The 140,769-nt window shown below is 50.2% G+C and overlaps 5 protein-coding genes and 1 pseudogene across 11 annotated transcripts; 2 read left to right on the top strand and 4 right to left on the bottom strand.

Moving 5' to 3' along the window:
* LOC118090882 (oocyte zinc finger protein XlCOF6-like) overlaps nucleotides 1-2,370 on the bottom strand; it is an 8,586-nt pseudogene extending 6,216 nt beyond the window's left edge.
* A 1,855-nt stretch (nucleotides 2,371-4,225) lies between these two features.
* On the top strand, nucleotides 4,226-13,392 carry LOC118090877 (zinc finger protein 345-like). Its single transcript, XM_035127201.2, has 6 exons — nucleotides 4,226-4,316; nucleotides 6,549-7,056; nucleotides 7,257-7,338; nucleotides 7,567-7,649; nucleotides 8,840-8,966; nucleotides 10,036-13,392. Exons 2-6 carry the CDS (start codon nucleotides 6,640-6,642, stop codon nucleotides 11,781-11,783), a joined length of 2,457 nt encoding a protein of 818 aa, XP_034983092.2. The 5' UTR covers nucleotides 4,226-4,316; nucleotides 6,549-6,639; the 3' UTR covers nucleotides 11,784-13,392.
* Nucleotides 13,393-18,757: 5,365 nt separating this feature from the next.
* On the bottom strand, nucleotides 18,758-26,253 carry LOC132592725 (zinc finger protein 14-like). The gene has a single exon (XM_060279366.1). It carries the CDS (start codon nucleotides 25,997-25,999, stop codon nucleotides 24,743-24,745), a length of 1,257 nt encoding a protein of 418 aa, XP_060135349.1. The 5' UTR covers nucleotides 26,000-26,253; the 3' UTR covers nucleotides 18,758-24,742.
* A 6,128-nt stretch (nucleotides 26,254-32,381) lies between these two features.
* Nucleotides 32,382-38,290, bottom strand: LOC118090890 (zinc finger protein 239-like). Its single transcript, XM_060279370.1, has 4 exons — nucleotides 38,077-38,290; nucleotides 36,963-37,135; nucleotides 34,635-34,779; nucleotides 32,382-33,781 (listed from the first exon to the last, which is right to left on the bottom strand). Exon 4 carries the CDS (start codon nucleotides 33,438-33,440, stop codon nucleotides 32,793-32,795), a length of 648 nt encoding a protein of 215 aa, XP_060135353.1. The 5' UTR covers nucleotides 33,441-33,781; nucleotides 34,635-34,779; nucleotides 36,963-37,135; nucleotides 38,077-38,290; the 3' UTR covers nucleotides 32,382-32,792.
* A 22,760-nt stretch (nucleotides 38,291-61,050) lies between these two features.
* IMPDH1 (inosine monophosphate dehydrogenase 1) lies at nucleotides 61,051-127,153 on the top strand. 4 transcript variants are annotated; one of them, XM_060279363.1, is made up of 15 exons: nucleotides 61,051-62,307; nucleotides 86,076-86,174; nucleotides 98,730-98,778; nucleotides 101,295-101,396; nucleotides 102,014-102,088; nucleotides 104,715-104,921; nucleotides 107,498-107,585; nucleotides 108,042-108,241; nucleotides 109,158-109,249; nucleotides 111,016-111,119; nucleotides 112,346-112,489; nucleotides 113,638-113,782; nucleotides 117,531-117,674; nucleotides 119,999-120,082; nucleotides 126,116-127,153. In XM_060279363.1, exons 2-15 carry the CDS (start codon nucleotides 86,077-86,079, stop codon nucleotides 126,135-126,137), a joined length of 1,554 nt encoding a protein of 517 aa, XP_060135346.1. In that variant the 5' UTR covers nucleotides 61,051-62,307; nucleotide 86,076; the 3' UTR covers nucleotides 126,138-127,153. The 4 variants fall into 4 exon arrangements, with proteins under 4 accessions (XP_060135346.1, XP_034983096.2, XP_060135344.1 ...); XM_035127205.2 differs by lacking the exon at nucleotides 61,051-62,307 and adding an exon at nucleotides 63,401-63,548 and having other exon boundaries at nucleotides 109,158-109,248; nucleotides 111,024-111,119; XM_060279361.1 differs by lacking the exon at nucleotides 61,051-62,307 and adding an exon at nucleotides 63,401-63,548.
* Nucleotides 127,154-127,197: 44 nt separating this feature from the next.
* Nucleotides 127,198-136,513, bottom strand: LOC118091546 (transmembrane protein 53). 4 transcript variants are annotated; one of them, XM_060279368.1, is made up of 5 exons: nucleotides 136,385-136,513; nucleotides 135,254-135,310; nucleotides 132,457-132,636; nucleotides 129,936-130,532; nucleotides 127,198-127,824 (listed from the first exon to the last, which is right to left on the bottom strand). In XM_060279368.1, exons 4-5 carry the CDS (start codon nucleotides 130,471-130,473, stop codon nucleotides 127,448-127,450), a joined length of 915 nt encoding a protein of 304 aa, XP_060135351.1. In that variant the 5' UTR covers nucleotides 130,474-130,532; nucleotides 132,457-132,636; nucleotides 135,254-135,310; nucleotides 136,385-136,513; the 3' UTR covers nucleotides 127,198-127,447. The 4 variants fall into 4 exon arrangements, with proteins under 4 accessions (XP_060135351.1, XP_060135350.1, XP_060135352.1 ...); XM_060279367.1 differs by lacking the exon at nucleotides 135,254-135,310 and having other exon boundaries at nucleotides 136,012-136,513; XM_060279369.1 differs by lacking the exon at nucleotides 135,254-135,310.
* Nucleotides 136,514-140,769: the final 4,256 nt, after the last annotated feature.

Here is a 140,769-nt window from a genome sequence, read left to right as displayed (position 1 = left end):
GAGAACAACAATGAATCCTACAGTCAAGAAGGCAGATTCTGCCCTTGCTGCAGAGGAAAGTGAAGGGCAGATGGGGCTCATCTACCTGGGAAGGGAGCCCATCAAGAAGGAAAACTCTGGTCCTAAACCTTCGCTGCCTCATGAGTTATCTTCAGGAAAAGAAAAGGCTACACAAATCCAGAGTGGAGTCTCTAAGACGGTTGGATGGTGTCCTGCACACCTCCTTCTAGGAACTCCTGCAGCCAAGCTGGTGCCAAACCTACTGCTCTGCTTTCCTTGGGACCATATCAGCCAGGCTGAGAAGAGGGCCTTCTTGTCTAGGCAGCCCAGGACCCCAAACACTCTGCCCAGGCTTCCATTGCTGCTAACACAGCAGTTTCAAGTGCAGAAATGAGCTCAGACCTGTGTATCTAAGTCTTTCCGATGTGGAATAAGGAAAACAGAAGCACTATTTACATCATACGTCAATGTAAAAGTAATCAAAATATTAATCATTTGAAGAAGAGTCCACCAAGTATCCTGTGTCCCCTTCATAGCTAATGAAGATATTGTGCCTGGAGCTTTTAGGGTGCAGGACCAGGAACGGTCCTTCCACCATGATCCTTCCAATTGGGATTCAGGCTTCATCATGGGACTGAAACTGCTGGTTGATGATCTCCGATGGGCTAGAGACCGAGGGGAAAGCTGTTTCCTGGTTCTGCTGGATCTCTCAGCGGCTTTGGAGTCCTTTGACCATGGTATCCTTCTGGACCCTCTAGGGGAGCTGGGAGCCCTGTTATGCAGTGGTTCCCCTCCTTCCTCCTGGGCCATGTCCAGAAAGTGGTGTTGGGGGATGAGTGTTCAGACCCCTGCGCTCTCACTTGTGGGGTGCCTCAGGGCTCCATCCTCTCCCCCCTGCTTTTTAATATCTATATGAAGCTTTTTAATATCTATACGAAGAGTCGGACACGACTAAACAACAACATGAAGCCTCTGGGAGAGATCATCAGGAGGTTTAGGCTGGGTGTTCACCAGTATGTGGATGATACCCAGCTCTATCTCTCTTTTAAATCAGAAACAGTGAAGGCGGTGAATGCCCTGTGTGGCTGTCTGCGTGTGGTTGAAGGATGGATGGCGGCTAACATATTGAGGTTGAATCCTGACAAGACAAAAGTACTGTCCCTGGGGGAGAGGGGGTGGTGACGTCCTAGTCCTGATGGGGTAACTGTGCCCCAAAAGGACAAGGTGCACAGCCTGGGGGTCATTTTGGACTGCGCCTAGACAGGGCAGGGGTTAATGGGTTCTTATGGGGTGGGTGGCACTGTGGGTTAAACCACTGAGCCCCTAGGGCTTGTTGATCAGAAGGTCGGCGGTTTGAATCCCTGCAACGGGCCATTGTTTGGTCCCACTCCTGCCAACCTAGCAGTTCGAAAGCACGTCAAAGTGCAAGTAGATAAATAGGTACCGCAAACGGCATTTCCGTGTGCTGCCCTGGTTCGCCAGAAGCGGCTTTGTCATGCTGGCCACATGACCTGGAAGCTGTACGCCGGCTCCCTCGGCCAATAACGCGAGATGAGCGCCGCAACCCCAGAGTCGGTCACCACTGGACCTAATGTTCAGGGGTCCCTTTACCTTTCCCTATGGGGTGGGAAGAGGATGGAGCCCGCAGGAAGGAAGGGGACAGGAGGCCCCCCCCACTTTCCAGGGATCCCTCTCTGGTCACCTTGAAGGGGTGGCCGATTTCTGGGCAGGAGGGAGAAGCCAAGGCGTGGGCGCCACAAGGGCAACTTCTCTCTAAAGAACTGGTCTTCCGTGCTCCCCTCCCTCCCCCCCACTTCCCCCTCCCTTTTTCCCAGAGTCGCCCCTGCACCCAAATGCCACCTTGGCGTGGATCACCCCTCCCACCTGCGCGCCCCATCTCTCCTTTCGAAGGCCACCCCAAAAGGAGATGGGGAGGGACGGGGGGGGGTCTCTATCCAGGCCTGTCTCGCGCCCCTTAACCCTTTCATGGCCCGCTTCTCTCCGCGCGGAGCTAGTGGAAACGGGGCGATGGGATCCTCGTGGGGAGCCCCTGGGTGGGCGCCCCATGTTCCCCCCCCCGCCAAGGCGTCTAAGGGGCCAAGGAAAGCCTCTTTCACACAGCACACGTGCAGGGATCCAGGCCCTCCCGGTGGGGCCCACGAAAGGCGCTTTAGGGAGCTGGTGGGGGGGTCTCTGGGTCCTTTTCTCCCCTCTCGTCCCCCCGCAGCCCCTTTACCTCTTTGTCCTCGCTCCCGATTCTCATTTCCTTTCCTGCAACATCCACCGGGGGGGGGGGTTTCCCCTGCCTGCCCTCCTCCCCTTTGTAAATGCGTGCGCCCCTAGAGCTATGGCGCAGAGCAGCAATTCCGGGAGAAGCAGGCAATATGGGTGGGGTGGGGGCTCTCTCCCCTCATTCCGGAAACAGAAGCGGACTTGCGTGGAAGAAGAGGAGGAGGAAGAAGGCCAACGTATAGTGGGCAAGATTTGGGGTTGGGGGCGGGCGGGCTGTGACTGAGAATGATGTGCTGGGAGGGGAGGGGAGGGATTGGGGGGGGGAGGGGAGGAATGTTTTTCCCCTCCCCTCTTCCTTCTGGCATCAGGAGAGCGGGGGTTTCTCCCGGCAATCCAACTGCAAAGTGGGGGGGGGTGTACCTTGCAAAATCCTCCCCTCCCCCACACCACGACGTTAGATCCGTCCATGTTTTGGTGCACATTGAGCAGCAAGTTGGGCTCTGTCACTCCTGAGTTATGGAAAAAGTTGGACACACAAACACACACACACACACACACACACACACACACACACACACACCGACATCTAGGTAAAATTCCTCCCTTGTGTCACCGTCGCAGGTAACACAATGAGACCGGTAAGAAAGCGATGCAGCTGTTGATCTGTTTGCGCGGAGCCCCCCCCCCCATGCAAAGAGTGAAGCAGCCCCAGAACTAAAGCGCGTTGCAATTTGTACACCCTCAGATAGTAGCCCCCCCCCGTCACAGAGAGAACAGAGCACCCCAAAAACACCCCCGCTTACGTCACAAAATGAGTTGTACGTGGAAATCAGATCACACTCCGAGTTCATGTTTTGGCGACATTACAAGTCTGCCAATGGGGATGCCTGACGATTCCTGCTCACTGCCTTTTCCATTGGAAAGGGTGGATTTCTTGACTCCAGAATCCCATCATCGCAGACTCGTTTCATTCTGGCATAGAGAGCTGCTCTTTTTGGACAAATCTGCTTGGATCATGTGGATCATCAATGGACCACCCATGATGTCATAGGGGCTCTGGAAGAATCTCCTGCTACGTGACTGGGGTCAGGGAGGGCTGCTGTTTTGCTCTCTGTACTATTTCAGCTCAGGTTTTACTGGCAGAAGTTATGTTTCCTCAAGAAATGGGTGGATTCATTGAGGGAAGGGGGCAAAGCGAAAGCATCCCTTGTAAAGAGGCAAATGTGTATACTTTGTTACCATCCAGTGAGCTGTGTTGCAAAGGCCATTTGCGGAAAGGCTCCTATTGTATCACCTGCGGCTACATGCCGGAGTTTGGGTCTTTTCGCGGAAATGTATCCGTGTAAATGCACTTATCCCCGTGCATTTATAATAGCAAGACATGAAATCCCATGAAATATTAAACCCTTCCCAATACGGAGCTGCTTTCAGGCGTCTATGGAGGTCCTATAATGGTTTATCTCCTTGACATCTGGTGGGAGGGCGTTCCGCAGGGCAACCGAGGAGGCCCTCTGCAACCTCCCTTCTCGCAATGAGGGGCCTGCCAGAAGACCCTGGGCGCTGGACCTCCGTGTCTGGGCTGACCGATGGCGGTGGAGACGCTCCTTCCCTTCTCCTGGACCGAGGCCATTCAAGGTCAGCGCCCCCCCCCCACTTTGAATGGTGCTGGGAAACGGACCGGGAGCCAGTGAAGATTTCTTCGGACCCGTGTTCCTTCCAGCCTGGGCCAGCTGTTGGGGGGCCTTCCAGCCGCTCTCCCAAACGGAACGTATCCCTGCCTGGCGGAAGGAATCCATTAACCCCTCCCGCTCCTCCGCCTTCTCGGGATGCCATTGGTGCGCGATGCTCCTGCTCTGGAGAGGGGGAGAGAGAGGCGTCAGTTGGGTGCGCTCGGCTTGGCAAGGGTTAAAGGGAAACGAGTTGGATTCCTAGAGAGGAGAGGAAAGGAAGACAGAAAGAGAGACAGACGGGGAGGGCAGGTCCTCCCGAGCGACAGCCCAGCCCCTCCCTTTCCGTGTGTGGGTCCCGTTGGTTCGGCTCTGAGTGCAGATGCTGCCTGGGGGGCGCCTGCCTGCTGGCACCCGGTGAGTCTCCTCTCTCTCTCCCAACATAGCATAGGGCACATGGGGAGAGAGGGGGTCCCGGAGCTGCATGGGGGGGGGGTCCTGCCAGGGAGGGGCGAGGTGGCAGGAGGGCGGCAGGCAGCTCTGCTCTTGCCAACCCCTTGGATGCCTTGCCAACCCCTCGGGGAGCAGGGAAATGCATGCAAAGAAACCCCATTCAGGTGTATGGATCAGTCCCCTTTTATAGCAGAGGTTGTCGGCGGATGGAAACATTCGGACATGAAATATAGCCTGGTCCCTAAAACCTCACCTGTGCAAGGAAGGAAGGAAGGGGGGCAGAGAAGAGAAAGCGCTTCCTCTTGCAGGGCAGAGTAAAACCTGTGGAACTCCCTCCCACAAGAGGCAGGGAGGCCACCAATCAAGGTGGCGTTAAAAGAGGAGGAGGCCAATCCGTGGAGGAGGAGAGGGCGATGGGGGGCTCCTCTGCTCTGTCTCCCCCATAGGAGGCAGCCCTGTTTCAGAGAAAGTGGCTCTGGTGCTCCAGTCTTGCAGTTGGGCTTCCCATAAGGAGTGCCTGGTTGGCCCCTGTGGAAACAGGAGGCTGGACTCAAGAGGGACTCCTCTGGCCTGATCCTGCAGGGCTCATTTTCTCCTCCAGTGCCTAGTTCCTCCAGATGCATGTGTACCCCCTGAGATTGCCGGGGGTTGGGCTAGATGATCCTTGGGGTGCCACCCACCTCTGTATATCCACCTCTATAGATCTGTGAAAGCACCTCTGGAGGTCTCACCAGCCAAGGCATCCAGAGCAGGAGAGGTCCTGCTGGAAAGGAAACACCCCATGCAACTGTTTTAAAGCAGGAATCCAATGTGTTTGTTGTGGGGGGACTCAGTGAGGAGGGGTAGACCCATGGATCTCCCTGGACAAAGAGGGGGGAGAGAAATGCCCTTCATACAGAGAGGCAGCCCTGCCAATCATCTGGCTGCTGCATTTTGGGCCAGTTCCCCAGTTGCCTTCCAGATCAGTTTCACACAGAGAGCGTTGCAACCATCCCATGATCTGGTGCAGAGCAGGGAGGGCCAGGGCCACCTCTGGGACTGGGACTGGGGGTGGCAGAGCTAGAATGGGCACCTGAGCCTCAAACAACCAAGATGGACCCAGGTGTGTCCCCAAGGATTCATGACAGGGGCGGGGGAGTGTTAAGCAATGTAACATCATCATCATCATCATCATCATCATCATAGGAAAGTGAGTCCCACTTTATTTGCTTTTGAGTGCTGTCTTTTGACCCCACCCACATGTCATTTGGCTTCACCCACTTGGCCCTCAGGAGTTAGCCAGGTAAGGGAACAAATGTGCCCTGAAATGGGGTTGGGCAGGAGAGCAACTCTTGAGGAGCCCTGGGTTAGGACCCCCACTATAACCCAGTGCACAAACTATAAACAAAGTACAAATGACTCACTTGTCAATCACAGTTCTGACTTCATTCCTTGATTGAAAACTCTGACAGGCAGGAGCAGCCAGGCTGATTCATCTCTCAGAAAGAGCAACAGTTCCCTGCACATTTTTATGGTCACTTTCCCTCTAGGAGAGCTGGAGACTTCCTTCTCCTTCTCCTTCTCCTTCTCCTTCTCCTTGTTCTCCTTCTCCTTGTTCTCCTTCTCCTTGTTCTCCTTCTCCTCCTCCTCCTCGAAACCTCAGAGCTGGCTCTTTCAAGCAGGCCCGTCTTAACCACATCGAGCGCCGTGGCGCAAAGGTCCCTCTGCCGTCGCCCCCCCAACTCACCACAGACGCAGAGGAGGGACATGGCATGGGCGGGCCGGGCGCTGAGGGTGGGCTGGGCTCAAGGTGCCGCAGTGGGTGGGCCGGGCTGCCTGGTTGTCCTCTGGGGCGCCAGCGGCGGCTCCTCCTTCGTGGAGGCTTCTGCTGGGGGGGGGGGGGCGGTGCCGCGCAGCGCCCAGCCTCTTGTCCTCCTCATGCCCCCGACCCGACCCGCCAGGCTGAGGCCGGGACTCAAACCCGTGGCGGGCGGGCAGGCGGGAGGCAAGGAGCAGGGCGAGCGGGAGGGCGGCCGGGCTGTCTGGCGGGCGCAGCGTGGCACCCCCTGGTGGCCCGGCGCCCTGGCGCATTGCGCCACCCAGCCTTGCCTTAGGGCCGGCCCTGCTTCCAAGACTCATACATACTTCTTCACACAACATTTTTCTCCTCCAGGCAATATGTCAGTTTTGTAACAGAACAATGTATTTGCTTTGTAGAATTTCCTACCACCTCTAATTTGGACAGACAGAACTTGGCAGAAGATCAAGGGATTCCTTCATCTCCCTTGGAGTCTTCCTGAGAGCACAGATGGATGAGCAAGACTCAGCTGGCCCTGAAGGAGGAAGAGGCCATGCCGTCAGAACTGGGAGCAGTGGGGGATTCTGGGGAAACTCTTTGCAGAAGATCCTGGGTGAGGAGGACACTCTCCACTCAGAGGTGCAGAGCCAGCAGTTCAGGCAGTTCTGCTGCCAGGAGGCCAAAGGACCTCGAGAAGTTTGCAGCCGACTCTACAACCTTTGCCGTCAATGGCTGAAGCCAGAAAGGCACACGAAAGCTGAGATGCTGGACCTGGTGATCTTGGAGCAGTTCCTGGCTGCCCTTCCACCGGAGATGGAGAGCTGGGTGAGGGAATGCGGAGCAGAGACCAGTTCCCAGGCAGTGGCCCTGGCCGAAGGTTTCCTCCTGAGTCAGGCAGAGGAGAGGAAGCAGGCAGAGAGAAAGCAGGTGAGAGAGACTTTCCTTTGGATACTCCCAAGAGGTTCCGAACAAGAGGGAGAGTATCTGAAAATTCTCTATTAATATGCCATCCTTTTTTGGAAAGCAGCCATTGAATGTTATCAGGTTGCCCTTAAGTTTTTGCCTCTGTCGTTCCTTTTCTAACCCTTCGTCATATTTTCTGTTTTGAATCCTTGTTGCCATTTCAGAGACAGGTTCTGTTTGCAGAAATGGGCCCAGATTCCTCTGAGACAGAAAGGACTCCGTTGGACACTAGAGAGAGGCTGCTGGGTAAGGAAGGAATCCGTTCTCCATTTCTGTGGATATCAAAAGGAATCCATGGGTTCTTTTCATGTTTTTTTTTTGGGGGGGGGTTGTGAGACACTTGGGGCCAAGAGCACCAGGGAAGGGAGATGTATATTTTAACCCAACTAAATTATGTCCCAATGCACTCCGAAGGTGAGACTTTTGGGAGAGCAGCTGCACTCCTGGCTTCCCACTTACCTTTGTCTCTTGCAGGGGACCGGATGATGCCAGCTAGACCTCCTCTTCCATCTATTCCTGGTGGTGAAGGAGAAGCAACGGCTGTGGAACCAGATCAGGTAGGGGGAAAGAGCATTGTGGGGAAGAGGGCTGAGGGGTGGGGCAGCCAGGGTGCCTCTGGCCCCAAAGGAATCTCTCTCCTCCCTTTGGCTTCTGTCCAAGCTTCTCTTAAGGCATCTTAGTCATGGGCAGCTTGGACAGAAGCCAAGAGGCTGGAAATGCCATTCGTACCTATGGGACCGCCTCTCCTGGTATGCCCTGTGGAGGACCGTAAGGTCCACAAATAACAACATTTTGGAGATCCTGAGCCATAAGGTGGCTAGATTGGTCTCAACTAGGGCCAGGGCCTTTTCAGTACTGGCCCCGACTTGGTGGAACGCTCTCTCACAGGAGACCAGGGCCCTGCGGGATTTGACATCTTTCCTCAGGGCCTACAAGATGGAGCTGTTCCGCCTGGCCTTTGGGCTGGACTCAGTCTGACCCCTATGTTTTCCTCCCTTATGGTTTTGATTTGGGCTACTTTAAAATGAGGCTGCATTTTTAAAAAATTAAATTGTATTTTAACCCATATTTTAATTAATTGTTTTTCTTTCTTTTACGTCTTATTGTAATTTTACTGGTGTTAGCTGCCCTGAGCCTGGTTTTGACTGGGGAGGGCGGGATATATTGTTATTATTATTATTAATGTGCTGAGAATAAGGAAGAGCCATCTTGCCTTAACTCGCCTTCTGAAGGTCACTAGGATCATTCATAAGTCATTGAAGTTTTATTTCTAGAGTTATCATTGAATGCTAAAATAGGCTTCTAAGCAGTTCATCAAGCCTAAAAAACAGTTCCCAGGATTCACCTATCCTGTCGCATCAGTTGCACAATGGGGCTTCCCCCCTTCTCCTCCCCCCTTCCCCCCAGTGCACTTCTTGAAGTTGTCTTTAGGGCATCAGAAGGGTATCCCCCCCCCCAAGAAGAGCACATGGGGAGCAGAGAGGGGATCCTTCCCTCTGGTACAGACAGAAGGATTGTAGGAACACAATGAAGAGTTCCAGCCATTTACATTAAGATTAATGTCCATCACTAAATCACACAAGATAAGAATTCCATTAAGACATTAAAAGGAGCAACCACAATTAAAACATGCAGCACGACGATCCCATTGAAACAAAACACCATTTAATGAGCAGAAAGAAACAGAGCAATGTGTAGCAGATAATCTTTATGCTGTCTAAAGAGGACCTTTTTCTTCCTCTCTTAGGGTCCAGTGTGCTTTGAAGATGTCGCTGTTCATTTCACAGACGAGGAGTGGGCGTTGCTGGATCCTGACCAGAGAGCTCTGCATAAGGAAGTCATGGAGGAGAATCACGGGATCATGGCCTCTCTCAGTAAGGCTCCCTGCTGGATCATAATATCTCTTTGGAAATCATATCTCTGTGATGTGTCATAAGCCTCCCCGGTTTTGAGGGAGCTCAACAGGGCCATTCGCAGCATCTGGGATTCTAATACCCCCAAAACTGACCTGAAATGGAGGGCTATGGACATGTTTTGACCGTGGACATGATCAAGCCAGCATAGAGCTTGCTGAGAATGGAATGGGAACATGTTGGGAATTTGAGGTTAGGAGAGCACATCCTTGTTTGACTGTCTCCTGCCTTATGTTGCCCAAAAGCTTCCTGACACAGAGCTTGTGGAAGGCATTGAGGGGGTGTTACTGATGGTTGTAATTGTCCACAATTCACTTCCCAAAGCAGCTTGCTCAACACACAATCCTGATAGACCTTCATCTTGGTATTGAACAGTTAGCATCTCATTCGCCCATTCCGTTTTGGAGAGGTGAGACGTTGCCATAGCTGCCTCGCCAGTACACTTGTCCAGGTCAGCATCGATGAAGAGGTTGTTGGTTATGGTAAAACCAACTGGGTAGACAAAATCATCCACCCCCTCTAGTGCCTGAAACTCCCATGGTTCTAGGCGCATTTTGCGACAGGGAATTTCACAGACACTAACAGTTTCTGAGCTCTGGGCACAGTACTATGCCTAAGATTTTGGATTAAAACTGCAGTGTAGAAGGAAAGGAGGACCTTTTTCTGCCTCTCCACTTCCAGCTACTCTCTGAGACTGAAGGAGATCAGGGGGGTGGGCAGGGGAAGGACTAGACGATGTGAAAAATGAACATATTATTTTAGCTGCTGTTCATTCCTTTTCAGCTTTGTATTCTTGTTATAAGAGAGTGTGCCTAGACATTCCGTTGTTGTGCCCATATCCTCGGTTTAAGGTGGCCTTTAGGTCCTAGCTTTCCTATCTCTGTTCCTAACACTGACCACCTCTATTGTGTGGTCAGCAATTGTTGATGCATGGAATTCTTCCCCTATCAGAAGGCTATGCGATCCATATTCAATACAGTGGCACTCCATTTCTTCCTGCAACTCTAATCCATTTCTTTCTTAATTGCAGGTGGTGATGATTTGGAAATTGAGAGCGAGGGCACCCATGACAGAATCCACACAGTGGAGAAGCCATTGCCGCTCTTGGAGTGTGGAGAGAGCTTCAGTCCCAGCTCCCATTCGACTACCCACCAAAGAAATGCTATTGGGAAGAAACCCTCTCAATTCTCTGAATGGGGAAAGACTTTCTGTTGGAATGAAAGCCTCACTTCACAGGAAATTATTCACACCGGGGAGGACCCACTGAAATACTTGGAATGTGGAAAGAGCTTCAGTAAGAGTGCACATCTCATGTCGCATCAAATAACTCACAGCAGGGAGAAAGCCTGTCAGTGCTTGGAATGTAGGGAAAGCTTTAATACAAGCATAACCTTCCATAAACATCAGAGAATTCACAGGGGGGAGAAGCCATTTCAATGCCAAGAGTGTGGAAAGAGCTTCAGTCAGAGCACCCATCTCATAGCCCATAAAATAATTCATACAGGCGAGAAACCCTATCAGTGCTCAGAATGTGGGAAGAGCTTCAATCACGGGAGAAATCTCACAGCCCATCAAAGAATTCACAGTGGTGAGAAACCCTATCAGTGCTCAGAATGTGGGAAGAGTTTCACTGTGAGCTCCCATCTCACTTCCCACCAAAGAATTCATACTGGGGAGAAACCCTATCAATGCGTGAATTGTGGAAAAAGCTTCACCCAGAAGGCAAGTCTCATTTCCCACCAAAGAATTCACACAGGGGAGAAACCCTATCAGTGCTTGGAATGTGGGAAGAGCTTCAGTCGGAAGCAAAGTCTCACTACCCATCAAAGAATTCACAGTGGTGAGAAACCCTATCAGTGCTTGGAATGTGGAAAGAGTTTCTGCCAGAGAGCCAATCTCACTTCCCACCAAAGAATTCACACAGGGGAGAAACCCTATCAGTGTTTGGAATGTGGAAAGAACTTCAGTCACAGGGCCCATCTCGCAACCCATCAAGACATTCATACCAGGGAGAAACCCTATCGATGCTTGGATTGTGGAAAGAGTTTCCTACAGAGAGCCCATCTCACTTCCCACCAAAGAATTCACACAGGGGAGAAACCCTATCAGTGCTTGGAATGTGGAAAGAGCTTTAATCACAGTGTCAAGCTCGTGGCACACCAAAGAATTCACAGTGGTGAAAAACCCTATCAATGTTTGGAATGTGGGAAGAGCTTCAGTCGGAAGCAAAGCCTCACTTCCCACCTAAGAATTCACAGTGGTGAGAAACCCTATCAGTGCTTGGAATGTGGAAAGAGTTTCTGCCAGAGAGCCAATCTCACTTCCCACCAAAGAATTCACACAGGGGAGAAACCACATCGGTGTTTGGATTGTGGAAAGAATTTCCGCCATAAAGCCAATCTCACTGCCCACCAAAGAATTCACACAGGGGAGAAACCCTATCAGTGCTTGGAATGTGGGAAGAGCTTCAATCAGCAGCAAAGTCTCACTTCCCATCAAAGAATTCACAGTGGTCAGAAACCTTATCAGTGCTTGGAATGTGGAAAGAGCTTTGGTAAGAGGACCAAGCTCATGGCCCATCAACTAATTCACAGTGGTGAGAAACCCCATCAATGCTTGGATTGTGGAAAGAGTTTCCGCCAGAAAGCCCATCTCACTTTCCACCAAAGAATTCACACAGGGGAGAAACCACATCGGGGCTTGGAATGTGGGAAGAGCTTTGGAAAGGGGACCAAGCTCATGGCCCATCAAAGAATTCATACAGGGGAGAATCATTGAATTTTAGACCTGCAAGGACCGCTGGGTCGTCTGGTCCACTGCAGGACTCTCAGCTAAAGCCTCCATGACATATTGCCTTCAAACCTCTCCTTACAAACCACCAAGGAAGGAGAGTCCACAATTGTAAAGGTGACTCCCTACAGGGAGCCAGCCCCCATCATCCTAACGTCCACCTCTCCAAGCCCAGGAAGCAGCAGTGGGTTTGAAGCAGCCAGGGGGGAAGGAAGAGACTCGGAGGGAGAGAGCAGCCAGTGTGCGGAACGATGGGAAAGCTCAGGGGAGGAGAGATGTAGGCAAGGGCTCCAGGATGCTGGAGAGCCGGCCAGGAGGAGGCTGAGAGGGCATCACTCTTTCTGGTGCAAGAGTTAAGGAGAGCACCGCGACACAGGTCAAGGGGGAGGCGTTTTGGGGTGCCCCGACTACTTTGCTGGCGTAGGAACAGAGGTACGCCATTGCCGGATTCTGGTTCGGACTGAGAGTTCATGTTTTAAGCTATCCCTGCGCTGTAAATACTATGCACAATAAAAGTCTTTAAAGACAAACTGGACTCAAGCGGAGTTACTCTAGAGTAGTCACGACGACCCTCTGACAACAACCTACCAAGGGCGTCTATAATTTGATGCCATTGGTTTGGGTCCCAGCCTCCAGAGCCGGTGAAAACAAGCTTCTTCAATCTTCCACATGACAGCCCTTTCTGTTCCTCAGAAGGCTTAATTGTTTCCCAACACTTAATTGTCTTGGTCACCCCACCCCCTCTGCACACCTTCCAGCTTGTCAAAATCCTTCTTAAATTGGGGCACCCAGAACTGGACACAGGACTCCAGGTGTGGTCTGAACAAGGCAGAAGAAAGAGGGGCTATTACTTCCCTTGATCTGGGCATTTAACTTCTTTGGATGCAGCATAGAATAACAGCCTTTTTTTGCCACTGTTGACTCATGTTAGTCTTGTGGTCCACTAAGACCCCAGGTCTTTTCCGCATGTACTACTGGCAAGCCCAGTGTCCCCCATCTTATATTTGTGCAGCTGATTCTTCTTGCCCAAGTGCAGAATCTTATCTTTCTTCTTAGTGAAATTTATTGGTTGCCTTTATATATACCACCTGTTTCTTCAAGAAGCTCAGTATGGTGTAAAGTGGTTCTCCCCCTCGTCATTTAATCCTGACAACAACCCTGTGAGGCAGCTTAGGCTGTGAAGCCGTCACCCAGTGAGCTTCATGGCTGAGTGGGGACTTGAACCCAGGTCTCCCAGGTCCTAGTCCAAAACTCTTAAGCACTGTACCACACTGACTCTCGAATGAGACTCTTGAAAAGTGCATGCATGCAAGTTTACTGAAAGTCTCAGTGCAATGTCTTGGTGTTTGTATTTAAAGTTGTATACACATGTGTTGTTGTTGTTTAGTGGTTTAGTCGTGTCCGACTCTTCGTGACCCCATGGACCATAGCACGCAAGGCACTCCTGTCTTTCATTGCCTCCCGCAGTTTGGTCAAACTCATGTTCGTAGCTCCGAGAACACTGTCCAACCATCTCGTCCTCTGTCGTCCCCTTCTCCTAGTGCCCTCAATCTTTCCCAACATCAGGGTATTTTCCAAGGATTCTTCTCTTCTCATGAGGTGGCTAAAGTCTTGGAGCCTCAGCTTTACGATCTGTCCTTCCAGGGAGCACTCAGGGCTGATTTCCTTAAGAATGGATAGGTTTGATCTTCTTGCAGTCCATGGGACTCTCAAGAGTCTCCTCCAGCACCATAATTCAAAAGCATCAATTCTTCAGCGATCAGCCTTCTTTATGGTCCAGCTCTCACTTTCATACATCACTACTGGGAAAACCATAGCTTTAACTATACGGACCTTTGTCGGCAAGGTAATGTCTCTGCTTTTTAAGATGCTGTCTAGGTTTGTCATTGCTTTTCTCCCAAGAAGCAGGCGTCTTTTAATTTCGTGACTGCTGTCACCATCTGCAGTGCTCAAGGAGCCCAAGAAAGTAAAATCTCTCACTGCCTCCATTTCTTCCCCTTCCATACACATGTATCATTGACATTAATATATTAATGGTAATTACAGTATAATAGTAAATAGATGATGATAGGGTTAGTTTGGAATGCTGGGATTGAAAAATTGAACTGAACAATTTCCACATAAATCACAACAAGATCTAAAATATAAATACAAAACGCCAACAGCAACACCCCCCCCCCAAAAAACGCAGCTGCCTCAGCTTTTGCAGCTGGAGTCAATCCTGGTTCCGCCCTCCCAGGCCAGGTGGAGAAGGCCTGCTCTTCCAGGACTCCTGCTATGATGGTCCTCTTCAACAGGCCTCTCAGCAGCTTCAGCCTTTGTAGCTGGAGTCTGTCCACCCATCAGTCACTCCAGGCCTCGCCTTCCCAAGCCAAATGGAAAGGTCTCTAAGGAGGGAGCAGATCTCCAAGGACTTGCAGCCAAGATGGTTTCTGGCCTCTTCAGTAGAGACCATTGGAGGGGGGAATGGAATGGGAGAGTGGTGGCAATTGTGGAGCAGGGCTGGTTAGATCAGTAGGAGAGAGACAGCATTATAATCCCCATTCTTGCAGGTGTAATAAAGTTTCAGAAAGAAAGAAAAGAAACGAGAACATTTGAAAGCACATGTTTATGTACACAAAGTTACGTACCTTGAAACCCTTGTCTATTTTTTAAATAAATCAGTTGAATGAATCGATGCACACTTCCTTCTTTGTTCTGTTTGGGGTGAAGTGTTGAAGAGTTCTCTGTGGTGGCAGCGGGAATAAAGGGGAGTTTGTTGGAAAATCCATCTCCTGGCTGTGCACCTTGAATGAAATGGGAAGGTGGCACAGGGATGGGCGGGCAGGCAGGGCCAGAGCCCCTCTGAACAAAGGCTGTGAGGGCTCAACATGGGGAGCTAAACGAGACCTCTGCAGAGGACACTCAGAGCGTTCAAAGCACTTCATAAAAACAAACTCTGCTGTCTTTACAATATTCCTATGAGGTGGACCTATAACATTTCCCCATTGATGCAGGAAGTGAAGAGGAGGAGAGCCGAGTGGGGCGTGAAGCAAAGACTCTCTTCCTTTGCCCTCTTGCAAGTTGCACACACACAATGCACTCTGATTTGCGCTGCCCATTCACATCTGTTTTAGGCCCCCAGCATTTACTGAAACGGTTTAGGTGCTGGTTTTTAAAGTCTTTGAGAGCGGTTGCTTTTTTTTTTTAAATAGTTGAAGGGATTTAAGAGGGGGCATTGAGCTATGTATGCTGGCCTCATACTGGAGCCGAGGGAAGGGAGTTGCCCTGAAGAAGGGGCAGGCCGCCCTCTCCAAAGTTTGGAGCAATGAATAACCTGGTTCAATCTGGACTAAATACACTCCTTCGGATCCCTGGGAGTCCCTTTCACCGAGACACTTTTGTGGAAGGGGCACCTCAAACTTAAAACTCAGAAAGCTTGTGGGGCACTAATGAAATTCTGCTTCACGGTGGATGGGCAGTTATTAGAACCTGAGCAAAAAATTGTTCCTAGTAAAGGGGTCCCCCAGGTGTTCCATGGTGAGAGGAATGGGGTATTGCTCCAAATACCAGCAAGACCCTAGAATGGTTACCAGACGTCCCTGTTTCCCGGGGACAGTCCCCGGAATTACAGATCTGTCCCTGGACAAAATCTGTCCCCAGAATGATATTTTAAGTGTTGTAGATTTATTAGTAGGGAATGAATGTTGCGTGATTGGTTCAACAGCACAAGACACATCACATGGGGAGTTCTGGTGAGGCAAAATTTCGGGCGCCACGGCAGCGAGCAGCTCCTGAAGCCAGTCAGAGCCAACTGCACTACCAGGCTGGATCTGGGCTGCTGAGACTGTCACTGCCTCTGCCAAGGGGGGGGGGCAGGGACGCCTGGTGCGTCAGCTGGGAGAACTGCTGACCACCACCCCCCAAGACCCAAATCGAGCCGGGAGTGAGAGTGCCCAGCCACCCGGCCGACTGCCCAGCGGCACTTCAGGGCCAGGAAAACCCTGGAGCCAATGCAGGGAGAAGGAGAGAAGAAGGAAGAGAGAGAAAGAGGAAGGAGGAAAAAAGACGGGAGCCCTTGCGAGGAGGGGAGGTAGGAGAGCACCAGGAGGGTAAGGACACATGGCCGACCCCAGGCCCGACCCGAGCCTACTCCACGGTGGTTAGCGCTCCAAGAGAGCAGGCTGGGGCCCAGAGGAAGGCAGCTTGGGGGGTGGGGTGGGGTGGGGTGGGGTGTGTGCATCCACCAGCCGGGGGCAGGGCGAGTGGGCCTTGGGGGTGGAGGGCACAGCACAGAGCCTCTCCACCGCCTCCCCCTTGTCAGATGTGATACACAGATAGCAGTCAAGTACAACATTCCTTGTTTCCCTAGAGTGGACTTGCGGGAGAATGTTTGTTCCAGCCAGTAGAATACTTCCTGTTTCCTCCTGACTGGGACATCCTTCCTCTTGCATGTGACTAGAGGTGGACATGTCCTTACCTGCCCAGGTATCACAAAAGGACAAGGCACGCTGCACACACTCTCTTGCCTTCCTCTCCATCGTAGGCCCACCAGCTTTTTAGTTGGAGATGCTCTCTTGGCTTTCAGAGAGAAGCTGAAACAAGCTGGCAACCAGCTACCCGCTGTGTGCTTAAAGGGGAATGTACAACTCTGCTAAGTTCTAGAACTTGCTAGCGTAAGTTAGGAAGGATATTATTAAGCAATGTATCCTCTCCTGCCTCCCTGAACATTCCCACAACCCTCAGCTGTAGGGCGGCTGAGGGAGAGGCAGGGGGCAGACACAAGCCCCATGCTGATGTCTCAGGCAGCGCGGAGCCTGCACCCGCCCAAGACACCACGTCACTCCCAGGAGAGATGCATGGCTTGGGCACACTGCAGGCCCCGTGGTAAGTGCTGGTCCCCGCGAGAGTGGCAGACAAAGATGATTGAATATGCAGAATTAGCGAGACTGACTAGCAGGATTCGAAACCAGAGGGAGACAAAGTTTCTAAGAGATTGGAGTAAATTTGTGGATTATATGGAAAAGAACTGTAGAGGTTTAAAGACACTTGCAGGCTTGAAATAAATCCTACGAGTTGACTTTAAGGACTAGATATAAAGGAACTGCGAGACAAGAACTGATTAGAAAACCTATTGAGGGGAGGGAGGGAAGTCAAACTCGGTGGAGTATTTTTTGTTAGGAGAAATGAGAAGTGTTAAAAGAGTGATGTATGTATTTTGAATGTTTGTTTGTTTGTTTGTTTGTTTTGTATAAAGTTTTAAATGTGTTTAATTGGAAAATTGAATAAATAGTTATTTTTTTTAAAAAAAGTGCTGGTCCCCGCGGTGTGGCGCCTGGTGCCAGCCATGTTTCGTTACGTTGACTGAACTCAAAAGTTTCATGAGTCCAATTTTGTTGTTGTTTTAACTCCTATTTTTTGTCATTTTGTCACCCCTCTCAGCGATGACACCTGGGGCAGCCCGCACCCCTCCCCGCACCCCCTTCCTCCACCATTGTGTGTAGAGGACATTTGCCATTACTTACTACAATGTCCACTATATACAGACCCAAGAAATCAATCAATAAAACCCCATTTCACTAAGAAAACAAATCTAAGCCAGGTGGAGAGGGTGAAATGGCGGCTGAGTGTTGCACCCCTCCCCCATAGCTTGGCATCCTTAGCTGCCCTGCTCCTCCCTCCCTCCCCACCTTGCCCCACCCCACCCTGGAGACGCCTCCTGGCCAATGAGGCAGCTGGAGCCCCTTTGCAGGAGGGGGGGGGAGCTAGTAGGGAGGCGCGAGTTACAGGGTCCCTCATCCCTGCATTAAGGCCCAATTTGGGTCTGTCTACACAGGCAGGACTTGGGTGTACCCAGGAAAGATCAGGAACCAGGAGGACCAAGTATTTTTAAAAGACTGGAATAGCCTTTTAATATATCTTAAAAGACCACTGTAGACAGTTGAAATCATTGGCAGGAATACAATGACACTTGTAAAGTGAAACAAACTTATAATAGATGGATAACGGTAAAACATGCAGGGGAAAAGAGATCATAGAATCGTCGAGTTGGAAGAGACCACAAGGGCCATCCAGTCCAACCCCCTGCCAAGCAGGAAACGCCATCAAAGCATTCCTGACAGATGGCTGTCAAGCCTCTGCTTAAAGACCTCCAAAGAAGGAGACTCCACCACCCTCCTTGGCAGCAAATTCCACTGCCGAACAGCTCTTACTGTCAGGAAGTTCTTCCTAATGTTTAGGTGGAATCTTCTTTCTTGTAGCTTGAATCCATTGCTCCGTGTCCACTTCTCTGGAGCAGCAGAAAACAACCCTTCTCCCTCCTCTATATGACATCTATATATATATATATATATATAAATGTAGAGGGTGCATGTTTGTTCCAACGAACCTTTCTCCACAACCGCTTACCCAATCGTCCTCAAATTTGCCCACAACATCGGGAGCGCATGTGAGAGCGTCTCTATCCACTTACATTGTCCATACACACACCTAGGACAGGTAGAAACCAGGATTTGTATACCCAAAAATTGCCCCCTCCAGTGGACATCCTACGAAGAACATCCAACATACTGCCAAAATCCCGCCCACTCCCCATCCACCCCACCAAACAAAATCCAACATACACCCAAAATTCCTCCCACTGGCAAAATAACGGCCACTCTCCATCCACCCCACCATCTCAGGACACAGCTCACCCCGGAGAACAGACCTCTGCCAAGGACCAGGCCACCCCAACAGTAGTCTGCTCCCCAAGGACCCCCTCCCGCCACAGAGGTACCTAGCCCAGAGATCCCCCCACTCTCAACAGATCCCCCACACAGGTCTTGGCCTTCACCATCCTACCTGATCCACCATCCATGCCCTCCGCTCATATCTCGCACAATCCACGATCCCCGCCCTCGGCGGAGATCTCCCCACCGACACAAAACAGCGCACCCCATAGCCACAATCGTCCCCCCCATCCGCCCACCCAACTCGCGACCAGCAGGGAACAACACCAGGCCTGGATCCACGGGTATCTCCCCACCAACAAGCCCCGTAGGCACAAGGCCGCTACACAATCAGAGATCCCCCCCTCAGGGAACAAGTGGGGCCTACAGGGGAGTCTGAAGGGGGACTCTGAGGGCCCATTTCACAAGGGACTCTGAAGGGAGACTTTGAGGGCCCATTTCACAGACTAAACCACAGGGTGGCCTACAGGGGGGTCTGAAGGGGGAATCTGAGGGCCCATTTCACAGACTAGGCCACAGCAACACGTGGCAGGGCCAGCTAGTCCTTTTATATATTTGAACATGGCTATCATATCACCCCATAACCTTCTCTTCTCCAGGCTAAACATACCCAGCTCCCTAAGCCGTTCCTCATACGGCATCGTTTCCAGGCCTTTGACCATTTTGGTTGCCCTCTTCTGGACACGTTCCAGCTTGTCAGTATCCTTCTTGAACTGTGGTGCCCAGAACTGGACACAGTACTCCAGGTGAGGTCTGACCAGAGCAGAATACAGTGGTACTATTACTTCCCTTGATCTAGATGCTATACTCCTCTTGATGCAGCCCAGAATTGCATTGGCATTTTGAGCTGCTGCATCACACTGCTGACTCATGTCAAGTTGGTGGTCTACCAAGACTCCTAGGTCCTTTTCACATGTACTGCTCTCAAGCCAGGTGTCTCCCATCCTGTATTTGTGCCTTTCATTTTTTTTTTTGCCCAAGTGTAGTACCTTACATTTCTCCTTGTTAAATTTCATCTTGTTTGCTTTGGCCCATTTCTCTAATCTGTTAAGGTCATTTTGAAGTGTGATCCTGTCCTCTGGGGTATTAGCCACCCCTCCCAATTTGGTGTCGTCTGCAAACTTGCTCAGGATGCCCTCAAGCCCATCATCCAAGTCATTGATAAAGATGTTGAACAAGACTGGGCCCAAGACAGAACCCTGTGGCACCCCACTAGTCACTACTCTCCAGGATGAGGAGGAGCCATTGATGAGCACCCTTTGGGTTCGGTCAGCCAGCCAGTTACAAATCCACTGAATGGTAGCATTGTCTAGCCCGCATTTTACCAGCTTCTTTACAAGAATATCATGGGGCACCTTGTCAAAGGCCTTGCTGAAATCAAGATAGGCTACATCCACAGCATTCCCTTAGTAATTAATTAGTAGTTCTATATCAGTTGCATATCTTGAGGCAAGCGTGATCTTGAGACAATTCTTGCTGCTTTTACAATCTTTTGAATCCTAGGGAACCCATGTTTTGAGGTCAAAAAGAGAGAAAATGTCCTTATAATTAAACCTTCCCCTTTTCTCAGCCCCACCCCCAGCAGTCTATGTCCTTGGAAAGAAATTGCTGTGGCGACTCTGAAAACTCTGATATCTTTTGTTGTTGTTGCAGGTAATAAATAGTCTTGGTAGACATTTGGAGAGTAAGGCATTTAATGGAGAAGCAGTTCACGTACTAGTCTCATGTCCATGAGAGCAATGCGAGAATCGATGCAGTTTGCATCACTAAAGAGTTGGATTTAAAAGTGAAGAAAGTTGAGATAGATCCGAGGACTTTGTCGGATCACAACCCAGTGGTCATGGAAATGCAAAAAGAAGAATGATCAACCTTTAGATGGAGATTTAAAGATGACTTCTTGGATGACCAAGAATCAGTAGACAATACCAAAAAAAAAAAAAGACTAGAGGAATATTTTAAATTGAACTTAAACAAAGAAACAAAAATCCAAACTATATGGGATGCTAGTAAAGCAGTCGTGAGAGGTTTTTTTTAATACAACAAAATGCTGTAAACAAAGAGCCATGGAAGCAAGGGAAAAATAAATTTTGGATGCCATATCAAAGAAGGAAAAAGAATTAGGAAAAAATCCAAATAAACAATCATTCAAACAGGCAATAAAATTATTACAATCACAGTATTCAATGATAATTAATGAAGAAATAGCATGGAAAGTTAAAGGAAAATGAATCAGAAATTTTTTGAGCATGCAAACAAACCTGGAAAGTTGTTGGCATGGCAACTAAGCAGAAACCAACAAATGAATTATATAGGTAAAATTAATTCCAATGGGAAAGTTTTGGATAAAACAAAAGTAATAAGGGAAGCCTTTTTAAAATACTTTCCGAATTTATATAAAAGAGGAAATGAAGAGATAATCAACATACAGGAATATATATATATATATATATATATATATATAGAGAGAGAGAGAGAGAGAGAGAGAGAGAGAGAGAGTGTCATCTGTCAAAAATAAAACAAGAAGAGACAGTTCTCTTAAATACACAAATAACAGACCAAGAAATCTCCGATGCAATAAGTCAAATAAAGGTGGGTAAATCACCAGGACCAGATGGATTATCAGCAAAGTATTATAAAAAATTTAGAGAACAGCTTGTAAAACCAATGAATGAAATATTAACAAAAGGGGAAATTCCAGAAACATGGAAGAAAGCTTATATTACCTTGATTCCAAAACAAGATATAGCTCTGACTTTGATCAAAAACTATTTTTGATCAAAAATATTTGCTAATATTTTAACTAATAGATTCAAAAAAAGGTCTTAAATGTTTATATATATCCATACCAAGTGGGATTCCTCCAGGTAGACAGATGAAAGATAATATAATAAACATTTTAAATGTAATAGAATACTTAGAAGAAATGAGAAAAAAACAGCAATGATGTTTATAGAGGCGGAAAAAGCATTTGACAATATATCTTGAGATTTTATGAAGAAAGTGATGGAAGAAATGGAATATGGAGAAAAGTTTATAAAAGGCATACAAGCTGTATATACAGAACAGAATGCAAAACTAATTATTAATCAGGTGATAATGAATCAATTCAAAATAGAAAAAGGAACGAGACAAGGATGTCCATTATCACCTTTAAAATTTATTCTGGTCCTGGAGACTTTGAACAGAAATTTAAGAGCAGATAAACAGATTGTGGGAATAAGAAAGGGGGAAATGAATTTAAGTTGAAAGCATTTGCAGATGACTTGGAAATTACAGTTGAGGAACCAAAACTATGTCTCCCTAAAGCTTTAGAAAAAATACAAGAGATTGGGCGAGTGACAGGATTGTAATTAAATAAAGGAAAGACAAAAACTATTAACAAAAAACATGACACAACTGGAGAAAAAGGAATTGCAGGAGATTACAAAAATAGAAATTCATTTAAAAAGTCAAATATTTAGCAATTTCGCTTACCAATAAAAATTTAAATTTATATAAGGATAACTATGAGAAAGTTTGGAATGAGATTAAGAAATATTTGGAAATTTGGAATAGAATGAAACTTTCTTTGATGGGAAGGAAAGCAGCAATAAAGATGAATGAACTACCAAAGATTTTATTTTTATTTCACTCAAAACCAGTAAGAGATTTAAAAAGAGCTAAAGTTGAAAGGACATGGGAAAATTAAGATCTATTTACAAAGTTGCTTACATCATAGACAACTAAATGAACAGTTTAAGGAAGACAATAAGAAAGGTTTCAGTTACACAGTTTCAAACTTTCAAAGAGATAATTGAGAGTGATACAAAATTACGAGGTTCCGGTTTCCGCCGGCAGGAATGGCGGACCTGTTTTCCATCCCTCTGACCTTCGTAAGGAATTTGGCGGTTGCTAGGGGAGTAAATGGCAACCCCCTACCCTCTCCGGGGGTTACGGAGAGGGGCCGCTGGCCCGCGATGCCCCCAGACCCACTCCGACTGTTTATGGAGTGGGGGGAGCTTGGGCTGAAAAGCACTTACAAGGGCCAGGACTCCCGGACGCTAATCTGCATGGCGGGGATTTCCATGGTTAAAGAAGATAATTAGGCTTAAATCTATGGACATACTTCAGAAGGAGGGGAAGAAGCGCTGTTTACTGCTGAGAAATCTATGCTGCTGAGGGAGAGAAGTTAAAGGCTGTATATCATCTGGAAGAAGGATTGATGGGGACGGAGCGATAAGGGAATGGAGTTTTATTTTTCTTCATATGAGTTACTTCGTACCTTCCCAGACGCGATGTCCTGGCTTGTTTGGAGTGAAAGAGAAGCAAAAGACTGTGTGAGTTGAACTTTATAAACTGTTGTTACTGAGCATATTTTTTAAAGATGTGGAGTTGCCGATGAGAAAAGCCCCCCCCCCCTAGTCGGACGGAAGGAGTCCTGGACGCGTTCGGAGGATTTATGAGCTGTGACGCACTTTGAATTGGAGCAGCGACCTGAAGCTAAGTTCAGCTATAGGGCAAGGAGATCCATTAATTTACCAAGAGTTTATGGTTTGATGTTTGGGTCTTCTGCCTGGAAAAGCTGTAAATTTTATAAAGATCGTTAATCTTCATGGCTATGAGAGAAAACGAAAGTGATTTGAGCTTTTTAAGATGGCGCTGCTTCGACGCAACAGGGAGCTCCAGACTAAGAAGATTTATGGGGAGGCTGGACTGATTAACCCACACAGGAGAAAGAACATTTGTGAAACCTCGTTTGATATTTATCTCAGCAGCTGGGAAACAATCGGTTGAAAGTGGAAAACATCTATGTGACTGTAAGGGGAAGATCTGGATTATTATGAACTTGGAGGACGATTTGAACTTTAGAAAAAAGACGGCAGTGGACGGTTGCGAGGAATCCCCAATTTCTTGAAGCATGGGAACCCAAATAAAAAATTCTTTAGACGATTTGGCATAACATTCGGTTTGATTGATATATATATGTGTATAATTTGAAATAATGAATGTGATATAATTGGTTTTAATTGGAAAATTAATAAAATATATATAAAAAAAAGAGAGTGATACAAAATTACTTTTAAAAATGTATAACCTCCCGCTGTATGGGGAAACGCTGGACGAAATGGTAAAGTCGGCACAAATAAAATGGGCTCAGGATCTAGGTCACAACATACAACTTGAAGGCCGGGAAAAGATGTGGAAGGTGAATTTAAAATTTACAGATTGTATTTTATTAAAAGAGAATTATATGAAAATGCAGGCTGAGAGCCTACCAGCCTGCCGACTGTCTCGCCAGAGTGGTGCATGCTCTGGCTATCTCTCGCTAGGACTACTGCAATGCGCTCTACATGGGGCTACCTTTGAAGGTGACCTGGAAACGGCAACTGAATGGGAGCAGCCACCGAGACCACATCTCACTGGTCCTAAAGGATCTTCCCTGACTCCCAGCACATTTCCAAGCAGAATTCAAACACTTGGTGCTGACCTTGAAAGTGTCATGGCTGCATTTTTCAGGCAAAGAAATGTATTGATCTAATGTAGAGAGATCATATCCAGTGTATTGGTTTAAGAGGTTTTTGGTAGTTTGTGTGAATCATGGGGCTCATGAGTGAAGATGGGGCCCCCAGGAGACATCCGGGGGGAAATCTCCCATTAAATTACAACATTTTAAGTTTTCTTCAAAAGGCCTGGGGGGCAAAGATGGACTTCTGGTGAAGAAGCAGTGCTTGGAGATCATGCAGTTGGGGAGGGGGGTGACAGAGTTTGGTGCCAAAACCAAAGTTACTTTACATCTAAAATTATACTCACTATTGTGAGACATTACCTTCATTATTTCAGTACTATACAATTTTATATATAAACAACAGAACTTCACATATACCTCATCTTTTTAAGAATGATTTCCTGCTGAGTTCAATGCTCAGAGTGGACTCTGAGAGAAACACCTCCCACACTCCATACATCTAAATGGGTATCTCCCCTGTGAGACTCCCCAGATGTTCCTTAAGTACTCCATTATAACTAAATAACTTTCTGCAATCTTTACATTTAAACTGCTTCTCCTCTTTGAGTTTGTTGTTGGTTTCTACGGTTTCAACTCTAAAAGTTCTTCCTGTCCATGAGTCTGTTGATGTGGGACTTCCACTCTGACTGAAGCCATGCATTTAAATGGTGTCTCTCCCCCCCCCCCCGTGTCCACGGATGTCTTCCTCAACAATTTTCACTCTGGCTGAAGCTTTTTCCACACTCCATACATTAAAATGATCTCTCCCCTGTGTGAATCCGTTGATGTATATTGAGGTGTCCACTTTGACTGAAGCTCTTTCCACACTCCATGCATTTAAATGGTTTCGCCCCTGTGTGAATCCGTTGATGTATTCTAAGTGATCCGCTAGTACTAAAGCTCTTTCCACACTCCATACATTGAAATGGTTTCTCCCCTGTGTGAGTCCGTTGATGTATTCTAAGGTGTCCACTATTCCTAAAACTCTTTTCACATTCCATACATTGAAATGGTTTCTCCCCTGTGTGAGTCCGTTGATGTTTTCTAAGATTTCCATTCTGACTGAAGACCTTTCCGCACTCCATACATTGAAATGGTTTCGCCCCTGTGTGAGTACGTTGATGTATTCTAAGGCTTCCACTATAACTAAAGTCCTTTCCACACTCCATGCATTTAAATAGTTTCTCCCCTGTGTGAGTCCGTTGATGTATTCTAAGGTGTCCACTATTACTAAAACTCTTTTCACACTCCATGCATTTAAATGGTTTCTCCCCTGTGTGAATCTGTTGATGTTGTCTAAGGTGTCCACTCTGACTGAAGCTCTTTCCACACTCCATGCATTTAAATGGTTTCTCCCCTGTGTGAGTCTGTTGATGTTGTCTAAGGTTTCCACTCTGACTGAAGCTCTCTCCACACTCCATGCATTTAAATGGTTTCTCCCCTGTGTGAGTCCGTTGATGTTGTCTAAGGCTTCCACTATCACTAAAGCTCTTTTCACACTCCATACATTGAAATGGTTTCTCCCCTGTGTGAGTCCGTTGATGTATTCTAAGATTTCCACTATCACTAAAGCTCTTTTCACACTCCATACATTGAAATGGTTTCTCCCCTGTGTGAGTCCGTTGATGTTTCCTAAGGTATCCACTATTACTAAAACTCTTTTCACACTCCATACATTGAAATGGTTTCGCCCCTGTGTGAATCTGTTGGTGTAATTTAAGGTTTCCATTCTGACTGAAGACCTTTCCGCACTCCATACATTGAAATGGTTTCTCCCCTGTGTGAGTCCGTTGATGTTTTCTAAGTGTTCCGCTAGTACTAAAGCTCTTTCCACACTCCATACATTGAAATGGTTTCGCCCCTGTGTGAATCCGTTGATGTATTCTAAGGTGTCCACTATTCCTAAAACTCTTTTCACACTCCATACATTGAAATGGTTTCTCCCCTGTGTGAGTCCGCTGATGTCTTCTAAGGCTTGTACTACAACGGAAGCTCTTTCCACACGTCATACATTTACAAGGTTTGAGCCCTGTGTGAGACCATTGATGTCTTCGAAGGCTTCCACTCTGACGGAAGTCCTTTCCACACTCTGTGCATTTAAATGGTTTCTCTTTTTTTTTTTTTTTAATTAAACTTTATTGGAATTTAAAAATACTTACAAATGATAACGAATGAACAATAACAAATAATAACAAATAACAGATAAATATAATCATAATCTTAATCAGCAAACAAAATTCAAGAAAAGATAAAAAAAACTGATAAATAATACAAACTTAATCTTGAATGAACTTAAGGAAACCAAACTTCAACATAGATCTGATAACAAAATCATAAATTATAAATAAATCCTTAAAATGAAAAGCGTTCCCTTTTCTTTCCTCCGATACCCCCTCCCCCTTTCCCCCCTCTAAAAGCTGACTTCCAGTTCCCCCTTTGCTCTGGTCTTTTGCTTTTCCTTATATTCCTTATACGTACCTTTTCTCCTATCTTTTCCTCTTGTTCTTATCCTGTGTCTTTTATATATCCGCTAGAAGAGTGGTTTTTTCTATTAATTTTTTCTGGTATTGTTTAAATAGATTCCAATCTTTTACTAATCTTTCTTCTTTCACTCCTTTTGCTCTCTCTGCCCTAATTGTCAAATTTTGATAATTTATCAATTTTTCCAGCCATTCTTCTTTTGTCGGTATTATTTTACTTTTCCAGTTCTTTGCGATTAATGTTCTGCTGGCGACTGTCGCATGCATTATTAATACTTTATCCTTTATTTTTATTTCATCACTTATTATCCCTAACAGGAACATCTCTGGATCTTTTTTGAAGGGGTATTTTAGAATTTTTTTTAATTCATTATATATTTCATCCCAAAATTTTCTAATTTTTTTACATTTCCACCATATATGTAATTGGTTTCCAGGTTCTTCTTGGCACCGCCAACAAATATTGCTTGCACCTTTGTACATTTTGGATAATTTAGAAGGCGTCAAATACCACCTGTATTGCATTTTATAAAAATTTTCTTTCAAATCATAATTTGTCACTAATCTTAAATCCCGCTTCCACAAATTTTCCCATTTTTCTATTGTTATTACTTTCCCAAAATCTTGTGCCCATCTGATCATCGTTTCTTTTGTTAATTCATCTTTTGTTTCCCATTCTAGAATCAATTGATATAAATTTTTTATGTATTTTCCTTTTCCTCCTAATATAATTTTCCCAAATTTTGACATTTCATTTTCGAATCCTAATTTGCAATCCAATTGGTATCTTTGCCTTATCTGGTAGTATTGTAGCCACACATTGCAATGATTTTTTATTTTCTCATAATCTTTTAGACTCCATTTTCCATCTTTCTTTTCCAAAATCTCCTCATATGTCGGCCATTTTGTTTTCATATTAATTTTTCTTACGGCTTCAATTTCGAATGGCGACATCCACCATGGTGTTTTGGGTTCTAAAATTTTATGGTATTTTTTCCAAATTTTATATATTGACTTTCTGATTATATTTTCCATGAAGCAATTATGATTTTCCATTTTTTCTTTCATTAGGTATTTATGCCATCCGAATCCAAGTCCCACTCCCTCTAAATCTAACACCAAATTGTTTTTTAATTCTATCCAATCTTTTGCCCAGACCAATCCTGCCGCATCGTGATATATTTCCAAATTTGGTAAACCGAATCCCCCTCTTTCTTTTGCATCTGTTAAAATTTTATACTTTATTCTAGGTTTTTTTCCGTCCCACACAAATTTTATTATTTCTTTTCGCCACTCGTTGAAACAATTTACCCGCCCCCCTAAGATCGGCAAATTTTGAAACAAAAACATTAACTTGGGTAATACAATCATTTTTATAACTGAAATTCTTCCCAAAATTGAGAGTTTTAATTTTGTCCACATCCCTAATTTTTGTTTTACTTCTTTCCAGATTCTTTCGTAATTCTCTTGGTACAAATCAATATTTTTTGGCGTCATTTGTATCCCTAGGTACTTTATTTTTTTCATTATTTCAATTCCTGTTAACTCCTGTAACCTTATTTTGTCTTCCTCTTCCAGATTTTTTACCAGCATTCCACTTTTTTTATAATTTATTTTGAATCCTGCCAATTTTCCGAATTCATTTATTTTCTTAATTGCCTTTGGAATGCACTCTAACGGGTTCTCGGTCGTTATTATTAGGTCATCAGCAAAGGCTCGCGCCTTATATCTGTTTTTCCCAACTTTGATCCCCTCAATTTCATTGTCCTCTCTTATATTTTTCATTAAAGTTTCTAATATTATTATGAATAATAAGGGGGACAGTGGGCATCCCTGTCTGGTCCCTTTGTATATTTCTATCTTTCCTGTCAATTTTCCATTAATCACAATTCTTGCAATTTGTTTTTTATATATAATTCCAATTGCTTTGGTTAATTTGTCCCCTAATTCTAATTCCTGCAATACCTTCTCCAAAAAACACCATGAAACATTATCGAATGCCTTCTCTGCATCTACCGATAGGATTCCGCCCTCTTTACTTCTATCACTCTCCAAATATTCTAAAATATTAATTACGTTTCTAATATTATCTCTTATTTGTCTCCCTTTAATGAATCCCGCCTGATTTTCATGTATCATTTCACCTAAAATTAAATTTAGTCTTTTAGCCAATACTCCCGCATAAATTTTGTAATCGCAATTTAATAATGATATGGGCCTATAATTATTTGGTAATTCTAAGTTCAAATTTGGTTTTGGAAGCAATGTTATTGTTGCTTCCCTCCAACTTTCTGGGATATTTCCCTTATTTGGTAATTCATTCATTAATTGTTTTAAGGGGGTTATTATAATTTCTTCTAACTCTTTATAATATTCTAATGGAATGCCATCTGGCCCTGGTGATTTCCCTTTTTTCATTTTTTGTATCACTTCCTTAATTTCCTTTTCTGTAAATGGTTCATTTAGCAAATTTATTTTTTTCTTGGGGAATTTTTGGGAGTCTGTATTTTCTTATATACTCAATGGCATCCTGTTCATTTATTTCCTCTTTTTGATAAAGATTGGTGTAATACTTTTCAAATATTTTTCTTATTTCTTGTGGCTTTTCAATGATTTTATTTTCCATTCTTATTCTATTTATTAATTTTTCATCCCTTCTTTTCTTAAGTTGCCAAGCCAGAAGCTTTCCTGGTTTGTTGGCCCATTCAAAGTTCCTGTATTTCCATAGTTCTACATGCCTATTTACTTCTTCTTCTAGCAATTTTTCATACTCTGACCGCAAGATCTGTATCTCTTGGTTTACTTCTTTCTTTCCAGTTCTATATAATATCTTCTCCTTTCTTTTAATTTCCTCCATTAATTTTGATTTTTTTTCTTCTCTTTTTATTCTGTCTAATTTATTTTGTTTTATAAAATACCCCCTCACTACCGCTTTCCCAGCCTCCCACACTGTACCTAAATCCACTTCCCCATTACAATTAATTTCAAAATATTCTTTCATTAATTCCTTGGCTCCCTGGACAACTTTCTCGTTCCTTAGTAGGAATACATTTAATCTCCATCTTTTATTAATTACTTTTTCTTGTTCTTCCAGTATTGTTACCACTGGGTTATGGTCTGATATTGTTTTTGCTTGGATTTCCACTTTCCCCAATCTTATAGTTAAATTTTTACTTATCCAAATCGCATCAATTCTGCTGGCCGAATTATGAATTGCCGAATAATATGTAAACTCCTTTTTTATTGGATATTTGTATCTCCATGCATCCACTAATTGTATATTCTCCACCATTTCGACGAAATTTTTTGGTAATTTGTTTTCTCTTTTTTTAATCTTATTTGTTGATTTGTCTAATTCTGGGTTCACTGTTCCATTGAAATCCCCCATTAATACTATATGCTTATCCATATGTTCCCATAATTTCTCTTCCATTGTTTCAAAAAAATTAATTTTACTCCCATTTGGCGCATATAACCCAACTATCAGCCACTTTTCCCCCTCTACCAATATTTCTACCATTATTATCCTTCCCTCTTTGTCTTTCCATACTATTTTGGGTTCCCACTTTCCTTTTATATATAATACCACCCCTCTTTTCTTTTTTACATCGGCCGAAATGAATTCCTTCCCCAAACTTGGATTTACCAAGACCCTTTCATGTTTTTTGTTTACATGTGTCTCTTGTAGACAGGCTATATCACAATTTAATTTCTTCAATATATGTCCCACTTTATTCCTTTTCTTTTTATCATTTAAGCCATTTACGTTCCATGAAAATAATTTTAATTTCATTCTGCTTCAATTTATTACACTTTATTAAGGAAATAAAAGATTGGAGAATCAATATAATTAATATAAAATTCCTTTTGGTTATATAAAAAAATAGAATAATGTAAAGTATTTAGCAAAAAGAAGGATCATTTTCGGGAGATACAATTCAAATTCATCCTCTGGAGATCATAGAAAGAAAGGAAAGAATACCCCTCTATTACATTACTACTTTTTACATTCTTTAATTTTAACCTTCATTCTATCTCCCCCTGTTCCTTGGCCCCCTCTTCTTCTGCGCCTTCCTCCCCTTCCCCGTTGTCCTCATCTTCATCTTCCTCTTCTCCTGAGCTGGACTGGATGTTTTCTTCCTCTTTTCTTCTCTGCTCTTCTTCCTCAATCTGTCTTGCTCTGTCCCCCCCTAGTTCTTGCCAATACTTCCTCCAAAAGATATCTGCCCCCCCCACGTTCTCAAATTTTCTCCTTCTTCCCTTGTAGAAAAAAGATAATCCTTCTGGGTATTCCCATCGGAAGATTATTTTCTTCGCTTTCAGGTGTTTTGTTAAGAATTGGTATTTCTGTCTCTTTTGTATTAAACGTGGTGGGATCTCTTTCAGTATTACAGTCTCTGTACCTTCCATTCTTAATTTTTTCTTTCCTTTTGTTTGCAAAATCTTCTCTACTAGCCAGCTCGATTTAAATGTAACAAGGCAGTCCATGGGCCAATTATTTGCTCTTGCTTTCTGCGAGTTTACTCTAAATGCTTTTTCAATTTGTTTTTCAATTCCTGCTTCGTCCAGTCCTAGCCATTTTGCTATTTCTGCGGCAATTCTTTTTTCGGTGTTTTCATTTTCCATTTCCGGAATATTCCTAAATCTTAATGTCTTTTCCCTTAACTTCATTTGCATCATGGCCAACGCATCTGTGAGGGACAGGGGATATCGCGAAGTCCCTCCCCTCCTGAGTTCAAGCCCGTCCCCGAGCAAAGGGGAAAGCAGGGAGAGTTCCGATTCCAGTGGGGAAGCAGGAAGTCGTGTCCGAGGCTCAGGCAAGGTAGAGGAGCCAGGGTCCCAGGTGGGACAGGAAGGGGCAAGCAAGGGGGGAAGACCCATCCCTCCAACTCCAGAATTACGCAGGAAGAGGAGGGGCAAGAGGATGGGTCTGCCAAAGCTTTTGTGTTGGAGAAAGACGCGCCAAAAGCCATTAGGAGGTTCTGAAACCGACTGACAACATCGCTCCGTGTAAATAGCAATGACTTGAGCACTGTAAATACGCAGCACCAATAAAAGAATAAAATGCAGAGCTGCGTAGCGTCGTTACTCTGAAGTAGTCCACTCCGGCCACTGTGACAGCAAGGATGTGAGGGACAGGGGATATCGCGAAGTCCCTCCCCTCCTGAGTTCAAGCCCGTCCCCGAGCAAAGGGGAAAGCAGGGAGAGTTCCGATTCCAGTGGGGAAGCAGGAAGTCGTGTCCGAGGCTCAGGCAAGGTAGAGGAGCCAGGGTCCCAGGTGGGACAGGAAGGGGCAAGCAAGGGGGGAAGACCCATCCTCCCAGGCGGAAGGGGGGGGCTCGCAGGACTGGGGGGAGGTATTCACACCAACGGGCTCGGAGAGCACTGAGTTCTTAGGCTTCCAGTCGTCACCGACACATGGGGGGGGCCTGGGGAGGGGTGAAGGAGAGCTTGGGAGGGGGGTGGATGTGAGGGACAGGGGATATCGCGAAGTCCCTCCCCTCCTGAGTTCAAGCCCGTCCCCGAGCAAAGGGGAAAGCAGGGAGAGTTCCGATTCCAGTGGGGAAGCAGGAAGTCGTGTCCGAGGCTCAGGCAAGGTAGAGGAGCCAGGGTCCCAGGTGGGACAGGAAGGGGCAAGCAAGGGGGGAAGACCCATCCCTCCAACTCCAGAATTACGCAGGAAGAGGAGGGGCAAGAGGATGGGTCTGCCAAAGCTTTTGTGTTGGAGAAAGACGCGCCAAAAGCCATTAGGAGGTTCTGAAACCGACTGACAACATCGCTCCGTGTAAATAGCAATGACTTGAGCACTGTAAATACGCAGCACCAATAAAAGAATAAAATGCAGAGCTGCGTAGCGTCGTTACTCTGAAGTAGTCCACTCCGGCCACTGTGACAGCATCCATTTGTGCCTCTTGTATCATCATTTGTTTTTCCATGTCTTTTTTTGCTTTTTCTATTTCTTTCTTATTGTCTTTTTTTTCCTTGGTCATTTTCTTTATTGTGTTTTCCATTTCTTGTATTCTCAATTTTAGTTCTTCTATTACTCTTGTTGTTTCCAAACTCTTCTCATCAAGTTCCTTCATGTGGCACTTTATTTCTTCTTTGTCCTTTATATCACAGTCAGCTTTTTCTTCCAGCTTTTCTACTTTATCCTCTAATGTTTTGACTCTGTCACTCATCTCTTTCTTAATTTCGGCGAGGTCTTTTTTCACTTCTCCCATGTCTTCCTTCAGACTCCAAATCAATTCTTTCAAGTCCATTTCGTGATCCGCCATTGAGGTCCGTCTTTGTTGGGAGCTTCCTGTTGCACCAATAGTTTTTTTCATTTTAGAGTCATTTGGCATTTTGTTTGTTTTTGACTGAAGCTCTTTCCACACTCCATGCATTTAAATGGTTTCTCCCCTGTGTGAGTCCTTTGATGTATTTGAAGGTGTCCACTATTACTAAAACTCTTTTCACACTCCATACATTGAAATGGTTTCTCCCCTGTGTGAGTCCGTTGATGTTTTCTAAGTGTTCCGCTAGTACTAAAGCTCTTTCCACACTCCATACATTGAAATGGTTTCTCCCCTGTGTGAGTCCGTTGATGTATTCTAAGGCTTCCACTATTACTAAAGCTCTTTCCACACTCCATGCATTTAAATGGTTTCTCCCCTGTGTGAGTCCGTTGATGAATTCTAAGGTGTCCACTCTGACTGAAGCTCTCTCCACACTCTGTGCATTTAAATGGTTTCTCCCCTGTGTGAGTCCGTTGATGTATTCTAAGTCTTATACTATCACTAAAACTCTTTCCACACTCCTTGCATTTAAATGGTTTCTCCTCTGTGTGAGTCCATTTATGTTTTCTAAGGCTTCCACTATCACTAAAGCTCTTTTCACACTCCATACATTTATATGGTTTCCCCCCTGTGTGAATCCGTTGATGTCTTCTAAGGTGTCCACTATCACCAAAACTCTTTTCATGCTCCATGCACTGAAATGGTTTCCCCCTATTATGAGTCCGTTTGTGCAATTAAAGGTTTCCACTCTGACTGAAGTTCTTCCCTCACTCCCTGCACTTAAAATGTTTTCTCCCTGGGCGAATCTGCTCGTGTGTTTTAAGTTTTGCATTGAAACAGAAGCTCTTTCCGCACTCCATACCTTTTAATGGGTTCTTCCCTTTTTGAGTTCCTTGATATGAACTATGTGTGCTCATTCAGTGAAGCAAATTCCACATTTCACACATTTTAATGGCTATTCCTAATGAAACCAAAGGTGTCCTGTCCCCCGCAATTCTGTCTTCTGCATCACCTTTTGGACGGAAAGGAAATCCTGTTTGGGTTTCAAGAAAGAGAAGACAGGAAAAAGGGCACATCAAACTCCATTAGCACCTCTCTTATTTCAACATCTCCTACATTCTCCCATGTCCTACCCTTGTTCCCAATTTTCAAGAAATGAAAATGCAATGATGTCAAATGAGAGTGATGCATCAGCAGCCTCTCACAATCCTCAATTATCTTTAATAACACAGCATCATCTTGGAAAACTGTCGTCCTGTGGGACAGCCTTCCAAATCATGTGGTTGCCCCCCGTTTCCACCTCTAGATCTTCATGAATCAGCTGCACAGTCCCATTGGCCTCAGGAGGTCCATCTTTGCACCCCGGCGCCACATATGCTTAAGACGGCCCAGCCTGTGGGATTGCCTTTTCAAATCAAGTGGTTCCCCCCCGTTTCCACCTCGAGATCTTCTTTAATCCTCTTGGCCTCAGGAGTTCCATACGGACCATTGGGCTATGTCTTTCCCAGCGACTGTGGTCTGGGTCAGTCAGAGAACTAGTGACAAGGCTTGGTGCTTGGAGCCAGCTGAATGGGTGCTCAGGGAAGCTCCTGTTCTTGGAGATGGACCTCCATCTACATGCCTCACATTGCATGGAGAGAGCAGGAGAAGCAGAAGGAGAAGCAGCTGGCACATGGGAATCCCAGACGGAAACACCCACCCCCATTGTTCATTATAATAATGATGTTCTGCCTGATCTTGTCTTCTGACGCAGGACTATCCTAAAGTGACACTGAGAAGCAGGATATTAAAGGCAAATGGATAACTGTACTTTGGTGGGGGACTTGTAGCGCACCTTCTGGGGTAATCTATCCATCATTGGTCCCCACCCTGCACACATCTCTCACCTGTGATTTCCAGAAGCTGTCAGTGTGTAACAGGAGCCACAATCCCAGGAGCAGCTTCAACCGGCCGGCTAAACCAGGTGCGGATAGCTGGTGTGTCTCAAATCCTTGGTGGGTTGGGGAATTCTGCTGCAGGTGGAGGCAGGCCCTGGTGGAGGGAGAGGATGAGAACAACAATGAATCCCACAGTCAAGGCGGCAGATTCTGCCCTTGCTGCAGAGGAAAGTGAAGGGCAGATGGAGCTCGTCAACCAGGGAAGGGAGCCCATTGAGAAGGAAATTTCTGGTCCTAAACCTTTGCTGCCTCATGAGTTATCTTCAGGAGAAGAAAAGGCTACACAAATCTTGAGTGGTGTCTCTAAGACGGTTGGATGGTGTCCTGCACACCTCCTTCTAGGAACTCCTGCAGCCAAGCTGGTGCCAAACCTACTGCTCTGCTTTCCTTGGGACCATACCGGCCAGGCTGAGAAGAGGGTCTTCTTGTCTAGGCAGCCCAGGACCCCAAACACACTGCCCAGGTTTCCATTGCTACTAACACAGCAGTTTAAGGCAGAGAGATGAGCTCAGATCTGAGGATCAAAGTCTCTCCAATGTGGAACAAGGAAAACAGAAACACTATTTACATCATAAGGTAAAGGTAAAGGGATCCATTGACCATTAGGTCCAGTTGTGACCGACTCTGGGGTTGCGCGCTCATCTCGCATTATTGGCCGAGGGAGCCGGCGTACAGCTTCCAGGTCATGTGGCCAGCATGACAAAGCCGCTTCTGGCGAACCAGAGGAGCGCACGGAAATCCCGTTTACCTTCCCACTGTAGCGGTACCTATTTATCTACTTGCACTTTGACGTGCTTTTAAACTGCTAGGTTGGCAGGAGCTGGGACCGAGCAACGGGAGCTCACCCCGTTGCAGGGATTCGAACCGCCAACCTTCTGATCAGCAAGCCCTAGGCTCTGTGGTTTAACCCACAGCTCCACCTGGATCCCTTTTATTTACATCATACATCACTGTAAATATATTTGAAATATTTGTCTTTTGAAGAAAAGACCACCAAGTATCCAATGGCCCCTTCAAAGCTAATGAAAGTATTGTGCCTGGAGCTACTGCCATGTGTTCTACATGGGGCTACATTTGAAGGTGACTCGGAAACGGCAAGTAATCCAGAATGCAGCAGCTAGACAACTGAACGGGAGCAGCCGCTGGTCCTAAAGGATCTTCCCTGGCTCCTAGTGCATTTCCAAGCAGAATTCACACTGTTGGTGCTGACCGTTTAAGTGTCATGGTTGCATTTTTCAGGCAAGAAAAGTATTGATCTAATATATAGAGATCATTCCTAGTCTATTGGTTCAAGAAGGTTCTGGTGGTTTTACTCTGCGTGATTCAAAGCTGGTGTTTTCTCTAGATGGAACATTTGAGCAGATAAGGGAGTTTCCTTTCTGCTGAGAGCAGGCGGTGGAATAAGTTGTCATGAGGTTATGCTGAACCTTCCTTGTGTTTGGGAACCAGAGGAAGCTGGTTTGAACTGGAGTGAGCCAGGCTTGTTCTCTCGTCCCAAGGTTACTCTGACCTCGAATTCTTTCTGAATTATAAGGCTGAAAGGCGCCTGGTCCCATTTCCCATTCTGCTATTTCTCTACTCTGCTTGTGTGTTTCGGTATGCTAAGTTAGGGTTTTACTCTAAGTTACATTTTTGCTATTTTTTTTGGCTCCTGTTATGCTTATTTCTCAGCTGAATGATTTTTTGCTACCTTCCAATGTTTTTTCCTACTCTGCTAACTATACATCGGACTTGGAGAACATGATGGAGGAGGAAGATCTGCAACCGAAAACCCTCAACAGCATCGGCCCTGTAGACCTGAAGGAGTGTCTCCACCCCCATCGCTCAGTTCGGACACTTAGGTCCTCCTCCGAGGGTCTTCTGCTGGTTCCCTTGCTGTCAGGAGGGAAGTTACAGGGAACCAGGCAGAGGGCCTCCCACCCTATGGAGCGCCCTCCCTTCAGAAGTCAAGGAAATAAACTTTCCAACATTCAGAAGACTGCGGAAGGCAGCCCTGTATCAGGAGGTTTTTTAATGTTGATATTTTACTGTAAGCTGCCCAGAGTGGCTGGGGTATACTGTAAATACTACAATTATTATTATTATTATTATTATTATTATGTTGTTGTTGTTGTTGTTGTTGTTGTTGTTGTGGAGTTTTAAAGTTATTTATATCAGCTCATGAAATGTTATAGGTGGAGAAAATCACAGGGTTGCCGTAAAGGCGTAAACTATAATCCCACCCACAAATTCTAATTCACATACAGTCTGTAAATTTGGGAAGGTCACATGCCTCACCTGTGCTAATATTGGCAATCTTTGGCCCGCATAGGCACACCCTGTGTGTAGAGCCTCCAGCCCCAGGCACTGTCTATCATGAAAATGGGTCCTTTGAGTGGGAATATTCATGCAGTCGCTGTCATCGGATGCTTGTGGGTTGTATCTCAGCTTGTCGGTCACTCTGACATTGCCTACAAAAATAATAAGAGGAATAGAAATGCTTTTGTGGTGCAACTTCTATATCAATCCTGAGAGTCTTTCCATGGACTCTGCACCCCTGTTTCTGATGACAGGTGTATATTATCCTCATCCTGAATGAACCAGGCAGTGGGAAAGACACTTAAAGATGGAAGCCTGAGAGGGAGGAAAAGGTTTCTGGCTGCTTCCTGGGTGGGATTGCGGAAACAAAGAGTCGCTTCCTCTCGGGATTTCCTCTCCTCTCCAAGGGGATCAATGGTTGGACTGGGGCGGGCAGAACCCCTGAGTCTAGGCATGGCAGGGGCTTATGGGGTGCGAAGAGGATGGATCTTGCAGGAAGGGGTGGGGGGGCTGGACCCCCCACTTTCCAGGGATCCCTCTCTGGTCTCCTTGAAGGGGTGACCCATTCCTGGGCGGGAGAGAGAAGCCAAGGCGGCCCCACGGGCGCCATGATGGGGATGTCCCTAGACTGGTCTTCCTCCCCCTGCCCCAGGGATGCTCCCCCTTCTCTTTCTCGCGGAGTCTCCCCTGCACCCAGAGGCCCCCTTGGCTCTCGGCTCACCCCTCGCCCTGCGCCCCCCATCTTTCCATCCGGAGCCCCCACCCCCCCAAGACGAGCAGGGGAGGGACGGGGGGGTCTCTATTCCGGCGTCCCTCGCGCCCTTTAACCCTTTCATGCCCCGCCTCTCTCCGTGCGGAGCCCACAGCGTCCCAGCGATGCCTGCGCGGGGGAAACGGGGCCCTCGTGGGAACCCCCTGGGTGGGTGCCCCGTGTCCGCCCCGTCATGGCGCCTAAGGGGCCGAGGAAAGCCCCCTTCGCAGCCTGCGTGCAGGGATCCAGACCCTGCCGACGGGGCCCACGAAAGGCGCTCAGTCTGGGGAGCTGGCGGGGGGTCTCTGGGTCCTTTTCTTCCCCCCCCCGCAGCCCCCTTACCTCTTTGCCCTCGCTCCCAATTCTGATTTCCTTTCGAGCAACATCAAAGGGGGGGGGGTCCCCTGTCTGCTCCCTCCCCTTTGTAAATGCGCGAGCCCCTAGAGCTATGGCGCAGAGCAGCAATCCGGGGAGAACCTCCACTTCCGGGAAAAGCAGGCAGTTTGGGAGGGGGCTCACACCCCTCATTCCTGGAACAGAAGCCGGATTGGAGGAGGAGGAGCAACGTATTGGGGGGATTTGGGATTGGGGGGGGGGGTGAGAGGAGGATGTGCTGGGAGGGGAGGGGAAGAACTGAGGGGGGGCAGGAGAGGAAGGTTTTCCCCCTTAGTGGATCAGGAGGGCGGCGGCGGGGCTGATCCCGGAAAACCAGCTGCGCAACGTGGGTCCCGACCCTCCTACAATGTTTACATTGCAAAATCCTCCCCTCCCCCCCCCATGCCATGAGACTAGATCCATCTGTGTTGCGGGGGTGGGTGCTGTTCAAACCAGGAATGGGAGGGGGGCAGTTAAACGACTCCCCCAAAATCCCAAGGACAATGACCCTTGACACAGACACCAGACATGCGCAACAGCCAAGAGGCTCAGAAAAGCAGCCGATACAATCGTAGCAAGGAGCGGATTCCATGAATCCCAATTCCAAAGAAGGGCAGTGCCAAAGAATGCTCCAACTACCTCACAATTGCCCTCATTTCACACGCTAGCAAGGTTATGCTTAAAAATTCTACAAGGCAGGCTTAGGCAGTATGTGGACCGAGAACTCCCAGAAGTGCAAGCTGGATTTCGAAGGGGCAGAGGAACCAGAGACCAAATAGCAAACATGCGCTGGATTATGGAAAAAGCTAGAGAGTTCCAGAAAAATGTCTACGTCTGCTTCATTGACTATGCAAAAGCCTTTGACTGTGTCGACCACAGCAAACTATGGCAAGTTCTTAAAGAAATGGGAGTGCCTGATCACCTCATCTGTCTCCTGAGAAATCTCTATGTGGGACAAGAAGCTACAGTTAGAACTGGATATGGAACAACTGAGTGGTTCAAAATTGGGAAAGGAGTACGACAAGGTTGTATATTGTCTCCCTGCTTATTTAACTTATATGCAGAATTCATCATGCGAAAGGCTGGACTAGATGAATCCCAAACCGGAATTAAGATTGCCGGAAGAAATATCAACAACCTCAGATATGCAGATGACACAACCTTGATGGCAGAAAGCGAGGAGGAATTAAAGAACCTTTTAATGAGGGTGAAAGAGGAGAGCGCAAAAAAATATGGTCTGAAGCTCAACATCAAAAAAACTGAGATCATGGCCACTGGTCCCATCACCTCCTGGCAAATAGAAGGGGAAGAAATGGAGGCAGTGAGAGATTTCACCTTCTTGGGTTCCATGATCACTGCAGATGGTGACAGCAGTCACGAAATTAAAAGACGCCTGCTTCTTGGGAGAAAAGCAATGACAAACCTAGACAGCATCTTAAAAAGCAGAGACACCACCTTGCCAACAAAGGTCCATAAAGCTATGGTTTTCCCTGTAGTCATGTATGGAAGTGAGAGCTGGACCATAAAGAAGGCTGATCGCCAAAGAATTGATGCTTTTGAATTATGGTGCTGGAGGAGACTCTTGAGAGTCCCATGGACTGCAAGAAGATCAAACCTATCCATTCTTAAGGAAATCAGCCCTGAGTGCTCACTGGAAGGACAGATCCTGAAGCTGAGGCTCCAAGACTTTGGCCACCTCATGAGAAGAGAAGTATCCTTGGAAAAGACCTTGATGTTGGGAAAGATTGAGGGCACTAGGAGAAGGGGACGACAGAGGACGAGATGGTTGGACAGTGTTCTCGAAGCTACCAACATGAGTTTGACCAAACTGCAGGAGGCAGTGCAAGACAGGAGTGCCTGGTCTGCTCTGGTCCATGGGGTCACGAAGAGTCAGACATGACTAAACGACTAAACAACAACAAACCCGTCTACTCCTCCCCTTTTGTGACATGTCAGTGATGTAAAGATGATGTGGTTTTTTTATTTAAAAAAACATTTATTCACAATAGACAATATCACAACAAAATTAAAAATTCCGATTTCAACTACTCAAAACCAAAAATAGAAAAGAGAGAAGAGAGAAGAAAAAGGAAAGGAAGAAAAAAGAAATTCATCTTACAATGCAAAGAAGAAACAAATTTAAACAAATTATACATTACACGTATTACTTACCATTACCCCAATCCTCTTTGCATTACCACAGTACAAAAAACACACACCAAACAAACAAAATATTGACTTCCCCCATGGCCATGGCTATGGTTTCCCAGGGCCCTTGCGGAGTGGGTAGCGGTTGCAGCAAGACCGCGAGCGCTTCTCTGGGTCTCGTCGCCCTCCTCAGGGGTGCTCCTGCGACGAAGCTGTGCCCTTCCTAGACCACTGGGTGGGGCATCGTTTCAATGGGGGAAGGTCTTGCAAAGCGCCACCTAGCTGACCGACTGGCTATCTGTCATGGATTCTAGAGCTGAGATTCCTGTATTGCAGGGGGTTGGATTAGATGACCCTTGGGAGTCCCTCCCAACTACAATTCTATGGTTCTAACAAAGCAGATGATTGATTGATTGTATTTCTTTGCCGCTTTTCATTCAATGTATCTCAAGGCGGCTTACATGGTGTTTCCTGCTTGGCAGGGGGTTAGACTAGATGGCCCTTGTGGTCTCTTCCAACTCTATGATTCTATGATTCTACAACCAATAAATAACCATAATATAATAAAACATAATAGCACATCATGAATACAGCATCTATATATATAAAAATGGTGAAGGTGCATGTGTGTTATTCCCCACTTTTCTCCCACAAGCACTGACCCGATCGTCCTGAAATTTGGCCACAACCTCAGAGTCACATGTGAGCAGGTAATCATGCACTTACACTGACCAGCTGACACACCTAAGACAGGTAAAAACCTGGATTTGTGGTCAAAAACATTGCGCCCTCCAGTGGACATTCAACGAACAACAGACAAATATACTCCCACAATCCCTCACGCCCCGGAGACCACGTCTCCAACAGAGAGCAAACCGCCCCGAGACCAAGAGACCAAAGATGGAAACAAATCTTGCCTACTGTTTGTGGATTGTTTGGAACAAGACAAACCATAGGTCTGGGTTTGCACATATAATGGTAAGTCAAACCATGACTTAGCTTCTAATAGCAGCAGGAGCAGTGCAAAAATCCGGTTACAGGTTGGCTTAATAGAAACCCCGACATGCGTCCTACAAATAAACACAAAATAGACCACGTTTTCCTGATACAGCAAAACTTTATATTGCAGGGGGAAGTTGTCATAATTCCAATCTCAAAAAGGGATGACCCGGGGGTGGTGGGAAGAGGGGGCGTGATACGCCTGGGACGGGACAGGGAAAAGCCGGGGGTGGGGGGAGGAGGGGGTGGGACATGTCATGGATCGACACAGGGTGGTGGCAGTCACAGGAATTAGCCACAGCAACGCGTGGCAGGGCCAGCTAGTACATCATATAAAACAATTAACAAATTATCAATAAAACAGTTGCAATCTATAAAAGAAACTTAACAAAACAGCAACTAAAAAATAAGTTCTAGTTACAGGTAGGTAGCCGTGTTGGTCTTGCGTAGTCGAAACAAAATAAAAAAATTCCTTCCAGTAGCACCTTAGAGACCAACTAAGTTTGTCATTGGTATGAGCTTTTGTGTGCATGCACACTTCTTCAGATACATCATGCACATGAAAGCTCATACCAATGACAGTTGGTCTCTAAGGTGCTACTGGAAGGAATTTTTTTATTTTGTTTCTAAGAAATAAGCTAAACCTCACAATTATGGCAAGTCGTGTGATTAACAAATCAATGCAGCATTTAGAATCTATAAGCAATATTAAAAACATTAACAAAATACAGTGGTACCTCGGTTTACAAACACAATGGGTTCCGGAAGTCTGTACTTAACCTGAAGCGTTCTTAACCTGAAGTGAACTTTCCCATTGAAAGTAATGGAAAGTGGATTAATCCGTTCCAGACAGGTCCGCGGAGTACTTAAACTGAAAATACTCAAACCGAGGCATACTTAAACCGAGGTATGAGTGTAGCAATTAAAATATAAGCTAAGCACTAAGTTCATTCCCACAGTCTCTGCACTGCACCCCAGGACTCATAACCTTTCACTCTGTCCAGTTCAGTAAAGCTACGACTCAGTTGCCCCCCCTTCCCCCCATGCCTGGCTGGGAGGCTGCATGCCTCCGGTCACCAGTTGCTGGGCATCTCAGGTGTGCAGCGTGGCCTCGCACTTGCCGAACATGGAGGGTTGTTGCTTGTTCTCTTTCTGGCTGTGACTTGGCAAGGAGGAGGAGGGCCCTTTGCCAGCATCGAGCTTTGGGGGGTTAGCAGCTGCAGCGCCACCCAAAGCCACACGAGGGCAGCTGCTCACCTAAGTTCTGAACTGGTCTGGAACTGGGGAGACTGTGAAAGGAACTGCTAGGTAAGAAGTTCCGAAACCATCTTTAAAAATTCAACTAAAGATCACCCAGCAAATCACGTGATGGGCAGAACAACAGGTTGGCTGCTGCTGCTGCTGCGATGGTTGAGTCAGTAGAGGAGGAGACTCTCAATCTCAGGGTTGTGGGTTTGAACCCCGTGTTGGGCAAAAGACTCCTGCATGGCAGGGGGTGGGAGCAGGTGACCCTCGGGGTCACTTCCCACTCTGTCATTCGATGATTCCTTTTTAAACGGAGGTCCTTGCCTCTCCAGCCTCTCGCACACTCAGGGCCGGATTTAGGTTTGATGCGGCCCTCGGCTCCTGAAGGTAATGGGCCGTTTCTACGTCCAGCTGTCCTTTGTCAACAACAAATGGGCGCTGTTTTCTGGTGTTGAATGTATGCTATATGGCAGGGGTGGCCAACTCCTAAGAGACAGCGATCTACTCACAGAGTTAAAAACTGGCAGTGATCTACCCCCTTTTTGGGGGGTTCAGGTAAAAGTGTTTTTTAGGAAGGGGGGTTCAGGTAAAAGTTATTGAGTTTTTTCAGGGAGGAGGTAAAATTTTGAGCTTTTTAAAGGGGAGCCACAGTTGTTCAGCTTCTTTAGGGGGAGCCAATGATCTACCAGTGATCTACCGCAGACGTCCAGTGATCTACCAGTAGATCACGATCTACCTGTTGGACATACCTGCTATATGGTCATTGATGGACCTAATAGGTATCTCAAGCCATTTGCACAGAACAAAATATGTATTTTATCCAAGGAACTGTTGAACTGAAATACAAATACCATATTGATTTGTATGCTGGCGGTGGGTTTTTGTCATTGTCTTGTTGGGCTGTGTAAGTGATGAAGGGGAACCATATTGGGGTGAAGGTGTCTTCTTCTGTTTGTCCCCGCTTGTTGAGCTTATATGTAAATCGGGCACTGTGCACACACAAAACAGATCAATGTCCTGCCTTTTGACCCCCCTCAGGCTCTCCAAGATTGCTCCTGGCAGGAAGGCAAAAAAACCCCGCAATCCACCCAAACAAAGAAGCTGGAAATAGAGCCCACCAAGGGTTAAACAAATAGGGAGGCTGAAAACATTAATGAAATACCGATCGAGAGCTGCCAAATGTTTGCAAAAAGACACGTGCTTTTAATTGGTGCCTAGACATTAGCCATGTAGTAGTCAGCACATGGCAAATTATTATTATTATTATTATTATTATTATTATTATTATTATTATTATTACTCCAAGGTGGTCCAGGGTCTGGCAGGTGCTCCAGCGGAACAAGACTTCTCTGCAGCTACCAAACATCCAGGTCCGCCCTCCCCTCTGTTATAACTGCCGGGGCACCAGTTGACCTGGGAATGGATCTGTGCGGACAGAGGCATGGAGAATTGGCACTCCTTCCGATGTTACTGAATTGGGTCCCCCCCCCCCCCCGGCCAGCGTTCTTGGCCTGCAAGTGGCAGCAGGGGCTGAGCCCAGATTGCGGCTGCTAAGAGGCTTGGCCTGCCAGTCCTCTGCTGGCTCAGCGCTGACGCTTCTCTCTAATCCCAGATCGGAGGACACAGCAGAACGGCGGCGGCAGCGGCAGCAGACCTGGGGGAACTCCTCTGGGCTCAGGCCGTTACTAGGTGCTGGGGCTCAGGGGGAAGGCAGGTGAGGAAGGCAGAGACAAGGTCTCTGCCGGGGCTTAACTGGAACGGAAGGAGAGAAGCAGAGCCTGCTGGATCAGGCCAAAGGGGGCCCATTTAGTCCATGTTAGGGAATTTTACGGGGGGGGGGCAACCAAACGAGGATTAGTTTGGACCCCGAAGTGGACCCCAAGATGACCCCGCCAGGCTAGGCCACATCCCCACAGGCACACCACAAGTAAACCCACAACCCATGGGAATGAGCCCTGTCAAAATAAAGGCTTCTCTCCATTCCCGCTTCTCCCTCTCCCCTGTATAACCCTCTCTATATGATAGTAACACTGTCACAAACCCATGAATGAAACCAAGTTATGAGTGTAGCGAAAATTATGAATGAAACCCCCTTCTCCTGTCCGCTGCGTCTTAGCCAATCAGATGATTGCAATCTCTCTGCAGAGCCTAGCTCAGCTAGCTCTGCACGCTTGAGTAAGCCTCTGACAAGGCGATGACAGGAGAACAATCACTGACAGTTCTTCGAACCTTCGGAAGCTGGTAATCCAATTAGAACTTGCTACAATGTATCCAAGCTACCCAGGCAATGAACGAGACAGCAAGTCCAGATAGGGGAACTCAAGAATCTTTATTAAATCATATAAAATCACTGCAAACATGGATTCCTTCGGAACCAACGATATTTTGATACAGACACCAAGGCCTTTCCAAGACCCCAGGCTCCGACATAATCCCCAAAGCGCGGAGTCACGTACACAGGAAAATGTCCCCTCCACCTTGTACACAAACCCATCAGGTATAATCCCTGAATATCCTCCCCTCTAGGGTTCCTTTGTTACCTCCTGTCTGTGCATATCTGGAACATCCACCAATACTCATCTTCCTGGAGATTTCAATGCCTGGGCCATCGAGTAACCCATCATGGGGTCGTCTGTCAACCCCTTGGCCATAAAACTTGTTTACCCATATGGAAATGTGTTCTGTACCTTCCCCTTTCGTGACGTGTCCATGATGTATCAATGATGTATGTATGACACTTTCTGCAGTGTTCTATGGGAAATGTTGAGAACTTTTAAAAGTTGTTGTAACCTTTTGTTCGGGGTTCATTCTCTGCATTGAACCTGCTGCGCAGCAATAAACCTTGGTGTTTTTGCTTCTACCTCTGGCTGGCCTCCTTCCTTTGCTGTCCGCAATCACCGCAGGCCCTCGCCTGACGTGCTGGGTGTCCGGCTGCTTTGCACCCAGATTTTGCCCTAACATTTGGCGCCCGAGCAGGGACCTGCGGTTCTCCCGAGTTGCTGACCGGGGGCCCTGAGGTCTTCAAGCCGGCATCAGGCACCTTTTGCCTGTGGGGATCTTCCGGACCTCCGGCCACCAACCGGGCGGTAATCTACAGGTCCCCGAAGGACCCAGCCAGGGAGCAAAACCAGGGACCGGCCGGACAACCTCATCGATCCCGGGATCTTCTCAGGAGGAGGTGTGTGAGTATAAGGTTAAATCCAGTGCACTGGTGGGAAGCGGGTGGTATCTCCTGGCAACTGAATTCTCTGCCCTCTTACCTATCTTACCTTCTGCCTTTCTCTTCGGACCGAGTGCCGCGCTCGACTCGAACGGGAGTCCTGAGCTCTATCCCTGTTTCCTCGAACCCCCCCTCAGCTGGTCAGCCGCCCCGCTGGAGCGCGATCTCCAGTGAAAGCAAGGGACCAGGTGAGAGTGGGGGACTCTGACCAGCCGCACCGTTGGGGCACGATCTCCAGCGAAAGCAAGGGGCCAGAGCTCTTTTTCCACCCTCCAACCACCTGGTTGGAGCCTTCCTGCACTGTCTCTACCCCAGCCGCACCAGTCGAGTCACGTAACACGCGTGTCGTGCGTGAACTCGCTTCTGAAAGCAAGGGGGGTATTCCGGATCGCAAAACTCTATTCGGAGAGCACCCGATCTGGCACCGCATCTCGCGGGCGTTCAGTAGGACTCTCCTCTTTCTTCAGATTGTAGAGATAGGTAGGAGGTTGCCAGGAGGGAAGAGCCTAGCGGAAGCCTAGGGGGACACGGCAGAGTGGGAAGGAAAACCCGCAGGAGTTTTGGGAAAAGTATAACTTGATAGGATAGATTGTTTCCTGTTAAAAAAATCTAGACGTTAGAGTGACCCAGCCCTTACCCTTTATCCGTCCTCCTTTCTTTCACCAGAAAACCCTTTAAAATGGGCACTTGTGCTTCGAAGCCAGAGCGGACTCCCTCTGGGAAGAAGGCTTCGAGGACGCCTTCTCTATCCCAGCGGGACCCCGACTCTCCCCTTGAATTCGTGCTAGCCCGCTGGAGTCAACTTCCAGGACATGCAACCCTTTCAAAGCGGAAATTGGAAGACCTCTGTCAGGCTTCCTGGCCAAAGTTAACTACGACTACAAGACCTGAACTCCGTTGGCCACCGGAGGGATCCTTTAACGTGGATCGAATTAAGATTTTAAAGAAGCACTTAAGGGAAGAAAAGCCCCGGCAGCTGCAATATTTAAGTCTCTTTGAAGCCGCCGAGAGAGCGGTCCCGGATTGCTCAGGACGAGGAAATCCGAGACACCTAGCGGTCTTGAAATCCAAAGCCCGCCGACCTAGGTCCCAAAGGAATCTGCCGCCACCCCCTCCTTATGAGGACCCAGCAGATGACAGCGACTCCTTCGATCAGTCCCTTTTGCCCTTTTACTACCCAACGGCCACCTCTGAAGATACTAGCAGTGAGGGTGAAATTGATGATGGAATGAGTGGCAGCGAAGGGCAAGGAAGAACAGCCAGGGCTTCGACCTTGGCGCAAAGGGAAAAGACTAAGAAAGAGTTAAAGGCAAAGTCCAAGCTAACGTCAGTAAATGATGGGGCCGGTCCTAGCAGCCAAGGGGACGCACAGATGCCCCTACGAGGGTTACCCATCCCTCCTTCCGCCCCTGACGGTCCACCTAGGATGGTGTACGCTCACCGACCATTCGCCACCACTGATCTTGTTACCTGGTCTAATTTGATGCCTTCCCTGAGAGATGACCCCGATAAATGCCACCGGCAAGTCAGCGCCATCTTCTCTTCATATAACCCTACCTGGGCAGATGTTCAGGTACTCCTGAACTCCCTCTTTAACGAGGCTGAGAAGGCAGACATCTTAGCCAAGGCAGGTGAAGCCTTGAATCTCCCTGACTTTCAACCTAACCGACCCGGAGGCGTCGCACCTCTCACAGCCACCGTGCTGCGAAATGACCCCTCATGGAATTATAACAATCCAGATCATACCTGGTGTCTAGAGGTTTTCACCAGGGCAATCCTAGAAGGGATCCGGGCGGCCGGGAAACGGGTAGTCAATTGGACCAAGGTCCAAGCGGTCCAGCAAGGACAAAACGAACACCCCTCCGACTATTTCAGTAGACTAACAACTGCGATAAAAACATGGGGTGGGATAAACCCAGAAAGTCCCGAGCATGAAATTATAGTTAAAGGATTCTTCAAGGACCAGGCCACCCCAGACATAAGGAAGGCCCTGAACCTCCAGATAGGATATGATGGAAAGCCCATTGGCGAAATTCTGTCCATTGCAAAGACCATTTTCAACTCACGAGATGAGAAAACCAAGCGAGAAGGGTCAGCTGAGGAGGAGAAGGTATTGGCCCTCAACATGGAACCTAGGGGGTTCCGGGGAAGAGGCATGGCCCGGGGAAGAGGTAGAGGAGGCGCACCACCAGTAATTCCCAGGCCGTGGGGACCCAACACAGGGGGGTGCTACAATTGCGGGGAAGAAAGCCACATCAAAAAGTTCTGTCCGTACCTCTCTGGCTCGGGTTACTACCCGTCACAAGTTCCTTACGGAAACCCCCCTACCAGCACCTTCCCACACCAACCGGCACCCGGACCTATGGCCTCAGGACAGCGGTACCCCCCTAATTCTGGGAACCGACAAAACATTCAGGCCACCAACCCCCGGCCCCTCTCAGGGTATCAGACACAGGCTCCACAGTATGGAAACTCGTACCAGCATAATCCAGCTCCTTCAACCCAATCCTTGCTACCCGGAGGGCAGAATTATTGACAATCAGCCGGGTATCCCACTCAAGCCTCCGCACTTTGCCCGGTCCTCGCCTTATCACCTGAGGACCCAGTCTGTACCCTTAACATAGACGGACAATCCTATGATTGCCTGCTGGACACGGGAGCCACCTTTTCTACCTTGTCGGACAGTCACCTCAAACCGGGAAGGGAAACTCGCAAAGTGTTTGGATTAGATGGGATACCCCGAACCTGTCCCCTTTCTGAGCCAGCTAAAGTAAGGTTGGGACCCCTGCTGGCAGAACATACCTTCCTTTTGACTAACAGCCCGGTGAACATGTTAGGCAGGGACCTTCTCTGCAAGTTGAGAGCTACCATTCAGTGTAATAAGGAAGGGATTTATCTACACCTCCCTGAAGAGTCCCTCCTAGCCTTCCAAGGCATCGTGGAGGAGGCGAAAATGGGCCACCAATTCCCGGACTTACCCCTTGAACTCGAGCTAGAAATGCCCCCTTGGCTCTGGGGCACCGAATCTACCTCGGTCGGACTCCTAAAGTCAGCTACACCTATCAGAATTACCTACCGCACTGACGTACCTTTCCCCTGCACAAAGCAATACCCGCTCCCTAAGGAGGCTATAGACGGCCTCACGCCAATGATACAGGACTTTCTAGACCAAGGAATACTGGTGCACACCGCCTCCCCTTGTAACACCCCGGTACTCCCAATCAAAAAACCGGGAGGGGAAGGCGCACCTGTCCGTTATCGCTTTGTTCAGGACCTCCGCTTGGTGAACCAGTTCGTGATCCCTCGCCACCCCGTCGTAGGCAACCCGAACTCGCTCCTAAACGCCATCCCGCCCGACACGACCTGGTATAGTGCAGCGGATTTGTGCTCAGCTTTTTTTAGCATCCCGGTGGCCCCAGAAAGTCAGTTCTTATTTGCGTTTACATGGGGACCGGGTCAACTAACCTGGACTCGGCTACCCCAGGGATATGTTGAATCACCCGCAATCTTCTCTGCGGTCCTCCACCAAGATCTGCAGGATGTGAACCTTCCTGGGGGATCCACCTATCTCTTATACGTAGATGATATTTTATTGTGTTCTACTAGTGAGGAAGCATGCAGACTGGACACCAAGTACCTGCTCATGGAATTGGCACATAAAGGACACAAGGTGTCACCTAAGAAATTGCAATTCTGCAAACAAGAGGTGAAATACCTAGGCCACATCCTGGGGGTTGGCACTAGAAGCCTAGCTACTGACAGGATTGAGGCAGTCACAAAAATCCCATTACCTCAAACGAAAAGACAGCTCAGGGGGTTCCTAGGGATGGCTGGATTTTGCCGATCATGGATAGCGGGTTATGCCGAACTCACCAAGCCCCTGACAGCCATGACCCGACAGGACCACCCCGATAAACTCCAATGGAATGAGGAAGCCTATGCCTCCTTTGAACGAATAAAACGGGAACTCCGCTCAGCTCCCGCTTTGGGACTCCCAGACTACCGTATCCCTTTCAATCTCTATGTCCACGAACAAATGGGAGTTGCATCAGGGGTCCTCACACAACCCTTTCGTGATAGGGAAAGACCAGTAGCCTACTACAGTCTTCAGCTGGATAACACAGCTAAGGGAACTGTCAACTGTCTCCGTGCTATAGCTGCAACAGCCGCACTTCTTGAGAAAGCTCAGGAAACTGTATTAGGACATGAAATCACCATACATGTTCCGCACGCGGTGTCCATTCTCCTAACAATGAAGGGTTCGCACCACTTCTCAAACTCGCGACTAAACCGCTATGAGGCCTTACTTCTGACCCCTTCGAATGTAACTATCAAACGAGTTACCTCCCTCAATCCTGCCACCCTCTTACCACTACCAGATGATGGCACCCCACACCATGATTGCGCCCAGATAGTCCGTCAGGCAGAGAAACCTCGAGAAGATTTAGATCATCTTCCCCTGCCAAATCCGGACCTAATTCTGTATACCGATGGCAGCTCCAAAATTGTAGACGGGGAAAGGAAGTCGGGGTATGCAGTGGTCACGGATTTTGAAATAATAGAAGCCAACCCAATAAGTCCGCAGTATAGTGCCCAAGCGGCTGAACTTGTAGCCCTCATCAGGGCCTGTGAAATTAGTGAAGGCAAACGGGCCACCATCTACACAGACAGCAAGTATTGCTTCGGATTGGTGCACACCACGGGGCAAATCTGGCTCCAAAGGGGCTTCTTGACAGCGGCGGGTTCCCAAATATCGCACGCTGCCCTGGTAGAGAGGCTCCTGAATGCTATCCACCTACCCGAGGCAATAGCTGTTGTTCACTGCAAAGCACACACGAGAGGGAGGGATCCCATCTCCAAAGGGAATAGCCGGGCGGATAGAGCGGCCCAAATGGCTGCACTCCAACCTCCCTCAGAGGGAATGGACTTTCAGTGCATCCAACTCCCAGCTGATTTAAACCTGAAAGATATCTATCAGGCCATAACTGATGAAGAACTGGCAAAGTGGATCTCTATCGGTGCGTCCGAAATCGACGGGATTTGGACTTTGCCGGATGGTAGAATAGTTCTACCCAAGGCTTGGACGCCTAAGTTCGCAAGGACACTTCACCAACAGACCCACTGGGGAAAGGGAAAGATAACGGACTTCATACAAAGGTACTGCTATGCGCCGGGGACTGCAGCCGCGGCCGCAGCAGCTACCAAGAATTGTATCACTTGCCAAAACTTTAACCCGAAACGGGAACCTAAACGGCCCCCAGGAGCTAGACCGTGGGCTTTCGTCCCCTTTGAGACCCTGCAATTAGACTTCATCGATCTACCACCATGCCAGGGATTCAAGCACGCACTAATCATTGTAGACAAGTTCTCCCATTGGGTAGAGGGATTTCCTACCCGACGGGCGACGGCCTCTGTAGTCGCTAAAACTCTCATCCACGAAATTATACCTAGATATGGGATCCCCCGTAAATTGGACAGCGATCAAGGAACCCATTTCACTGCAGAGGTGGCCCAACATGTTGCCCAGGCACTCGGGATTAAGTGGGAACTACACACCCCTTACCACCCTCAGTCTTCTGGCCAAGTAGAGCGTATAAACCAAGAAGTCAAGTTGCAACTTGGAAAACTCTGCAGTGAAACGGGGCTGAAATGGGTGAACGCACTACCTCTAGTTCTACATAACATTAGATGTGCTCCCACAAGAGCTCTAAAATTATCCCCATACGAGCTCCTATTCGGGAGACCGCCACCAGTCTATACCACACAATTCCCGCTTGCTGAGTTGGATACCGGGGAAGCGGAACTCACGGCATATGTCGTCCAACTCCAGAAGCAATTACGGCGACTCCATGCCTACGCTGCTGTAGAGGGTCAGAACCTGCCTATAGATGTTCCGGCCCATTCCTTCCATCCAGGGGATTGGATCTTAGTGAAAGTTTACCACAAGCAGACACTTCAACCCTCCTGGGAGGGACCCTTTCAAATTCTCCTCACCTCACCTACCGCTTTAAAAATAGGGGAGAAGAGCTCCTGGGTGCACCACACCAGGTGCAAGAAAGCCGAGCCACCGTCAGACTCTGGGGACGGGGAGGGGGAGGACTGTACCTTTGACAAACCTCCAACCCTCCCAGCTGCTGACCTAGAGGACAACGAGCCTGACCCGCCTCCCTTGCTCCCAACTCCGGACCCGGATCGGGGCCAAGATCGGGCTCTACAGACCGGACCTGACGATCGGGGCCAAGATCGGGCTCTACAGACCGGACCTGACGATCGGGGCCAAGATCGGGCTCTACAGACCGGACCTGACGATCGGGGCCAAGATCGGGCTCTACAGACCGGACCTGACGATCGGGGCCAAGATCGGGCTCTACAGACCGGACCTGAGGAAGACCTTGCCGCTACGCCTTTGTGGGACAATTGGACTTCGGAAATTGTCCCAGACCCCACCGCAATCAAGCTGCGCCTGAAACGCCAGTGATACCCCCTCGACGACGCCATCGTTCCTGTTTCCTGCCATCGCTTCGCTTCGCTTCGTTCCTGCTTCCTGCCATCGCTTCGCTTCTCTTCGTTCCTGCTTCCAGCCATCGCTTCGCTTCTCTTCGTTCCTGCTTCCAGCCATCGCTTCGCTTCTCTTCGTTCCTGCTTCCTGCCATCACTTCGCTTCTCATCGTTCCTGCTTCCAGCCATCGCTTCGCTTCTCTTCGTTCCTGCTTCCTGCCGACGCACAGCTCCTGTTTGACAGCTGTCAACCGCTCGTTCTTCTCCGCCACGTTTTGACAGCTCCTGTTTGACAGCTGTCAACCGCTCGTTCTTCTCCGCCACGTTTTGACAGCTCCTGTTTGACAGCTGTCAACCGCTCGTTCTTCTCCGCCACGTTTTGACAGCTCCTGTTTGACAGCTGTCAACCGCTCGTTCTTCTCCGCCACGTTTTGACAGCTCCTGTTTGACAGCTGTCAACCGCTCGTTCTTCTCCGCCACGTTTTGACAGCTCCTGTTTGACAGCTGTCAACCGCTCGTTCTTCTCCGCCACGTTTTGACAGCTCCTGTTTGACAGCTGTCAACCGCTCGTTCTTCTCCGCCACGTTTTGACAGCTCCTGTTTGACAGCTGTCAACCGCTCGTTCTTCTCCGCCACGTTTTGACAGCTCTTGTTTGACAGCTCTCAGCCGCTCGTTCTTCTCCGCCACGGTTTGACAGCTTGTTCTCCTCGGACTAGTCTGACAACTCCCGTCTCTGGCACCCAACAACCACTTATTTTTCCTTCTGTTAAACAACCCCTACGCAGGCCAAACACTCGTGAACTGGACATGGAACCTACCCTTCACTTATTCATCCTCCTCCTCTTTGCCCCACCTACCATGCCTTTATCAGACCAGTGCTCCGGTCTGCAGACGGACTATCGCTTTCTTGACTACCATACCGCAGACCTTGGGGGCAACCAGAACCCGGACCGAGTGGGCGACTTCAACTTTTGCCTCCCGGAATCCCGAACCCTCCTTCGTCACTCCTTGGTCCCAAGGCTCAGTGGGACCCAATACTGGGAACTTTTCATACGGGACCGGAACTACCAGCGCATTGGATCTGCAAATCTCACCTTGGAACAGCAGTACTACCGACTTCACTGTACCAATGGATCATACTTCCTCTACGGGCAAAGGGACATCCTCCGCTACCCTAATTGGACCGAGATGGAAAAGGGAGGTGCCCAACCCGTTTACACAGACAACCACCATCCATCAGAAAGGTTGATATTTGGGTTCCAATGCCTCCTCTTGACCCCGAAGCCGGAGAAACCACAGCTACAGGGAGTTTGTTTAAGGCGTTTCTGTTGTCTATGGAACTTGGGCTACACACAGGGTTGGAAAGGAGGGGAATACCTTGAAGGCTGGTACCACCCTGTAGGATCTTCAAACAATTCTCCAGTGTGGGACCACGATGGACCGCAGCGATGTGGGGGAATCGCCAAGAATACGACCCTCCTAAGCACCTCTGACCCCCTCCATCCTATCGGAACGGCTCCTAGACAGCTCGGTGGATACTCCACTCTTGAGGAGCCTGATCTGCTCTCCTCCTGGGGCAAGAACTCTTACCTCCAACTCCTTAGCCAGGTAGCTAAGGAGGCCCCTCCACAAGACTGTTGGATTTGCGCCCATGCTCCAAGCCACATGCGGCAAGGGCTACCCCTGGTACCAGTGCCTGTCACCCTAGAACAATTCCGCTCCGGGGACATGACATCCTGGAATCTTACCGCTATGAACCTGACTCATCAGCACCTGTACCTCACGGGTCCAACTAAGGGCCCCCTCTGCCGACTTTTCGCCGGTGGCGGGGCCCACATAGGTACCAGCACCTGCACCACCAACCTCGAACTCCATGCTTCTGGACAGGTGACAATCTCCTCACATCTAGGTTCCCACATTTACCCCAATCTTTCAATGGCATGGGTCGCGGTGATTGGCCGCCCTTCTAAAAACTCTACATACAACCCGAACCCCTTGCTCCTGCGGCCCTTCGCTTCCGGAAGGATGGAATCCTACCTCTCAGGGTTATTCTGGGTATGTGGGCATCGCGCATACAGCTGGGTGAGCCCCCACATGTCTGGTTCCTGTTTCATCGGATACATCGTGCCTGGAATCCGAGTCACTTACAACTTACCAGCTGGAAGGCAAAGGAACAGGAGAGGGCAGAAATCCCTCTCAGATCTCTCCGATGTGGCAGCCAACGGTGAAACATGGGGCAGGGCATTATTCCCTGCATATGGAGCGGGCTCCAACCATGTGGACATCCTTAAACTTACTGATGTACTTCTGAAATTCATGCAGGAAGCAGAACAAATCACGGACTCCCTCACCACAGAACTGTCACAGGTACGCCAACTCTCGATTCAGAACAGAATTGCAACGGACTTCTTGTTGTCCAGTGAGGGTGGGACCTGTGCTCTGATTGGCTCTGAATGCTGCACGTTCGTGACAGACCAAACCCTAAACATAACCGGACACCTAAACAACATCCACAAACTGGCAGGACAACTTGAAGCGATTCAACATGAGGGACTCTCAGACTTTGACCTATGGGGCTGGCTCCCCAACTTAGGATGGGTAAGGTCTATACTTAAGGTGATTATTTCAATATTAGTTATTAGTGTTTTGTGTGTGTCTATGTGTTGCTGTGCCTTACATTGTGCTAATCCTTGTTGTGCCCTACTCCACTGCCTTCCCGAGAAAAATCCCCCTCAACTGTTCCCACTGAGAGCCTATTCACCAAATACCAGTCTTTTCCCTGAATATGTCCAAATGCGACATCTTGGGGAAGGTGAATACCAAATCACTGAAATATAGCCAGAGGGGATGCAAGGGGGTGCGGAGAAAAGATTCGTGGTTCTTTCAGAACTCGTCACGAATCTATCTCCGAGTGGGCGACTGTTAGGGAATTTTACGGGGGGGGGGCAACCAAACGAGGATTAGTTTGGACCCCGAAGTGGACCCCAAGATGACCCCGCCAGGCTAGGCCACATCCCCACAGGCACACCACAAGTAAACCCACAACCCATGGGAATGAGCCCTGTCAAAATAAAGGCTTCTCTCCATTCCCGCTTCTCCCTCTCCCCTGTATAACCCTCTCTATATGATAGTAACACTGTCACAAACCCATGAATGAAACCAAGTTATGAGTGTAGCGAAAATTATGAATGAAACCCCCTTCTCCTGTCCGCTGCGTCTTAGCCAATCAGATGATTGCAATCTCTCTGCAGAGCCTAGCTCAGCTAGCTCTGCACGCTTGAGTAAGCCTCTGACAAGGCGATGACAGGAGAACAATCACTGACAGTTCTTCGAACCTTCGGAAGCTGGTAATCCAATTAGAACTTGCTACAATGTATCCAAGCTACCCAGGCAATGAACGAGACAGCAAGTCCAGATAGGGGAACTCAAGAATCTTTATTAAATCATATAAAATCACTGCAAACATGGATTCCTTCGGAACCAACGATATTTTGATACAGACACCAAGGCCTTTCCAAGACCCCAGGCTCCGACATAATCCCCAAAGCGCGGAGTCACGTACACAGGAAAATGTCCCCTCCACCTTGTACACAAACCCATCAGGTATAATCCCTGAATATCCTCCCCTCTAGGGTTCCTTTGTTACCTCCTGTCTGTGCATATCTGGAACATCCACCAATACTCATCTTCCTGGAGATTTCAATGCCTGGGCCATCGAGTAACCCATCATGGGGTCGTCTGTCAACCCCTTGGCCATAAAACTTGTTTACCCATATGGAAATGTGTTCTGTACCTTCCCCTTTCGTGACGTGTCCATGATGTATCAATGATGTATGTATGACACTTTCTGCAGTGTTCTATGGGAAATGTTGAGAACTTTTAAAAGTTGTTGTAACCTTTTGTTCGGGGTTCATTCTCTGCATTGAACCTGCTGCGCAGCAATAAACCTTGGTGTTTTTGCTTCTACCTCTGGCTGGCCTCCTTCCTTTGCTGTCCGCAATCACCGCAGGCCCTCGCCTGACGTGCTGGGTGTCCGGCTGCTTTGCACCCAGATTTTGCCCTAACAGTCCAGCACCCGCTTCTTCACACTGGCTATTATGGGAAACCAGAAATCAGAATTTGAGCGCAAGAGAAATTCTCCCTTCCTGCGGTTTCCAGCAACTGGCACTCAGAAGCCTTGCTGCCTGTTTCCAAATGCAGAGTCCGGCCACAGCCATGCTGACTAGTAGCCTTCGGTTGCCCTCTCCTCCTCCTCCATGATTTTTCCCATCATCTTTTCAAGCCATCCAGGTTGGTGGCCATCGCTGCTTCCTGTGGGAGGGAGTTCCAGAGTTTAACTCTGTGCTGCGTGAAAAGGTGCTTAATTTTTATCTGTCCCGAACCTTCAATGGATGTGCACGAGTCCTAATGTTGGAACACTTTTATGGCATTGCCTATCAAATGCTTCCACCACGAGGTCCTCTCTGTCTCCTCACCTACCTTGCAGGGTTGTTGTGAATGCGAGGACACGCCAGCCAGGGAACCCATTTGCTTGACCCCGAGCTCCTTGGAGGCCAGGTGGAATAAAAATGTCAGGTATAAAATAAGGAGGTGATTGAAGGGATTAGGATTTAATCCTCTCAAGAACGGAAGCTTTGTCCCTTTAAGTTTGAGAGGCTGCTTTGCACTGGAAGGAAAGAGACATTTTATAGAAGTGCCTCGTCTCACATGTCAAATGCTCCTCTTCTTCGTGGGATGATATTTAGAACCATAAAATTCTAGAGTTGGAAGGGACCCAAGGCAGGAATTGCTGCTGATTTCTTTTTAAATGACAATATATAAGCAGCTTCACCATAACATTTGCAAGTGTGGAACAAAAGTGTTCAGAAGCCCATAGAACATGGGTAGGCAAACTAAAGCCCGGGGGCTGGATCTGGCCCAACCGGCTTCTCAATGCGGCCCATGGACGGTCTGGGAATCAGCGTGTTTTTACATGAGTGTTTTTACATGTGTCCTTTTATTTAAAATGCACCTCTGGGTTAATTGTGGGGCATAGGAATTTGTTCATATTTTTTCCCCAAAATATAGTCTTGCCCCCCACAAAGTCTGAGGGACTGAGTGGACTGGCCCCCTGCTGAAAACGTTTGCTGACCCCTGCCATAGAACATATGTTGCAGGACAACACCGAGAACCACCCAGTTTGCAAAATTGAGGGTGAAAAGAGAGGCCTGAGACACAAAGCAGGTGATGGCTGTCCATGGAACCGAGGGCCACATTGCCAGGGGTAACCGCGCGATGGCCAATGACAGGGCCGTCTTAAGCAGGTCGGGCGCCCGGGCGCCGTGGTGCACAGATTGCTCCGGCGCCCCCGCCCCGCCCCGTTTCTTCCCGCGGCTGGTGGGCGGGCGCAGTGCGCAGCGTGGTTTCCGCACGGCTTTGCTGCGCAGCGCCCCCTGCCAACTGGGCGCCCCGGCGCCCAGCGCCACCCAGTCTACCCCTAGAGCTGGCCCTGGTCAATGACCACTGGGAGCCTGTTACGATTCAGGATTAATATGCAATGATAGCCACCAGAATGTCTTGTGGCCCAGAGATGGAAAGACGAAAAGGTCCCAATGGCAAGGACTGGCAAGATAAACGGATGGACTATGTTGAGATGGCGAAAATGACTGGAAAAATAAGAAATCAGGAAGACCAAGATTTTAATAAAGGCTGGAAGAAATTTATATTGTACTTGGAAGAGACCACTGTAAACAATTGGGCTATTTAACAGGATTTCAATAACACTTGTGAGGTAACAGAGACTTAAGGTATAAATGTTAAGTGGAATAAATGAAGGGCATAAAATATGCAGCTGGAAATGTTAAATATGGAACCCATGGAAGAGTGGAGGGGGGCCCAAGGCTGCAAGGGAATCTTGTATCTGGGTTGTGGGGTTGTTGTTGTTTTTTGGTTAATTATATTGGATTGAGAATGTTGGAAAAATCAATAAAATTTTCTTTTAAAAAAGGAAAGAAACAAAACAGGTGATGGCTGTCCATGGAGCTGAGTGCCACGTTGGCAGGGGCAAGCGCACAACGGCCAATGACCACTGGGAGCCAATTACGATTCAGGCTTAATAGATAAACTACTAGTGACTGTACAGGAGACCTGCTTGCATTTCACAGATTCATAGACGCACAGAACTGTAGGGACCCCAGGGGGACATCTAGCTCAACCCCCTGCAGTGCAGGAATCGGGGCTAAAGCATCCTTGGCAGATGGCTGTCCAACCTCTGCTTAAAAGCCTCCAAGGAAGGAGAGTCCCCCACCTTCCCTTGTGGGGCATGACTTGGGCCTCCCCTGGCACCCACCATGCAGCCAATGAAGCCGAAATCCAATTGGCCACAGAGGCTCACACTCATGGATGCTTGAGCTGAGATTCCTGCATGGCAGGGGGTTGGACTAGATGACCCTCGGGGTCCCTTCCAACTCTAGGATTCTAGGATTCATCCTGGGGTTCCTCCCCTCGCCCAGCCTACTGCCTTCAGTGTCTCCCCTCTCCCTGCTACAGTATTTTCCCATCTCTCCCAATGTCAGTTTGTAACCAGCCTCTTTCGCTCGGTCTGTGTTACTCTGTGCCACAATGAATACGCACAGTAATACTAGAGTAATAATTCGCGCTGGCAGGATCCTGCGGCCCCATCTGGGGCTGGTCTTCTGCTGTTGCTTTTTCACCTCTCTTGGGAGACTGTTGGCTCAAGGATCCCAAACAACACGGCTCTCCCAGAAGCTGCTCAGTTCAGGCATCAGCTGTCAAGACCCGCCCCAAATGGGATGGCTTCAGATCAGAAGAGGATTTGGGCAGGGGGGAGAGGGCTATGAATGGCTCTGAGCCAGGATGATGGCTCTGTTCAGCCTCCGCGGTCGAAGGCAGCAGCCATGCTTCTGAATTCTGGCTGCTGGAAACCGCAGGAGAGGAGAGTTGCTCAGATCCTGCTTTCGGGTTTTCCCATTGGGGCATCTGGTTGGCCCAATGGACTGGACTAGAAAGGCCATGGGCCAGATCCTGTGAGGCTTGTCTTACTGTCCCTTTGGCCTGCAATGCTGGCTGCAACCGGCAAAAGGAAGCCCTGGTGCATCTGGGCCTATGGTAAAAGTGCACAGCACTTTAAAACCCAGCAATTTTTATTTTGATCAGCTCTGCTGCAAATAACTACTGACCGCACTGCTACAAGCACCCCAGACTGGGATGAATTCTGGATGCGTTTTGCAATCCCAGAAGTTTTGTTTGTACTTGGTCACTTTATTCCTAGAATCAAAAAACTGTAGTTAGAACGGACCCCGGGGGGTCACACCCAGACCCACAAATACAGTATATAAACTTTATTTATCACCAGCCCTTCGCCCTAAGGTCCCAGGGTGAGCTATGACATCCAAGCACAATATTAAAAATAGTTTGCACCTTCCCGTCCCCAGAGATTCTGAATAACTAAAAATAAAATAAGTATCGGAGTCTGGATTTAAAATCCCACGGTCAAATCTCACCTCTAAGCTGACAGTAATGTCACAAAAAAAACCTGTTGCAGAAATGCAATCTTTCATCACCACATCTCCGCTTTTCTTCTTCTGAGGGGGTGGGAAATAATGGTTCTCTTGAATGCCGGCTACCATGCAGCTGTTAAATGCACAGGAAATCTCCCAGGGCAATGATGTTGCAAACTTATTTTTACAATGCTTTGAGGGGTGTACCAAAATATTTCCCAAGTACCTGCTTGTGTGGCTCCAAGGATGGCTGAATCACCTTGGAGGGTCTCTTTTGAAGCTGTGTCTGTTCATCCTTCACAGACAAACTGGGTTCCTCTCTGATTTATATGGCCAATGGTCTCTTCACTTCATTGTCGATCTGATTATTGGGTTAATAAAAATAAAATAGAAAAATTCCTTCCAGTAGCACCTTAGAGACCAACTAAGTTTGTCATTGGTATGAGCTTTCGTGTCTGAAGAAGTGTGCATGCACACAAAAGCTCATACCAATGACAAACTTAGTTGGTCTCTAAGGTGCTACTGGAAGGAATTTTTCTATTTTGTTTTTGTTTTGTTTTGACGGCAGACCAACACGGCTACCTACCTGTGATGATTGGGTTGTTTTTATTTTTATTAAAACGGAAAGCGTTATGCTGGTGGTTTTAGACTGTCTCAAGGCAAATATTTTAAAATGTAGTATTTAAACCAACAACTGGGAAACACTGGCCTGCGAGTGCTCCAGTTGGAGAACAGCCTTGACCAAAAGTGTCACGGGCTTTGAAGACACTCGAACTCAGGACACAAGGGAGAAATGTGCTAAGAGGAAGGCAGGCTTGGCAAATCCACACCGTGATCAACTCCCGCCCGGAAACCAATGTCCCCACTGTGGAAGGACGTGTGGATCCAGAATTGGCCTCCACAGTCACTTACGGACTCACTTTCACTTATGGAAGATAATCTTACTCGGCTACGAGGGATCGCCAAAGAAGAAGTATTTGATGTTTTATCTTGTGATTTTATCTTGTGAACCGCCCTGAGACCTGCAGGCATAGGGCAGTATACAAATTTAATAATTTAATAAGTAAGCACTGGGAACAATGCCACCACCAACATTGTTATTATTATTATTCATATAATAATAATAATTCATATAATATATATGATAGCCATGTTCAAATATATTAAAGGACGCCATATAGAGGAGGGTGAAAGGTTGTTTTCTGCTGCTCCAGAGAAGCGGACACAGAGCAATGGATTCAAACTACAAGAAAGAAGATTCCACCTAAACATTAGGAAGAACTTCCTGACAGTAAGAGCTGTTCGGCAGTGGAATTTGCTGCCAAGGAGTATGGTGGCGTCTCCTTCTTTGGAGGTCTTTAAGCAGAGGCTTGACAGGCATATGTCAAGAATGCTTTGATGGTGTTTCCTGCTTGGCAGGGGGTTGGACTGGATGGCCCTTGGGGTCTCTTCGAACTCTATGATTCTATATACCACCCTTCACCACAATATATCAGCGTGAGCCTTTCTGCACACCAACCACCAGCCGCTCGTCCAAGCCAGACCTGGTGCTTCTCAGGTCAAGCCATTGCCTGGACAGAGGGATTGCCTTGGCAAGCTTGCTGCCTCTTCCCCAGCACACGACAGGTCATGACTCGGGAGCCCAGCCGGCTGCAGGCCAAACAGGGAAAGTAAATATTAGCACTCAGTGACTACTGGGATGGTCCACGTGGAAGGAGGAAGGTCAGGAGAGGGGCACTCGGGTGCTCCTTGGACTTGGCTGTGGTTGTGCCTCTCCCTCCCTGGCCGCTTTCCTGGGCACTAGAAGGGAAGGAGCTGCCTGCTGCCAGCCTGGGCCTGCACCACATGCTGAGAGTCCAGGAGTCTGGAGAGGCAGCTGGCAGAGCCATGGATCTAGAATGCAGGGGATATAGAATCATAGACCTGTAGAGGGTCATCGAGAGGGCTGTCCCATGGAGGATGGAGCAAGCTTGCTTTCCTCCTGCTCCGGGGGGTAGGACTCGAACCCATGGCTTCAAGTTACTAGGAAGGAGATTCCGATTAAACACCAGGAAGAACTTTCCGACAGCAAGAGCTGTTCGCCAGTGGAACAGACTCCCACAAGAGGGGGGGGACTCTCCTTCCTCGGAGGGATTTAAGCAGAGGCTGGATGGCCATCTGTCCGGGATGCTTTAGTTGAGATTCCTGCAGTGCAGGGGGCTGGACTGGATGACCTTCAGGGTTCCCTTCTTGCGACTGGGGATTGGTGATGCTTGTTGTTGGATGTGACCCGTTGTTGGATAGGCCCTTTCCTACGCAGCTTGCACTGGCTGGACTTCTTGGCGTGGGTCAGAGTGAGCCCCATGTCCTGAAAGGCCCCTTCGTTGTGGCTCACCATGACCTGGCTGAGAATGTTAGAGGGGTGGGGAGGGCAGAGGCACTGGCAAGGGAGATGCCCTCCCTTCCTCCCTCCTTGCCAGCTGGGGACTGGGCTCCATCTCTGGCGCAGGCCAAAGGAAGCCAAGTGCTGCAACGTGGGATCGGGACCGGGTCCCTGGACCGGGAAGAAGCCCCTTCTCCCTTAACCCAGGGGCAGGGTGAGCTGCGAGGTGAGTGAAAACCACTCCGAGTATGCTCAGAGGCTTCCTCTCTGTAGTTAACTTTGCAGAGTCCCGTTTAGGTATGTGTCTGGGTGCGACCGTCTGGGGGCCGCATTGCCAGGCTGGGTGCACAAATCTGCATTAAATCTGCCTGTGGCCATTGGCATCAATAGGTGTCCCCAGGGAAATTAAGGTGGTGGGTGGCCAGCCACCCTAGAAGCAATATACATAGAGGGGGGGTGAGGGTTTGGCAGTCTCACAGCAAAACCAAACAACCGTGCTGGTACATCGCCCACCAAAGCCCCTTCCCTACACCCCCCCAATTCCAGGTTGGGATCCCCAGCCAAGGAAACCAGCCGCTCTGCCTGTCCAGACCACCACCCAATTTCTAAAGAGAAAAGTGGGCATGCTCATTCATAGAATTATAGAATGGTAGAGTTGGAAGGGTCCCCCAGGGGTCATCTAGTCCAACCCCCTGCAATGCAGGAATCTCAGCTAAAGATCTATGACCTCTGCTTAAAAAAAAAAACCTTTCCTGCCCTCTGGTTGACCCTAAACTCGCCGGGAGAGAAATCGCCCTCTGCCCATGTGCAGAGGCACCTCCCCTTTGCCCGCAGTTCCAGAGGAACGGGAGAGGGTGCGAGGTTTCGAGGGATCTGGCTGAGCGGGGCGAGGCGGGGTCTCCAGGGTGCCCTGCCTCGGAAGGGCTCCCCAGGGGCGTCCCTGGAGGCCCCCCGGAGAGCGCCTGTGGCCACGGGAGGGCGTCCTGAGCTCCTCGGCGCGCGCGTCTCCGGGCACGGCTGCTGGCACGGAGCCTCGGCCGTTTCTGCCCGGCGGGGGTGGAGGCAGCGCGGGCAGGGCAGCGGCGGCAGAGGACGGGCGCGCAGGAGCCGGGAGCGCCTTGCTGGCGAGACCCGCCCGCAAGCGAGCCGTCGAGGGCCATCCATTCCGGGGAAGCGGCTCGGTCAGTGTCCGGGGCGCCGCAGCGCGCCGTGCGCCCCGTCGAGGCTCCTCGCCATGGACGGGCAGCCGGCGCTGTGCGGCGTCGAGGCGGACGAAGAGGAGTCGGGGTCGCCCCACTACGACTACAGCCGCATCGTAGGGCAGCTGCGCGAGCCCGCGACACCCGGCCAGAGGACGCGGCGCCCCGGCGGGCCGGCCAACGGCTGCGCCCCGATCTACGCGGGACACGAGACGGCGGCGCAGAGGTACAACGCTCGTCTCCTGCAGGCCGGCTACGAGCCCGAGAGGTGAGCGGCGCTGGATTCGGGGTGGGGGTCGGGGTGAGGGGGGCTCCTGGGGAGGGGGAGCTAGTAGTCTCTCCTTCCCCACGACTGCTTTCCAAAGTCGCGCTCCAAGGGTCGCTCCCCACTAACCCGCGTTGACTAACTCCGGAACAAATCGCGGTGCTACTGAACTTCGGTTGTTGGCAAAAGGATCGTTTTCGTTTGGCAGGCGGAACTCAGACGTGCTGCGCACCTGCACCTGGGCACCAGGTGTGCGTCCACACGCGCGCTCAGCCCGGTTTTACCCCGCAGAGGTGGGCTCGGTGCTGAGTGGGGGCGACTGGCCCCAGGTCGCCCTTGGAGCGCACCAGCCGAAGGAGGGGGGCAGCCACCCCACCCCCGGTCGCTGCGCTTGCCGTGCCAGGAGAGACGCTCCCAGCCTGGGGTTTCTCTGCTTCTCCGAGGTCCCTGGCTGGCCCCACAGCCCTTGAGTGGCAGAGGTTAGTCGGGGATCGACTGGTGGACCTCTGGGTGGACCAAAGTAGATCAGCCAGGGTTTCTGACTTCCAGTGGCTCAAAACCATTTGACTGTGCCACAGGGGGTATATTTTTAGGGGCTGTTCATTGGTTTTAATTGAGTTTAATACTGTATTTTTGAGTTTAGCCACCCTGGGACGTCTTGAGGAAGAGAGTGTACAGTAAGGACCTGAATTCATAACATCAACAATAACAGTAGCAATAAGCTGGCTCTTCTGCCTCCCTACATTAACCAGCTGAAATGAATAAAGTTTGGCAGTGTGTGTTGAAAGGGACCCCCATGGGTCATCTAGTCCAACCCCCTGCAATGCAGGAGTCTCAACTAGATCATCCATGACAAATGGCCATCCAACCTCTGCTTAAAAACCTCCCAGGAAGGAGAGTTCACAACCTGCCAAGGGAGACCGTTCCACTGTCAAACAGCTCTTAGCATTGGAAAGTCTGTTCCATATGTTGAGTCGGAATCTCATTTCCTGTCCTTTGAATCCACTGGTTCAGATCCTTCCCTCTGGAGCAGAAGAAAACAAGCGTGCTCCATCATGTGGTCTCACCGCTACGCCTTCCCTTCTCCAGGCCCAACCCCAAGGGGGAGCTCCCTTTGGTCCTGATCCTCAAAACAAATCCCTGGGCTTAGAGAGCTTTCCTGGGCTTAGAGAGCCTTTGCTTCGAAAAGAAACAGGGTAGATGCTGCTGGAGACTCTGCACTCTGCCCCTGCCTCCCAAAATGCTCCTGGAATCCTCCTGGAGGTCCCAAGGAGGCCAAGGAGACATGTGCAACACCCCCCTCCACTGCCAAGCCAAGCCAAGAAGTGACCTGGGGGCACCCAGAACCTTGGGCAGCATCCTGCCTTGCACAGAGGCAGAGCTCAGCCCACCTGGCTCAGTATTTTCAGCATCAGCCTTCCATGGTCCCGAAATGTTGCAGGACTACAACTCCCATCACCCCAGCACAGCCTGCGGTCAGGGGGGATGGCTCAGGGATGCCAGAACATCTGGGGACCCATCTCGGCAGCAGCACTCTAGGATTTCAGGCAGGGGGCCATAACCACCAGCCCTGCCTGGAGACAGCAGCACCATTAGGCATTGAACCCGGGTCCGTCTCAGTGCAAAGGAAAGGGACCACTGACCTCCAGGGCCCCTCCCCAGTATCCTTGTGACGGCGCCCGGTCCCTGCTTCTCGCCCTGTAGGCTCCAGACATGCTGGTCTTTGAAGGCTGCCCCATTTATTGTCCACTGAATCGCCTGGGACACAACGGCAGGGAGAAGTCTTCACAGGCCAAAAGCCCCGTTGAAATAACCTGGCAAGCAGCTGACCTGTGGCCTCACCCAGCAGAGCCCTTCTTATGGGCTGGCAAATGCAGTGGCATCGCAACGGGGGGGGGGGGTTCACCCCAGGGAGGGTGACAAGAAGGCACCCTGCGGGGTGCTTGCTCTGCCGCCCTGGTCCGGGCATGGCAGCATGATGGCTGCTTGCGCCGCCACCATAGAATCCTAGAGTTGGAAGAGACCACAAAGGCCATCCAGTCCAACCCCCTGCCGAGCGGGAAACACCATCAAAGCATTCTTGACATATGCGCTGTATGTAGTGACGCCGCATATGCGCTGTACCTAGCGGTTTGCCGCCGGTGCCGCTCGAGCGCTGTACGGACGGCGGTGGGATCCCTCCAACGCCTCTACAGCTGTGAACGGAGGATCCTGGCACCATCCGTACGGTGCTGGAGTGCCAGCACGGCAAACCACTATGTACAGCGCATGCGCGGCGTCGCTACGTGCAGCACATGCATCGTACGTAGCGATGCCGCACATGTGCCCTCTGTAGTGATGCCCCGCCCCAGGTGTCACGACGCTTGGGCACACACACACAGCTAGCCCTGCAAGGTAGGCCACTGTTATTCCCAACGGATGGTGAGCTGCCTGCAGCAGCTACAGGGGGGGGGGGGTGGGGGTGGGTTCTGGCTGAAACTGGAATCACCTTGCAAGGGAAAGCTCTGCATGTGGCGTGGAGTGTGCGTTGGTCCCTGTGAACTTGTCTGGGCAATAGTAATAAAAATAATGATTATCGGTATGCCGTGTTTCCCCCAGACCAGGAACGAAGGCGGCCAGCACAAATCAAAACAACACAGATCAAATGGGGAAGGCTAAAATCATAATTTGAAATACAGTGGTATCTCGCTTTACAAACTTAATCCGTTCCAGGAGTCGGTTCTTAAACCGAAACCCTTCTTAAACCGAGGCACGCTTTCCCTATTGAGGCCTTCTGCCGCCGGTGCCCTTCCACCATTTGGATTCTGTTCTTAGACCGAGCTCAAGTTTGCAAACCGGGACACTACTTCCAGTTTTGTGGACTTTGTAAACCGAATCATTCGTAAACAGGACTGTTCTTAAACCAAGGTACCACTGTAGATGCTTAAAACCATGGAGCCACCTGGGATGAACAAAGACATTGGATTCTTATCTCATTATGCATGATCAAGCTTTCTTTAGCGCCTCAGCCCTTGCTCCCCCCCCCGCAGGACCAATTGCAGTCATCAGCAGTCGTTAACAGCCATCAACAGGTTTACCACTCCCATCAGCCCATCACCCATTCCCACCCACCCCCACCACCCTCTGTATATATATATAAGGGTCTGGCACTTCTGTTTCAAGTGTATCTGACGAAGTGTGCATGCACACGAAAGCTCATACCAAAACAAAAACTTAGTTGGTCTTTAAGGTGCTACTGAAGGAATTTTTTTATTTTACTGTAGATGCAATTAGACTATAATAGGATTCAAACAATAAAAAGACAGGTTGCTGACAGGAGAGAGGCCTCGTCCAGGAGAGGTCAAGAAGAGGGCGCATGAGGGGTAAGGTGACCTCGCAGGTAAACTGGTTCCCAGTTGTGATGGTGCCAACGAGCAAATCACTGGTCCAACCTGTTGACTGAAAGGCCAGCTGGTTCACCAGAAGGCAGATGCTCTTGTGGCTTCAGAGAGGGCGGGCATAGATAGGGTGGTGGCGCCAGAGGGAGGTGGTGTAGAGGCCTGGGCTGTGGAGGAATCGCAGCACCTTTCCAGGGGTGAGGATGCCCATAGGAGGGTGGGGGCACAAGCTCCGCAGCCAGGAACTGGGAATGACCCCAACGGGAGCAGAGGCTCCATGGCGCATCAGAAGGCTGCCTAAGCTGGGTGGGTGACGATTATGATTTAATTTCCCCGCAAGTGGCGCTCGAGTCTCCATCTGCTGCTCAGCAGAGACCCCGTGTGACCCCGGGGGTAGGAGCTCTTTTCGGACGGCTGCTCGGGGGGGCTAGTTATCTGCCTTTGGCCTAAAGTGTCTGAGCTCTTACGTAATGACTTTTAAAGGCTTAATATGAATTTGGCAGGGGCTCATCTCATCTGCGCAGCATCTGCTGGCGGTGGGGAGGGGGCAGGCGTTGGTGCATGGCCATTTCGCCCGGGTCTGGATGGGTTTTGCTGGTGGCACTTGTGCGCCAAATCAGAGGGGCTGAAACCCTATGCCTTAAACCAGTGGAAGGCAGGAAGCCCCCTTGGGCCAAGTCCAGTTGAGCTGCCTGAAGGATAGGGGCCCAGGTTTTTTTTTGAGAGCTCAGTAGGACCTGAAAGGGATGCTTGAGATCCGGTCTGCCCCATGGCGCCACTGCTGCAGAGCGTAGGGGCATGAGAAGAGCCTAGCTGCCGGATCTGGCCGCTGGCTCATCTCGTCCCGCATCCTGTTCTCGCAGGAGCCGGCCAGGTGTCTCTACTGGGAAACCTGCAATTGGAGCCTGAGCAGAAAAGCGCTTTCTCCCCTCCTGCCGTTTCCAGCAGCTGTTCTTCAGGCGCATTGCTGCCTCTTCATGGGCATCATGGCGAGGAGCCACCCAGAGACCCTCCCCTCCCTTGAAGGACGAGGAGGAGGAGGCCTCTCTTCCAGCTGCCCTGCCTGGTCAAACCTGGTCTGCAGGGTTCCTGAGCTCCACAAAGCACAGAGAATAGCAGGAGAATTGACTCAGGCCGTCTATAGCACTCCGAGGTCTTCAGCTATTGTCTGACGAAAGGTAGCTGAGGATGAAAGTGGCCCAGCTGGGCTGGCCTTGGGCTTGACCCATCGAGGGCAGACAAGTGGATTGGGTCCCAGTGTAGGAACACAGCTAGCGCTCCAGGGCTTCAGACGGGGGGGGGGGGAGAGGTCTACTCCTAGCCCTGCCCGGAGGTGCTGCCATGGAGAATTGAAGCTGGGACCTTCTGCATACCTCCTATTATTATTATTATTATTATTATTATTATTATTATTATTATTATTACAGTATTATTATTAGGTAAAAGGTAAAGGGACCCCTGACCATTAGGTCCAGTCGTGACCGACTCTGGGGTTGCGGCGCTCATCTCGCATTATTGGCCGAGGGAGCCGGCGTATAGCTTCCAGGTCATGTGGCCAGCATGACAAAGCCACTTCTGGCGAACCAGAGCAGCACATGGAAACGCCGTTTACCTTCCCGCTGTAGTGGTTCCTATTTATCTACTTGCATTTTGACGTGCTTTCGAACTGCTAGGTTGGCAGGACCTGGGACCGAGCAACGGGAGCTCACCCCGTCACAGGGATTCGAACCGCCCACCTTCTGATCAGCAAGCCCTAGGCTCAGTGGTTTAACCCACAGCGCCACCTGGGTCCCTATTATTATTATTATTTTCATCTAAAGATCACAGGGTGGTTCAATCCTGAGATAGCCTCCAGTATACACAGCAATCTATTCTCCATGAGGTCTGGCGACATGCCCAGCCCCCAAAGCATTCTAAGCAAGAATTTCCTTGCCCCCAAACAAGCCTTTTGGGGGGGGCACTTAAGCTGTCGAATACACAGTACACTTCAGCAACTTTGTAAAAAGCCCAGAATTTATTTGGAGCTGCGTAAATCGGTGAGGTCCAGTTCCTCGATGTCAGATGCTGCAATGCTGACAAGGCCCGTTTCCGGGTAGACCAATAGGAGCGCATGGATGCATAAGTGGGGAGGCAGAAAGAGAAGATCGACTGCTGCCCAGAGGAAAAGTGCAATGCGCACATAGACTTACCAAGGCACACAAGCGCAAACACACGCTTGTTCTGGCTCTGCTTTCCGCACACATTAAGAGAACCAGGGCAGGGCATTTGCTTCTGCGGACCCCTCCGGAAATGCTCCCTACCTTTTTCTGGCGCAACCTTGCCCCGCAAAGCTGCTCCTGGCTATTTCTGCCGCAGGATAGAGGAGTGACGTTGGAGACCTTAATCTCCGCGGAAGCAAATGCTGCTAATTGTGGCCTGGCTGCGATGGGCTGAGCAGAGCCAGCAGGGAAGAGGCATGTCCGGGGCGGCCAAGGTGGGGCACCTCCCTCTTCCCATGCCCCCTGACCTCTGGGCTGCTGGGAGGGCTTCAGTTCCCTGCCCATAGACTGCCTGACTTGGGCTGGTTCTCTGGCTGACTTGGGAAAATGCTCACCAAGCCCAGTTCTTCCAGGACAGGAGAGTCCAGGCTTTTGGTCTTGCTCCAGAAGGACGTGGCAACTTCCGATTCACTCCCTTGATCTTGTGAACAAATTTCTCTCTCTTTTTTTTTAAAGATACTGCATTGTATTGGATAACTACATTAGTATATAAATCTTAGATTTCTAAATAATTTCACTATATATAAGATAAGGTCTATATCACTCTAAGAATATTTATTGGAAGATTACTTTTTCTTTTTCCATTCTCCTTTGTATGTATGATTTTTTCTGTTTGTTTTTTATGTATTTTTTTTGCTAATGGTAATAAAAAAAAAATAGGGCGGTCCTTGGAGATCAGGGAGCGCCTCGCCTCCCTTCTCCCAATTTGGACCAGGCATCTTCCAGTCCCTTCAGATCCCAAGCAGTTTACCTCCCCCCCCCCTGCGCCCCAAAGTGGTGTCCCGTCAGGGCTTGGGGCCCCACAGGGAGTTATCCGGCGTGCCCCACGGAGATCAGGTCAAAGGAGGGAACCATAGCTGCCAAGTTATCCCTTTTTTTCAGGGATTTTCCATTATGCTGAATAGGCTTCCTCGCGAGAAAAGGGAAAACTTGGCAGCTATGGAGGGAACTAGCGGCGTGACCAGCCAGGTTGCCTCTATAGTAATAGGCCAGCAGGAACTTAGCTGCAATCCCTGCATTGCAGGGGGTTGGACTAGATGACCCCTGGAGGTATCTCCCAACTCTACAGCTCTGCGATTCTGTGAGCTGTGCTGCAAAAGTTTCCAGGTAAAACAGAAGCACCTTCAAGATTTGCCCACGTTTAAGATTTCTTCGTTTTGCATCTGATACGCGTCTCAGAATTTGAACAGTTTGGACTGGATTTGGTCCGGCTTTTGGGTAAGGTGGGTGAGCTCAGAAACTGTCAAATCCCATCAAATGCCTGTCAATTGTCAGTCAAAAGCAATAATCCCAAACGCCACCTAGTGTTAAATAACAGTGTGTCCATTGCACACGCATTTGGCAAATATTTGGCAAACAAAATCAAGGAAGCATCTGAGAGAGGAGGCCTTGTGGTAATGGGTGACTGGCCTCGCATAGATTGGCTCCCCCAGGAGGCAGCAATGATCCCCAACTGGGACGGCTTTAAAACAGGATTAGACCAATTCACAAGAAGGGAGGGATACCAATGGCTCCTGGCCCGAATAGCTCTGCTCTGACCTCCAAGGTCAGAGGAAGCGCTGCTTCTGAGGAGGGGAGAGTGTGGCTCTTGTGCTCGGATCCTGCTTGTGGGTTTATCATCATGGGCATCTGGTTGGCCCCTGTGAGAAGAGGATGCCCGACTAGGTGATCCAGCAGCCTCTTCTCAAGCGGGTGCCTGGCAAGGAACGAGGGCGGGCTAGCTGGCTGGCAGGCTCACCCACCTCTGCTGCCGTCAGAGAGGCTTCCTTCCCCGGCACGAAAACAAGGCTAGCTGCCATGGGGCTGTTTTCCTGCCCGCTTCTCCTGGGGCATAATTAACTGTGCCAGGCTGCTCTGGGCACTGGGGAGCTGCCTGCCTCCAGCTGTACACAAGGCTCAGCCGCGGGCGCAGGCTGGCAAGGGAGCCTGAACAGGGAAACACTCTTTCTGCTCCTGCAGTGTGAGAGGAGGGCTGGAGAAGCTGAGAAGAGCCTGCTGGATCAGGCCAAAGGGCTCTCACCCTGGGAAATCTGTATAATAAATAATAATAATAATAATAAATTTTTATTTATACCCCGCCCTCCCCAGTCAAAAACCGAGCTCAGGGCGGCTCACACCAACAAAACCACAATAAAACATAAAAACAATTGATTAAAATACAGATTAAAATACAGTATTAAAATTTAAAATGCAGCCTCATTTCAAGTAGTCCATAAATCCAGGCCATGAGGGAGGAAAACACAGGGGTCAGGCTAAGTCCAACCCAAAGGCCAGGCGGAACAGCTCTGTCTTGCAGGCCCTGCGGAAAGATGACAAATCCCGCAGGGTCCTGGTCTCCTGGGAAAGAGCGTTCCACCAAGTTGGGGCCAGTACTGAAAAGGCCCTGGCCCTAGTAGAGGCCAATCTAGCCATCTTATGGCTCGGGATCTCCAGAATATTGTTGTTTGTGGACCTTAAGGTCCTCCGCGGGGCATACCAGGAGAGGCGGTCCTGTAGGTACGAGGGTCCCAAGCCGCATAGGGCTTTAAAGGTCAAAACCAGCACCTTAAACCTGATCCTGTACTCCACTGGGAGCCAGTGCAGTGTGTGCAAGATTTGAGCACAAAAGCAAAGCTCTCTCTCCCCCCCCCCAGCGATTTCTGGCATTCAGAAGCGTTGCTCAGTTCGGCTGTGGAAGCAGAGCCGAGCCACCGATAGCCTCTCTCCTCCTCCCTGGATTGGTACAACCCTCCTTTGAAGCCACCCAAGTTGGTGGCCATCCCTGCCTCCTGTGGGAGGGAGTTCCACAGTTTAACAGTGCGTGTGATTTGTGCCATGCGCAGGTCGGCCCCGAACGACACCTCATTGGTACTTTGGGAGGAAAAGCAGCCCGGGGGGGGGCACAGACAAGGCGTTGGCCTCCTGGTTCGTGGATCCTAGCCATCACGGCTGGGCTAAGCCTCCCCCGCAGGAGGAAGCAATGTTTCTGAACGCCAGTTGCTGGAAAGGACGGGAGGGGTGAGTTACTATTGTGCTCAAATCCTGCTTCTGGGCCTCCCATAATGGGCACCTGGCTTGCCAGTGTGGGAACAGGATGCTGGACTAGATGGGCCTGATCCGGCAGGGTTTTCCTTGTGTGCTTATGGAACCTCCAGGGCCAGAGGCAGTCTATCTTGATCCCTAGGTTTCCCTGGAGGTCTTTGGCCACTGGGGTGACTGGATGGGCTGATCAAGCGGCAAACTCTTCTCATATGTCCCGGCCAGAGGGTGTGACCTGGCCAGGGGGGCTCTCCCTCTTTCCTCCTCCCTAAAAACTGCGCCTAAAGGGAAGGGGTGAGACAACCCTCTGGAGTGCCAGGTCAAGGCCCACAACCAGATTCTGCCACCTGTGAGCCTGCACCCAGGGCCTGAGAGGGTGGCTGCTTTTCCTCCTGGCTCTCCTGGACCTTTTAAGACCCGCCTGGCTTGCGGAAGGCAAGAGGGCGGAGATCCAGTTCCCATCATTCTTGAAGATTAAAGAGGCGATCTCGTAGGTAAACTGGTCCCAAGGGCTTGATGTACTAACCTTGGCCCGGTAGCACATCAGCAGCCAGCGCAGATCTCTGAGCGCAGGTGTTACAGACTGATGGAGACCTCGCTGCTGTCAGCAATCGGGCTGCAGCAGCATTCTGTGCTCGCTGCAACGAGGTGTGAGGGCAGCCCTACACAGAGAACAAAGGAAACCACCTCAGGCTGAGGCATTATTCAGAAGACGCCGTGCGTGTCTCCTGGCGAAGCTGTTATCCTGACTCCCATGATACATTTGACGAAGGGGAGAGAGGAGAGTCCAGGAAAGTTGATGCCGCAATCAATTGCACCATTGTCCCAAGAGGGACGGCTTTGTCGTTCTTCCTGCCAAAGACTCAAAGACAGGCAAACGGAAAGGATCCGTTTCTGCAGGCTGCCCCCTGGAGCAGATATCCCTGCCCAGCAAGCATCCTGCCAGAGGAGAACGGATTCAACAAAAGGCTCCGGTGATCCCAGGGTCCTCAGAGGAGGCTGCCTGCTCTGTCTCTGTGTGATTCGCCGTTCTGGGCTGGCCTCCCTGGCCTGTCCCGCCCAGGCTGCGCTTGACGCAGATGATTCCGCTGTTTCCCTGGAGCGGGTGAAACTGGCTCCTTTGGGCGATCGCTTCCTATGCCCAGGTTGGTGACACACACAGAGACACAACGGGGTGATGGTGAACTCCTCTGAGAGAGAGTAATTCTCAATGTAGCCTTTTTGTTGGGGTGCAAGGTGGGGGGACAGATGGACACGCAGCTTCACTTTAAATTGGGAAACAAAAGAAGCAAAAATTCAACCCTGGCTCAGGTCACTCATTCATTCATTCATTCATTCATTCATTCATTCATTCATTCATTCATTCATTCATTCATTCAAGGATTTACCCAATCCTGCCTTTTGACAAGTGTTTCAAGGCAGCTAAGAATAAGGAACAAAAACCACCTCACAGCACAATATTAAACATAAGGGAAGTAGCAGCAAGTCAGTGCTCTGGGAGGAGGGAACTGGCGGCCATGAATACAATTATCTAGTTTGAAAGTCGGGATGAACCTCATTAAAAGGAAACATTAGAAAAGATTTACCATGGGGGGGGTAACCCCCCCTCGCCATTCTGCACGCTTAAACTGTGGGTCACAATGGAGTCCCCAGCAAGAGCTTCAGTAAAGGGAGGGGCCCAGAGCAAAGCTGGAGGATATAAATGAGGAAACCATAAAAATGACCAGCGAAGCTTTGCAAACTCTTTCCCCGTCCCACCTCCACCCTTTAAAGGAACTTTTTAGTCCAGAAAAAAGGTGAGGAAGGCAGTGGAAGGCAGGAAGGCTGACTGAGGTGGGTGGTCTGCAAGGGAGGCCTTGTGATGGCTTGGCCTAGGGGGGTTCTGGGGTGTACCTGCTCTGTCCCTGGCCCCAATCCTGCTCTTGCAGGAGCAGCAGCAGCAGCAGCAGCAGCAGCAGCAGCAGCAGCAGCAGCAACTTGCTCTGTGGAAATCAAACCTGGAACATTTCTCCACCTTGTGTTTCCATGCCCTGCTTATTTCAGGTTGCCAGCCATAAAGAGCCATAAAATTGTAGAGTTGGACGGGAGCCCTGAGGGTCATCTAGTCCAACCCCCTGCAATGCAGAGACCACAACCAAAGCATTCCTGGCAGATGGCTACCCAACCTCTGCTTAAAAGCCTCCAGCATCCCCTTCTGAAACAGCAGCCCTGCAGAGGCGACTCTTAATCTCAGGGACGTGGGTTCGAGACCCGCTTTGGGCAAAAGATCCCTGCATTGCAGAGGGTTGGACGAATAAGAATGACATTTTTTATTTATTTATACCCCACCCTCCCCGGCCAAGGCTAGGTGAGCCTCGGGTCCCTTCCAGCTCTATGATCATGAAATTTCGCTCTCCAGTGACTGGGCAATTGCAGCTGGTGGGACTCAGTGCAAGTGGGCCTGAGGTTCCCCGTCTGGCCACTGGAGGGCAGCAGAGGCGTCCTCTTTTGCTTGTCCTGCTATGGACTTTGGGGTGCCCCCCCCCCGACATGGTTGGCATTCCTGGGGCATGGAGAACGGGCGCAGCACTCAAAGAGCTGCGAGAGGCAGCTTCTCACCTCTGCAAGTCTTCAGGTGCCAGCTGTCCATTTCAGAGGCTGCAGAGCTCCTACTGGGCCAACTTCAAGGTGTTATTTACTCCTGGTATATGAAGCCCTTACCAACTCAGGACTAGTCTAGCCCACCAGCGCCCGCTTGACCATCTGTAGAACTGGCCCTTACAGGTGCCACACAAAAACCCGCTCCGCATTTGTAAGAGCGCAAACCTTTGTAAGAGCAGTACATGTGAAAAGGATCTAGGAGTCTTGGTAGACCACAAACTTGACATGAGTCAGCAGTGTGATGCAGCAGCTAAAAAAGCCAATGCAATTCTGGGCTGCATCAATAGGAGTATAGCATCTAGATCAAGGGAAGTAGTAGTGCCGCTGTATTCTGCTCTGGTCAGACCTCACCTGGAGTACTGTGTCCAGTTCTGGGCACCACAGTTCAAGGATACTGACAAGCTGGAACGTGTCCAGAAGAGGGCAACCAAAATGGTCAAAGGCCTGGAAACGATGCCTTATGAGGAACGGCTTAGGGAGCTGGGTATGTTTAGCCTGGAGAAGAGAAGGTTAAGGGGTGATAGGATAGCCATGTTCAAATATATAGAAGGATGTCATATAGAGGAGGGAGAAAGGCTGTTTTCTGCTGCTCCAGAGAAGCGGACACGGAGCAATGGATTCAAACTACAAGAAAGAAGATTCCACCTAAACATTAGGAAGAACTTCCTGACAGTAAGAGCTGTTCGGCAGTGGAATTTGCTACCAAGGAGTGTGGTGGAGTCTCCTTCTTTGGAGGTCTTTAAGCAGAGGCATGACAGGCATATGTCAAGAATGCTCGGCAGGGGGTTGGACTGGATGGCCCTTGTGGTCTCTTCCAACTCTACGATTCTATGATTCTATTATTCTTTCTTGCGGTGGGATCTGCACTTTGGAACTCCCTGTCTATGGATACCAGGCAGGCACTGTCAGAAGGTTCATGTATGCTGCCTACAAACCTGTTATGTTTTTAATATTTTGCTAAGGACAAAAATGAGAGAAAAACATGTGATCAAAGCCCTCTACAGTGGTACGTCTGGTTAAGAACTTAATTAGTTCCGGAGGTCCGTTCTTGACCTAAAACTGTTCTTAACCTGAAGCACCACTTTAGCTAATGGGGCCCCCCGCTGCCGCCGCCGCACCACCGGAGCACGATTTCTGTTCTCATCCTGAAGCAAAGTTCTTAACCTGAGGTACTATTTCAGGGTTAGTGGAGTCTGTAACCTGAAGCGTTTGTAACCCAAGTTACCACTGTGTTCGGAGCAGGAACTGTCCTGTAAATGAGGTACAGTTCAGAGGTTGCTCATTGATATGGCTGCAGCAATAAGGAGGGGAGACATTGCAAGGTAAAGGTAAAGGGACCCCTGACCATTAGGTCCAGTCGCGGACGACTCTGGGGTTGCGGCACTCATCTCGCTTTACTGGCCGACGGAGACGGTGTACAGCTTCCGGGTCATGTGGCCAGCATGACAAAGCCGCTTCTGGCGAACCAGAGCAGTGCACGGAAACACTGTTTACCTTCCCGCTGGAGTGGTACCTATTTATCTACTTGCACTTTGCTGTTGGCACTTTGCACTTGCACAACTGCTAGGTTGGCAGGAGCTGGGACCGAGCAACGGGAGCTCACCCCGTCGCGGGGATTCGAACCGCCGACCTTCTGATTGGCAAGCCCTAGCTAGGCTCTGTGGTTTAAGGGAAGCTGTTAATCAATATTGCAGGAGACCCTGAGCAAACATGCCGGGAGGGGCATGTGCTGCTGTTTTTAACCCACTGTCTGCATAGGGCTTGCCCCCTAATCATCCTGCCAGATGCAATCCTTCCAGGAAAGACAGGGTACCACTCCATTCTGCCCTGGTCAGACTTCACCAAGACTCCTGCATCCAGGCCTGGGCACTATGAGCGTAGCCAGGGGGATGCAGGAGGTCAGTTGACCCCCATCAAGTAAATAAATAAATAAAGTACTTAACAAATTGACCAACTGCATCGCGGATAACTCAGTTCTGCCCCTACAATAGAGCCTGCCCCCTTAAAATAAATCCTGGCTATAGGTAAAAAGGTAAAGGACCCCTGGACGGTTAAGTCCAGTCCAAGGCGACAACGGGGTTGCAGCGCTCATCTCGCTTCAGGCCAAGGGAGCCGGTGTTTGTCCACAGGCAGCTTTCTGGTTCATGTGGCCAGCGTGACTAAACCGCTTCTGGCGCCAACGGGACACCATGACGGAAACTAGAGGACACGGAAACGCCGTTTACCTTCCCGCCACAGCGGTACCTATTTATCTACTTGCACTGGTGTGCTTTCGAACTGCTAGGTTGGCAGGAGCTGGGACCGAGCAACGGGAGCTCACCCTGTTGTTGTTGTTTAGTCGTTTAGTTGTGTCCGACTCTTTGTGACCCCATGGACCATAGCACGCCAGGCACTCCTGTCTTGCACTGCCTCCCGCAGTTTGGTCAAACTCATGTTCGTAGCTTCGAGAACACTGTCCAACCATCTCGTCCTCTGTCGTCCCCTTCTCCTTGTGCCCTCCATCTTTCCCAACATCAAGGTCTTTTCCAAGGATTCTTCTCTTCTCATGAGGTGGCCAAAGTATTGGAGCCTCAGCTTCACGATCTGTCCTTCCAGGGAGCACTCAGGACTGATTTCCTTAAGAATGGATAGGTTTGATCTTCTTGCAGTCCATGGGACTCTCAAGAGTCTCCTCCAGCACCATAATTCAAAAGCATCAATTCTTCGGCGATCAGCCTTCTTTATGGTCCAGCTCTCACTTCCATACATCACTACTGTTGCAGGGATTCAAACCACTGACCTTTCGATCGGCAAGCCCCAGAGGCTCTGTGGTTTAGACCACAGCGCCACCTGCATCCCCTATGCGCATGCTGGGCGCCACAATTTAAGAAGGATACAGTATTGACAAGCTGGAAGGTGTGCAGAAGACAGCTGAGATGATTCTGGGTCTGGAAACCAAGCCTGATGAGGAACGGTTGAAGGAGCCGAGTATGTTTAGCTTGGAGGAGTCTGATAAGTGACATGATGACCTTCTTCAAATATTTGTAGAGCTGTCCCATGGAAGATGCTGCGGAAGGGAGGACCCAAACCAACAGATCCAAATGATGAACGAGATTCCAACCAACCCTGGTGAGAGATGTTTTACCGTAGAATGGACTCCCTTTGAAGGTGGTGGACGCTCCTTCCTTGGAGGTTTTTAAGCAGCGGTTGGATCCTGGAGCTGAGATTCCTGCCTTGTAGGGGGCTGGACTAGGTGACCCTTGGGGTATTTTGTGATTCTATGATTGCAGAAAGACTTTTCTTGGCATGCAAACGGTATACCTGAAGGAGCGTCTCCACCCCAATCGCTCAGCCCAGGCACTGAGGTCCAGCTCTGAGGGCCTTCTGGCGGTTCCCTCCCTGCGAGAAGCGAGGTTACAGGGAACTAGGCAGAGGGCCTTCTTGGTGGTGGCGCCCACCCTGTGGAATGCGCTCCCTTCAGATGTCAAGGAGATAAAGAACTATCTGACTTTTAGAAATAAATAAAAAAATTGTCCAGTAGCACCTTAGAGACCAAGTTAGTTCTGGGTATAAGCATTGCACTGATATCTGAAGAAGTGTGCATGCACACGAAAGCTTATACCCAGAATAAATTTAGTTGGTCTCTATGGTGCTACTGGACAATTTCTTTCTTCATTTCGACTGCGTCAGACGAAGACGGCTACCTGCCTGGATCTAGAATCATGACTTTTAGAAGACATCTGAAGGCAGCCCTGTTTACGGAAGTTTTTAATGTTTGAAGTGTTTTATTCTGTTTTTCATGTTCTGCTGAAAGCTACCCAGAGTGGCTGGGGAAACCCAGCCAGATGGAAAGTATAAATAATAAATTACTGTATTATTATTTCCCCCAAGCAGAGCCAGGCATTCAAGACAGAAGTTGAGGCAAGGCCCTGGAGCAGGAGGAGCGCAAATCGCTCTCCCTCTGTATTGATTCCGCTGCCGCCTCCCTTTGGCCATTGACCCATGAACCCCGAAATGTAGTTTGATATGGTTCTGCTGAACTGGCAAATGGACCCTTGGTGCCTTTTGTCTTGGGGGGATGGCAGAGTACAACAGCCTTAGGCAGGGAGGCCAAATCTCCAATTCCTGGCCAACACTCCAGAGTCCAGCTCCATTCCAAAAGCGGCTTTCAGCGCCAGGGCTCACCTCAAGAAGGAAAGAAAGAGAACAGCCTCTGAGGATGCACAGAGTGCCCACAATGAGTACACACAGCCAGGCCATGCACTCTGGCAGTTGTGGCTTCTAGGGAGGGCTCTACCTGCATTAAGAAGCAGTGCCTCCCTTTGCAGGATCAAGCCCCTTTGACAAGGAGCCGGGAGCTCCCCGGCTCCTTTTGTGTGGGGTGCTGAGCCCAGGAGCGGCTGGCCCGAGGACCAGGCACGCAACCTGCCTGCCCCGACTTCTCCCTCGAACTCCAGACTCTGCTTGGGGGACCTGTTTGAAATGAAACTCCTGGGAGGGAGAAAGATTGTTTTCTGCTGCTCCAGAGAAGCGGACACGGAGCAATGGATTCAAACTTCAAGAAAGAAGATTCCACCTCAACATTAGGAAGAACTTCCTGACAGTAAGAGCTGTTCGACAGTGGAATTTGCTGCCAAGGAGTGTGGTGGAGTCTCCTTCTCTGGAGGTCTTTAAGCAGAGGCTTGACAGGCATATGTCAAAAATGCTTTGATGGTGTTTCCTGCTTGGCAGGGGGTTGGACTGGATGGCCCTTGTGGTCTCTTCCAACTCTATGATTCTATGATTCTATTCTGTGTTTGCAAGCCAAGAACAACCTTGTGCTTTGGACCTGAACCAGCTTTTCCTGGCTGGAGAAAGAAGAAGCGTGCGATGGCGGTTTGGTCGGGAAGGTCAGGGCAGCCCAGGAACAGGAAGCCTCTCCCCAAAAGAACCATCGTGATTTGCAAGTTTGAAATGGAAATTAAATGCAAACCACTCGGGCAGAATTTGCACGCCGGATTTATTTCACTTCCTCTGATATTTCCATATGGATGGAAAGGAGTCAGGGGGAAGAGCTGGCTCGAGTCACGGGTTCGAGATCTGAGTCCCAAGGTTTTTCTCTGCCCCCCGTGGTTTTCTCTGTTCCTTCCTTTGCAGTCAGGCTGAGGCTGGTTTCCTTGACCACAGGAGCCGAGCTGCCTTCTGCTACCAGGCCATCAGGTTGGGCTGCAGTGAGTGCAGGATGCTGCAGCAAAATTGCTGACAGGGCGAGGCCTGTCCAGCACAGAACACCTGGGCTGCCCAGATTGGTTGCCCATTTGCTACCCCAGATGTGCCCACGCGGCTGCTAAAATTGGTGGAGCTGGCCTTGCTACAGGTGCCCCATAACCCCCGTCCTCATTTGTCAGAACTCAGTCGCCTCCCCTTTGGAACTCCCTGCCTATTGAGATCAAGCACCATAGGCCTTTTGGCACCTGCTGAAAGCATTCTTGTTTAGACAAGGCCATCAAGATGTTTAGAAACTTGATGCAAGGTTTAATCTACTTTTAGCCTATTATTAGTTTAACTTTTGAAAAGTTTTAAAATAACTGCTGTGAACTTTTCTTACAGATACTTTTATTATCTTTTTCGGAAGCCGCCCGAGTCCCCCGCCCCCACACCTTAAAGTCAAGAGGTGTATAAATTTTACAGAACAAGTAATAAATTGATCCACCCAGCTCAGTAGTGCCTACTCTGACTGGCAGTGGATTTTTCCAGCAGGGAATTTCCCCCAGCCCTGCCTGGAGATCCCCTGCCGCTGGGGATTGCATGTGGGGGCCTTCTGCATGCGGGGCAGGTGTCCTCTCCCTGAGCCATGGCCCTTTGCAAAGGGCGGCCCGGATCCTGCTTGCGGGTCTACCAGAATGGGCCTCTTGCTTGGCGACTTTGAGAACAGGATGTTGGACTAGAGGGGCCACTGACCGGATCCAGCCTGGGGGTCTTCGGATGTCTGTAAATGAAATTAAAGGGATTCTTGAATGGCAGCAAGTTCTGAAATCATGTGAGGAAGGAATTTAGCTGCAGAGGAAGAGAGTCTAGAATAATTCAGCACCTCGTGGTCAATTAGGCCAATTAACCGCACTGAGATCCGGGCCTCTCCAAAAGCGCATGACTTGAGTGCAGGAAAGCATAATAATAATCACAAGAACCCTCATAGAACCATAAAATTGTAGAGTTGGAAGGGAGCACCAAGGGTCATCTAGTCCAACCCCCTGCAATGCAGGAATCTCTGCTAAAGCATCCATGGCAGACAGCCTTCCAACCTCTGCTTAAAAACCTCCAAGGAAGGAGAGGCCACCACTTTGCAAGGGAGACTTTCGAGCAGCTCTTACCGTCTGAAAGTCCCCCCCCCCAACGTTTAGTCGGAATATCCTTTCTTGTAACTTGAAGCCATGGGTTTGAGTCCTACCCTCCACAGCAGGAGAGAACAAGCTTGCTCCGTCCTCCACCCGATATTAGATGATGGCTACCGTATCGTTTCCCAATAATATTAAAGAGACTCTCCCGGCAGTTGTCATGGCTTCTGGGGAATGAAGGTCAACCCTATTATCAGATGGGGGGGGAGGGGGCAGCCATGCAAATCCATTGCAGCAAAACAACAAAGCGTATTTTCGGCACCCGAAACCCTGAGGGTACAGTCCAAATCATCAAGCTGTCCACAAAGGGGGGGGGAGGGGTGATCAATGGCCACGAAATGCCATTGTGTGGCACCGCCTGAAAACAGCATGCCTTTTTTTTTAAAAAAAGAAAAAGCATTTCTATACTTGATTAGGGACGCGGGTGGCACTGTGGGTTAAACCACAGAGCCTAGGGCTTGCTGATCGGAAGGTCGGTGGTTCGAATCCCTGCGACGGGGTGAGCTCCTGTTGCTTGGTCCCAGCTCCTGCCAACCTAGCAGTTCGAAAGCACATCAAAGTGCAAGTAGATAAATAGGGACCGCTACAGCGGGAAGGTAAACGGTGTTTCTGTGCGCTGCTCTGGTTCACCAGAAGTGGCTTTGTCATGCTGGCCACATGATCTGGAAGCTGTACGCCGGCTCCCTCGGCCAATAACGCGAGATGAGCGCCGCAACCCCAGAGTCGGTCATGACTGGACTTAACTGTCAGGGGTCCCGTTACCTTTAAACTTGATTATTTATTTATTTGATTCTTAAGATTTACATACGACTTGTTTTTAAAAAGGCCCAACAACCTCAAAGTGGTTTTCCAAATGAATAAAACAATTAAATTATCTGTAGGGTTTTTTTTAATAGAAAAAAGCCAACTATTTTAAACATTCCAAAGATTAAAATCAGCAACAAACTAAAAAGAGACCCATGTTCCAGGTATCTGAGTGGGCTTTCCTAAATAAAAATGTCTTCAGCAGGCTCCTGCCCCTTTGGAGGGGAGGCAATCCTGGAAACTTCCCCAAATCCCAAATCTGAGAGCTGCTCACCCACAGAGTTTCTTATCTTATCAGATACTCTGTTCTCTGGAACAGAGAAATCAATGTGAAGGCCATCGACTTATTTATTAAGAGGGCCTTCTCGGTAGTGGCGCCCACCCTGTGGAACGCCCTCCCATCAGATGTCAAAGAAATAAACAAGTACTGCACCGTATTTTTCCGTCTATAAGACACCCCATGTATAAGACGCCCCCTATTTTGGGGGACAAAGATTTAAGAAAATGGGGGGAGATATATCCATGTATAAGATGCCCCCCTAATTTTTGACATTATTTTTAAGGGGGGAAACCTAGTCTTAAACACGGAAAAATACGGTATATGACATTTAGAAGACATCTGAAGGCAGCCCTGTTTGTTGTTGTTTAGTCGTTTAGTCGTGTCCGACTCTTCGTGACCCCATGGACCATAGCACGCCAGGCACTCCTGTCTTCCACTGCCTCCCGCAGTTTGGTCAAACTCATGTTCGTAGCTTCGAGAACACTGTCCAACCAGTGGGAGTTTACTATAGATCCCCAAGCCAAACTGAGGACACAGATGAGGCCTTCCTGGAACAGATGACCAAGCATTCAAAAGGAAGTGAGATAGTAGTAATGGGGGATTTCAACTATCCTGATATTTGTTGGATGTCAAACTCAGCCAAGAGCTTAAGGTCGAACAGATTCCTCACCGGCCTTGCAGACAATTTCAGTGTCCAGAAAGTGGGAGAAGCAACAAGAGGATCAGCTATTTTAGGTCTGGTCCTAACCAATAGTGATGACCTGGTTAGTGGGGTAGAAGAGGCAGGATCATTAGGTGGGAGCGATCATGCTCTTCTGGAGTTTATTATTCAGAGGAAAGGAGCAACCAATCATACTAAGACTCAAATTTTAGACTTTAAGAAAGCCGACTTCAGAAAACTTAGGGAAACGCTGGGTGAGATCCCATGGACAGAAATACTAAAAGAGAAGGGAGTTCATGATGGTTGGGAGTTTGTTAAAAGGGAGATATTAAAAGCACAACTTCAGGCAATACCAATGAGACGGAAACATGGAAGGTGCCTAAAGAACCCAGGGTGGCTATCTAAAGAACTTTTAACTGAGTTAAGAAAATGGAAAAAGGGGGAAATCACCAGAGAGGAATTCAAACATATAGCCAGCACGTGTAGAGACAAAGTCAGAAAAGCTAAAGCACAGAATGAACTCAGGCTCGCCAGAGAGGTTAAAAGCAACAAAAAGGGCTTTTATGGGTATGTCCGTAGCAAAAGGAAGAACAAGGAAACAGTGGGGTCACTTAGAGGAGAAGATGGTGAAATGCAAACAGGGGACAGAGAAAGGGCAGAACTCCTCAATGCCTTCTTTGCCTCAGTCTTCTCCAAGAAAGAAAACCCTGAAGAATATGGAGCAGATGATTCAGCAGGGGAAACATAGCCCAGAATAAGTAAGGAGGTAGTACAAGAATACTTGGCTAGTTTAGATGTATTCAAGTCTCCAGGGCCAGATGAACTACATCCAAGAGTATTAAAAGAACTGGCAGAGGTGATTTCAGAACCACTGGCAATAATCCTTGATAATTCCTGGAGAACAGGCGAAGTTCCAGCAGACTGGAGGAGGGCAAATGTTGTCCCTATTTTCAAAAAGGGGGAAAGGGAGGACCCAATTACCGCCCAGTCAGCCTGACATCAATACCAGGAAAGATTTGAATCTAGAGCAGATCATTAAGCAAATGGTCTGTGAGCACCTAGAAAGGAACGCTGTGATCACTAAAAGTCAGCATGGGTTTCTGAAAAATAAGTCATGGCAGACTAATCTGAGATGTAAAAGATTTGGATCATCATAAAAGATGTAGGAGGAAATGATTATAGCCTATAGCCTATCTTGATTTCAGCAAGGCCTTTGACAAGGTGCCCCATGATATTCTTGTAAAGAAGCTGGTAAAATGTGGGCTAGACAATGCTACCATTCAGTGGATTTGTAACTGGCTGGCTGACCGAACCCAAAGGGTGCTCATCAATGGCTCCTCCTCATCCTGGAGAGTAGTGACTAGTGGGGTGCCACAGGGTTCTGTCTTGGGCCCAGTCTTATTCAACATCTTTATCAATGACTTGGATGATGTGCTTGAGGGCATCCTGAGCAAGTTTGCAGATGACACCAAATTGGGAGGGGTGGCTAATACCCCAGAGGACAGGATCACACTTCAAAATGACCTTAACAGATTAGACAACTGGGCCAAAGCAAACAAGATGAATTTTAACAAGGAGAAATGTAAAGTACTACACTTGGGCAGAAGTGGACACGGAGCAATGGATTCAAACTACAAGAAAGAAGATTCCACCTAAAAATGAAAGATACAAAAAGCAGGTGGCTCAGTGTCCTGGGTTCGAGTCCCATGGTGGGCAGCTTCCAGCTCCCCAATCCTAGGATTCATTCGGGAGCTGCCTGCCCATTGACCCCAGTTAAAACCAGCGTCGCTCCGACGATTCGGGTTCTCAGAGGTGGCCCTGAAGTCCTTGGCTGGTTCCCCACCTTTGGATGCCGAAGAGCTTTCCTTTGCTTGTCAGCCTGTCTGCTTTTGCCCAAAGAGCGGCGCCTGAGCTTCCTCTTTGGGGGAGGGGGAGCCCAATTGGGGCTGGAGGAGGGAGGGAGGGAGGGAGGGAGGGAGGGGGGTTGCTAAGTTCGGAGGCCTCCTTGGGCACCAGGAAGCAGCAACCCCCTTCCTTCCCCCCTTTTCCTCCCTCCCTCTCTTCCTACCTTCCTTCTGCTTCCTTCCACCCACCCATCCTTCTCCTCTTTCTCTCCTCCCTTCTCCCCCCTTCCTTTTCCTCCTTCCCCTCCCCCTCTCTCCCCCTCCCTTTTCCTCCCTCCTTCCTCCCTCTCTTTCTCCCTTCCTTCTTCCTTCTGCTTCCTTCCATCCATCCATCCATCCATCCTTCTTCTCTCCTTCTTCTCTCCTTCCTTCTCCCCCCTTCCTTTTCCTCCCTCCCCTCTCCCTCCCTCCCCCCTCCCCCTGCTCCCTCCCTCCCTCCCTCCCTTTTCCTTCCTCCTTCCTCCTTCCTCCTTCCTCCCTCTCTTCCTTCTTCCTTCTGCTTCCTTCCATCCATCCTTCCTTCTCCTCTCCTTCCTTCTCCCCCCTTCCTTTTCCTCCCTCCCCTCCCCTCCCCCTCCCTTTTCCTCCCTCCCTTCCAACCCTCCCCCCTTTCCTTTCCTTCCCAACCTCCTTCCTTTTCCTTTTCTTTTCCTTTTCCCTTTCCTTCCCTCCTTCGCCGCCCTCCTCGGCTGCCCGCCCCCCGCGCCCCGCCCTCCTCCTCCTGGCCTGCGCTGCTTGGTGGCTCCGTTGCGCGGCGGCGGCGGCGGCGCAGAGAGCGCGGGGGGGGGGGCGGGCGCCGAGCTCAGCCAACGGCGGACCGAGGAAGCCGCCCGCGGCCCGCCCGCCTGCTCGACCGCCCGCCCGCCCGCCCGCCCGCCGGACGACGACGACGACGAGTCGGAAGCGGCGGCGGCGGCGGCGGCGAGCCCGGCCCGGCGGCGCCATGGGCGAAGGCGAGCCGCTCAGGTAGGCGCGCCGGGCCGGGCCAGGAGGAGGGAAGGCAGGGGGAAGCGGGCCGGGCTGCTGGCATCTGCGGCCCCTGCCTGCCCTGGGTGCCCTGGGCGACCGAGCACCCACCAAATACCCCAGGCCTGGCTGGCACCCGCGGCTCCTGCTCCGGCCCGCGCCTGCTTGGCTGTGCAGGCGGCTCCTGAGCATGTGCGGAGCGCTTCCCTCTCTCCCCCCCCCGGGCCCGGCCACGCGCTCCCTGACGGCCTCTCTTCTCGTCTCCGCAGCATGGCCGACTACCTGATCAGCGGCGGCACCGGCTACATCCCCGAGGACGGCTTGACGGCGCAGCAGCTCTTCGCCATCGCCGACGGGCTCACCTACAAGTAAGGGCGGCGGCGGCGGCGGGGGGGGGCAAAGGGGGCGGGGCCTACTCCCCACGTGGCTCCCAGCTGGGTCCCTCCACACCTGGGTGCCCCCCAGGAGATGGCACCCCCCCCCCCAGGAAAAGGGTCCCCGGCTAGGAAGGGCATCTCGGAGACACCTGCCCAAGCGCCCCATGGCAAGGATCCCCCTCCCACAGAATGCCTGGCTGGGACCCCTGCATGGATGGTGGGGGTCCTCCTCCTGCCCCCAAGGAGACCCTGCCCCACACCGTCCACTGCATCCCCCCCCCCCCCCCGCCAGCAGTCAACCCCAGCCTAGTGCCCATCCTGAATCTCTGGAGCAGAATCTCTGGCCAGGCCCTGGAAAGAGATTTGGAGATGGTGCACAGCAGAAACGCTCTTCTCATTTCCCTCTTTGAAATGTGGGGGGGTGACCTGGGGGGCCCCTCAGTTGGCTCTGTTCCACCGTTTGGTCTATGGACCTCTGCAATGGCCAACAGGGCCTGCCTTGCTTTTCCTGGACGAAAATCTGTGAAATGGGCTGCTGATCACTCTCTGCGCTTCCAAGAGACCCCCTTGACCACGCTGTTTGTTCTGATTTGGGTGCAGGGACATTAGGCAGCATTGGCTGTTTAATGCATTTTCATTTCATTCCGTTTGTGGGGGGGGGGGAGTACTTGGTGTTGCGCCAATGCCAGTGTTATCCCTCCCTGCCTTTCCAAAGTGTTTTCTTGTCGCTTTCCTTTTTGCAAAAAGAGCGAATCTTTGGGATGTAGCAGGTTGGTTGCGCAAAACCTCCTAGTCTACTCTTAATTGAGGAACTTGGCGACAGCCTTGGAAGGAGGAATTTGTAGAGCCTTTGGGGTTGGCGGGGAGGCGGGTAGAGGGCAAAAATAGACCCGAATGGGCCGCCTCTACCGCCTTCTCTTCCTGGGTCTGGGTGGGTGCATCTCCCCCCTCCATCACGGTGGGATCTTGGAGTGAATTTGAGTGTAACCCAAATTTCGGGTTACAACCTCCAGAGCCCAATACTGTCAGACCTGGGCTGTCTGAACCACCGTATTCTCCCAGGAGAACCTGCCCTTCTCTCGGTCCCACCCCCCTCACAATCCCGCTGGGTGGGGACGCAGGAGAGGGCCTTCTCGGTGGTGGCTTCTCCCAGGCGACTTTGGAACTCCCTGCCTAGGGAAGACAGACTGGCTCCCCCTTTTCTGTCCTTCCACTGGCAGGTGAAGATTTTCCAACAGGCCTTTGGGAACTGACTGTGTTTTGTTTTGTTTTGAAAGAAAAGGGTTTTAAACAGATCTGTGGTTTTAATTCTACATGTCCATTGCATTTTAAATCATTCACCTTCGACATGCATGTAGCTTTTTGGGTTGCAACCTGTGCTGTTTTAAGTCCTGGTCTGGGTGGGGAAAGGCGATGTATTAATAAGGAGAATAGCAGCTTTCAGGTTTGAGCCTGCTTTTGGGGTTCAATGGCAGGGAAAGATTCCGGTGCCCTTAATATTGTATCCAGCCTGGCTTTTGGGAGCCTCGGTTTTGCTGCAGGATCCAGCCGCCTCCCGGGCCCCCAATGCTCCGTTGCTGCCTGGTGTTTGCCGTCCCTCAGATAGAGGCGGCTGCATTCCTGCCAGTAATGGGCTTGCAACCAAGAATGGACTTTCCGTTTCCCCATGGATACTCATTACATTTTATTTTAAGAAAAGGAATTTGTGCCAGTGTTCATGATCACATCCTGCAGCTGTGAGCGCCAAGCAGGCTGCTTCTGGTCCGGAGAAGTCATCCTCAAGGAGGAGAGGGCTCTCTGGGGCTGCAAGGCTTCTGAGTCCCAGTTGCTGGAAATCGCAGGCAGGGAGAGATGCTATGGTGCTGGGATCCTGCTTGCCGGTTTCCAACAGGCATCTGGTCGGCCACTGAGAGAACAGGATGCTGGACTACATGGGCCTCTGGGCCTGATCCAGCTGCAGGCTCTCCCTAAGTTCTTATCCTTTTTATATGAAGAGTAGTAGCTTCAGCAGAGATCTCCAAAACGTTGCGTTTATGGGGAGAAAGTAAATCATGTATACTCTGTAGATTAATATAATTGAAGAGTTAGAAGGGATCCCAAGGATCATTGAGTCCAGTGTTTCCGAAACTTGGGTCTTTTCCAGCGGTTGTTGGACTTCTTTTTATTAGAAGATCAGCATTTTCACATTTCTGTTGGAAGTGGACGTCTTCCACCTGGACCCGACGACTGGTCCTTCGCTTGTCACTTGGCCCTAGAGACCTTCGTCTCTTCTCATTCCTGCTTGACTTAGTTCTTCAGATTCCCCTCTTTAAAAAATAAAAATAAAAAATAACCACCACGACACACCCCAAAACTGGTTTGGGCCCAGATGCATGTCAGCATCTTCTGCAGTGAAGACCAACGCAAAGAATTCACTCCCCTTTTCTGCCGCCTCCCTCTGCTTCCTTTGTCACCCCTTTCCACGCTTCTGCTTTCTGATGTCTTTAAAAATAAATGTATTTTTGTTGGTCTTCATGCTTCTGGTAACTCCTTCCCCAATCTTCCCTATTAATTTGAATTTGTTTGGCCAGAGTTTGTGTCCCTTCCTTCTCTCCTCATTTCGGGCAGGACTTCCCTTCGTTCAATGGCGCCCAAACTTTTTTGGACCATTCCCCATCCGGGTTCCATAAACTCATTCGCAGTCACTTGGAGAAGGCTCTGAAACCTTTTCCCCGAGGCTTGAATTGGTTTTATTCGGGGTAGTTTTATTTGACGTTTTAATGTGTCGTAAGCAGCTTTGAGCTTTTTTTTCTTTAAACGATAAAGTGCTATAGAAATGAAATTATTATTATTAATAGTAAATTTCACTAGACGTTCCATTGTGGAGACTGTAACCTAGCTTTTAGGTGTCATTTGGCAATTAGCTTATATCATAGAATCATAGAATCCTAGAGTTGGCAGAGACCACAAGGGCCATCCAGTCCAACCCCCTGCCAAGCAGGAAACACCATCAAAGCATTCTTGACATATGGCTGTCAAGCCTCTGCTTAAAGACCTCCAAAGGAGACTCCACCACACTCCTTGGTAGCAAATTCCACTGTCGAACAGCTCTTACTGTCAGGAAGTTTTTCCTAATGTTTAGGTGGAATCTTCTTTCTTGAAGTTTGAATCCATTGCTCCGTGTCCGCTTCTCTGGAGCAGCAGAAAACAACCTTTCACCCTCTTCTATATGACATCCTTTTATATATTTGAACATGGCTATCATATCACCCCTTAACCTTCTCTTCTCCAGGCTAAACATACCCAGCTCCCTAAGCCGTTCCTCATAAGGCATAGTTTCCAGGCCTTTGACCATTTTGGTTGCCCTCTTCTGGACACGTTCCAGCTTGTCAGTATCCTTCTTGAACTGTTGTGCCCAGAACTGGACACAGTACTCCAGGTGAGGTCTGACCAGTGCAGAATACAGTGGTACTATTACTTCCCTTGATCTAGGTGCTATACTCCTATTGATGCAGCCCAGAATTGCATTGGCTTTTTTAGCTGCTGCATCACACTGTTGACTCATGTCAAGTCTGTGGTCTACCAAGACTCCTAGATCCTTTTCACATGTACTGCTCTCAAGCCAGGTGTCTCCCATCCTGTATTTGTGCCTTTCATTTTTTTTGCCCAAGTGCAGTACTTTACATTTCTCCCTGTGAAAATTCATCTTGTTTGCTTTGGCCCAGTTGTCTAATCTGTTAAGGTCATTTGGAAGTGTGATCCTGTCCTCTGGGGTGTTAGCCACCCCTCCCAATTTGGTGTCGTCTGCAAACTTGCTCAGGATGCCCTCAAGCCCATCATCTAAGTCATTGATAAAGATGTTGAATAAGACTGGGCCCAAGACAGAACCCTGTGGCTCTTCCCACTAGTCACTACTCTCCAGGATGAGGATATATATCTGAGTTCCTAGCACCAACAGAGAGGCGCTTTGGAGATTCCAGTCCATGGAGAGGTTTCCCAGCTTTCCGGCCCTTTAATTCTGAACGGCACCCTTTTCCCATTTTGCGGGCGCACTGTGGCTTGGGGAGGGTGTGCCTTGTCTGAATTTGACGGGGTTGGATTCTTCCAGTGCTTGTAGTGGAGATCTTTCTTCCTGCCCTCAGGGACCGGGCGCAGGGGAAGACAAACCGCAGAAATTTAAGGAGATCAGGTGCCCTCGAGGGGAGAGGAAGGAAAGGAGGAAAATGGAAAGATCCTTCTGGTTATCATTGCAGGGAATAGCAGCCCGCGGCTTCGTGGAGAGCATCTCTCATCTCTCCGTTTCCCCCCAAACTGTGCAAATCTGGTGGGCGTGGAACGAGGAGCAGTGAATGAGTAAGCGCGTGGTTTAAGAAAACGCCGTCATCTTTTGACGCTAATAATTGAAGAAACGGCTTTTAATCTTGGCAGATCCCCCGCCGGTGCCAAAAAAGAGATATCTCTTGGATTTCTGCCACCGTCACTCACATCCGCCTTGAAATCGTGGGGTGCTTCCCCCTCTCCCGCTTGACACCCAATTCAAATACCACCCCTTGTGGCATTTGAATTGGGTGCCAAGCGGGAGCGGGGAGGGCACCCCACGAATTCAAGGCAGACGTGAACGGCAGTGGCAGAAAATCTCTATCCTCTGAGAAGATTCACACAGAATAAGAAAGTCCTTCATCATCATCATCATCATCATCATAACATAACATAATAACAATTTATTATTTATACCTTGCCCATCTGACTAGGTTTCCCCAGCCACTCTGGGCAGCTTCCAATGGAATATTAAAACATAAGAAAACATCAGACATTTAAAACTTCCCTAAACAGGGCTATTTTCAGATGTCTTCTAAAAGTAAGATAGTTGTTTATTTCCTTGACATCTGATGGGAGGGCGTTCCACAGGGCGGGCGCCACCACCAAGAAGGCCTCTGGACATTTCCCTGTTAACCTTGCTTCTCACAGGGAGGGAACCACCAGAAGGCCCTCGGAGCTGGACCTCAGTGTCCGGGCTGAACAATGGGGGTGGAGACGCTCCTACAGGGATACTGGGTCAAGGCCATTTAGGGCTTGAAGGGTCAGCACCAACGCTTTGAATTGTGCTCGGAAAGGTACTGGGAGCCAATGGAGGTCTCTCAGGACCGGTGTTACGTGGTCTCGGCGGCCGCTCCCGGTCACCAGTCTGGCTGCCGCATTCTGGATTAGTTGCAGTTTCCAGGTCACCTTCAAAGGTAGCCCCACATAGAGAGCATTGCAGTAGTCCAAGCGGGAGATAACCAGAGCAGGCACCACTGGCGAGACAGTCCGCGGGCAGGAAGGGTCTCATCCTGCGTACCAGATGGAGCTGGCAGACAGCTGCCATGGACACAGAACTGACCTGTGGCTCCATGGACAGCTGTGAGTCCAAAATGACCCCCAGGCTACGCACCTGGTCCTTCAAGGGCACAGTTGCCCCATTCAGGACCAGGGAGTCCCCCACACCTGCCCACCCCATCCCCCCACAAACAGTACCTCTGACTTGTCAGGATTCAACCTCAATCTGTTAGCTGCCATCCATCTTCCAACCACCTCCAGACACTCACACAGGGCATTCACCACCTTCACATATATAATCCAGGTGTCGAATGGCGCCTTAAACCAGGGTTACAGTCCCAGTGTAGCTGTCATTTTGTTTTCATAAATTTATTTATTTGCATTTTAAAATTGAAATTTTACAGATACAGTGGTACCTTGGGTTACAAACGCTTCGGGTTACAAACACTTCAGGTTACAAACTCCGCTAACCTGGAAGTAGTACCTCGGGTTGCGAATTTTGCCCCAGGATGAGAACGGAAATCGCACGCCGGCAGCCCGGTGGTGGTGGTGCTCCCATTGACAAAAACGCACCTCAGGTTAAGAACGGACCTCCAGAACAAATTATGTTCATAACCCGAGGTACCACTGTATATATCAAACATAAGTAATCAAAAAGAAGATTCCAAGGAATCTTCTGGACTTTCCTCCTCCCCTTTGTGGGTCCTAGTATTAATAATTTCCTCCTGCATCTTTTATGATGATCCAAATCTTTTACATCTCCATTGTGTCCAGAATTCAGCCTTAAACTACAGGTGATATTCCAATCCAACTAACGATTCTGTTTACAAATTTTCCCCATTATTAAAATTGTGGTCTTCCTGATTTCTGATTCTTCCAGCCATTTTAGCCATTTCAGCATAGTCCATCAAATTTATCTGCCATTCTTTTCTGGTAATTGTCATTTTTTTGGGGGGGGGGGCAAGACGGCTCTGAAGTCTCATTTTTCAAAGGATGGGTTGACTGCAAATGATTCTCAGTTAAAACATCTGGCTAGGTCAGTTCAGAGGACAACCTTGCGCTAGGCTGAGCTTCAAGAACTGGAAAGAAGAAAAGTCCCTTGATCCAGGGACAGTCTACGTATATATTGGCCTATTCCGACCTCTTTTTCTTAATGGTGACACTGACCATCCGTAACGTGGGAATATTCTTCAAAACTATGGTAGAGGGAAGCGAAGACAAGGTGACAGTTCCCTGCAATGTTGTTCGCTGCTGCTGCTCCGGCTACCCAGAAAAAGGATTCTGGTTCCAGAAATTCATTCCGATGGTGCAGATAAACAGAACGGATAGAATTCTACAGGGTGTGAAAATGGTCCCAATCCAAGGGTCCCCAGGCATGCACCTCCAGTTGGTGAAGGTATCAGGTGCTATCTTGGCACCTGGACACCTTCCCTCGGTTACAAGGGGCCGATAAGGTAAAGGTAAAGGGACCCCTGACCATTAGGTCCAGTCGTGACCGACTCTGGGGTTGCGCGCTCATTTCGCATTATTGGCCAAGGGAGCCGGCATATAGCTTCCAGGTCATGTGGCCAGCATGACAAAGCCGCTTCTGGCAAACCAGAGCAGCACATGGAAACGCCGTTTACCTTCCCACTGTAGTGGTTCCTATTTATCTACTTGCATTTTTGACGTGCTTTCGAACTGCTAGGTTGGCAGGAACTGGGACCGAGCAACGGGAGCTCACCCCGTCATAGGGATTCGAACTGCCGACCTTCTGATCAGGAAGCCCTAGGCTCAGTGGTTTAACCCACAGCACCACCTGGGTCCCTTAACAAGGGGCCAATAGCCCGGTGCAAAATGTACCTGGCTAATTTTGAACCCTGTAGGGTTGGGGGGGGGATATGCTTAATTCTGGGCACCACAATTTAAGAAGGATGTTGACAAGCTGGAAGGTGTGCAGAGGAGGGCAACCAAGATGATCAAGGGTCGGGAAACTAAGCCTGATGAGGAACGGTTGAAGGAGCTGGGTATGTTTAGCCTGGAAAAGGAGACTGAGAGGAGATAGGAGAGCCCTCTTCAAATATCTCAAGCGCTGTCGCACGGAAGAGGGAAGAAGCTTGCTGTCTCCTGCTCTGGAGGGTAGGACTCGAACCCACGGCTTCAAGTTACAGGAGAGGAGATTCCGACTCAACATCAGGAAGAACCAAGAGCCATTCAAATGGACTTCCTTGGGAGGAGGTGGACTCTCCTTCCTTGGAGGTTGGATGGCGATTTGTCAGGGAATCTTCAGCTGTGATTCCTGCATTGCAGGGGGTTGGACTAGATGGCCCTCGGGGGTCCCTTCCAACCCTTCACGTCTATGAAGGATATAAGAAAATAAAACAAACACCTTTTGAAGCATGAAGGGCACACCGTGCCGCCCACTCGCTTGAGGGGAAGCAGAGCAAAGGCCCAACGCCCCCCTGGGCTGGGAAGGGAATCCGGTGGCAATGGAGAGATCCGAGATCCCTTACGCAGCAGCTCTGCTCTCAGCCTCTGCGCAGAGAAACCCAGACAGCTCCCTTTGCGATTCCCGTCCGGAAATGTCAGCCCACATGCATAATTGATCTTTGCATCCACAAGACCCGTCAAAAAACCTTGGTCAGCCATCCAGAGGGAGCTCAGCCACTCCCTGGCCAGAGCAAAAAGGGAAATGAATTGCATCTGGAATGCATCCAAACTGGCACATGCATTTGTGTGAAAATTAAAAAATTAAGGGGGGAGGGAAGAGATGAGGCTTCTGCAATAACTAAGCAAAATGCTTCATCAGAATAAAAAATGGTTGGGGGGCTGCTAAATGACTTGCTGTAGTCAGACCTTCACATGAGATCTGCTCTCTTACCAAGAGGCAGAAAGGGACCTAACCCAGCAAACAAAGATCCACAGAGTGTCTGTTGCTCTTTCCCGCTTCCCCTGCCCAGCTCCCCGTTAAAATTAGGGTGTCCTGTTTATTTTATGTACCATAAACAGTAGGCCTCTTGCAGTGACCCCATTCCAAGCAAGTCATACGATGGCACGGTCTTCAAACGGCACAGTCCCACGATTTGATCCCAGAGCTAACATTGAACAACAGCCAATCGGTACAATCCTGGCCCCACCCGGACAGGAGCGTCTCTGAATGCAGCAGAATGGAGCCTCCTGGGGCCCCTCAGCTTCGTCAGCCATGCGCTGGGTGGTCTTGGGGACCCTGCAACCAGCGCCACAACTCCAGAATTCACGGTTCTTTGGCACCGACAGCCGCGGTGGCCCTGAACAGGACCCAGAGCCAAAGGGAACAGGATTCTGTGTACGTCTTTCCTCAATCAATCCGGCTCAATAGACCGCTGCTTCATGCGCATTCATTTGTGGAGGGCGGATCTTGCTCTCCAGGAGAGGGGATTCAAAAGCATGGCTTCCTCTGACCGTGGAGGAATATTATATTAATAATAATAATAATAATAATAATAATAATAATAATAATAATGTATTTCTTATACCCCGCCCATCTGACTGGGTTGCCGCAGCCACTCTGGGCAGCTTCAAACCAAAATACAGAGGGAAGGTGGGTGTGGAACCATCAAGCATTAAAGAAGATTCCACCTCAACATTAGGAAGAACTTCCTGACAGTAAGAGCTGTTCGGCAGTGGAATTTGCTGCCAAGGAGTGTGGTGGAGTCTCCTTCTTTGGAGGTCTTTAAGCAGAGGCTTGACAGGCATATGTCAAGAATGCTTGGATGGTGTTTCCTGCTTGGCAGGGGGTTGGACTGGATGGCCCTTGTGGTCTCTTCCAACTCTTGTGATTCTATGAATGATGGTTTTTGAGGGGGCGGGCAGGTGTGGGGGACTCCCTGGTCCTGAATGGGGTAACTGTGCCCCTCAAGGACCAGGTGCGCAGCCGGCGAGTCATTTTGGACTCTTATGGCGGTTCCCTCCCTGCGCAAAGTGAAGTTACAGGGAACCAGGCAGAGGGCCTTCTTGGTGGTGGCCCCCGCCCTGTGGAATGCCATCCCATCAGATGGCAAGGAAATAAACAAGTATCGGACTTTCAGAAGACATCTGAAGGCAGCCCTGTTTCGGGAAGCTTTGAATAACTGAAGGACTATTGTATTTTAATATTTTGTTGGAAGCCACCCACCCAGAGTATAAAAAATAAATCATCATCATCATCTGAGTTTCTAACACCGCAACCCTGATCTCGCCCTGGTTTATTTCTGTCCGTCGGGGGCAGAAAATGTTGACAGTGCGGTTGGTGGGGGGGACGGACGGACGGACTCCTGTGCTCCCGCTTGTTCCCTCCTCTCCCCCAGCCAAAATAGGGCCGGCTGCCCTGGGCCTCCCTCTTTAAGCCCCTTTACTCACGCCGGGTGCCCATGAATGGCTTTGCAGCGGTTGCCATGGGGCCCCTCCAGACCCTTTTGTTTTGGGGGGTGGGGGTGGGCAGAGGCTGCTGGGGAAACAATCCCTGAATTAACATGCGGGGTAGCTGGAGGCCCTGTCTGGCCCTGGGGCTTGGCTTTTGGGGTCTGGAGCCCAAGCCCACCCCGTTCTCTCCTGGAGCGGCCACGCTTCGAGAGGGGGGGTGCAATGCCCCTCCTAGGGTGCCCTTTTTCAGTTCACAGCGGAGAGGGCTCTCAAAGGCTCCCAGCCGCAATGGCTCAGCTCTGCCCTCCGCAGTCGGAAGCAATGGACGCCGCCGGGTGCCGGAAAGGGCAGGAGGGGAGAGGGCTTTTGCGCTCGGATCCTGCTTGCGGGGTTCCCATGATGGGCCTCTGGTGGGTCACTATGAGAAAAGGGTGCTGGGCCAGATGGGCCCCTTTGGGCCTGATCCAGCCCCTGTGCTTCTTATGTCTTTTTTTAAAATTAAGTTCATTTTACAACACATACACATACAACTAAACATAAAAGTGTTGTTGTTGTTGTTTAGTCGTTTAGTCGTGTCCGACTCTTCGTGACCCCATGGACCATAGCACGCCAGGCACTCCTGTCTTCCACTGCCTCCCGCAGTTTGGTCAAACTCATGTTCGTAGCTTCGAGAACACTGTCCAACCATCTTGTCCTCTGTCGTCCCCTTCTCCTAGTGCCCTCAATCTTTCCCAACATCAGGGTCTTTTCCAGGGAGTCTTCTCTTCTCATGAGGTGGCCAAAGTATTGGAGCCTCAGCTTCACGATCTGTCCTTCCAGGGAGCACTCAGGGCTGATTTCCTTAAGAATGGATAGGTTTGATCTTCTAGCAGTCCATGGGACTCTCAAGAGTCTCCTCCAGCACCATAATTCAAAAGCATCAATTCTTCGGCGATCAGCCTTCTTTATGGTCCAGCTCTCACTTCCATACATCACTACTGGGAAAACCATAGCTTTAACTATACGGACCTTTGTCGGCAAGGTGATGTCTCTGCTTTTTAAGATGCTGTCTAGGTTTGTCATTGCTTTTCTCCCAAGAAGCAGGCGTCTTTTAATTTCGTGACTGCTGTCACCATCTGCAGTGATCAAGGAGCCCAAGAAAGTAAAATCTCTCACTGCCTCCATTTCTTCCCCTTCTATTTGCCAGGAGGTGATGGGACCAGTGGCCATGATCTTGGTTTTTTTGATGTTCAGCTTCAGACCATATTTTGCGCTCTCCTCTTTCACCCTCATTAAAAGGTTCTTTAATTCCTCCTCGCTTTCTGCCATCAAGGTTGTGTCATCTGCATATCTGAGGTTGTTGATATTTCTTCCGGCAATCTTAATTCCTGCTTGGGATTCATCTAGTCCAGCCTTTCGCATGATGAATTCTGCATATAAGTTAAATAAGCAGGGAGACAATATACAACCTTGTCGTAATCCTTTCCCAATTTTGAACCAATCAGTTGTTCCATATCCAGTTCTAACTGTAGCTTCTTGTCCCACATAGAGATTTCTCAGGAGACAGATGAGGTGATCAGGCACTCCCATTTCTTTAAGAACTTGCCATAGTTTGCTGTGGTTGACACAGTCAAAGGCTTTTGCATAGTCAATGAAGCAGAAGTAGACGTTTTTCTGGAACTCTCTAGTAACATAAAAGTAATAATACATAATCCAAAAACAAAAAAACAAAGAAATACAAATAAAACAATGACATACGGAAACTTACACAGATCAAATAGTCAACTCTCTCTCTCTCTCTCTCTCTCTCTCTCTCTCTCTCTCTCTCTCTCTCTGTGTGTGTGTGTGTGTAAATTTCATTTCTTTTCTTCCAATTGACTTCTTTCATCATCAACTTATGGTTGTCCCCCTTTGACCACCAGGGACAACCATAAGTTGATCCCAAGAGCCTCGGGGGGGGGGGGGCTTTTGCGTGTTGGGCGGCTGGCATGGGTCACTTCCACCTGCCTGGCACCAGGGCAGCCCTGCGGTGTGGGCAATGGAGACCTCGCCAGAGTAACAATGGAGCCGTAAGGCACAAAGGAGATCAGGTATAACTAATACGGACATCATATTTGATAAAGAAATAAAGGAGCAATGGATGGAAATTAAAATCTGTGTCCCTATTTAATTTCCCCCCCTGATACTGCCTCTAACGGCGAGAGCCACCATGGTGTTTTTTGTTCCACTATTCCTTTATACTTTCCCCAGACTTTAAATATCGCTTTCCTTATAATACGATTTCTAAAACTTTGATTAATTCTTTCCTTTTCATACCGTAAGTGTGCATGTCAACCAAATCTATTAGCGTGCCCTTCCAAATCTAATAGGTCTGTATTTTTTTAATCTTATCCATTTGCGAATCCGACAAATGCATGAGGATTCATAATATGATTTCAAGTCAGGCAGTGAGAAGCCGCCTCTCTCTCTAATATCTGTTAATAATTTATATTTTATTCTCGGCTTCTTGTCCTGCCATATAAATTTTGAAATATCCTTTTGGCGTTCTTTAAAACATGCCATATTACTTATTACCGGGATTGATTGGAATAGAAATAGCATTTGGGGCATTATATTCATCTTAATAAGGATTGTATTAACAGTCTGGAGGCAGAATTAAAGGGAATCAGACCTTGAAGCCCAGCATGTGGGAAGCCACACAAAGTTTATAATTGGCTATGTAATTGTTTTTTGTTTGAATTGGTATTGCTATTTGGTATTAATATAATATGGTGCATATTGGATTTTTGTAATTGAAAATAAATAAAAATTATTTAACAACAACAACAAAAATGATTGGCAGAGCTGGGTGGGGCCCCCGGGGGTCACGCATTCTAAGCCGCCACTAACCGCTGCCCGTTTCTTTCTCCTCAGTGACTTCCTGATCCTCCCAGGCTTCATCGACTTCACAGCGGATGAGGTGGTGAGTTCGAGTTCCCCACGGGCCAGCGCCGTTTGCCGGGTGGGGCTGCCTGAGGGTTCCCAGGGGACTGAGTCATGTAGCTGTTCCTGTCTCCCCTTGGTGGGTGCTGGGGGGAGCTTTTCCCTAGCCGGTCACCCGAGACTCCCCCCCCCCCTTTTGAGCTGCAGAGGAGGAGCACAAATATACAAGCCATTAGCTCCGCCCTCTAAAGTCCCCAGCCATCCCTCTCCCCGTGTGGGTCATGATGCCCCCTAACCTTTCCCCTTCTTTCCCAAAGAAATGAGTCCCCTGGGGTAGGTGTTGGGAATTATTTTGCTCTTAACTTGGTTGCAATATTTTTGTGATTTTACTATACGGTTTTCATAGAATCGTAGAGTTGGACGGGACCCCCAGGGGTCATCCAGCCCAGCCCCCTCCAATGCAGGAATCTCCACTAAAGCATTCCTGACAAAAGATGCTCATCCAAGGAAGGAGAGTCTGTTCCACTGTCAGATGGCTCTTTTGTGATTTTATATAATAATAATAATAATAATAATAATAATAATAATAATAATAATTTGCCATGTGCTGACTACTACACGGCTAATGTCTAGGCACCAATTAAAAGCACGTGTCTTTTTGCAAACATTTGGCAGCTCTTGATCGGTATTTCATTAATGTTTTCAGCCTCCCTATTTATTTAACCCTTGGTGGGCTCTATTTCCAGCTTCTTTGTTTTGGTGGATACAACCATTGTATTTTAATATTTTTTGGGAAGCCGCCCAGAGTGGCTGGGGAAACACAGCCAGATGGGCAGGGTATGAATAAATTATTATTATTATCATTATTATTATTATTATTATTATTATTATTATATAATAGTAATGATTTATTATTTATACCCTGCCCATCTGGCACACTCTGGGCAGCTCCCAACAGAATATTAAAAACTCGATCAAAATATTTTAAAAATTGATTAAGTTTTATATAATTTTATCACCACAGTATCATATCACATAAGAGAAAAACACAATTCCCATGTGTGTGTGTCTCTCTCTCTCCCCCACCCCTCTGGCCCACAACTTCCCTCAACATCCTCTTCTGGTTTTTTGCATGTTGATTTGTCCTGCTTGTTTAATTATTCTGACTTATAAAATCTTTAAAATAATTATTTTGGTCCTCTTCTTATTTTAACATCATTGTGATAATATGTGTGTGTGTGTGTGTGTGTGTGTGTGTGTGTGTGTATATATATATATATATATATATATAGTTGTAAGGGTTTAATCGAAACCTGCTAGTGAGTCAAATTTCACCACATTTTTTCCGTTAGAGTGCAAACTCGATTTCCGGGGATGGTTATAAATGTCCCTATTAAGGTAGCTAGATCAGTCATAGTTTTTTAGCGCCCCCCCCCCGCATGGCCAAACTCGGCCCTCCAGATGTTTTGGGACTACAATTCCCATCATCCCTGACCACTGGTCCTCTTAGCTAGGGATGATGGGAGTTGTAGCCCCAAAACATCTGGAGAGCCAAGTTTGGCCATGCCTGCGCATAAACTCATCCCCCAGCGCATGCAAAAAAGCATTATTCAGAACAGCGGTTTACATGACCTACTAAGGAGAATAAATAATGAAATAAAAAATGAGTTTCCCCTTTATTCAAAGTCCAGTTGAAACTATTTAGTGCAATGAATTCGACAAAACGGATGAACTTCATCCAGGCATATTGGTTTTTCAAAGTCACGAGAATCATTGACGGCCCCAGCACCCCCATGCCGCCCCCTTGCCTCTTGGCAGCCCCCCCCCAAGGTTATTGTGCTGCCTTCCAGGGGGCGAGAGCGCCCACTTGGAGAACCTCTGGTGCCGAGTGTCACCTGGACCTGTTGTGTCTCTTTGGGGGGTTGGGCCGGATAATAATAATAATAATAATAATAATAATAATAATAATAATAATATATTATTTATACCCCGCCCATCTGGCTGGGTTTCCCCAGCCACTCTGGGCGGCTTCCAACAGAAAAATAAAACACAATAATCTATTAAACATTAAAAGCCCCCCTGAACAGGGCTGCCTTCAGATGCCTTCTAAAAGTCTGGTACCGTGTTTCTCCAAAAATAAGTATATTTATCTTTCCTCAAAAAAAAAAACACACACACACACAGTGGCTTATTTTCAGGGGATGTCTTTTTTTTAAATTAAGTATGGTACAGTTTAACCTACAAGGTTAAACTGCCTATCACTATGGCTTATTTTCGGAGTATGGCTTATTTTCGGGGTATGGCTTATTTTCGGAGAAACACGGTAGTTGTTTTCCTCTTTGACATCTGTTGGGAGGGCGTTCCACAGGGCAGGCGCCACCACCGAGAAGGCCCTCTGCCTAGTTCCCTGCAACTTGGCTTCTCGCAACGAGGGAACCGCCAGAAGGCCCTCGGTGCTGGACCTCACTGTCCGGGCAGAACGATGGAGGTGGAGATGCTCCTTCAGGGATGACCCTTGGGGTGACCGCCCTCCATCCCTCTCTCCCTCCTCCACAGGACCTGACGTCGGCCTTGACTCGCAAGATCACCCTCAAGACGCCTCTCATCTCCTCCCCGATGGACACGGTGACCGAGTCGGACATGGCCATTGCGATGGCGGTGAGTGGCCGTCCCGAGAGAGGGAAGAGCCTCCCAGGGGGTGGGGGGTGCCCGCCCCCTGCTCCCCTTTCACGTCTTCCCCCCAGCAAGAGCCCCGGGGAAGCAGTTTTGCCCCTGGTGCCTGCCGCTGGGTCTGGGGCAGCGCTGTCCAAACTTTTTTCAAAGAGGGCCAGACTGGATGAAGTGAAGGGCTGTGAGGGCCGGCCAAAGTTGTTGACCTTTTTTTAGGGTTGTTTTTAGGATTTTACCCCCAAATTGTTGAGCTCTTTTTGTTTTTTTTAGGATTGAAGTTGTTGAGGTTTCTTTTAGGATTTTACCCCAGGAAATAAACTGCCACGGGGGCCGGTTTAGACCAACCTGGCAGGCTGGATTAGGCCCCCGAAACGGACTTTGGACATGCCTGGTCTGGGGCATTCGCACAGACCCACAGATTTCCTGGTCTGACGCCGTTCCGTGGTTAAAAGGAGGCTCGGCGTGGGGAGAAAACAGCACTCGGAGCTCTGGACTGTGGAGGCAGATCTATGCATTTGGGGTGGGGTGGGGAATCTGGGGGGCTGGAACCAGGGAGAATGCAGCCCCTGTGACTTTGCCCCCCCCTGCTTGTCTCCCCCCTGCAGCTCATGGGCGGCATTGGGATCATTCACCACAACTGCACCCCCGAATTCCAGGCCAACGAGGTCCGGAAAGTCAAGGTGAGCGCTGGGATTTGGGGCTGGCGAAGGGCTCCGTATTGGGGTGGGGACAAAGCCACGAGGGGGGCCCCGGGGTAGTTGGGGGGGAGCAGGACCACTCCTCACCCCTGGCTGGCTGAAAAAGCAAAAAAGAGTTTGTAAGATGATGCCTGGCAGGGAGGAAGTGGGCAGCAGGGGAAAGTTTTTCTCGCTCTCTTTTTTAAAAATCAGGTTTTTAAATTTTTTATTCAACAAAATCAAAATAAACACAATTTAAAAATCATGAATCCAAATCTCTCCCCCACCCCCTCCCTTGACGTCCGCCAACCTCCTATTCTGGCTCTTTAAATATTTGCTACTTCTGCTTATTTTGTTTACTTTGATTTTAAAAATCTTCCAACTAAATCAGGGGTCCCCAGACTTACCGCGCAGTGGGCCGGTGCCCGCCGCGCCGAACGCGCGGCGGGCCGGAGGGCAGGGGAGTGCGCGCCCGTGCGCATGCGCACACGCACACGGGCGGGGAAAAAATCGCTGAAAATCGCTTGTGCGCATGCGTATGGGCCTCCCCCGACCCGGAAGTGCATCGGAAATGACCTCTTCTGGGTCGGGAGAGGCCCATACGCATGCGCACAAAGGATTTTCGGCGATTTTTTGCCGATTTTTAAGATCGTTGCCGCGCCGCGCGCCGTTAGAGCGGGCGGCGGCAGCAGGCGGCGGGGGTCGTCGCGGGCCGGATTGGGAGGCCGATTGGGCTGCATCCGGCCCGGGGGCCGTAGTTTGGGGACCCCTGAACTAAATATTCTTATATTCTTACCATTTTTATCCTATATCTTTCCAAATTACATCTAAATTTTCCCAATCATTGCTCCTTGACTTATATACTTTCCCCCTTAATTGTAAGTGTTTACTCAAACCCCGCTAGTGAGTCCGTTTCCTTATTTCTGTAAGCACATCATAAATGCTTCCCAGTCTTTTAAAAAGTCATTATTGTCCTTGTCTCTGAGTTTTCCCATAAGCTTCGCCATTTCGGCGTAGTCCCTAAGTTTCGCTTGCCATTCTTCCTTCATTGGTATCTTGTCATCCTCCCATTTTGGGGCTAGTGAAATCCTAGCCGCTCTCTTAAAAACACCCGAATTCACAGGCCTCCAATGAATCTGGAAGCTTCAGGGCAGGTAAAAGAAAGCCCTTCTTTTACTTTTACTATTACTTCCCTGGATCTAGATCAGGGTTCCCCAAACTAAGGCCCGGGGGCCGGATGCGGCCCAATCACCTTCTAAATCCGGCCTGCGGATGGTCCGGCAATCAGCATGTTTTTACATGAGTAGAATGTGTCCTTTTATTTAAAATGCATCTCTGGGTTATTTGTGGGGCATAGGAATTTTTTCATATATTTTTTTCAAAATATAGTCCGGCCCCCCACAAGGTCTGAGGGATAGTGGACCGGCCTCCTGCTGAAAAAGTTTGCTGACCCCTGATCTAGATGCTATACTCCTCTTGATGCAGCCCAGAATTGCATTGGCTTTTTGAGCTGCTGCATCACACTGCTGACTCATGTCAAGTTTGTGGTCTACCAAGACTACTAGATCCTTTTCACATGTACTTTTCTCAACCCGGGTGTCTCCCATCCTGTATTTGTGCCTTTCAATTTTTTTGCCCAAGTGTAGTACTTTACATTTCTCCTTGTTAAAATTCATCTTGTTTGCTTTGGCCCAGTTGTCTAATCTGTTAAGGTCATTTTGAAGTGTGATCCTGTCCTCTGGGGTGTTAGCCACCCCTCCCAATTTGGTGACGTCTGCAAACTTGCTCAGGATGCCCTCAAGCCCATCATCCAAGTCATTGATAAAGATGTTGAACAAGACTGGGCCCAAGACAGAACCCTGTGGCACCCCACTAGTCACTACTCTCCAGGATGAGGAGGAGCCATTGATGAGCACCCTTTGGGTTCGGTCAGTCAGCCAGTTACAAATCCACTGAATGGTAGCATTGTCTAGCCCGCATTTTACCAGCTTCTTTACAAGAATATCATGGGGCACCTTGTCAAAGGCCTTGCTGAAATCAAGATAGGCTACATCCACAGCATTCCCTTCATCTACCAGGCTTGTAATTCTGTCAAAAAATGAGATCAGATTAGTCTGACATGACTTATTTTTCAGAAACCCATGCTGATTTTTAGTAATAACTATTTGCTTAGATTCATACTGCTATGCTATTTATTTAGATGTTTTGCTTATGCTGGTCTGTGACTGTAATAAAGTACTTGACTTGACTAGTCCATACTATCGTCCCTGAAAAAAGACCCGAGATTTGCAACTGGAACATGACGAGTGTGTCCGTGAGAGAGACCGAAAATACATAATGCAATTTGCTTTTGTTTGCCCCTCTCTTTTTTTCAGGGGGGGGGGCGTTGCCGTTGTGCGTTGGGGCCCAGAAGGAATACTTGGAATCCTGAAACACCGGACTCCGTATTTAGGCATTAATCCTCACTGTGTTCAAGCAGCTGGGGGGGAGCGTGCACCAACACCCCCCCCAGTGTCCCCACATGCTGCCTCCCCCCCCCATGGTCTGGGGCAGGAAGAGGGCTTCCCCCTGTGAGCTTCAGATGCCGCCTGTTTTTCCTTCGAGCCAATCTCTTGTCCTCTCTCTGCAGAAATTTGAGCAGGGCTTCATCACGGACCCGGTGGTGCTGAGCCCGACACACACGGTGGGCGACGTCTTCGAGGCCAAGATCCGGCACGGCTTCTCGGGCATCCCGGTCACGGAGACGGGCAAGATGGGCAGCAAGCTGGTGGGCATCGTCACTTCCCGGGACATCGACTTCCTTTCCGAGAAGGATTACGGCATCGCGCTCAGCGAGGTAGGACCGGGGGCAGCAGCCAAGATGAAAGGGAAGGAAGGAAGGGGGGCAGGGGCGTGGAAGCGCAGAGCTTGAAGGGAATCCCAGGGGTCATCCAATCCAACCCCCTGCAATGTGGGTCTGGGGGAAAGAGGGCACGGCTGCCAAAAAAAGATCTCCCTTGGATTTCTGCCACTGCCGTTCACGTCCAACTTGAATTTGTGGGGTGGTCTCCCCTCTCCCGCTCAGCACCCAGTTCAAATGCCACGCCTTGTGCCTCCCTCCATCCTCTGAGAAGATTCAGGACAGAAAAAGAATGTCCTTCATCAAAATAATATGAGAATAATAATTTATTATTTATACCCCACCCATCTGACTAGCCATTCTGGGCAGCTTCCAACAAAATATTAAAAACACAATAAAACATCAAACATTAAAAGCTTCCCTAAACAGGGCTGCCTTCAGATGTCTTCTAAAAGTCTGGTAGATGTTTATTTCCTTACTATCTGAAGGTATGGCATTCCACAGGGCGGGTGCCACCACCGAAAAGGCCCTCTGCCTGGTTCCCTGCAACTTGGCTTCTCGCAACGAGGGAACCGCTAGAAGGCCCTCGGCACTGGACCTCAGTGTCCGGGCAGAACAATAGGGGTGGAGACACTCCTTCAGGTCTCCTGGGCCAAGGCTGTTTAGGGCTTTAAAGTTCAGCACCAACACTTTGAATTTTGCCTGGAAACGTACTGGGAGCCAGTGTAGGTCTTTCAGGACTGGTGTTATGTGGTCTCGGCGGCCGCTCCCAGTCCCCAGCCTGGCTGCCGCATTCTGGATTAGTTGTACTGTAGTGTGTTGGGATATGCACAGGAAAGTTCCTCAAATTATACCTGGAATGGAGGCACAGCACACACATAGTCCAACTGCGGAACTCCCTCCCACTTGAGGGCCACCAGCCGAGATGCCTTGAGAGGAAGGTCAGGCATGATCACGGAGGAGCGGGCGGTCTTCTCCCTCCGCTGTCAGAGAGAACAGGCCTCAGAACGCCCCTTGCTGGGACCCCCAGGCGGGGAGATCGCTGCTTCTGCCACTGTGGAGAAGTACGGCCATCTGTGTCGCAGGGGGTTGGACTAGATGACCCTAGGGACCCGTGATCCAATGATTATCTGATCCAGCGAAGCTCTTCTGGCGTTCTTTAAGAGGCCTAACAGCAGATCCCTCCCACCCGACCCCCAACCTTTAACGTCTTTAAAGACCACACCATAAAAATAGCATTTGTCCTAGGATCCTAGAGCGGTAGAGTTGGAAGAAACCCCGAGACCAAGCATTCCAAAAGGACTGGAACAAGTTTATATTATATTTGAAAGACAACTGTAAGCAATTGACATCATTAGCAGGGTTATCTGAAGATCTGTAAGGTGAAATGGCTACCTATTCAGGTTGAGTCATGTAATTATTTTAGATAATGATACAAGAAGGAGAGGAAACGAAGCAAAATGTAAAGTTTAATTTTGTAAACCATCAGACGGGAGGGAGGGAAGTCGTTCGGCTCGGTCGAGCCAAAGGGATAAAACAGGAGGATATGATGTTACGTAATGTGATTATATGTAAAACCAATAAAAATTATTTATTTTTTTAAAAAGGGAAGGGACCCCGAGGGACATCTAGTCCAACCCCCTGCAATGCCAGTTATTCTTTGCTAAGTGATTCTTATTTGCATCCCCCCCCCCCACATCTTTCGGACTAATACTCCCGCCAGCCCCAGCTGGCACGGAGGGCACCAGGCTGGGTGTCTGGGCCGGCATGCAGTCTTTCCACCAGCCAGCGCAGGCTGGTGACTCCGACCCCCAGGCCCCAGCGGCGAGGAGGTGCAGAGGGAACCCCCACATTCCCATGCGGCCGGCAGCTTCCTGGGTCAGGCTAGGGAAACTGCAACTAATCCAGAATGCGTTAGCTAGGCTGGGGACTGGGAGCGGCCACCGAGACCCTATAACACCTTGAAAGATCTACATTTCAAAATGTCGGTGCTGGCCTTTAAAGCCCTAAACTGCCTCGGTCTAGTCTACCTGAAGGAGCGTCTCCATCCCCATTGTTCTGCCCGGACACTGGGGTCTAGCTCCGAGGGTCTTCTGGCGGTTCCCTCCCTGCAAGAGGCAAAGCTACAGGGAACCAGACAGAGGGCCTTCTCGGTGGTGGCGCCTGCCCTGTGGAACACCCTCCCACCAGATGTCAAAGAGATAAATAGCTACCTGACCTTTAGAAGACATCTGAAGGCAGCCCTGTTCAGGGAAGTTTTTAATGTGTGATGTTTTATGGTGCTTTTAATTCTGTTGGGAACCACCCAGGGTGGCTGGGGAAACCCAGCCAGATGGGCGGGGTATAAATAATACATCATCATCATTATTATTATTATTATTATTATTATTATTATTATTATTATTATTATTAGGGTTCCTGGCATTGCAGGACCCTTGAGGGCTGTGGGAGATTGAGAGGCGCCCCCAAAATGCCTGGTCCCAGTTTTCCTGGGATGGCAAAACGGGCTCTCTCTGTGTGTGTGTTTGGGGCCAGTTCACCCCAGCTGGCCCCCTTTCCTGCCCCCCACGCAGGTCATGACGAAGCGCAACGACTTGGTGGTGGCCCCTGCCGGAGTCACGCTGAAAGAGGCCAACGAGATCCTTCAGAGGAGCAAAAAAGGTACGGGGGGGGGTAACCCTTTCCCCCTATGGACCTCTAAGACTGGCTTTGCTGGAGCCGGTAATCTAAGCCGATTCCGCTGCAGGAATTAGCTCTCCGTAGTGAGAGAAGAACCTCCACACCCATGGGCAGTCTACCTTTGGGTACCAGGCAGTGGGGAGCCAGATAGTCAGGCCCCGCTTGCAGTCCCCCCCTCCCCCCGGTTGGCCGCTGGAAGAGCAGGGAGCTGGGTGGTTGCGGGGTCCCCTTGGGCCCGATCCGGCCGCTGGGCCGCTCTTCCTGGCCCCGAAATGGCCTGCGCCCAGGGCCGTCTCAAGCCGGTCGGGCGCCCTGGCGCAACGCCCTCCTGCCGGCCCAGCGCCCTGGCGCCCCGCGCCACCGAGACTACCCCTAGAGCCGGGCTTGCCCGCGCCAGGCTCTCAGCCACCCTGCCTCCCTCTCCCTCCCTTCGCGCAGGGAAGCTGCCCATCGTGAACGACGTGGACGAGCTGGTGGCCATCATCGCCCGCACGGACCTGAAGAAGAACCGCGACTACCCTCTGGCCTCCAAGGACTCCCGGAAGCAGCTGCTGTGCGGGGCGGCCATTGGCACCCGGGAAGACGACAAGTACCGGCTGGACCTGCTCATGCAGGCGGGCGTCGATGTGGTCGTGCTGGTGGGTGCCTGGCCGGGGGGCCGGAGGGCTGTGGCTCAGGGGGCAAGGATTCACAGAGGCGCTTTTTCAGAAGGCCTAGCTCCCCCTCCGCCAGAACCCCAGTTTTGCACCTTGAAAATAAACGAGGACAGTGGTCCCTTGCTTCTCAAATGCCTTGGCACTCAAACAACTTGGAACTCAAACACCGCAAACCCGGAAGTAAGTGTTCCGGTTTGCAAACTTTAATCGGAAGTCAAACGTGCTCCATTTTGAGTGTTACACTTCCGATTTGAGTGCCACACTTCTGTTTGGAGTGTTACGCCGAGGTCTGTCTGTTTTTGCTATTTATTTTGCATTTTTTGTTTTTGCGGCTCTTTTTGTTTTGTTTTTGTGGCTGTGTGGAAGCCACTTCAGCTCCTGAGGGATTGATTGTGTGACTGCGGTACATTGTTCGTTGCTCTCATTTCATGGATCAAGGGTCTCGTTAGATAGTAAAATTCATGTTCAATGGCTGTTTTGGGGCTTGTTTTGAAAAGTCTGGAAGGGATTCATCCGTTTTGCGTGACCTTCTTGGTTTCGGAACGGACCTCCGGAACGGATTAAGTTTGAGAACCAAGGGACCGCTGTACCTGCCTCTGCAAATTGGTGGCAGCCTATGCAATGTTAATTATATGCAGTGCCCAGGAGCTCGAGGGGGTGGGCCTGGTTCTGTCCTCTCCCCGTTCAACCCCCCCCCCCACAACCCTGCGAGGTAGGCTAGGTGGAGGAAGGCAGAGGCTGGCCAGTGGGGATTCGAACCCTCGTGGAATCCTAGAACGGTAGAGTTGGGAGGGAGCGCAAGGGCCATCTAGCCCACCCCCTGCAATGCGAGAATGTTAACAGGCTCCTCTGTTCTCTTTCCTCCCCCCCCCCCCCCCCCGCAAACTGCCAAAAAAAGGATTCATCTCAGGGAAACTCCGTCTATCAAATCGGCATGATCCACTACATCAAACACAAATACCCGGACCTCCAGGTCATTGGGGGCAATGGTGAGCATCTGGATGGCCTTGGCAGGGGGACATGATCCCCCCCCAAAACATTGTTCCTTCCCCCCCCCCCCCTCTTGGGGTGCTTCAGCTGAGATAATGAAGTCTGTTTTGTTTTGCTCGTTGATAAAAATTTCCGGAGGGGCGTGGGAAATAAAGGTGGAAATCGGTATGAAACGGAGAGGTTAAGTTGCAACCCTGTTTACCCGTGAGTAAGCCCCAGGGACTTCAGTGGGATTTGCTTCTGAAAATAAGGATAATAATTTTATTATTCCCCCCCCCCATTTTTTTATGGTTATGCATTCAGATACATATTTTTCCATTCTTTACCATACCTTCAAAGTTATACAATATATAAGCATCTCTTTTTAATTACATATATTTACCTTATTCCTACCCCTGTGACTTCCCTCCACCTTAGCTCGGCTTCTGTAGCTTTATATTAGAATCATAGAATCCTAGAGTTGGAAGAGACCCCAAGGGCCATCCAGTCCAACCCCCTGCCAAGCAGGAAACACCATCAAAGCATTCTTGACATATGGCTGTCAAGCCTCTGCTTAAAGACCTCCAAAGAAGGAGACTCCACCACACTCCTTGGCAGCAAATTCCACTGCTGAACAGCTCTTACTGTCAGGAAGTTCTTCCTAATGTTTAGGTGGAATCTTCTTTCCTACACCGTTTATTACTTTTAAACGGTGTTATAAAGATTGTTTGCGTATCCCCCCTGAACCATCTTTCCATGTTTTATCCTTAACTTTACGAACATCAGTCAATACATAGCGATCCTGTGGTCTTAGAACGACATTTCGTCCTCTGTTCTTCCACACATTCCCATTCTTTCTGGTTCAATTGGAACCTGATAGCCGTTAGAATACTAATACTGTAGCTAAAAATGGGGAAATGGGGAAATTGTAGAGCAGAAAAACAAACTTAGTTGGTCTTTAAGGTGCTACTGGAAGGAATTTTTGTAATTTGTTTCGACTACGGCAGACCAACATGGCTACCTACCTGTAACAAGGGCCATAGGCAGGGCCGGCGCGTCCATTAAGGCGAACTAGGCAGCTGCCTAGGGTGCCAAAATGGAGGGGGCGCTGGCCAGCCTGCCCGCCGCCCACCTGAAGCCGCTGAGTTCGGCGCCCCTGGTGGCCAGGCGCCCTGGCGCCTTGCGTCACCCAGCCCAGGCCAAGGAACGGCCCTGGTGGCGCTCGCTTGCTCGCTCGAGCCGGGCCTACCCCTGCAGCAGCTAGCGCGCCGAGATTGGGCTCCAGAGGAAGCAGGGGAAGGCCGTGCCAGAAACAGGGAAGGCCGCTAGCTGACAAGGTAAAGAGACTGCTTTTTACCCCTTCCCCTCACCAACAACCAAGGAACTCTCTTTTTATTTTTAATTTTATTTTTTCTACTTTTTAATTTTTTTCTCTTTTCTCTTTTCTCTTTTTCTCTTTTCTCTTTTTAATTTTTCTATTTTCTATTTTTATTTTCATTTATTTCTTTATTTTATTTTTTTATTCCACTTTTTATTTTTTCTAAAAAAGGTCAACAACTCTGGGAAATTGGGGGGGGGGGCGGGGGCGCCAGAAGGTGATCTCGCCTAGGGCGCAAAAAACCCTAGCCATAGGTTTATTATTTCTACACCCCAGCCGCTTCTGAGTAGACATGCGAGTGTCGAGCTGGACAGGGACCCTCAGGGGCCAAGGCAGGAACCTCCGCCGTGCCAGAGTGGATTTGGCCGGCCAGGTATTTCACAGGTACCTTTGCTTTCTCCCCTATTGGATGCACAGTGGTGACAGCAGCGCAGGCCAAGAACCTCATCGACGCCGGGGTGGACGCTCTGCGGGTCGGCATGGGCTGCGGGTCCATCTGCATCACACAGGAAGGTGAGCCCCGGCCGGGAGCGGGTTCGAACGTTACCAAGAGAGGGAGGGAAGCTCCCAAATGCTGCGCCCTTTATATATATACAGTGGTGCCTCGCTAGACGAATTTAATTCGTTTCACGGGTCTTTTCTTATAACGAAAAATTCGTCTAGCGGATCCCATAGGAATGCATTGAATTTTTTTTGAATTTTTTTTTTGCCCATAGGAACACATTAATTGAATTTCAATGCATTCCTATGGGAAACCACGATTCGCTAGATGAATTTTTCATAAAACGAATTCGTCTAGCGAGGCAACCTCCGCTAGCAAAAACCTTTTGTTAAGCGGAAATTTCGTTAAGCAGGGCATTCGTTAAGCGAGGCACCACTGTATATTGAATTTTACAGTTTTATCACCATCACAATAGAATATAGATCCCCAACCCCTCCCCCCATGACTTCCTTTTCTGGTTTGTTTGTTTTTTCATATTATCTCTCCCTGCTTATTGGTTATTTCTTATTCTTAATTTTTTAAAAAAATAATCATTATTATTCCCTTATCACTTTAACATGGTGTTTCTACAGTATTTCTGCATTTGTTTTGTTAATTGCGAGTGTTTAATCAAACCCTGCGAGTGAGTCCATTTCTTTACATTGATTCTGTAGATAGGACAGAAACGGTTCCCGGTCTTTCTTAAAATCTCTGTTGTCTTTGTCTCGGAGCCTTTCCACTTATTTTTCCCATTTCAGCGTATTAGTCCATCGGTTTCCCTCGCCATTCTTCTTTAGTTGGTATTGCAGCCCTCTTCCATCTTTGCGCTAGCAAGATCCTGGCCACAGTGGTAGCATGCGCCCTTTCTTCCTAGCTGCATCCCGTAAGCCCCAGAACCTATTTCCGTTCCCAGGGGTAAGGCAAGAAAAAGAGGCCGCCTCTGAGCATATGCAGAGGGCAGTTCCTTCAAGGCCACGTCATCGCAGGCGCCCTCCTCCCAGTCCTCCTGGGATTAGGGGAGTCTCACATGCTTCCCTTCCTGCTTCTCCCTTCGAGTTCTCTGCCGCCTAACCTGAGCTTGCTTTTTTCCTTCTCCCTCCCCGCCCCGTTTCCTTTCGTGTCGTGTCTCGCAAACAAGACCACTAAATCATCCTCACTATTTAAACCACACACCCTCACAGCTCAGAATCTGGGGGTTCTCCAGGAGGCTGGCCCCCTGGCAGTGACTGCCCCTCTTCCTTTTCTCTCTCCTGGCCAGTGATGGCGTGCGGCCGGCCCCAGGGCACAGCGGTCTATAAAGTAGCAGAGTACGCCCGCAGGTTCGGCGTACCGGTCATTGCCGATGGCGGGATCCAAACCGTGGGCCACGTGGTCAAGGCGCTTTCTTTGGGAGCCTCGACAGGTGAGCTGGGAATCCTGTCGCCATCATCATCATCATTAATAACATTCATATTATTTATTATTAATAATAATAATAAAATGCATGCTGGTGACCTCTTCCTCCTCTGGCCGAGCAGCTAAGCAGGGAAGGAGTTGACGCTTTGCTCTGTGTGTCCGTTGCTGATGCTTGTTGATTTTTATTTTTTTTAATTCATAATAGAAAACATAATGTAAATGGGAAAAAGAGGCAAAAACAGCTACAAAAGAGAAAGGGAAAGAGAAGAGAAGAGAAGGAAGCGGGAAAGGGAGAGAAGGAAAGGAAAGGAAAGGAAAAAGAAGTCATTAAAAAGAGGACTTCTGATTTTCCATCTGCTGGTTATGTAAAAAAAAGTTATTTAAGACATTCAGTCTAGGATAACATTAATCTTCTCTGCTTTCTGTTAACTGATATTTCTTTTACGTCCAGGTGTCTCAGAAGCATTCATTTCCTTTTCCCATGGAAGGTCCAAGAGGGCTTCCCAAATTAGGTTTATTCTTGATAAATGTCCGGCATGTTTTTTCTTTAATGTCCCCTTGGCCTCCAGTATTTCCTCCCCCCCAGGCCTCCAAACATATTGGGAAAGCGTAAATTCTTCCGTCCATGTTAAAGTCTCTCCACTTCATATCACCCTAATATTCCGTAATTCTTTTCTTGTTGTATATCCTTTAATCCAGGCATCCCCAAACTCGGCCCTTCAGATGTTTTGGAACTACAATTCCCATCATCCCTGACCACTGTTCCTGTTGGCAAGGGATGATGGGAGTTGTAGTCCCAAAACATCTGGAGGGCCGAGTTTGGGGGTGCCTGCTTTAATCGATGCCCAGCTCAGTCTACTCCAGTTCCAGTCCCTGTTGAATTCCCATCTCCTCTCCTTCCTTGGAGGTTTTTGAGCAGAGGTTGGACGGCCACCTGCCATGGATGCATTAGTTGAGAGTTGCAGGGGGTCAGACTGGATGACCCCCGGGGGGTCCCTCCCAGCTCTAGGACAGCCCTACCCACAGAGTTTCTCCAGTCCTCTTTCCGAGCTGTCTGGGTTGGTGTCCCCCAGCTCCGCCATGCCCTTGGGATTCTCCCATGTGCTCTGGCCCTGAGCCCCCTTTCTCCCTCTCTCTCTCCCCCCCACCCCCCAGTGATGATGGGCTCCTTGCTGGCTGCCACCACCGAGGCCCCCGGCGAATACTTCTTTTCGGACGGGGTCCGGCTGAAGAAGTACCGGGGGATGGGCTCCCTCGACGCCATGGAGAAGAGCAGCAGTAGCCAGAAGCGCTACTTCAGGTATGGAGCAGGGGGAGCTGGGCGGGGGCACCTGGGATAAGGAGAAGGAATCATTTATTGGCCAAGTACCAACATACGTACAGGACTTGGAATTTTGCTTCGGCTACATTGCAGTGTAAACGTACCTTATACCAACATTGTTCCACATACAATACAATAGCACGGCAAACCCCACCCATAACTGGCCTCCCCTTCCGCTACACAACTACGAATTTAACAATTTGATGGCACAAGGGGGGAAAACTGTTCCTGTGCCCAGCCGTTTTTGTGTACAGAGTCCTGTAGCGACACCCAGATGGAAGTAAATCAAACAGATGATGACTGGGATGCAAAGGATCTGTGATATAAAAGGATGTCATATAGAGGAGGGAGAAAGGTTGTTTTCTGCTGCTCCAGAGAAGCAGACACGGAGCAACGGATTCAAACTTCAAGAAAGATGATTCCACCTAAACATTAGGAAGAACTTCCTGACAGTAAGAGCTGTTCGGCAGTGGAATTTGCTACCAAGGAGTGTGGTGGAGTCTCCTTCTTTGGAGGTCTTTAAGCAGAGGCTTGACAGGCATAGGTCAAGAATGCTTTGATGGTGTTTCCTGCTTGGCAGGGGGTTGGACTGGATGGCCCTTGTGGTCTCTTCCAACTCTATGATTCTATGATTCTAGAAGAAGAAGAAGAGAAGGAGGCAGAAGTCACAAATGTTAGGAAAACATTGTGGTCTCTTCCAACTCTACAACTCTATGATTCTATGACAATTTGCTCTGTTCTCTTCCTAGTTCAGACAGGATAAAGTGTCTCTATTGAAGGCAAACTAGCACCCATTACCCTTTCTGCAATTCTTACTGCTCGTTGGCGCCCTTTCTTGTCCACCTCGGAGGCTGTGCCATACCAGGCAGTAATAGAATTACAGAGAACGGTTTCAATGATACCTCTGTAAAATTGGATCAACACTTCCTGGGGCAAATTAATTTTTCTTGGTGCGGGCTGTGGAGGGGGGGGGCGCTCCTTCCTTGCCTTTGCACAGGTCGGACACAAGTTCATTCCAAGGGGCAGCGACTTCCAGGCAGGGGCGGAGCAAGGGGGGCAGTGGGTACCAGGTGTTATCCGGGGGGGTGACATTCGGCCCAAGCCTAGAGCTCCCCCCCTTCCCCTGGCTCGCTGTAGGCTTGGGAGTTGCGGGCAACACACCGGGTACCACCTGTCCTTGCTACGCCTCTGCTTCCAAGGGAGTCGCAGCAGAGAAACCTTCCCCAAAATGGGGCCCTCCAGATTTTATTTTATTTTACTGCAGCCCCCATAAAGCCCGAAGCAGATTAGGTCCAGCCTATCAGAATGACCCCAACCTCCGAGGCAAACCTGCCGGGCTCTGAGATCTTCAGGGGAGGTCCTTCTCTCGGTCCCGCCCCCCTCACAATCCCACTGGGTGGGGGACGCAGGAGAGGGCCTTCTCGGTGGTGGCTTCTCCCAGGCAACTTTGGAACTCCCTGCCTAGGGAAGCCAGACCGGCTCCCTCCTTGCTCTCCTTCTGCTGGCAGGGGAAGACTTTCCTTTTTTGTAATAAGCAATTTATTGACTTTATAATAATAAAGAAAAATAATGATAAACACATTTTTAAACCATAATTTTTGCGTGACTTCCCTCCACTCCCCTTCTTGGTTCCATTATTTTGTACTAGTTTGTGCACGCCCATCAAACCGTATACTCTTAAGAATCCGATTTTAAAACCTCCTTCATCTTATTACAAGTGACTTTAGAAAGTTATCCTAATGTAGAGATCTATACACAAAGCTTGTTGTTGTTGTTTAGTCGTGTCCGACTCTTCGTGACCCCCTGAACCATAGCACGCCAGGCACTCCTGTCTTGCACTGCCTCCCGCAGTTTGGTCAAACTCATGTTCGTAGCTTCGAGAACACTGTCCAACCATCTCATCCTCTGTCGTCCCCTTCTCCTTGTGCCCTCCATCTTTCCCAACATCAGGGTCTTTTCCAGGGAGTCTTCTCTTCTCATGAGGTGGCCAAAGTGTTGGAGCCTCAGCTTCACGATCTGTCCTTCCAGGGAGCACTCAGGGCTGATTTCCTTAAGAATGGATAGGTTTGATCTTCTTGCAGTCCATGGGACTCTCAAGAGTCTCCTCCAGCACCATAATTCAAAAGCATCAATTCTTCGGCGATCAGCCTTCTTTATGGTCCAGCTCTCACTTCCATACATCACTACTGGGAAAACCATAGCTTTAACTATACGGACCTTTGTCGGCAAGGTGATGTCTCTGCTTTTTAAGATGCTGTCTAGGTTTGTCATTGCTTTTCTCCCAAGAAGCAGGCGTCTTTTAATTTCGTGACTGCTGTCACCATCTGCAGTGATCAAGGAGCCCAAGAAAGTAAAATCTCTCACTGCCTCCATTTCTTCCCCTTCTATTTGCCAGGAGGTGATGGGACCAGTGGCCATGATCTTGGTTTTTTTGATGTTGAGCTTCAGACCATATTTTGCGCTCTCCTCTTTCACCCTCATTAAAAGGTTCTTTAATTCCTCCTCGCTTTCTGCCATCAAGGTTGTGTCATCTGCATATCTGAGGTTGTTGATATTTCTTCCGGCAATCTTAATTCCGGCTTGGGATTCATCTAGTCCAGCCTTTCGCATGATGAATTCTGCATATAAGTTAAATAAGCAGGGAGACAATATACAACCTTGTCGTACTCCTTTCCCAATTTTGAACCACTCAGTTGTTCCATATCCAGTTCTAACTGTAGCTTCTTGTCCCACATAGAGATTTCTCAGGAGACAGATGAGGTGATCAGGCACTCCCATTTCTTTAAGAACTTGCCATAGTTTGCTGTGGTCGACACAGTCAAAGGCTTTTGCATAGTCAATGAAGCAGAAGTAGACGTTTTTCTGGAACTCTCTAGCTTTCTCCATAATCCAGCGCATGTTTGCTATTTGGTCTCTGGTTCCTCTGCCCCTTCGAAATCCAGCTTGCACTTCTGGGAGTTCTCGGTCCACATACTGCCTAAGCCTGCCTTGTAGAATTTTAAGCATAACCTTGCTAGCGTGTGAAATGAGCGCAATTGTGCGGCAGTTGGAGCATTCTTTGGCACTGCCCTTCTTTGGAATTGGGATGTAGACTGATCTTCTCCAATCCTCTGGCCATTGCTGAGTTTTCCAAACTTGCTGGCATATTGGGTGTAGCACCTTAACAGCGTCATCTTTTAAAATAGTTCAGCTGGAATATCATCACTTCCACTGGCCTTGTTATTAGCAATGCTTTCTAAGGCCCATTTGACTTCACTCTCCAAGATGTCTGGCTCAAGGTCAGCAACCACACTACCTTCTTTTCTTTTTCTCTCTCTTCTCTTTTTCTTTCTCTTTCTCTTTCTCTCCCCCTCCTTCTCTTTCTCTCTCTTTTCATTTATTCTCTGTAAGGTTACCCTATTTATATTCATATTTATATAGTTAGCTGAGATCATACAACCATTTTATTAGGTGCATTGTAATCACTATTCCAATCTAAGAATATCCAATGTAAGACAAGCTCATTTCCCCCCCCCTTTAGATTCCCTCCCTTGTAGGTGTGGAAAAAATTTTTTTTTGGGGGGGGGGATAAAAATAAAAAGTGAATTTGGTACGTTAGCAGGTTTCCAGATTAGCCACCCGAAGGTTTGATGGACGGGAAGAGGAAATGTGTTTGGACGGAGGCCAGGGGTGAAGTGGGGCTCCGGAGGCGGTGAAAGGTGACCCACATCTCCTCCTGCCTTTTCAGCGAGGGGGACAAGGTGAAGGTGGCGCAAGGCGTCTCTGGCTCCATCCAGGACAAGGGCTCCATCCAGAAGTTCGTGCCCTACCTGATCGCTGGCATCCAGCACGGCTGCCAAGACATTGGCGCCAAGAGCCTCTCCATCCTGCGGTGAGTCCCTTGGGGTGCCCTCTCTTTCCTCGCGGGGTGTGTGTGTGCGGGACCAGGGCTGGATTCAGCTCCTGAGGGTCATGGGGCCCTTTCTATCTTGTCAAGGGGTCCCTGTTTTTAGTGTCAAATAGATGCTATAGGGTCCTGGATGGACCTCACAGGGACCTCAAGCCATTTGCACATCACAAAATGTGTATTTTTTCCAAAGTCATGGTTGAACTGAAATGCAGTTAAGAAGTCTATTAACAGTGAAATGCAATGAAGAAGTCGTCTATTAATTGTGAAATGATTATGAAGCTCTAACTCGGAATGATTTTTTTTATTCGTAACGAACTTAGCAATGCAAACCCATTGGCATTGGGCAAGGACAAAAGTACCTTTAGAAACACAATTCACAAAGACTCATAATCTAGTCTCTAGAAACTTTGCTATAATGTGAAATAATAATAGCAAACCAGAGATATTTGAGGGAGCAGGCGGGACCCATGACTCACATCCTAGGAGCCTACACAACACAAATCACTGTTGCTGGATATAGGTTTTATTTCATTTGTTTTTTATCTTACATTTTGGAAATGTACATCCAGTTTTTTTTCCTTTAAATTTTCTTGTTTAGCTTATACGTAAATCTGGCACTGTTCGGGACGCAGACTTTTGGGAAGGGGGCCCTGGCGCCGATGTGTCTCCCCGCAGTCCCTTCCATTGCAGCTGCCGCTCCTTCAGAAGTGAGGGGATGTGCTAGCGCCCATTGATTGCCTTTGTACCCCATAAATGAGTCCCGTCTTCTGCCTCCTGCAGCAGGGAGTTCCACAGTTTAGCTCTGCCCTGTAAAGGGGGGGGGATGTGGCTCCTCTCCCTTTCTCTGGCACGGGAAATTTGGAGGAGGGTTGACCAGGAGGGTGAATGCTGGATCCCAGGCCCCTTGCTGTGGGGCAGCTGCTCAAGCGCCGTAGGGAGAGCGCCTTCTGCCTGTTGGCAGGCTTCCCTTGAAATCTCACATTCTCACAACTTCTTGGCGACGTTATTTTCCTCTCTGCGCAGAAGGTGGGTGGGAGCAAGCGGGTGGAAATAAACGGCAGCTTTTTCTCAGCTGACAACGCCAGCCCAGGTGTCGCCCATGTGACTGAGGAAACTACGTCAAACGGACGTGGCCTGAGGCTGCCAAGGGGGCGTTTCTGAGGAAATGGCAAGCCTGGAGGGGTTCCGTTGGGGAGGCAGCTTACGAGCGAGCAGCCTCTGCGTTTTTCTTCCTTTTAAAATCACACCCGAGTCCTGGTTATTTCGGTTTGGTTATTTATAGATGGTTACCCTTCCTTCCTTCCTTCCTTCCTTCCTTCCTTCCTTCCAACCGGATTTCCAAGAAAAGAAGAATCTTTTAAGCCAACTCTGCCAAAAAAGAGAGAACAATTTTCCTGGAGACTTTAGTTGAGATCCCTACATTGCAGGGGGTTCGACTAGACGGCCCTTGCTCTCTTTCGACTCTTCGATTCTATGATTCTGTTAAGAGAGGGGCATTGGTGAGCCCCCTGGGTGCTGGAGATTTTGCTGGATCAGGCCCATCTCATCCAGCATACTGTTCCCGCAGCGGCTGACCCAAATGGGAAACCCGCAAGCAGGATTCGAACACAAAGCCTCCGAGGCCCGGTTGAGGGCGCATTCGGAGAAGGGTCAGAAGGCAAGAGGGGTCTTCAGAAGTTTTCAGGGCTGGCAGGCGGTCTGTCACAGATGGACCAGGCTCTCTCTTTTCAGTTTTCCAATTTTTGGGGGGATCACAGTTCCCAGCATCCCTGACCACAGGTCCTAGAGATGATGGGAGTTGTAGTCCAGCAACCGCTGGAGATCCGAGTTTCCCTGGTACCCTGGCATGAAGGAAAAGCAAGCAAGAGGCGAGCATGCCAGCTGCTTCTGAAACGATGGGAGCTCTTCTTCGCGCAAAGTGTGGCGAAACTGCGGAACTCCCTGCCACAGGAGGCAGCGCTGGCTTTAAAAGGAGGAAAGGGTGATCAATGGCTTCTAGCCAGGCTGGCTCTGCCCCTGCCTCTGTGCTTAAAGACGGGGTGGTTTAGCTGTCGTGGTTTGGCCAGGCGGGTCCAGGGGGTGACTGTGGCTTCCTGTTGGTGGGGGAAGTGCTGCCCAATGGTTAGAGCTGTTGGACAGTAGAAGAGGGACTGAGTTGGAGCGGTTATGGTGGTGCGCGGCAGCCTCTTCACTGGGGCTGGCCGGGGACACTGTAGTTGCACCCTGAGGGGGTGGGATGGACTAGATGCCCCCTGGAGACCCCCCCTTCCACCTCAGACGCTTAGCCGCCAGCATCTCCTTTGCAGGTCCATGATGTACTCCGGTGAATTGAAGTTTGAGAAGCGGACTATGTCGGCCCAGATCGAGGGGGGCATCCACGGCCTGCACTCGTGAGTACCCCCACCCACCTTTCGCCCTGAAAATCCATCGCCATCTAGCCCCCCCTTTTCTGCTTTCCTCGGTGCTGCCCTCGCCTCCGTTCCTGCTCTCAAACCTCCTTCCTGCCTGAGCACAGACCCCCCCCCCCAAAGGACCCTGGACTCTCCTGCCCCCCCCACACCTTTCATGGGCTTGTCTAGGGAGAGAAGGGGGCCACCCCACTGCCTGCCCCTGGCTTCTTGGGGGGCAGCCTCGGAGAGAGAGGCCAGCTGCACCCCCAGCTTCTCGGAAGGGTGGGTGTTCTTTTTTGGGGGGGGGGTCATTTCCTCCCTCCAACCTCTTCCTGCGTTGCAGGGGGTGGGACTAGATGCCCATTCAGGTGTCCAGGGCCAAAGCCGTTTAGGGCTTTCAAGGTCAGCCCCCAAGATCCTTTAGGACCGGCGTTCTATGGTCCCAACAGAACTATACAGTGGTACCTTGGTTCTCGAACGGCTTAGTAGTCGAACAACTTGGAACCCGAACGCCGCAAACCCGGAAGTAAGTGCTCCAGTTTGCGAACCTTTTTCGGAAGCCGAACACGCTCCGTTTTGAGTGCCCCGCTGAAGTCGGTCTGTTTTTGCTCTTTATTTTGCATTTTTGTTCTTGCGTCTTTTTTTGTTTTGTTTTTGCGACTGTGTGGTGCCCAGTTCAGCTCCTGACGGGTGGATGGTGTGACTGCAGCACCCTGTTTATGGCTTTCGTTTTACGGATCAAGGGTCTCGTTAGATAGTAAAATTCATGTTCAATGGCTGTTTTAGGGGTTGCTTTTAAAAGCCTGGAATGGATTAATCCGTTTTGCATGACTTTCTATATGGGAAAGGCGCCTTGGTTTTTGGGAACGCTTTGGTTTCGGAACGGACTTCCGGAACGGATTAAGTTTGAGAACCAAGGGACCACTGTATTGTAGAGTTGTAATGGATCCCAGGGCCTTCTAGTCCAAGAATCGCAGGGGGCTGGCCATCCTGCGGCCGTTTCTCTGAGCCAGGCTCCACTACCCATCTAGGCAGCCCCAGAGACTTCGAACCCAAGGAGGAGGGGGTCCTTTTCTCCCTGGGGCCATTGGGAAACTGGCAAGCAGGATCCGAGCCCAAGTGCCCTCTTCTTCCCTCCTGCGGCTTCCAGCAACTGGGATGCAGGAGCAGGCAGGCTTGCCTCTCACCTGTATAAGGATTTGTCCAATAGTCCAATGCCATCGCTGTCTCCTGCGGCAGGAGGGAAGTTCTGCAGTGTGCGAAGGGTTTCTGTCATCTGATCTGTCCTGAACCCTCCGAAAGGTGGGGGACAGGTTGGTTCTTTGGAGGTGCGGGGGCCCCCCAGGATCAAACTCTGCCCGCACAGGACAGTCGATCTGGAGCAAATCGGCGACCAAGGCCACCCCCATCTTTCAACCCCACCCCACCCCCTGGGGCAATGAGGACAGGAGGCATCTTTGGGCGGGGGTCTCAGGTTAGGAAGGCGAGCCACCCGCTTGCGTCATGGGGTTTAGCGGGAGGGTGGCAGCTGCTCATAGACCCCCAAAGTAGCCTTTTCCCTGGCAGTTCCTGGAACCAGCTGCATAGCTGGGTCCCTCAATTGCGGAAGGAATCGCCCCAACCCAGCCGCATACACCCCCCCCCAAATAAAAAGGCCTGCTCTGTCTCTTTTTCTCTGCAAGAGTTCTCTTGCTGCCGTGCTTTTCGCCCCACAGACCCCATTTCCTTTGGCTCAAGAAGGCTGGGCCAGTTTCATATTGATAGTGACTGAGCTGGGAATCGGGGGGGGGGGGGTGCCTCGCAAGTCTGTTTTTAAAAAAAAATGAGGGGAAGTGGATATTCCCAGAGCCCTGGACGCATTGGATTTCTGGTTTGGGACGCCTCGTGTTTCTAGCCCTGGTGAGAAGTTTTGGGGCCAACCAAGGCCAGAACCACAGGGGACGTGGTAGCCGACCTTCCCCGTGCCCTTTGGAGCCCACCCCCAGCTCCCCAGTCCCCACCCCACCCCTCTCTTGTTCCAGTCCCACAGAACTTGCCAGCAACCCCGTGGGAAAGCACATTTCCTCCCTGCGTAAGACGGAGCAAATAAGAGTTGTGCAACTTTATGGAACCATCCCCGAAAATGAGGCGGCTTTTGGGGGGGTGGGCCGGGGGTCATGTTCCTGGGCCCTGCCGCTGGTGGCCCCTTCGCCAGAGAGAGGCAAAGCTCTGAACCTGCCTTGGAGTGTGGCGGCAGCCTCACGGTTCCCAGCCCAACTCCTGGCACATCCTCGGCCAGGCACCCCACGCAAGGGCGTACCCACCACGGGGCAAGTTAGGGCAGCTGCCCTACTCTAGAAGCAGGGCTGGTGGGCAGAGGCGGAGCACAGCCCGGCGGAGCGCGAGTTCGCCGTTCCCGCCTGCCGCGCTGCGCCCTCCCTCCAGCTCCCCGTCGCACCCTCTGGCAAGGCCAAGCGCGGCGGGGAACCAGAGAGCGCGGCGCGGCGGGCGGGCATGCTGAACCCGCGCTCTGCTGGGCTGCGCTCCGCCTCCGCCCACCAGCCCTGCTTCTAGGGAGGGGCACAGCCCGGCGGAGCGCGAGTTCGCTGTTCCCGCCCACTTTGTGGCCCCTCCCCTTCCGTGCCTTGGCCCCTCCCCTTGCCCCCCCCCCTAGTTTTGATCCTGGGTACGCCCATGACCCCACACACCATGTTCTCTAAAGTGGGGCATGACCACATCTTCTGCGAGAGGTTCGGTTTCTAGGGTTCCATGCGTACCCCAAAATTGCATATACTCAAACAGGGTGTGGGGGGGGGGAGAGAGAGAGAATCCCCCGCACTCCCAGAGCCCACATGCCAAGGGGTCTTCGCCAGGCAAGCAAGGCGGGGAGCTTAAAAGCTCTTTTTGTGCCGGGTACCCCAAGTCAGAAAGAGCTTTCACACGCTCTGCCCTGCTTTGGGGGCAAGACCCGCCAGGGGCGCCAGCTCTGGGAGGCCAGGGGTGTTCGTGCGAGACTCTGCGGGGATTTCTGTGGCTCTGGGTTCGAGTCCCTGTGAGCGCCCCAGAGCCGGCGCGTTGAGCGCCCCCAAAGAGCTTTTTCACTCTCTGCTCTGCTTGGATTTCACACACGCGATTCCAGCCTGCCTGCCTTGAACCGTGTGCGCGGTTGAAACAGCGCAAGTTAAATGCAGATTGGATGTGATGGGAGAGCTTTGGCCCCTCGTTTCCCGGGGTGCATCTCTATGTATTCCCGGGGTGCCCCTTTTGGAAGTTCTTCCCCTGCAGGGTTTGGGTGGGCATGTGGGGTGGGGGTGTCAGGAAATGGCACTTCAACCTTCGCTGCAGATTCCTGCAACCTGGATGGTTTGGACCCCCGACTAAGAAGATCAGAAGAGTCTGCAGAATCATGCCCTTTACGCTCGCAGAATTGGGTGCCTGCTTGGGCAAGGGGGCCCTGGGGACGTAGCAAAACATTAGAAACCCACGGGCTTCCCTCGCCTTCTCTTCCACCTCAACACCCCCTCCCCCCAAAACTCCGGCTTTCCATTTTGCAGCCTCCTGTCCTCCCACCAGCCAACCAGGTGCCCCTTGTGGGTAACCAGCGAGCAGGATTCGAACACAGGAGCCATGGCCTCCCCCCCTCGTTTCCCCCAGCAACTGGCATTCAGAAACATCGCTGCCTCTGGTCATTGTGGCTGGGGGCCATTGATTTGGTCTCCTCCTCATTTTAAGCCGTTGTGGCTTGTGGCCCCCTTGCCTCCTGTGGCAGTGAGTTCCGCAGCTCGCCTTTGCACTGTTCCAGCCCTGGCTTTGGAGAGGCGAGAGGGGAACTCTGGGATTCCAGCCAAGAGCATGTCTCCCCCTTAGATGTTGGCCGGCATGGGGCGGCCTTGTCCGTTCTCTCTCCCAGGCCCCTGCCCCCGTTCTTGGCTGTGTCCCCTTTGCGTGTGGGTCGGAAGGCGAGGGGCCGAAGCTTTGCTGGGGCCATAGAGGGGCCTGGGGGCTCTTGCCTAGTGCTGGCTTGGGAGCGGGACCCCCAGCAGGCGCTGGGGGGGGTGACGGGGCAGGCGTAGCAGCCGTGGGGCTTCCGGCTTGGTGGCGGCAGCTCTGCTGGCGATGGCGTTTTTGGGGAGGGGGCTGCGCACCTGTGTGTGTCCTGGGCAGGAACACGTTGACCTTGTGACCTTCTCTCTCTCTCCTGCCCACGCCCATGGCCGCCTTCCTGTAGTTTTACGTTTCTGCCATGTAAGTAACTGGGGCAGGGAGTTCCGCAGGTCCGTCCTGTCCCCGTCCCCACCCCGCGTGTCTTGGATGTGGGTCAGCTGCTGCATTCTTCCCCTCTGTTCTCCCCCCGGGCACTTTGGGGGGATAGTTACAGCTGGGGGGCCGGGGGGGGGAACACAACCCCTCTCAACTCGAACACCCCCACCGCTTTTGCAAGCTTCCCCCCTGCTCTCCCCACACCACCGACCCCCCAAGATGGTGGATCTGCAATGAGCGTTGTAAGGCTACTCTCCCCAGCCCCAGAAAAGCTTCCTTTTCTCTCGGAGCCCCTCAACCCCCGGCCTCTCTGGGCTGCTGGGAATCGGGGCCCGGGGCCCGGAGGCGAGGGCCGCAGAGGCAGCTGCCAACTCTGGCCTGACCCGAGTACCACCTTTGGCCAACGACGTGGTCCAAGGAGCCTGTCCTGGCCAGACCCTCTCTGGTCACTCTCAGGCAATCCCGAGCACCTGCCACGGATGCTTACGCTGAGATCCCTGGATTGCAGGGGGTTGGATTGGATGACCCCTGGGGGTCCCTCCCAGCCCCAGCCCTGCAATTCTGCATCTCTATGACGAAAACAACTAAATCCCCCCCTCCCCCGGGATTCCCCGCTTTGCAGTGAGCATGAATGTGTAAAGCAGCCACCCCCAAACTTTGGTCCTCCAGATGTTTTGGACTACAATTCCCATCATCCCCGCCCACTGGTCCTGTAGCTAGGGATCATGGGAGTTGTAGGCCAAAACATCTGGAGGGCCGCAGTTTGGGGATGCCTGGTGTAAAGCAAGACCTGGGGTGGGGGGTGGTCTGCTTTTGGGGAAAGGGAGACCAGGATGGGCGCCCACTGCCCGCCAGTCTTGCCCTTTGCCCCAGGGGTACTTTGGTGACCCCAAGGAGGGTGCGCTGCGCCTGCTGGCTCCCGAAGGTCTGTGGGGGGGGGCGCAGGTGCTGTCCTGCGCACATGCGCTGCACGAAGGCCTCAGATGCCCCCTGGCGCTGCTTCTTTGCAAAGAGAGGCACAGCTGAGCCAATGGGGGTGGGAGGTAAGGGGTGGGGAAAGGGGGGAGTTCCAGCGCCTTGCCGTTGGCACCCGTCTTCAGCTGGGGGTTCCCTTCTGCACTCCCCACAGCTGTCTTGCGGGGGGCTGGACTAGATGTCCCGTGGGTCCCTTCCAGCTCTGATATTGTGGCTCCGAGGTTTCCGGCCCCCTTGCCTGCCTGGCTCCCAAGCTACCCCCCACACCCCCCATCCCACCCCTCACCGGATTGCCTGGCTTCCTCCTCCCTCCTCTTCTCATGCACCTTTCATACCTTGCTGCCTCCCCAGAGTCTATGAGTGATCCTCCGTTTGGTGTTAGGCAGCCGGGGGGGAGAGGGGAACCTGGGAGTGATAAAGGCCCCCTTCCAGTGGGGTGGAGGGGCTTTTGGGGGAGGGAGGGATCTTCACGAGAATAAGCAGACCTACTTCCTTGGCGCAGACTGGGCAGGTCTAGATGTAACCTCTCGGGGGTCCTTCTCCCCTGCCCCACCTCGAGGGGCTTGGAGGGGAAAGCAACCCTGGCGTGGGATGTGGGGAGAGAGACTCTGGCTCGGAAGCCATGCTCTCCAAGCAACCCCCAACTTCCGGGGTCAGGCAGAATCTGGATGCCAGAGCGCTGCCGCCTGTCCTGCAGGGGGCGTTGGAGAGAATGGGGCCTGCCTCACAGGGGGTTGGGCTGGATGACCCCCGGGTCCCCTTCCGACGCGACAATTCCGTAACCCCGCGTCTGACGCCTCCTTTCCCCTCTCTCCGCAGTTACGAGAAACGGCTGTACTGAGGACGGATTCCGGAGCAGCGGCGCCCAGCGAGCGGCCCCCACCGTCCCAGCCCCCGTCGCCCGATGCCGGCGCACCTGAAGGGACGGGCTCACCTGGCCGCCCCCCCGACCTCTCAGGCTGCGCTGACGGGCAAAGACTTGCACTACAAACAACCTGGCTGCAGCCAGAGCTGTGTGCCACCCTCCTCTCTCTGTCTCGCTCTGTCCATCTCTCTCTTTCTGCCCCAGCACTGGAGGGGGGGGGCGACTGACTCTCCCCACCATAGGGCAGGACAGATCTCTGCTGGAAGTCTCCGGGGGGGGGGAGGACGGCGTGACACCCCCTCCATGCTTGTCCTTAAGGGCCTGCTCCCCCCCCCGCTGCGGCACAGTTGAGGGGAGGAGGGGGCTAGTGGCCAGGCCCTCTGCTGTGGGAGCCAGGATCCTGGGACCAGGCGCCCCCCTACACCCCACCCCAAATCGGGCCCCCCAAATTCCCAGGAGCTGTTGGGGCCGAGGGGCTGCCCCCCTCGCTCCACCCCCACCCCAGCCAGGCTTGCTGGGGTGCCCACTTTCCCTTCTGATGTTAATTTGGGGGGGGGGACAGAAGGGGGAGAGCCAGGGAAAAAACGTCCCCAGGGGACTCTGCAGCCCATCTCATCTCAGGACCCTCAGGTGGTTTGTGCAGTTGGGGGCAGCTGCACTCGGGGGGGGGGGAATGGGACACTGAGGCAGTTGGGGTGGGGTCACAGCCTCTCCCTTAAAGCCTGTCTCGATGGCTGGCGGGGGCCGCACCCTGCCCCTCTGGCCAGAGGCATGTTTGGATCTCGTTCCTGCCAAGCAACAGGGGGGGTGGCAAACCCTCGCCCCCCCTCCTCTTGGCCTCTGGGGGTGGGGTGGGGCCCGGCTGGGTCTTGGGGGCTCCTTCAGAGTTGCACCCCCCTCCTCCCTCCCCCCTCGCCTAAAGGCTGTAACTCTTGCGCATGCTGACGGTCTCCTCTTGTGTCACTGTGTATTATTAAAGAATGATAAAGCTACGGAGCATCATTTAATGGTCGCAAGGGGGGCGCAGCCGAGAACAGGGGGGCAGGGGCCCGGGGGAGAGAGAACGGACAAGGCCGCCCCATGCCAGCCAAGTCCTGGGCACTTCCATTGCAACAGCCTGCAGCGCTCTCCATTGGGACCCCCAACTCCAGCCCCCCTCCTGGTTGCAGCCTCCTGGAGTGGCTCTGGCAAAAGGGCCTTTGGCCTCTGTGCCCGCCGCAGGAATGGCAGTGGCGATGTCTTCCTCCTCGGCTGAGCGTGCATTGCTGCTTCTTCCTTCTCCCGCGCTAAAGTTTCGCCTGGAGTCCGGAGGCCGGCGGGAGCCCCAGCTGCTGCAGGAAGGCGCCCACGGCCCGCGTGTATTCCTGGGGGTAGAGGCGCAGGTGCTGCGCATGGCGAGAGACCGGCCACTCCTGCACCTGGACGCGGATGCCCAGCGCCCGCCAGGCGGCCAGCAACTGCTCCATCGCGCGGGCATCGCTCAGCGGGTCGTTGCGGCAGAAGAAGACCAGCACGGGGCAGCCGACGGGCGGGTGGTGGAAGGCGCCCAGGGCGGCCTCGTAGTGCGCCACGGTGCACGGGCGGAAGAGGCGGAAGTACAGCAGGGCGCCTCCGCGGAGGAGAGGCCGGACGGCCGCCGAGGAGCTGGTCATCCTGGCCACGCCTGGGGAGGAGGAGGAGGAGAGAAGGCAGTTCAAGCACCCCAGGGTTTTTTTGCGGGGGGGGGGGACAGGAGACGGAGATGCCAAAGGTTAGGGCGGCGGCAGCAGCTGTGTGGTCTCTGCTGTGCAGGATTCTGCGCATGGGCAGGAACTGCCTGGCTGGGTCAGAATGACACATCAAGGCCAGTGCTCTGTTTCCGGGTAGGGCCAGGCGGGTGCCAGCTGGTAATTTCATGAGCAGAGCGGCCCTGATTGCCTTTGGGTCTGTATTATTATCATTATTTTATTATTATTATTATTATTTTATCATCAATTTTATACATTTCAATAATTTTACATTCATTTTAACATTTTAACTTGACTTACTTCCTCCTCTTCATGCGGTTCCTTAAATTTATTTTTAATACCGTACTTTCCTCCGGGCCTGTCTCTGGCAGTGATAGACTTCCTCTGAACAAGGAGGTTCTCTTTTGTTATGTCACTGCAGAATTATAGAGTTGGAAGGGACCCCACCCCACCCCCCACCCAAAGGGTCGTCTAAAAATTATTATTATTTTATCCATCTATCTATTTATTATTCACACTGAGGTCCCAGTCTGGACCTTAATGTTGTGCTGGTTTAAAGCACAACATTAAAAACCGTTTAAAACAACTTCCAAGCACAAAAGCAAGGTGGGTCCGAAAAACACACATTAAGTGACAAAAGCCAGGGTGGAGGTGTGTCTTCGGAATCTGGGAGCTGTGCAATGAAAGCGCCAGATGCAGCTCTGTGCAAAAGGAGGTCCACAGCCTAGGGGCCACCACAGGGAAGGCCCCATCCTCCTGGGCAGAGAGGCGGCCAAGAGGACGTTCTCTGACTAAAGGGGCGCTGATAACTTTTGGTTACCAGGTTTAGGGAGGGAGAGAGAGAGAGAGAGAGAGAGAGAGACTTAGGAAAAGCCCACTGACATGGTAAATAAACTCAAATCAGGTCCCATGGGGCAGGAAAAGACACCTGAAATCTATTGGCTTAGAAAACCGAAAAACTACCGGAAATTCAAGACATGAATGGTCTTTAGAGGTAGTGGCTACAGTGCATTTTAAACCCATCAAAAGTGCATGCCTTGGAGGGCAGAGAGAGAAGAGACCCAGTGGCCAGTAGCCCTCGATAGCCCTCTCATCCTCTTTTAAAGGCACCCAGGCCATCACAGCTTCCTGCAGCAGCGAGTTCCATAGTTCAACTCTGTGCTGCACAAAGACCAGTGCCAGAAATGTTATTGTCAGTTAACACTCTTTTTTTACTTTGTGTATTCATGCATTTAAGCCTAGGTTGGTAATACTGAATTCTCTGCCTGCCCAATTGCCAATTGCCATTTTTGAATTTATGACGTACAGTGGTACCTTGGTTCTCAAATGCCTTGGTTCTCAAACACTGAAAACCCAGAAGTGTGTGTTCCGGTTTTCGATGTTTTTTGGAAGCCAAACGTCCGATGCAGCTGTCAGCTATTGTTTCTGGGGCGCCAGCACCAATCAGAAGCCGCGCCTTGGTTTCCAAACATTTCGGAAGTCAAGCGGACTTCCGGAACGGATGAAGTTTGGCGCTTTGTTTTTGAGGCTTTTTCAGTTAATTTGTTTGTGTGACTGTTTGGAACCCAGTTCAGCTACTGATTGATTGTGTGGCCGCGGAAATGGATAAAAGCCCCCCCCCCATCCAAACAATGGAAAATCATAATAACCTATTATAATAATCTACAATTCTGTCTTATTTATTTTTTGTACAGTACATTGATTATTGCTTTCATTTTATGGATCAGTGGTCTCGTTAGATAGTAAAATTCATGTCAAATGGCTGTTTTAGGGGTTGTTTTTAAAAGTCTGGAATGAGTTAATCCGTTTTGCATGACTTTCTATGGGAGAGCGCACCTTGGTTTTGGAACGCTTTGGTTTTGGAACGGACTAAGTTTGAGAACCAAGGGACCACTGTATTCTGAATTCTGTGCTTTGATGTTTCGCATGTCGGTTGTGAGCTGCTTGAGGCACGGCCCGTGGTGCAAAGGAGGCGTGCGAGCGAACCCGTCCCGCCACCCCCTTCCTCCCCACCTTAGGAGGCCCTCGCGTGACCGACGCTGCTCACCCTGAGCCATATTCTCCAGGCTCCCTGCGACCAGGCTGTCGTAGACGCAGCCGCGAATGCGCTCTCGGACGCCGGCGTGCCGCTCGGGGTGCCTGGCGAGGTGCACCATCATCTGGGCAAAGGTGTACCCTCCGATGGAGAAGGCGTGGATGAGGAGGGGCTGGGTGCCCAGGGCCTTGCCCTCCCCGAGGAGCCCGAGGAGCTGCTCCGCGTACGCCAGGCCCCACCGCGGCCACAGGAAGTGGCCCAGGCTGCTCTCGGCCACCAGCACGGCCCAGCCGCGGCCCAGGTAGAGGGAGAGGTACTTCGCCAGGGCACCGGGCCGGGCGCCAAACCAGGGCAGCAGCAGGACGAGGGGCTGCGAGTCGGCGAAGGTGCCCGCAGGCCGGTGCAGGCAGACGGTGCGCGAGACGGGCGTCACGACCGTGCCAGGCAGCGATGAAACATGGCTCGCTTCCGGACTGCCTGCAGGCGGGTTCTCCGGCAAGGCGCCTTCGGGGCTGGTGGGAGGAGGGGCCTCGGGTTCCGTGGGAGGCATGGCAGGCGCCGCTCCTGCAAGGTCTGCCGCCTGCACTTCGCCCGGGAGGCCAGGCAGCTCTGGAAAAGAGGCTTCTTTACTAGGGATTTGAAGTGCAGAGATAGCAAAGGAGCAGAAACTCTTCTTTATGTATGCGACGACAGCAGCACAGGTACTGCTGGGCCAGAGATGGAAAGCAGATAAAAGTCCCGACCAGAAAGAAGGAGGAACCAAAATGGCAAGAATGACCAGGAAAATGAGAAATCAGGAAGAGAGGAACTTTGGCAGGATTTGAGTGGCGCTTGGAATGTACTAAAAACTAAGGTAAAAATGGATTATTTAAGAAAAATAGAAAAAATACAGGTAGGTAGCCTTGTTTGTCTGAGTTGAAACAAAATAAAAAAAATCCTTCAGTAGCACCTTAAAGACCAACTAAGTTTTTATTTTGGTATGAGCTTTCGTGTGCATGCACACTTATGTGAAGCAGTTGAAAAAGATCAAAAATGGAAACCAGGGAATCCTAAATGCTGCTGCTGATGTCTAATGTTTGAATTTAAATGTGTTGTGTAAAACTGAATAAAAAAGATTTTTATTTTTTATTTTAAAAGGGGAAATGTCAAAGGGGCACCTGAGAAGATTTTTGGACAAGGATTATATCACCGTCGTCCGCCACTGGGGGCAACATCTTGGACTGGCCCCCATGTTTTTATTGTAATTCTCTGTAAGAATATAAGAGCCGTAGGAGAGCCTGTGCTGGATCAGGCCAATGGCCCACCTAGTCCAGCTTCCTCTTCTCATAGGCAGGCACTCAGTGGTTGCCTGTGGGGAACCTTCAAGCAGGATTCAAACTCAAGACACCCCTCCCTCCAGCAACTGGCAATCAGAGGTACTTCTGCCTCCACTGTGGAGGCTGGGGATGGATCCTGGCTCAAAGTCATCCGTGGTCCTCTCCTCCATGAACTTGTCTCAACCTGTTCTCAAGCCATCCAAGTTGGTGGCCTTCATTGCCTCCTGTGGTTGTGGAGATTAAATGAGGAGGTTGCGGAATCATGGATATAAACGCAGTGCACCAATATATTAACCTGTCTGTATCCTGATAGATTAGATTAGATAGATAGTGTAGATAGATAGATAGATAGATAGTGTCTGTATCTGGCAAGATAGATAGATGATAGATGATAGATAGATAGATAGATAGATAGATAGATAGATAGATAGATAGATGATAGATAGTGTCTGTATCTGGACAGACAGACAGACAGACAGACAGACAGACAGACAGATATAGATTTGGGGTGTTTTATGAGGAACACAGTTACGAAAAGAAACACACAAAAAATCCATTCCTAGAACAAGCAACAGAGCCAGCAAAATAGCCAAAGGAAACTCCAAAGGGAAGTAGAAGGGAAGAGGGCACAGCTCAGAGATAATCCGGGTGGTTCTCTGGAATTGCAGGAAGTGCGCAATTGCAGAGGGAGGGATAGGGAAGAGAGGCCACCTAGGGGAACTTCCTGGGGGGGCACCCCCCCATCCCGACCTCAGTAGCACCTTAAAGACCAACTAAGTTTTTATTTTGGTATGAGCTGATCCGCTGTGTTTCCATGGGAACGGACCGGGAGCAACCCTCCTCCCTGCCCCCTGCCTGACCTTAATGCTCTAAATCTCTCCAAAAAGCAGGAGGTGGCAAGGAGCCAACAGGAGCAGAAAGGGAGAGAAAACACACACACACACACACACACACACACACACACACACGTGTCTCCCTGTGCCCCATAAGCCCCCACCCCACCCACTGGGGACACCTGCATCTTTCTCTCCCCCCCCCCCTTCTCAGCATCACGGGGCACCTCAACTTCTGCTTCCCCCCTGTGCACACACAGGAGAGGGGTGGGGGTGGGGAGCTTTAATCTGCAACCCAAGTTCGGTTGATTAATTACACTAATTAACCAATTGATTGAAGCATGCAGCCCTAAATAGAAACGACGTGTGCTTTTTCTCCCCTACCGGCATTAGCAAGCTCTAATTGCTCACTTCTCCTTGAAGGGCTGCCCTGTTTATCGCTCCCTAGGAAAGGATCTCGTTGCCCGCTTTGGGTGGATGCGCCGCATTCCGGCAAAGATCACTTCGTATGTCGGTCGTTCTTGCGCAGTTCTCCGAAAAATAAAAATAAAAAGGCATCGTGAACTGGAAAAAGGAGAAATACATTGATCATCTAGGCAAGGCACTCATAGAATTGTAGAGTTGAAGGGAACCCCATGGGGCCATCTAGTCTGGCCCCTGCGATGCAGGGATCTCAAGTGAATAAGCCCCGATAGATCTGGCCTCTGCTGAAAAACCTCCGAGGAAGGAGAGTCCGCCACCTTCTCAGGGAGCCTGTTCCACTCAGAATGTTCTTCCTGATGTTCTAAGTATGTCGTGACATTCTGGCTGACATACTAAGATAAACAGCCAGTTTAAAATTAGGTTAAGAACCTTGCGGGACTCGTTTATCTCTCTGGGCACAAAGTCCACAGGAAGAATGAGGAAGGGCAGATCTCAGGGGCAGCCGCTCTAGACACCAAAGAGGAGAGTCCAACGAGCCATAAATCCCCAGCAGGAGGTCAGGGCAGCCTTCTGGATCAGGCCAGATCTAGCCCAGCGTCTTGTTCCCACAACGGTTGACCTGTGGGGAACCAGCTAGCAGGATCTGAACACAAGACCCTCTCCCCTCCTGCAATTTCCAGCAACATCTGTTCAGCCCCCCCCCCCGCCTACCTCACAGGGTTGTCACAAGAGAAATCCATCACAATAGAGCACTTTGTACGCCAAGCAGCGGCAGTGAAGCGGGCAGGATGAAGGCACGCGGAGTCTGGGTCACAGAGGAATGGTTCTAGACGGCAGTCTCCCAGTCACTATGGAGACCCCCTGGCACTGTGCCCCACCTCCCTCTCCAGAGTCAGGCCAGACCTGGAGGTGCCAGGAGCTGGCGCCTGTCGAAGCCAAAGCTCTGCGGGGGGGGGGGAAGGAAGCGAGAATGGGCGGGGGCGGGCTTTTGGCCACAGATGAGCCCAGGAGCACCCAGGCCTGGCATCAGTTGGCACCCTTTCATGCACTCCATCTCGTTTCCTTTCATGAGATTTATACGGTACATCACTGGATTGTGAAAGAACATCAAGGTAGGATGCAAAAAGATCACGAGGAGAAAATCACAGTGCACAAAAGGTTAAACTACTTACACAGCTTAGAACATTTGTATCGCCTTTTAAGTTTCTGGGTTAGGCTTGCCGAAACAGGAATGTTTTTAGCAGGTGCCAAAAAGAATACAGTGGTACCTCGGTTTACGGACTTAATCCATTCCGGAAGTCCGTTCTTCAACTGAGGCGCACTTTCCCTAATGAGGCCTCCCGCCACTGCTGCCCTTCCACCATTCGAATTCTGTTCTTAGACCAAGGTAAAGTTCTCCAACCGGGACACTATTTCGGGTTTTGTGGAGTTTGTAAACCAAATCGTTCTTAAACCGGACTGTTCTTAAACCGACGTACCACTGTACAGTGAAAGATCCTGCTTAATATCAATAGGCAGGGAGTTCCAAAGGAACACGTCTCATTTGGCCCTTGCAGTAGTGCCAATTACTCCAATTGGAAATGTCAAGTGGGCACAACTGGGGCAAGGTGACCTCTTAGGTAAACCGGTGCCAAGCAGTTGAGGGCTTTCTATACTCAGAGTAACAGCCTGAACTTGGCCCGGAGACAAATTGGCAGCCGCTGCAGATCTCTGAGCGCCTGTGCTCAGTCAGTGGAGCTTGAGACTCTGACTCTCGGGGTCGTGGGTTCAATCCCCATGTTGGGCAAAAGATTCCTGCACTGCAGGGGGTTGGCCTGATCAGGCTTCCTCAGCCTCGGCCCTCCAGATGTTTTTGGCCTACAACTCCCATGATCCCTAGCTAGCAGGACCAGTGGTCAGGGAAGATGGGAATTGTAGTCCCAAAACATCAAGGGCCGAGGTTGAGGAAGCCTGGGCTACATGACCCACGTGGTCCCTTCCAACTCTACAAGTCCACCATTCTACGCTGACAAGGCCTTGCTCTTGTTGGCCATTGCGCTGCAGCATTCTGTGAGGACTGCAGCTTTCAGACTGAGCACAGAGCGCCTTGCAGTTTTGACTGCCGCCTGTCATTCTAAGACGGGGGTTTGCTGTGGATTTGCTGGTGGAATGTGTGCTACAAAGGCCTACAGATAACCCACATTTTCTCTTCCCGAAATGAAACTCTTGAAGCTATCAGGACATCCTAGACCTCTCCGGTTTATCGATTCTGGAGGAACAGAGCCGTTCTCCTCCTCCTCCCTCCGATGTCTACATGCATAAGCCCAGCTCAGGTCCCAAAGGTGACCTCTGCTATTTTTAAGTAGGATAGTCCCTGCGGATGCTTTGCTCTGAGACCGTCCTTCCCTCGAAACACAACAAGCTTCAGTTCTTCAAATTACAAGAAAGGAGATTCTGCCTCAAGAATCTCCTGATGGCCAGAGCCGCTCAACAGTGGAGCAGTCTCTCCCTCAGAACGTGGTGGGCTCTCCCTGGAGGTTTGTAAGCAGAGGTCAGGTGGCCACCTGTCCAGGATACTTTAGCTGTGCTTCCTGCACTGCATGGGGTTGGACTAGATGACTCTTGGGGTTCCCTTCCAACTGCACTTCTATGGTCCTAGGGCCCCCCATCTCCCCAGATAGCGCATGCCAGGCCAGCACCCCCGTACCCGATTAAGTACAACCAATTTGCACCGCCAGGTAAGCACAGCCAGCCCCACCTCCTCCAACCCAACACACACCTGAGATCCGCAGGTAGGGCTCCGGGGTGTGTGCGGCTTGAGCTCTGAGCTTCCTCTCTGCAAAAACAGTGGGGAAGCGGGAGAGGGCAGGCTGTTGCACGTGACACGGAGCTCGGCCCTCCCCCCCCCACTTCTGGGCCGCTCAAACATTCCTCCAGGAGCCTCTGCACCGCCGCCCCCCCGCCAAAATCCCCCTTAAGCTCCCCCCTCCAAGCAAGCAGCTCTAGGGAAACCAGGTGCACCGAAGAGGCTCCTCTGGGCCAGTGACGTCAGTCGGGGGGCACTGGGGAGAAGAGGGTATTGAGGTCCTCCAAGTGCAGCTGCTCGGGGAGGGGGACCGTGTCCCCCCCATGCAGAAGCAGCCCCGGGCTTGTTCCCTGGGTGGAAGGAGCTGGGCGCGCCTGCTTTTACGCAACAAGGCACAGCCTTGGCGGCGCGCCCTGGTAGAGAGCGGCAGCCAGGCCACCTCCGCGGAGCCAGCTGAGCATCGGCGACCCACTTCTAGCGTGGCCCTGCAGCGCTGGCCGGGCTCCTGCCCCCCACCCTGCCCCAAGTATGAGCCGCTCCGCCCCTGCCGGGGATGGCCCCGCAACCGCCCGAGCGCATCTGCTCTGCTCTCTGGCTCCCGGGCGGGTAACTCGGAGCAGAGGCAGAGCTTGCGTGGCTTCTATGTCAGGGATGCCTGAGCGGCGATTACTGCATCGCAGCGGGTTGGACTAGATGACCCCTGGGGTCCCGTCCAACTCGACAATTCTTACCACTTCACATCCGCATGCCTCCCGGGGGTGGGGCTGGTCCTGCCGCCTGGGGAGGGCTGAGCGAGGTGCCCGGCTCAGGCTCAGCCCCGTCTCCTCGGCGCGCACCTTCCTTCGTCCGGCTCCAGAGCGCCCCTGAGCACGTGCAGAGTGGCTTCCCCTTTGCAAGGAGCAGCGGGGTCTCGAGCCAATGGGGAGCGAGACTCGGAAGAGGGGGGGAAAATCCCCCCCCCTGCCCTGGGCTGGGGAAGGAGGGGATTTTCGGACGGGCCGCGCGTCTTTGGAGAGGGGGCGCAATGCGCGGAGAGGAGAAGCGGGGCGCCGCGCAGGGATTCCGCCGCCGACCCCTCGCCTTCCCCGGCCGCCTCGGACTCACCGCCGCCTCCGGCCCGGAGCTCCGCTCGCCTCGCCCCGCCGAGCGGCCGTCTCTCCGCCTCGGTCCGGCTGGGCTCCGTGCGCCTCCGAAATAGGCTCGGGCAGCAGCCTGGGCAGCTTCCGCCTCGCCGCGGGCCGGCCGCCTCCCCCTCGACCTCGGATCGGCCACAGGCCGAAATTCAACCGGTGCAGCGGCCGCCGCCTCTTTCTCTTTTGCCTGGCGCGGGAGCTGCTAGGGGCAGGCAGCCAGCCGGCTGAGCCAGCTTAGGTCAGGAATTCCGGGCAGGAATGCTCCTTTTGTTCTTATTTTGTACTGTGTATTTCGTTTTTGTTTTTTTAATATACTGTAATTTTATGCAGTGAACCGCTCTGAGATGTACGGGTGAAGGGCTGTATGCAAATTTAATAAACAAGCAAACAGCGCCTAGGGCCGGCCCACCCATGAAGCCAGGTGAGCGCCTCAGGCGTCAGGATCCAGAGGGGCAGCAGATCCCCTTCGCCCCTCATGTGGATCTTTATAAAGAGCAAGGAGCTGGAGGAGGCCGGAATGCCATTGAGCCCATGGGGGGGTGGCAGTAGTGTGGAAACAAGAAGAACCCCAAAAGAGACTGCAGGATCAGGGCCGTGGCCCGTCCTGTCCGGCCGCCTGTTCTCACAGGGGCCAAGCAGATGCCAGCCAGCTAAGGGAAATCTGCAAGCAGAATCCGAGCACGAGAGCATCTCTCTCCTCCTACAGCGGTTTCCAGCTGCTGCTGGCATTCAGAAGCATCGCTGCCTTGATGGACTGTGGAGGGCAGGGCGCAGCCATCCTGCCTTGGAGCCTTCCTGTTGTGGTCATGGTCATGTTGTGCCGAAGCAACTACTCTATTCCGAACTTAAAAATGGAAAGTTACAGGTAGGGAGCTGTGTTGGTCTGCCGTCGAAACAAAAGAAAAATAAAATAGAAAAATTCCTTCCAGTGGCACCTTGGAGACCAACTAAGTTTGTCATTTGTGTGCATGCACACTTCTTCAGATACACTGAAACCGAAGTCACCAGACCCTTATGTATAGTCAGAAGGTGGGGAGGGGTATTACTCAGAAGGGTGGTGGGAATGGGGGATTGGCTGATAGGAGTGGTAAACCTGTGGATGACTGTTAATGACTGCAATTGGTCTTGCAGGAAAAAGCAAGGGGTGAGATGTATAATGAGACAAGAATTCAGTATCTCTCTTCAGACCAGGTCTCTCCATGGTTTTAAGCTTGGTAATAAGTTGCAATTCAGCAACTTCTCTTTCCAGTCTGTTTCTGAAATTCTTTTGTAATAAGACAGCTACTTTGAGATCTTGTATAGAATGTCCTGGGAGATTATTTTTGTTTCTTTAGCGTTCCAGAGCAATGCCAGGTATGAGACGGCTGGTAATACCATAAAATAACAAATAAAACCAAACACCAATAATAAAACAAATCTAAAACCTCTTCCATTATTAAAACAATTCAGCAGCAGTTTAAAATAAGCCCAAAGATCGCGCAGTCTTCCACCAAAAGGCTGCATGAATAAATGTGTTTTCAGCTGCCTTCTTTTTTAGTTTTTATTTTGACAAAGTAACAATCACAAAGAAATAAGAATAAAAATGTACACCCCACCACTGAGACCATTCCATTGTAACTATCCAACCTCCCAAAATTTCAGCACCTCTTGCGATGGTTTGACCCCTTTCAATTTCAACAGTACAAATTCCACAACCTGGATCTTTTCATGTGGCTGCAGCTGCCCTTTGGAACTCCCTGCCACTGGACCCCAGGCAGGTTCTTTCTTTGGGGCACCTGCTGGAAACGTTTTTGCTTAGAGAAGCCTACACATTTATTTCAGAAGCTGGAGAGAGTTTTAGCTCATGGTTGTTATAACTTTGCGAAAGTCTAAAAGTACTGCTCTCAGCTGGTTTTAATTGATACAATTGTTTTGCCTTTTTTTGTAAACTGCTTTCATGGAGTCATAGAATGGTAGAGTGGGGAGGGCCTCCCAAGGATCATCAAGTCCAACCCCCTGCAAGGCAGGAATCTCAACAGGAGCATCCCACTGCCCTCAACTGGCAGGCTCTCCGTAGGTTCTTTCGGAAAGGCAAAGGGCAGGGGTGGTTCTACTTAGGGAGAACTTGGCAGAAGAGGAAGGCAGGCTGTGGGTAGAGCCTTGCATGCAGAAGGTTCTGGGTTCAATTCCCAGCACCTCCAGGCACAGCCGGGAGTTTCCCCTTCATTAAACCCTAGCGAACTGCTGCCAGTCAGTGCAGGCAGTCCTGAACTAGGTGATTTGAGCCAGTATAAGGCAGCTTCCGGTCTTCCTGCAAAAGGCCCTCTGCACATGCTCCCTCCCTCCCTCAGCAGGAGCTCAGCTCTGCACTGAGCTTATCTGACCGTCCTGATGCAGGGTCAGGGTGCGGCCACACGGCTCAGCCCCAATTTCACTTGCAATGCGATGCAGGCAGGCAGAGCAACCCAATTCTCTGCAGCCTGGAGAAAAGAGGCCTCTCCTGAGTCTGGCTGACCCGGAGTGGAAAAGTTGGGTGTGCAGCGAGAGATCGATGGGCGCCAGTCACACCGGTTGGAGCCCTGGACTGTGCAGCAATGGCGAGGCTGGCAGCGAAACGGAGAGATCAGAATGATGACCTTTTCATAGAAGAAGGCCTTTTGTGGACTGCTTGAAAAAAACACTATAGTCAAATGAAATCGCAGCCACTGGATTCAGGTTGGAGGCAGGGGAAGAAAAATGTTAAGATAATGGTAAATGGAGAAGCCTTCTGCACTGGATAAAGATAAAATGCAGTAGAAAGGGTTTGGGTAGAATACGCCGTGGAGGTAAATTTATGAAGCAATGTAGTTATTTGGGATGAAGACTACTGTGAAAATGCTTTGAAGAATGTAATAAAAATTATGTTGCAAAGAGAGAAAGAGCGAGAGAGAGAGAGAAGCTGGGTGTGCAGCGAGAGATTGATGGGAGTCCGTCATTCTGTCTGGAGCCCTGTGTGCCCTGGAGGGAGGAGAGGCAGGCAAGGGGGAGCAAAGTGGGGTCTGTTTGCAGGGAGCAGGGCAGTGACCCCCAGCAGGGTTTGGCACAGCTGAAGTGCAGGAAGGGGTGGGCAGGCTGGGAAGCCACAGCTCAGAGAGGACCACTTTCCTTAGAATCAGAGTGCAGCAGCCTTGGAAGGTACTCCAGGGGTCATCTAGTCCCTCCCTCTGCAGTGCCTCCGAGTTCCACACAGGGGAGGCAGCAGTTGCAGAGAGACGACGTCAGAGAGGCTGCATTCTGTGCTAAAAGTCCCGGGTTCAGTTCCCGTTGGCTCCTGGCAGAGGCATAACTAGGATTCGACCAGGCTGCTCCCTGCCAAGGGCGCAGGCCCAGGGTGTGTGTGCAAATTCAACTGCTCCGCTTCGAGCGAGAAACCCCAGTTACAGAACCCATTCCGGCTTCCAGTTGGATCCTAGGATGTTCCCACAAGAGCACGACCCCCAAACATGCCCGTTTTGTGGGGGGGGGGAGCGTGCTCTTACACGAGTCATCTGGCTCCTGTGATGAGAGTGTGGCCCCCATCTGGGGGGGGGACGCCCTCTTGTGCAAGTCATGTGACTCACACGGGATCGTATCCCTGAAAGACGCACGTCCTATTTTCCTCTGTGGCATTTTTTGGGGTGGGCTGGGGCTAGGTGCCTGTCCGCCTATCTGTGCGCTCCTTGGACGGCTCCTCTGCTGTCCTGGGCGGCCGGGCAAGGTGTGCAGGCTCCTCGGGGCACCTCTGTGGAGGAATCCAGTGGGGCCTTAAACCCTGTATACGGTACCTGAAGGAGCATCTCCACCCCCATCGTTCATCACTGAGGGTCTTCCGTGTGGGAATGTTACGGATGTGGATTAGGCTATATTATTAGATAGATCCTATCCAAGCTTGTATTAGCAAGATTCCAATATCAGCAGAATGACATTCCCCTTTTGTGCGCAGCAAAAGTGTGCGTTCAGGTTTGTTAAAACCTCTACAACATTATACTTCCTGACAAATCCCCTTTGTCCCTCTTAAAAGAAATACACAACACAGTGTTTATAAAATAAGATAGAGTTTACTTACAGGTTCATCCTGAGTTAACAGCGTAATCTCAGAAAGGCAGGCTTACGTAGAAAAGTTACAAATATGTACATCTGGAGTCTTCTTAGTAAAGTGAGGCTCCATCTGGTCTCTCTCTTGGCAACAGGCCGAGAGGGAGAACCATCCTAACTGGAGATTCTCTGGAGATTTGTTCCCATTGAAGAAGAAATGGCTAAGAGAGAGAATGGCTGCTGGCTAGGGGCTTTTGTCTGCCAGCTAATCCATCTCATCTGCATATCTGGAGGAACAGGAACTGAACTTAGTCAGGTGTCCCT

The sequence above is a fragment of the Zootoca vivipara genome, chromosome 10 (assembly GCF_963506605.1).
Source record: "Zootoca vivipara chromosome 10, rZooViv1.1, whole genome shotgun sequence".
NCBI lineage: Eukaryota > Metazoa > Chordata > Lepidosauria > Squamata > Lacertidae > Zootoca > Zootoca vivipara.
This window is presented reverse-complemented; position numbering and strand designations above follow the sequence as displayed.

Coding starts and splice junctions, on each gene's coding strand:
- LOC118091546 (XM_060279367.1), bottom strand. CDS start 130,473: ATGCCTCCCACGGAACCCGAGGCCCCTCCTCCCACCAGCCCCGAAGGC. Junction 127,825..129,935: donor CCTGGAGAATATGGCTCAGG/GTGAGCAGCGTC, acceptor CCTCCTCCCCAG/GCGTGGCCAGGATGACCAGC.
- LOC118090890 (XM_060279370.1), bottom strand. CDS start 33,440: ATGGAGCATGAAAAGAGTTTTGGTGATAGTGGACACCTTAGAAGACAT.
- LOC132592725 (XM_060279366.1), bottom strand. CDS start 25,999: ATGACGTGTGGAAAGAGCTTCCGTTGTAGTACAAGCCTTAGAAGACAT.
- LOC118090877 (XM_035127201.2), top strand. CDS start 6,640: ATGGATGAGCAAGACTCAGCTGGCCCTGAAGGAGGAAGAGGCCATGCC. Junction 7,339..7,566: donor CACTAGAGAGAGGCTGCTGG/GTAAGGAAGGAA, acceptor TGTCTCTTGCAG/GGGACCGGATGATGCCAGCT. Junction 8,967..10,035: donor CGGGATCATGGCCTCTCTCA/GTAAGGCTCCCT, acceptor TCTTAATTGCAG/GTGGTGATGATTTGGAAATT.
- IMPDH1 (XM_060279362.1), top strand. CDS start 85,784: ATGGGCGAAGGCGAGCCGCTCAG. Junction 117,675..119,998: donor AAGAGCCTCTCCATCCTGCG/GTGAGTCCCTTG, acceptor TCTCCTTTGCAG/GTCCATGATGTACTCCGGTG. Junction 120,083..126,115: donor GGCATCCACGGCCTGCACTC/GTGAGTACCCCC, acceptor CTCTCTCCGCAG/TTACGAGAAACGGCTGTACT.